We start from the raw sequence: 144,179 nt of genomic DNA on the forward strand, positions 1-144,179 counted from the left end.
AGATTGGTCAAATGCTTTGGTGGGCCAATCCCAACATGATTATAGCAAGGTTAAAGAAGCGCTGCCATTAAAATTTTTATTGGCTTAACGTGTGTGAATGTATTAGTAGTGTAGTATATGTGTATTCATTTATTCAGTCACTGTAATCTTCCAAGATTTCCAGTGTTCCTTTGATCTTCTTCTGTGTTATGTGATGGTGATTTTGACTAGTGACCTCACACTGAGGTCTATGTTTGAGCCGGAAGTCGCTTTTTCAGTTTAAGTCTACGGAGTGTCAGATGAGTTTCTATAGACTTACATTGTTAAATGTGTCTTCTGGCTCACGCGTAATCCCCAGTGTGAGTTATATGACCCAGAAGAGCAAAGGAACAGCAATATAAATCGGGGAAGAATGTGATTGGTGAGTATATTAATGCACCCACACTACACTACACATTCATATTTACACAGGGATAGCCAATAAAAATATTCATCGGAGTGCTTCTTTAATTTATGTACTCTTCAATGGTAGGACAATTTTACATTAGATTGCATATTCTAAGCAGTGTCTCAATAAATTCTGCGTTCATCTCATCCTTTCAATTTTTTTTTCTTGTAATACTGTTCTTGACAGTAAAAATCATCTAAGTCTGAACAAGTTTACCAAGAAAATACAAGTATAACATAATGCAAGGAAAAACATGGAATATAATACAGTAATAATAAAGCTAAGATAATCGTTCTCACCACATAATAGACTTAAGTTTCCATTAGTATTACATTTGTTCTTTCACATTTACCAAGGAATTAACATATTTATGAAAATTGACTTTTAAAATCCCTTTGTGAACTGTAAATACCTGTTGTACTGCTGGGCATAAAAAAAATATCCAATTATATGCTTAGTGTTTACTTCTTCATTTTCAGGTTATCAAAGGTTGAAAATTTTACAATGATTTGAAATGCCACTATTTTGAAATGCCCTTTATTATCTGGCTCCAGTGTTTGAGCGTTGCCTGATATGGTTAACCCTCACATCTCTTGCTAATGGAAATAGATTGTATGATGAGGAACGGGCTTGATCTCTGACACCATACTAAAGTTTAATCTGATAAACAAACTCTTGAATTACCTGACTAGTCATGGATAAAGGCAGACAATAAGCGAGGCAAAAATCTTCTGCAGCATGGCGATTTCTCTCTGAAATTAGCAATATGCTTGAAAATTTCTTCTGACGAGTTCTTTTTTCATTTAAAATATAAGCCTGCTATTTAATTAAATCATGCATAAGAAATTCATTATAGAAAAAAAATGCGCCACAAATTAAAATATGCATAATGACAGCTCTGGTTTTAAAATGACTGTACTACTGAATATAAAAAATTACAAAAGTTAGATAGTAGTTTTACAGTGCGTTCAAATAAGTATTTGTCTTCTACAACGTGTTGCCAGTGGACAGTGTTTGAACTGCGCAGCTAGCTTCAGCTTCAGTGTGACAGCATCCAAAGTCTGATGGAAATAAAATGCTTCATTTCCATGTATATTAGTAAACATCCACGACTATAAGTAAAATATAGCATTACAATCAAATGATTGGTCAACACATGAACATGCTGGATCTGCTGAGCATAAGCCTCGCTTACTTAAAGGGTTATTCAAGGAAAAAAAGTAAGCTTTTGACTAGAGTTATTGAGCTATAATTGTCCTTAATGTTTTATTTACCTGTATGTTGTATTAAAAGATCTATAGCTATCACCTATAAGACCACGGTTGGCCTTGTGAGTTAGTACAGACAATATACTAAAACATTATTAACAGAATTCCCAGATACATAGTAACTGAAGGCACATCAAAACACACCAGCCTATATCAAGAAATCACTCCATTTCAACATAGAAAGTCAAGAGGAATGCGGAGTTGTTGAGAATATAAAAAAATGTGACAAATCTTTATTAAATACATATAAAGTACATTAATAAAAAGTACAAGGACAAGTAAAAACAGTATGCAAGGTAAAGAGCAGACACCCTAAATAGCTTCCAGCACAAGATAGAAAACAATCACAATCAATAGTGTTCCCGTTATGAACAGTGGGGAAGGGCTGTGGAAAAGTAGAAGCCCAGGTGTATAGGTCGCTAGCAAAAATAAAGCATACTGACCATGTGGTATAAATATATGCAGTATCGCAATATAACAGAAGTGGCCGGTTGAAAACCTACACCTGGGGTCTAAAAGTACCACATAATGAAAGTAACACAAGTAACTGGTAGCCGCTTACCACGCTGGCTGGAGGCCCTCAGATGAAGAGTGGGTGGATGTATTACCACTTCCCAAAGCGCATTTCATTTTGCTTTATCAGGGGAAGGTGAATTCTAAAACAGAATCCTAAAAAGTTGTCATGATGACTGCCCACTGTAAGATATTAGCAGTAGACCTGTAATCACAGACAGATTATAAAGGAAATCTGGGCTACCGGCTGTGGCCAATGGCGAGACTTCCCTCATAACATTTTGTGTGCCACAATTGGCAACACTAATCTCTGGGCAAGGAGCCTTTCTAAAGCTCAGTTTCTGCAGTAGAGAACTGCAGCAAAGCTACAGGGGAGCTCCCATCACCTTCTCTATGATGTGACTCAGCTGACACCAGCATGTACGAGTAGGCAACAAGAGGAAGTGGAACCGCAGGAGATGGTAAGGAGAGGTAAGTATTAAAAACTTTTTTTTCAGTAAAATTAATTAAATGGGAGTGGGAGAGAGTATATTAAAATGAATTGAGGGTAGGGGTGGGAGAGAGGACATTATATTATAATAAACTTAGGGTGAGGCAGGGAGTAAGGAAATAATACATTTAATGTGACCAGTGGGAGAGAGGACATTGTATGATAATGAATTGAGGGTGAGAGAGAGGACAGGGCATAATGAATAGAGTGGGGGGGGCATGTATATATAGTGAAATGGAGGGGCATGTAATTCTACTGAATCGGGGACATGTAATTCTAATGAATTGGGGAAGCGGGAGGTGCACAGTGGTGAGGGTTAAAAACATAGGAGAGTGATTGGTACCGGATTGGGGGAAAGAGTAAAGGGGATAATTAATTTGTATATATTAATTGGGAGGGAAAAAGTGGATAACAATGGTTAACAGGGGGCACAGCGGTGGATTATCAATTTATGTGTGCAATGGTGAGTTGCATAATAGTTAATTATATATTAATGGTGGGTGCATGTCTGCATTTAGCGTGCACTATGAGGGATTTCTTATTCAGGAAACAAATCTATACATGTATGTGATCTTATTTATTTTCGGAGGTGAGGTGATCATTGTGGCAAATTTTGCATTGACCATGTCATTACTTTAGCACATCGACATGAAGGCTTGACAAGCTCAAGAAGAAAAAGACTGCAATGAGACGAGACATCAGAGCTAAGTTGCTGAATGTAAATATTTATTCTTTATATGGCTAATGAATAGGAGTGCATCTACAGTGACCGAACGGTGGCACTAAACGACCATCAATCAGTAAAATATTAGTGATTGGCAGTCGTTTACTGTGGTCTGTCTGTTTAAACAGACTTTTAAACGATCCATCCCATATTATTTAGCATCCCTGTTATTATATATAGCGCTGTCCCTTATTACATACCATTCCCTTTTGTTATGTATAGCGCCATCCCAGATTATAAAGCATCCTCTTTTTATACATCTACGCTATTTCATTGAATCCTCTATTATGTATAGCACTATGTTATGTATAGTGCTGTTTAAAAGAAAATATGTGACATGTCACGTGATACATCGGTCGTTGGGGTTCCACACCCTCTAAACTTCCTGGGGCCCTGGCTACTCTTAATCCGCCCCTGCCAGTAATGATGAGGCTTGTATAGTATTAAGATATATAAAGCTCTTATTTGTAGATCTGTCAGTTTGAAGAAACATTTGTAACTAAAGATGAGTGAATCACTTTGAGGAAAATCAAATACTCATCCACTTTTACAAAAAAGTGTGATTTGTCAGGTTCTGATTTTTTTGTGTTTGCTTTTGCCAAATCCAAAAAAGTGGCTACCATCCAAACTACATTTTTCTGGATTATTATGATCTGGGAATGCCCTAGTCTGTGCCGAGGCACCAAAGTTGCTAGAAGATAGTGTCAGACTGAAGGATGGAATAGGGCTGCACTTTTGGACAAATGAGGGCTTGAATAAATTCACTATCATATTTATGTTGGTCTGGTGTCTGATGCCAACCCCTGATGAAGGATGCACCGAAACGCACATCAGGGTGATCGCCACACTTTTTGCAGGACTTCATTTTACCAAGGTAGGAACAATGTCACTAGCCATATATATTTATACATTATCTGCACTGATGGGTGATGATCTGTGCAATATCTTATAGAACATGTGTAGTATACTATGAATACCTTTGCGTATTCACTATAGGAATAGGGTTGTGTTCTATCAGTATAGTTTACCACTGACTTCTAACAAATAAGTCATATACTCTAAAATAACTATTTCTCTTTGTACACCCCCTGTGCCAAACACATATATAGTATATATTATACTTATGCTATGCCATTGACCTTTATAGTACAGGCTACATATATACCCTTTGTACTAAACACACTTCTACAATACCCACCTGAAGCATTTTTCTACACTTTAGGTCTCCCTTGACCAGACATATGGATTGGGACTACTATTGACATTGTTTACACTGTCTCCAAATTACTCTTTTCCATGGTGTCTGTCCTGCCGCAATATTGAGTTTTCTACAAACCATTTTGGGTTCTGAGTCTTGTATTTTTAATCATGTTTGTCTGCTCTTGTTTCTCTGCCACCACATGCCCACTTGTAAAAGCAATAAAGGTGTTTTATTATAAACTATCTATGTTCAGACCACTTAATAGGGCTAATTCTTTTGTTTTTTGTTTCTTTCTGATTGGTCTTTCCAATCTATTCAGCAGATATACATCTGGCACTATGTGAATTCTGTACACGGATTTAGATGTGTAGCACCTGCTTGCTCCTAGCTTCGTTTGTTTAACCATTTTTTAGATATGCTTTTTAAAACATCTTATGCTGAATTTTATGGTGCTGGAGAGGTTTTCCTCTGGTGACTCTTCCATGAAGGCCATAGTTGTGCAGGTGTCCCTGAACAGTAGAACAATGTACCATAACTCCAGAGTCTGCTAAATCTTTTTGAAGGTCTTTTTCAGTCAAGCAGATGCTCTGATTTGCTTCTCTAGCAATTCTATGAGCAGCTCTAACTGAAATTTTGCTTAGTCTTCCAGACCTTATCTTGACCTCCACTGTTCCTGTTAACTGCCATTTATAATTACTTTTCAAACTGAGGAAAGGGCAACTTGAAAATGCTTTGCTATCTTCTAATAACCTTCTGCTTTGTGGGACTCCATCATTTTCATTTTCAGAGTCCCAGGCAGCTGCTTAGAAGAACCCATGGTTGCTGTTTTTTACTACAAGTTTGGAGGAATCTGGGTTTTTATAAAGCTGGGAAATTTGCCTCACCTGGCCTTTCCTAATGATGATGGTGAAGTCATAACCCTAACATGCTAATTAAGTTCTGAAATCTTGGTCAAAGTTATCTGAGCACACAAATCTCCACAGATGCCCAAATTTTTGTAATTTTTAAAATGTAAAAAATGACTATAAATATATATATATATGTTTATATATATATATATATATATATATATACATATACATATATATTTATCTACAGTATATACATGTATATATATACATATATATATATATATATTTTTTTTTTTGCCTAAAATATGAAGGAAATGTGTTATTTTTAAGTTTAGGCCTTTTAGAGATCATTTCATCTTCAATTTGCTTAACTGTTCACAATAACAGTAATTTTGAACAGGGGTGCCGGACACTCCTCTGAAGGTTTACCACTGATCCATGTTTTTGTCATTTGTGGATAATGCCTCTCACTGTCTTTTGCTGGAGTTCCAAAGCTTTAGAAATGGCTTTATAACCCAGGTCCTATTTAAGTGATTTCTTGATTTAGAACAGGTGTGGCATTAATCAGGCCTGTGTGAGGCAAGGGAAATTGAACTCAGCTTCCCAAAGATGTGATAAACCACAGTAATTTTTTATAAGTTGGGGGCAATCACGTTTTCACACAGGGCCCTTTAAATTTGGAATTCTTTTTCCCTTAATAATAAATAAATTAATTTAAAAACTGCATTTTGTGTTTACTTGTGTTATCTTTATCAAATATTTAAATTTGTTTTGTGATCTGAAACATTTAAGTGTGGCAAACATGCAAAAGAATAAGAAATCAGGAAGGGAACAAATACTTTTTTACACCACTGTAAGTAGTCTCCAAAACTTGCTATTTGCCATAACCTTTTAAGTTAGCCATTGAAAGCGATCTATCAACCATGTGAGGACTTTCAGTTTTCATATGTTTTCTGCAGTCTTCACATCTAGTTTAATCAAGTACTTTTCTGCACCTGTATATTTTCAAGAATGAAATAATACATTAGGCAAGTAGATCTCCAGAAATGATTTTGTAATTAGCAATTTTTTGTAGGACTTTTCTCATTATAATTTATAAAAATTCTTCTTCTGTAGATGTTATGATCTATTCGTAAAGCTAAATACTATGTTAATATGGGGAGATCTCAAAACAAATTTTATCAATATATAGTGGAAAATAATGCAAAACATTAGCTAACTTATAGTTATGTTTAGGCAAAATGTGATTGCAATTAGCTGGATGCAAAATCTAACCCACAGAATCCAGAACTGTATTTACCATCTAATGCAAAGAGTTAATTAGGAGTTTATATAGGCATTAGACTGTAGTGGGTAAGTAGAAATAACAGAAGCCATGTAAACACAAGTTTATGAATGTAAGCCTGTCTGTGTTATTATAGTCTTATGTAATCAGTGCTGGGCAGTCACCCATCACTTGACCATATATGATGCGTCATGTGCTCATGCAAGCATATTTGCAAGATTATAGTCTCTTGACTGGTTTCTACTTGCACGTTCACACATGCAAGAATAAATATTTTAGAAATTTGACAGCAATAGATGGGAAACATGAAAATGAAAACAATTATCAGTTGTAAAAACCTTTACATTACTGGATAACTGTTTACAAATAGTGATATTAAAATGTATCTGGGAGTTGTAAAAATATTATAATAAAATAAATAAAAACTAGTACAACGGGCAAACAACAGATCCATGTTCCATTGATAGCTTGACTTGATATTACCTTAGAGAAAACATTATGAAACACACAAATATGTAATTTCAAATGTTTTCTTTTGATCTAAAACACATTTTAGCTTATAGAACATATTACCTGTTAAATTGCTGTACAAGAGATGCTTCAGGAGCATCTATAGTTCATCAAACTCCTTTCCACAACATGATCACATTTCTAATTTCTTTGATAAAAAAGCAAAAACCTCACAATTGTTGAATTAACACTAATAGGCTGATACATCACAATGTTTACACAGAAAACTTGTGTAAAACATTGTGAAATTGTACAAAAATGTAGAGCAGGATGGGGCATGTCTACACCCAATGTCTGCACACAATTCAGCAAAAGTGACGACATATCTTACTGACATTTCTCACTGAATTACTGACTGACTATGTCCCTGATTGAGTATCATTTCTGGCTAGGCACATAGAGGCACAGAGATAAGATGCACTGAATTTAATAAGTGATGTGATAAATTAATATTCCTGCACACCCCTCATTAAGACAGGCATACAAATTGCCAGTTTTAATGGATGAGGCCTCTATTTAATAAACATAGCTGTCCTCACTTTTTGTAACTGTGCAGAATTGCCTGCAAGATCTTGAAACTGTTGCTTTTATAGAAATACTGTAGTGAATAGAGGGGTTCTTCTATTAATCAGTTCCACTTTCAGATGATGATCTTTTTAGCTGCCTGAGTGATCTTTTAACCTATGGTATCTACCTAGTGTACTCTTTATTGATAAAAAGTCCATACTTTTCCTAGTGTTCAACTAAGATTGACACCATGGAATTGGCAGTCCTCTTCATTTGAATGTTTAATAATTTCTTGGTGTTTTCCATGTAATTACTCCCATGGTCCTGGAAATTGCTTTCCACTGCTTTTATTTGCTACATAGCCAAGCAAGGAGACTTTCCTCAATTGTAAAAGAAAAGGGTTATCCTCTTTATGCTGTATTTCAACAAATTCATCACTGCATACATTAGATATTTCCTGAAGCAGTAATATTATACCTACAGTGGGTACAGATAGTATTCAGAACCCTTTAAATTTTGCACTCTTTGTTTCATTGCAGCCATTTGGTAAATTCTAAAAAGTTTATTTTTTTTTCATTAAAGTACACTCTGCACCCCATCTTGACTGAAAAAAGAACAGAAATGGAGAAATCTTTGCAAATTTATTAAAAAAGAAAAACTGAAATATCACATGGTCAAAAGTATTCAGACCCTTTACTCAGACACTCAAATTTAAGTCACATGCTGTCCATTTCCTTGTGATCCTCCTTGAGATGGCTCTACTCCTTCATTGGAGTCCAGCTGTGTGTAATTAAACTGATAGGACTTGATTTGGAAAGGCACACACCTGTATATATAAGACCTCATACCTCACAGAGCATGTCACACCAAATGAGAATCATGAGCTCAAAGGAACTGCCCAAGGAGCTCAGAGACAGAATTGTGGCAAAGCACTGATCTGGCCAAGGTTATAAAAGACTTTTTGCATTACTTGATGTTCCAAAGAGCACAGTGGCCTCCATAATCCTACAATGGAAGAAGTTTGGGACCACCAGAAGTCTTCCTAGACCTGGCCGTCCAGCCAAACTGAGCAATTGTGGGAGAGGAGCCTTGGTGAGAGAGGTAAAGAAAACCCCCCAAGATCACTGTGGCTGAGCTCCAGAGATGCAGTAGGGAGATAGGAGAAAGTTCCACAAAGTCAACTATCACTGCAGCCCTCTAGCAGTTGGGCCTTTATGGCAAAGTGGTCCGACGGAAGCCTCTCCTCAGTGCAAGACATATGAAAGCCCACATAGAGTTTGCTCAAAAACACATAAAGGACTCCCAGACTATGAGAAATAAGATTCTCTGGTCTGATGAGACGAAGATAGAACTTTTTGGAGATAATTCTAAGTGGTATGTGTGGAGAAAACCAGGCACTGCTCATCACCTGCCCAATACAATCACAACAGTGATACATGGTGGTGGCAGCATCATGCTATGGGGGTGTTTTTCAGCTTCAGGGAGAGGATGACTGGTTGCAGCTGAAGGAAACTTGAATGTGGTCAAGTACAGAGATATCCTGGATGAAAACCTCTCCCAGATCGATCTGGACCTCAGACTTGGCCGAATGTTCACCTAATGTGGCGCCCCTGAGGGTTTGACCGCCACAGGGATGCTGCACTTCTTTAATGGAGTGTAGTGTTCCTCCTCTGAGGTAAGAACAGTGTGATGGTCAGGACTCCACCTCCACATCCAACACCACATTTCTCCACCAGAGCGGGCTAGAATGCACTAGGTGCTGCCCTCCTGGTTACAGGGAGACTGGGGAAACAAGAGTTAGGGAAACCATTTTACTGGGCGAGGGTGGAGGACTCACATTTTAGTGACACTTTAAATTTCATATTTAATACACAGCCAACTTGGTTCTAGGTCCCTTTTCGTTGGTTCTTTTGACTGTCATTTATTGTGACCTCCCTCCCTGAGTGTGGATCCTGTGTGGACCTGCAACGGATGGAGACACAGCCCTCCTACCTTGGCCTTGGGATGAGGGGCAAGCTGCAGATAATGTATGTCTCAGCCCGGTCAAGGACCATGACCAAGAAGGCCCGGAGCTTAAGAGTGTAGCTCCACCGCAAATGGATCCCAGGGAGGATGCAGATGGAGCGGTATACGCCACCTGTCCATGCCAACCTGATCTATTCAGAGGGATTCCGGCTGCAAGAGGGGTACCGGCCCCCGACACCCGACCTTGCTACTCCATGTACTGGTCGGGGAAGCCCGGTAGGCCCAGAGGATCCCACCGGGTAACGGAAAGAGCGGAGCTGCCACCCGTACCCTTTTTCTGAGTGAAGTTCAGAGGGAGACCCGGCCTATTTACACATACAGACAGGAAAGTACTCGGTCTGTAGTTTAGGAACACTGGTGAGGGGTCCTGATTGAACACTGGACTTACTTTGAGGTTGTCGGACCCTCTTCGTCTCTGGTGACCGCAGAACTCCGCGAGGAGCAGGGAGTCGCCTTCCTTCTGCCATCTCTTATGTGAGTAAAGCCTTGGAAGTTCACCCCTATGGCCTCCGGACTCTTTATTCTGTGCTACACTGCGCTACTCAGACTTTCTAGACTACTACCCCCGTCATCCTGTCTTGCTGCCCTGAGGCCCTGCTCCGCCTTTGGGGAGTAGCAACAACTTCGGCTGCCATAACACCAGGCCTCAGCGGACTGCAGCAGCGCTGGTGGCCTTCACCAGGTGCCACAGGTGGCGTAGTCGAGATCAGCCACTCAACCCGGATAAGCCTGTACCATCCTTCTTTTAATGTGATGGCCCTGGGCACGGAGCGGGTCCGGGCCACGGCTGCACCCCCATCTCTCCATCACAGGACTCGTCTCCGAGTCCCCATCTCCCAGGGTAAAAAGGGGCTTTTGAGTAGAGGCATCACACTTCCAACATGACAAAGACCCTAAGCACACAGCTAAAATAACAAAGGAGTGGCTTCAGAACAACTCTGTGACCATTCTTGACTGGCCCAGACAGAGCCCTGACCTAAACCCAATTGAGCATCTCTGGAGAGACCTGAAAATGGCTGTCCACCAATGTTCACCATCCAACTTGATGGAACTGGAGAGGATCTGCAAGGAAGAATGGCAGAGAATCCCCAAATCCAGGTATGAAAAACTTGTTGCTGTTATGCACACGCCCGGGCTAAGCGGCGTGTGCGTGGGATTGGTAGTGATTCCACTGGACCGTGCCGGAGAGTGAATGCCTGGAGGGGCGTGACTAAGTATTCACCCGATCCGACCAGGGTCGCACGACGGCATACGACGCCAGTGCACCAAGGAGGAACCGAGCAGAGGGACCAGGTGCTACTCCAGGACAGACCCCGGACACGGCTGTTGACCCACACAGGGAAATACAGGAACAGGCTGGTAGGCTGGCACACAGACTGGAGGGTATAGGCAGGCATGACTGGTATGCAGGCAGGCGGGTATGCAGGCAGGGGGGTAAAGGCAAGCACAGCTAGAGTGCAGACAAGGCTGAGCAGGGAGGACAGGGCTCTGTTCACACGGAACAGACAGGAAGGGAAAGACAGAGCCAGATACTCACATAGTACTTGCAGAGAAAACAAGCAGGAGTTAGGTACGAGTTCAGACTCTGCAGAAAAAGGAAGGGAACGGACATAGAGGCAAAACAGGTAAAGGACAGGAGAGTGTTCAGACTGGAACTGAGTGTACGGCGGAGACCGACACTGCAGCGGGATACAGGAGCGGGTCTGGGAATACGGCCCCCAGAGAGGCGGAACGAACAGGCAAGGAGCGTGTTCAGACAGGACAGACAAAAGAACACAGAAAGGACTCAGTTCAGACACGGGAACTAATACCGCAAAGCAGGAGACATACAGGACTTAGTTCAGACACGGGAACTAATACCGCAAAGCAGGAGACATACAGGACACAGTTCAGACACGGGAGCTGATTACCGCAAAGCAGGAGACATACAGGACTCAGTTCAGACACGGGAACTGATACAAAAAGCAGGAGACATACAGGACTCAGTTCAGACACGGGAACTGATACAAAAAGCAGGAAACATACAGGACTTAGTTCAGACACGGGAACTAATACCGCAAAGCAGGAGAAATACAGGACTCAGTTCAGACACGGAAACTGATACAAAAAGCAGGAGACATACAGGACTCAGTTCAGACACGGGAACTGATACAAAAAGCAGGAGACATACAGGACTTAGTTCAGACACGGGAACTAATACCGCAAAGCAGGAGACATACAGGACTAAGTTCAGACAGGCCTGGAAATACAGCCTCCAGGAAAGGCAGACAAGGAAACAAAGACGGGACCTGGCACCTTCAGAGTGCAAGCACACACTGAAGGAAAACACTTATGCTCAGGCAGGGATAGAAGGGAGCTGCTGAGCTATATACCAAGTGTCAGACAGCAATAGGCTGAGGACGCACAAGGGGCGTGACCCACAGCAGGTACAAAAAGCAGGAAGTGATCGGGCGCCGCCCTTAAGCAGCAGAAACAGACACAAACAGACAGCATGGAGGGAAGCCAGAGAGACATTCTGGACAGGAGATCAAGTGCGCTCTCTTGCACAGTGGGAGATGGACCACCATGCAAGGACGCCGCCAGGTATGTTACAGTACCTCCCCCCTTACGCCCCCTCTTCTTCAGGCCTGCCAGAATCTTCCGCAGGGAATTCGAGGACCAGTCGTTCACTGGGTTGGAGGGGGACAGAGACTTGAGGGTAATCTCTGCTTCGAGGTACATCTTGTCAAGCTCACAGGAAAAAATAGACGGGTTATCAGGTACATAATGAGGAAAAGTCACTGTCTCTTTGTTATCTGGTGGTACCCCGGAGGATTCAGGAAACAACTGGAGGTCCTCCGCCGGGTCAGAAGAGTGCAGAGGCTCAGAGAAAACAACTGCTTCAGAGTACACTAGGTCGGACTCACTGGAGGAAGCAGGCGAGGTATCGGGTACCGAGTATAGGAAAGTCTCTGTCCATTCACCACCAGGTGGCACCCCGAAGGGTTCTGAACACAACTGGAGGTCCTCCGCCTGGTCGGAGGGGTGTAGAGACTCGGGAGTAACCTCTGCTTCGGAGTACACTAGGTTGGACTCACTGGAGGAAGCAGGCGAGGTATCGGGTACCGAGTATAGGAAAGTCTCTGTCCATTCACCACCAGGTGGCACCCCGAAGGGTTCTGAACACAACTGGAGGTCCTCCGCCTGGTCGGAGGGGTGTAGAGACTCGGGAGTAACTTCTGCTTCGGAGTACACTAGGTTGGACTCACTGGACGAAGCGAGCGAGGTATCAGGTACAGAGTATAGGAGAGTCTCTGTCCTTTCGTTACCAGGTAGCACCCCGAAGGGTTCAGGAGACAACTGGAGATCCTCCGCCTGGTCGGAGGGGTGTAGAGACTCGGGAGTAACTACCACTTTGGGGTACCCATTGTCAGGCTCACAGGACGAAGCGGACAAAGTATTGAGTACCGGGTGTAGAGAAGTCTCTCTCCATTTGTCATCGAGTGGTATCCCGGAGGATTCTGGAGGCAACAGGGGATCCTCCGCCAGGTAGTAGAGGTGCACAGACTCTGAGGTAACCACAGCTTTGGAGCATCCTTGGACATGCACACCGGTTAAAGAGAGAGAAGCAACTGATGCCGGGTGCAGGAAGTTCTCCTGTGTGGAGTCTGGATGGGCAGAAGTCTCTTCGGGCAGGAGAACTGGTGCACTACCCACGCACATTACCCATTGGGGTTTCTCCGGGATACAGGGAGATGAAGCTTCAGTAGGGACTTCAAGGTTGGGGTCAGGAGGTCTCAGGGAGGACAGACCCTAGCGTGACGGCTTGCCTCTAAGTCTAGCACGTCTGGACTGCCTCTTGAGGTTGAGAGAAGTATTCCGGAAAGCGTAGTCACCCTGTGAGGATTCTGGGTGGGCAGTAGTCTCATTGGGCTGGAGGACTATTGCGCTACCCACACACATTACCCATCGGGGCTGCTCCGGGATATTGGGAGGTGAAGCTTCAGCAGGAGCCTCCGGGTTAGGATCATCGAAGACCATTAGAAAGGCCACCAGGAAGGCCATTAGGTCCCGGAGGATCGGATCCTGTGTTTCATATAGGGGGTTGATCCATTCCAAGGCATCACCCGCCAGGTAAGACATCATAAAGGCCACTTTAGCCCAATCGGAAGGAAAGTAGAGAGGGTAGGCCTTAAAGTGTAGCATGCATTGCTCCACAAATGCACGACACTGTCTTGGATCCCCATAGTAACGTGGCGGATCCGCAGGAACGAGAGCTGATAGATCCATCTGGACGGTGCGTAATTTCGCCTGGAACTCAGCTAAGAGGAAAAAAATTTATTTATTTATTTTAATGCATATATTCGCTGGAAAACTTCTCAGAGGGCGAAGGCCGTGGGGCTCAACGGGAACCATGGCCTGAGCATGCTGTTATGCACACGCCCGGGCTAAGCGGCGTGTGCGTGGGATTGGTAGTGATTCCACTGGACCGTGCCGGAGAGTGAATGCCTGGAGGGGCGTGACTAAGTATTCACCCGATCCGACCAGGGTCGCACGACGGCATACGACGCCAGTGCACCAAGGAGGAACCGAGCAGAGGGACCAGGTGCTACTCCAGGACAGACCCCGGACACGTCTGTTGACCCACACAGGGAAATACAGGAACAGGCTGGTAGGCTGGCACACAGACTGGAGGGTATAGGCAGGCACGACTGGTATGCAGGCAGGCGGGTATGCAGGCAGGGGGGTAAAGGCAAGCACAGCTAGAGTGCAGACAAGGCTGAGCAGGGAGGACAGGGCTCTGTTCACACGGAACAGACAGGAAGGGAAAGACAGAGCCAGATACTCACACAGTACTTGCAGAGAAAACAAGCAGGAGTTAGGTACGAGTTCAGACTCTGCAGAAAAAGGAAGGGAACGGACATAGAGGCAAAACAGGTAAAGGACAGGAGAGTGTTCAGACTGGAACTGAGTGTACGGCGGAGACCGACACTGCAGCGGGATACAGGAGCGGGTCTGGGAATACGGCCCCCAGAGAGGCGGAACGAACAGGCAAGGAGCGTGTTCAGACAGGACAGACAAAAGAACACAGAAAGGACTCAGTTCAGACACGGGAACTAATACCGCAAAGCAGGAGACATACAGGACTTAGTTCAGACACGGGAACTAATACCGCAAAGCAGGAGACATACAGGACACAGTTCAGACACGGGAGCTGATTACCGCAAAGCAGGAGACATACAGGACTCAGTTCAGACACGGGAACTGATACAAAAAGCAGGAGACATACAGGACTCAGTTCAGACACGGGAACTGATACAAAAAGCAGGAGACATACAGGACTTAGTTCAGACACGGGAACTAATACCGCAAAGCAGGAGAAATACAGGACTCAGTTCAGACACGGAAACTGATACAAAAAGCAGGAGACATACAGGACTCAGTTCAGACACGGGAACTGATATAAAAAGCAGGAGACATACAGGACTTAGTTCAGACACGGGAACTAATACCGCAAAGCAGGAGACATACAGGACTAAGTTCAGACAGGCCTGGAAATACAGCCTCCAGGAAAGGCAGACAAGGAAACAAAGACGGGACCTGGCACCTTCAGAGTGCAAGCACACACTGAAGGAAAACACTTATGCTCAGGCAGGGATAGAAGGGAGCTGCTGAGCTATATACCAAGTGTCAGACAGCAATAGGCTGAGGACGCACAAGGGGCGTGACCCACAGCAGGTACAAAAAGCAGGAAGTGATCGGGCGCCGCCCTTAAGCAGCAGAAACAGACACAAACAGACAGCATGGAGGGAAGCCAGAGAGACATTCTGGACAGGAGATCAAGTGCGCTCTCTTGCACAGTGGGAGATGGACCACCATGCAAGGACGCCGCCAGGTATGTTACAGTTGCATCATTCCCAAGAAGAATCATGGCTGTACTAGCTCAAAAGGGTGCTTCTACTCAATACGTAGCAAAGGGTCTGAATACTTAAAACCATGTGATAATTAAATTTTTCTTTTTTAATAAATTTTCAAAAATGTCTACATTTCTGTTTTTTTCAGTCAAGATGGGGTGCAGAGTGTACTTTAATGAGAAAAAAAATGAACTTTTTAGAATTTAACAAATGACTGCAATGAAACAAAGAGTGAAAAATTTAAAGGGGTCTGAATATTTTCCGTACCCACTGTATATCAACTGAACAGATAATGTTTTATCATCCATAACATAATAGAAGTATATGAAATTATTGTATTATGCTCCTAAGTGTGTTTAGATTCCGTTGAAGAATTTGGCTACTTTATATTTTGTTTAGCAAATGTGCTAGAGACATGATTTTGTAGCACAACACTCGCTAATATAGAAGTATTATTGGTTCATCACCATCCTCCTACTAGTGCAGTCTTCCTCCTTGCCTGTTAGCAAACAAAGTAGCACTCTGTAACGCTAAGTATGTAAATATGAAGTATGAAATATGAATAGCATTACTGCTGTAGAATATAGAAATAAATGAGAAATCTTAGCGCATAAATTGGCCAATTCATGTGTGCCTAACAGCCGCGGTAAGGCGTTTCTCGATGTCAGGACACTATCAATGAGAATACCTCTCTAAGAGACATCTGTCTGCTTGTGTGTGGGAAACAAGAGGATGCCGAAGCAAAAAACAATGATCACATGGCCCATATTGTAGGAAATCTGAAAAAATTTATTCAAAAAATCTTTTTTAAATTATTACAAAGTGTTCGGAGAGACAAACATGTGCCAAAATGACATACAAAGCTTTAAAACATACTTAAAAACAAGCAGATGGCACGCAAGGTGCAGGTGTCTCGTCTCACAAATCACCTTCTTCCCTAATGTCATGTGATGAAGAGATTATATCAAAATACATAGGGAAAACATAAAGAAGCCCAACTATGTACTATGAGTAGCCGTATCCCAAAAGTATCACACATGATCACATTTCATCATCATTACCTGGGTGGGAGACGTGGAGCCTGCACTGTGCGTGATTCCACAATATGGAATATAGAAGTATTATTGGTTCATCACCATCCTCCTACTAGTGCAGTCTTCCTCCTTGCCTGTTAGCAAACAAAGTAGCACTCTGTAACGCTAAGTATGTAAATATGAAGTATGAAATATGAATAGCATTACTGCTGTAGAATATAGAAATAAATGTGAAATCTTAGCACATAAATTGGCCAATTCATGTGTACCTGACGGCCGCGGTAAGGTGTTTCTCGATGTCAGGACCCTACCAATGTGAATACCTCTCTAAGGGACATCCATCTGCTTATGTGTGGGAAAGTAAGATCCTACTGCAATTAAAACCACCTGCGGCATAGGGGTGGAGTACTCAGTCAAAGCTTAAACATAGAAACATAAAAAACTGACGGCACTTCCAATACAAGAAATAGGTGTGAACAGGTGCTTACTAGGAGAAGCTACCTCCATATACAATTAACAAACCGCCTTACCGCGGATGTCAGGTACACATGAATTGGCTAATTTATGCTCTAAGATTTCTCATTTATTTCCATATTCTACAGCAGTAATGCTATTCATATTTCATACTTCATATTTACATACTTAGCGTTTCAGAGTGCTACTTTGTTAATTGTATATGGAGGTAGCTTCTCCTAGTAAGCACCTGTTCACACCTATTTCTTGTATTGTAAGTGCTGTCAGTTTTTTCTGTTCCTCCTAGCAGGGGAGGAGTCCTGAGGAGATAATTTGCATATTCCCACGGCATTTTGGGGTAAGTGAAGAGTCTCCGCGAGCTCAAAGAACACTGGATTTTGGCTGTTGGAGCTGAAAAGAGGACATCGGTAAACCAGGGGAGGAGTCCTGAGGAGATAATTTGCATATTCCCACTGCATTTTGGGGTAAGTGAAGAGTCTCCGCGAGCTCAAAGAACACTGGATTTTAGCTGTTGGAGCTGAAAAGAGGACATCGGCATTTTGAAGCTTTTTTTTTTTTTTTTTAAGCTTTTTTCACTGTTTTCAGAACATTAACAGTAAGAACATGGAAGAGTCCAGGAGCCATTTGGTGAGCTGCATATCTTGCTACATGTTCACAGACTTGCCAGCGGAAAAGCCAAACTTCACATGCCAGAAATGCAAGCTTGTGTCCCTGTTGGAGGAAAAGTTGCGAAATCTAGAAGAGAGGTTAACTACCTTGAAAATCATTAAGGAAGGTGAAGAGTTCTTAGACAGAGCAGAATTATCTCTTCATGATTCAGAAAGAGAAGAAATTCGAACTGCACCTGACGAAACAGGGGAATGGAAGCATGTGACCCAGAGAAGTAGGAGGATAGAGAGGCAGTCAGCACCCATACTGCTCAGGAACCAGTACCAGGCTCTCACGCAGGAGAACCATGAAGAAATACAGCAAAATAAGACTTTGCCAGCAATGAATTACCTTGTAAGCCCTCAGAATCCTCCTGGATGGAGAAAGAAGAATGTTGTGAAGAAAAAACGGAGAGTGGTGGTCATGGGGGATTCCCTGTTAAGAGGAACAGAGGCCGCTATCTGCAGACCAGACATAGCCTCAAGAGAAATGTGCTGTCTTCCAGGAGCAAAAATTAAAGATGTGTCTGACAGGATATCAAGACTCTTCAGACCTACAGATCACTACCCATTCCTGCTAATACATGTGGGGACAAATGACACCGCAAGAAAGGACCTGGAAACCATCTGCAGTGACTTTGAAGACTTAGGCAAGAAAGTGAAAGAATTGGGAGCGCAGGTGGTCTTCTCATCCATCATCCCAGTGGATGGCCATGGAACAATGAGGTGGAATAAGATTCTACAGGTGAACAACTGGCTACGTCGATGGTGCCGTCAACAAGGATTTGGATTTCTGGATCACGGAATGAATTACCTATACGATGGACTACTTGCTAGAGATGGGGTGCACCTTACGAAGACTGGAAAACATGTATTTGGAAGTCGCCTTGCTACACTCATCAGGAGAGCTTTAAACTAGAACAATGTGGGAAGGGAAGCAAAAGGCCAGAAAAAGCCATACAGCTGACAAATACTATTGAGATCTCTGCTACTGGAAGTGGAAAGGAAGAACAAAGACAAAACAATTTAAATAATAAAAATATGGGAGGAAGAGAAACCAATCACAAACTAAAATGTTTTTATACAAATGCACAAAGCATGGGCAACAAACAAGGAGAATTGGAACTACTAACGCAGGAAAAGGAATATGATGTTATTGGAATCACTGAAACTTGGTGGGACGATACACATGATTGGAATAAAAGGCTAAAAGGATACAACTTATTTGCAAGAAACAGACTTGATAAACGAGGAGGAGGTGTCGCATTGTATGTTAGAAAAGCGTATATCTGCACAGAGATTGAAGCTTCAGAGACTGGGAGTTCTGTGGAAACTGTTTGGGTAAGAATACAAGGAGAGAACAACGGAAAGGACACCATTGTAGGCATTTACTACAGGCCACCTGGGCAAGCTGAAGATATGGATGAACTCTTTATGTATCAAATGACCAAGTTCTCCAAAAAATATGACGTAGTGGTCATGGGAGATTTCAACTATCCAGACATTTGTTGGGAATCTCTCTCAAGTAAAACTAACAGGTCAAGCAAATTCTTATCCTCTCTTGCTGACAACTTTATCTTCCAAAAGGTAGGGGAGAAAACAAGGGGATCTGCTACTTTGGATCTAATCCTTATAAACAGGGAGGAAATGGTTGAGGAGGTAAAGGTGGCTGGGACGCTAGGAGGCAGCGATCATGCTATTATAGAATTTTGGATAACTAGAGGAGGAAGACATGTGAAGACTCAAACTTCAAGGTTAGATTTTAGAAAGGCAGATTTTAAGAGACTCAGAAAGAGAATAGGAGGGATCCAATGGCTGGATGTCCTTAAGGACAAAAATGTCCAGGAAGGATGGGAAATTTTTAAAAATGAGATTCTCAAAGCACAATCGTTAACAATCCCGAAAAGTAGGAAGAATGGGAAGCATTTAAGGAAACCAGGATGGATGAACACAGAACTTAAACACATGCTAAAAAGAAAGAAAGAAATGTTTATTAAATGGAAAGAGGGAGGCATATCTAAAGAAGATTATAATGCAGTCTGCAGATCCTGCAGGGCACGTATCAGGTTAGCTAAAGCTGACAATGAATTAAGGCTTGCAAGAGATGTCAAAAGCAATAAAAAAGGATTTTGGGGGTATGTCAAAAGTAAAAGAAAAGTCAAAGATGCTATAGGATTTTTACAGGATGAAAATGGAGAAATGGTAAGAGAGGATGTTGAGAAGGCCGAACTTTTTAATTCCTATTTTGCATCTGTTTTCTCTCAGAAAGAAAATGTAACATCAACTGATCTTCACTGTCCTTTTAGAGGAATAGAGGAATCCAAGTTATCTGTAAACAGAAAGATTGTGAGGGAATATTTAGCTAACATAAATGAGTTCAAGTCTCCAGGTCCAGATGAATTACACCCCAGAGTACTGAAGGAGATCATAGAAGAAATTTTAGAACCACTCTCCATAATCTTTGAAAATTCTTGGAGAACAGGAGAAGTCCCAGAAGACTGGAGAAGAGCAAATGTTGTTCCTATCTTCAAAAAGGGGAAGAAGGTGGACCCAGGGAACTATAGGCCGGTGAGTCTGACTTCTATACCAGGAAAGATCTTTGAACAAATTATTAAACAACATGTATGTAAGTACATGGATAAGAATGAAGTGATTAACCAGAGTCAGCATGGGTTTGTAACTAACAAGTCATGTCAGACTAACTTAATTTCCTTCTATGACAGAATCACTGACTGGGTGGATCAGGGAAATGCTGTAGATATAGTATATCTTGACTTCAGCAAAGCATTTGACAAAGTATCTCACACCATCCTTATTGAAAAAATGACCAAGTATGCAATGGACCAGGCAACTGTTAGGTGGATTCATAACTGGCTTAGTGATCGGACTCAAAGGGTGGTTGTAAATGGCTTCACATCCAGCTGGATGAATGTCTCAAGTGGGGTACCACAGGGCTCCGTCCTGGGACCTGTATTGTTCAACATCTTTATCAATGATTTAGATGAAGGAATTGAGGGTAAACTGATTAAATTTGCTGATGACACAAAGCTAGGAGGGATAGCTAATACTAGAGAAGAGAGAGAGAGGATTCAAAAAGACCTAAATAAACTGGAGCAGTGGGCAGCAACCAACAGAATGGTTTTTAACAGGGAAAAATGCAAAGTACTACATCTGGGCAATAAAAATGAAAAAAGCATATACAGAATGGGAGGAATAGAGCTAAGCAACAGTACATGTGAAAAAGACTTAGGTATACTAATAAATCATAGACTGAACATGAGTCAACAGTGTGATGCAGCAGCAAAAAAGGCAAATACAATTCTGGGATGTATTAACAGAAGCATACAGTCTAGATCACGTGAAGTCATTATCGGTCTTTACTCCTCTTTGGTCAGACCTCATCTGGAATACTGTGTACAGTTTTGGGCACCACATTTTAAAAAAGACATAGACAAACTGGAGCAAGTTCAGAGAAGAGCGACCAGAATGGTGACTGGTCTGCAAACCATGTCCTATGAGGAACGGTTGCAGGATTTGGGAATGTTTAGCTTGCAAAAAAGAAGACTGAGAGGAGACTTAATAGCTGTCTACAAATATGTCAAGGGCTGTCACATTGTGGAAGGATCATCTTTATTCTCATTTGCACAAGGAAAGACTAGAAGCAATGGGATGAAACTAAATGGGAGGAGACACAGATTAGATATTAGAAAAAACTTTTTGACAGTTAGGGTGATTAATGAGTGGAACAGGCTGCCACGAGAGGTGGTGAGTTCCCCTTCAATGGACGTCTTCAAACAGAGGCTGGACAGACATCTGTCTGAGATGATTTAGTGAATCCTGCTTTGAGCAGGGGGTTGGACCAGATGACCCAGGGGGTCCCTTCCAACTCTACCATTCTATGATTCTATGATTCTATGATTCTAGCATGCACAACACTCTTCTACTCAAAATTGCTATGTTGCAAATCTGTCCCGGCTCCAGTACTTGACCTTGCTCACTTCTTCTATGGCCACCTCCATTAGCAATACTTTTCACTAAATTTCTCAGTTGACCTGGCAAATTTATCTGACATCATCACCCTAGGCCTTTTAAGGCCTGCTCTGGCAGAGGCCAGGTGATGAGTAGTAAGTAGCATTGTCCATAGTTACCTGAAGTTTGTCACTTCTACTTTTCTTAGCACAACTCTAGCCAGTAGTCTATCATCTTCGCTGCTCTTGATTTCCATTTTACAACCAGTGACATTTCCAAGCTCAGTCCATCATACTAGGTGTTCTGCACTCTTAATACTCATCAAGTTATCAATTTTGAGCAACTGTTCTCGGTGCTATTTTCACTTAGCATTTGCAATCAAGATAATACATCTTTTCAAATGAGTCTCCAGATTGCCTATGCTTCATTGATATCCTGTGGTTAACCATTCCATTGCTGAAAATACCAGATTTCATGCATCACTGCAATAAACCATTGCCTTGCGGGAAGATACCAGACTGCAGTCACTTGTCTGTCATTCCTGTGATTAACTGCATCTTGGAAAATACAAGTTTTATATACAATAACCCTTCTTGTGTGTATTTGCACATCTGGCTCATCTTCATCTGGTGTTCAATGCTTTGCTTGTTTGTCTGCCATTCTGCATGCCCCGTCCAAGTTCTCAGTGATCCACTTTTCATCCATCAAGAGTCAATCCACTGCCCATCGCCTTCAGTCTGTGCTGCTTCCCCAGGCCTGAAGCTTAAAGGATCCGCCTCACCAACAAGTCCGTAATAGGATGATTATAGAGGAACAAGAAATCAAAATTGTTCTTTAGTAGTGTTGAGCAAGCATGCTCGAGACAGCTCGGTACTCGCCCGAGCATCTCACTACTCGGGATGTTAGGTGAGCACCGAGCATTCTCGGGTTACTTGGGCGGGAGCTCGGGTCTCCGCCCTGCATGTTTGGCGCTCTTTACAGAGCCAATGAACATGCAGGGATTGCCAGCCAGTCACTGTAATGTCGCAGCCATGTTGGTTGTGGGCATTATAGTGATTGGCTGGCCGCACAGCGTCACCTCGAGTATTTAAAACCCAGCGCCGCCATCTTGGAAACAGTCGCTCCGGATCAGACAGTGTAGGGCGAGAGCTGCTGAGCTAGGGAGAGATTTATACTGCAAATTAGTTAGTGTAGGGTCTCTGAAGCCTGCAAAATCAAACAAACAGTCCTTCTGAGGACAAATATCCATCCAAGATATAAGGCAGGCAGGCAGGCTGTATAGGAGACGCAGTGGTTGTAGCAACAAACACTGCATTACAGTCCTGTGTGCTGCTTCTCAAATTGCTAGACTTAGCCCCAGGTCTCAGGGGCCAGGAAAAATCCTTTTTTTTTCATCTAAATCCTCTTTTTTTTTTTTCCTCAGTCAGACTGTAGAAATACCCGTCTTATTAAACTTTTGGTATGTCCCCCCCACCAAAAGAAAAAAATTGAGTGTGTCTGTGAGTGTTCAGACAAAAATATATCTGTTTAAAAGAGTCTGGTTTTGGCCAGATAACTAGAACTGTGGTTTTGCAGTTCCACAGTTCAAATCTCTGTATTATCCACTTTTTTTGCCTTTTTTCCATAAAAAAAACAGTTTGAGTTTCTCGCTGACTGTTCAGACACAAATATATTTGTTTAAAATATTCTGGTGTAGGCTAGAGAACTAGAACTGTGGTTTTCCTCTTCCACGGTTCAAATCTTGGTGTAATCCACCTTTTTGCCTTTTTTACATAAAAAAAACAGTTTGAATGTCTCGCTGACTGTTCAGGCACAAATATATCTGTTTAAAATATTCTGGTGTAGGCCAGAGAAATAGAACTGTGGTTTTCCTCTTCCACGGTTCAAATCTCCTTTTTATTTATTATTCGCAGTCAACGCCGCACAGGCCACAGTCTTAAATTCGCACATTTCACAACTGATTGCGTTGGAAATGCTGCCTTTTAGGCTGGTGGAGACGGAATCCTTCCGCAACATTATGGCAGTGGCCGTACCTCACTACTCGTTCCCCCAGCCGACAATAGTGTGCCTGGTGTGCCATTCCTGCACTACAATAGCACGTGTCCCAAAACATCTGCCGTGCCCTCAACAACGCTGTTACTGGGAGAGTCCACCTGACAACAGACATGTGGACAAGTGCTTGTGGCCAGGGACGGTACATCTCCCTGACGGCACACTGGGTAAACATAGTGGATGCCGGGACCCAGTCGGACCTTGGGACAAAACACATCCTCCCCACACCGAGGATTGCGGGCCCTATGTCAGTCAGAGTTGCCCCCACAGTGTACAGCTCCTGCGCATCATCCTTCTCGTCCTCCTCATGTTCAGCCTCCATCTCAGATATCACCACATCAGTTACAAGCTGGAAGCAATGCAGTACTGCCTCAACCAAGGGCAACAGGCTGTGCTGAAACTCATAAGCTTAGGTGATAAACCTCACACTGCTTGTGAGTTGTGGACAGCTGTGAAAGAGCAGGCAGATCTGTGGCTGAGACCGCTGAACCTACATCCAGGCAAGGTCGTGTGTGACAATGGCCGTAACCTGGTGGCGGCTCTGAGGAGAGGCGAGATCACACACCTACCATGCCTGGCTTATGTGCTTAACCTCGTGGTTCAGCAGTTTCTTAAATCATACCCCGAGTTGCCAGATCTGCTTGTCAAAGTACGCCGCCTGTTAGCTCATTTTCGGAAGTCGGCTATAGCTTCCACCGCCCTTGCTGTGTTGCAGCGTTTGCAGCTTCTGTCACACCGACTGGTGTGTGATGTCCCCACACTTTGGAACTCTACCCTCCACATGTTGTAAAGGATTTGTGAGCAGAAGAGAGCAATTGTGGAGTACCAGCTGCAACAAGGCCGTCGATATTCAGGTCAGACTCCACACATAAGACCTCAGGAGTGGACCTGGATGTCAGACATATGTACCATCCTAACAAACTTTGAGAAGTCCACCTAGATGGTGAGTGGCGATGACGCCATTATTAGCGTCAGCATCCCACTTGTCTGTCTTTTGCAACGCTCTCTGCAGAGAATTAAAGAGGAGGCATTGCAGTCAGAGTATGATGAGATGGATCAAGAAGCTGTAGCAGGCGTTTACACACAGCCCATCCTCATCTCATCCCAACGTGCATTGGGGGACAATGAGGAAGAGGAGGAGGAGGAAGAACAGGAGCTGGTATCATGCGCTGTAGACGGTAGTACCTGTACAACTGTCATACCTTTGGTTCTGCTTGGGTGGCCTGAGGACAGGGGGGAGGAGGAGGAGGAGGAGGAGGATGAGAGCATGGTCAGTCATCATCTTGGGGAGGACACGGAAGTCTTGTCCGTTACCAGTCAGGCACGCATGGCTGACTTTATGCTACGCTGCCTTAACCGTGACCCTCGCGTTGTCAATATGTTGGGTGACAATCATTACTGGTTGGTGACACTTTTAGACCCCCGCTACAAGGAGTACTTTCACTCTCTTATTCCTGAGGTGGAGAGGTCTATAAAAATGGGGCAGTACCAGAAGGCCCTTGCTGCAGAACTATTAAAAAAATTCCCATCTGAACACGCTAGTGGCAGAGGTCACAGTTCGTTGCCCAACCAAGGAGTACAGGCGAGAGAGACGCAACTCCAATCCAGCAGAGGCAGGGGAACACTGTCAACAATCTGGGACAGTTTTCTGAGACCCGCACAGCTTACAGGCTCTGAGGCGCGGGGTACTCTCACAAGCAGTGGAAAGTTTCAAAAGTTGGTGAGGGAGTACCTTGCAGACCGTACCAGTGTCTTCCGTGGTTCCTCTGTGCCTTTTAATTATTGGGTATCCAAGCTGGACACTTGGAATGAACTCGCTCTGCTCGCCTTGGAGGTCCTGGCCTGCCCTGCCGCTAGCGTTTTATCGGAGCATGTTTTTAGTGCCACTGGGGGAATTATTACTGTCGCCTGTCAACTGACAATGCTGACAAGCTGACCCTTATCAAAATGAACAAGGCCTTGATTGTTCCAGACTTCTCATCACCACAAAATGACAGCAGAGTAACATAAAGTGAAATCCACTGTGTTATTTCGGGAGGTGTATTCGCATACACCGCTTCACACCCACACATGGGTATACGCATTCTCATTTTGGCTGATTTTTGCTCTTCTCCTTATCCTCACCCTCCACCACCACTATACAACAAGGGTGACCATGGTCCGTGTTGCCAGCATTGCAAGTTCCTCCATCCTAATTTTTGGCAGCTTTTGCTTGGAAGGCATAGGCAAAGACTATGGGAGACCCACTCCCCAATAATAGGAATAATGTTTTTAATATGCTGTACTGCATGGCTCTTGTAGGGGGCATTAAAATCATCTTGTTAAGCTACTGTGAACTCCACATCTCTTTCAAGGGTCATTGATATTGTCTTTTTATTTCACTGGGACCTCCAGCACTCTTCCAAGGGGCATTGATATTGTCTTTTTATTCCACTGGGACCTCCACGTCTCTTCCAAGGGGCATTAAAACAGTCTTGTTAAACCACTCTGAACTCCAGGTCTCTTTCAAGGGGCATTAATAGCGTCTTGTTAAGCTACTGTGTCCTCCACGTCTCTTCCAAGGGTCATTGATATAGTCTTTTTATTTCACTGGGACCTCCACCACTCTTCCAAGGGGCATTGATATTGTCTTTTTATGCCACTGTAACCTCCACCACTCTTCCAAAGGGCATTGATATTGTCTTTTTATTCAACTGGGACCTCCATCACTCTTCCAAGGGGCATTGATATTGTCTTTCTATTCCACAGGGACCTCCACGTCTCTTCCAAGGGGCATAAAAACCGTCTTGTTAAACCACTCTGAACTCCACAGCTCTTCCAAGGGGCATTGAAATGTTTTTTTCAATTACCTCTAACCTCCACGACTCTTCCAACGGGCATTGCATTTCCTCCTAATTTTAGTCAGCTATTGCTTTTCAATTCATATTCGAACACTAAGGGAGACCCACTCCCCAATAATGGGTAGAAGGTGTTTAGTACGCTGTAATCCTCGTCTGTTTCAAGGGGCATTGCAGTTCCTCATAATTTTCGGAAAGCCTTCCATTCACTGCTTAGGCCAACAGTGTACAGGAGACACAGTTGCTATAAATGGAAAAAACGATTTAGTTAAGGCCCTCTGTCCTCCATGTCACTTCCAAGGGGCATTGGAGTGCCTCAAAATTTTTGGAGGCATTGCACTCACTATATGACCCATAACTGTGTAGCTGAACCGCTCCTTTTGGTACAGAAACATATCCTACAAGACCTGTGTGGTTGACTGGCCTGATATTCATGTGAATGATCCTTGTTCCTCCTGCTCTTTCTCCTTTGCCACCACCTCATCCATCATTCATCACCTGAAGCTTTGTTTTAACGGGAGTCATAGAGCTGGAATAGTAGCAGGAAAACATCCAGCAATCCTCGGAGGAGGTAGGATATGCACCAAAACGCTGACCACCTTAGGCCTAGCCGCTACTACATACTTGCGCGTGCATTCGAAGAAACAGAAAGCTAAGGAGATGGATGGCCTCATGATCATGAATAATTTACTCGTTGTGTAGGAGGCTGACCACTGCTGCTGTCTACCTTCTGAACTTTGTGTTGAAGCCTGATTGACGCAGGACCCGCAATCCTCTATGTCTGGAGGACGTGTTGCATCCCAGTGTCCAACTATGTCCCGGCTTCCACAATATTAACCCAGTGTGAAGGTGTCAGTGAGATGGACCATCCCTGGCCACATTCACTTGTCCACGTGTTTGTGGTTAGGCTGTTCTTCCCACTAAATGCACTGGGGAGGGCACAGGTAATGTTTTGGTATGCGCGCTTGTGTATAAGGCACACCGGGACAAATGGGGGCGGCTGGGGACCGTGTGTGGGCACCTGGCCGCGGGGCGGCTGGGGACCAAGTGTGGACACCCAGCCGCTGGGTGGCTGGGGGCTGAGTATGGATACCAGGCCGCCGACGCAGCCATGAAGTGGTGGCCATATTCCGCCTCCACATGCCTAATAGGCCCAATTTCAAGTGCAAGCAAGCAGTATGGTATTACAGCCTGGGGGTGGGTGGGTGGCAGGCTGCATACTTGCGCTTGCATTGCAAGGAATGGGGGAGGTACAATTGAACACTGCCCTGGGACAAGGACTTGAATGGGGATAGTTGCAAGTCTGCATCTTCTGATGCAGCAAGGATCAGTTCTGATGAGAACACTTTTATGCAGTGACCTGCATGTCAGAGATGCTTCCAGGGGTCTTCCCCATGCTGTTCCCATGTCTTTTCAGCACTGTATGCATGTGTCACACAGCACATGGCCAGATAAGGTTGTAAAATGTTAAAATCACATTTCCTGGTGAATGCATTTGTCACGGTTGAAAGCAATGCAAAAGTGCAAAAACGCTTAAAAAATGCTACTTGTGAACATAGCCCAAGGTGTGGAGGAGTATTTTTGTTTTTGGTTACTTATTTTACCTTTTACACAAGTCTTTTCCCTGGAAAGGATGTTCCTTAACATATTTCACAGGAAAACAGTTTCACTTTCGTTTTTGAATGTTTTATTTTGAGCCCGTAAAAGTGGCTTAATAACTCTGACCACGTTGTTGACAGCAGTAACCAGGGGGTCAGAAATGCTTCCTGGGGCGCTTCCCATGCTGCCCCCATGTCATTTGAGCACTGTCACTATCATTTTGGGCACTTTTTAGGCTTTCTACAGACTGCCGGGGGTGCCGACGCAAAAATGCTCGGGTCTCCGATAGACTAACATTGAGCTCGTTGCTCGGGTCGAGTACCCGAGTATCACAGTGAGCTCGGCCCGAGCTTTGAGCACCCGAGCATTTTCATCAGTGAAAACTAAATATTTTAATGAGAGCTGTTTTTCAATCGTAATAGACTGATGGACAGCTCTTGTCACATTTTCCCCAGTCAGCAGCCATTTTGAGAACAGCAGTGCATTTCAGATTGTGAGTAGGCTAAATAGTGTAATACTTATTTGTTAGTAAGTACCACAAAATCATGTCTCTAAAACATTTATTAAAAACGCTTGGCATTACTTAATTTCTGTATGACAGAACATTAGGTTATGATAGATTTAAGGCTAAAGATTTAAGGCACCGTTAAAATATTTAAGCCTCAACCTTAAAGGGAACGTGTCACATTTTTTTAAATGTTTTGATTTTATGTTAAAAAGTTTATCAGTGTATGAAATTAAATTTGACTGCCATAAGTAGCTGATTGATAACAGAGCACTTTAACAAATTGATGCAACTGTAGCCAAGCATGAGAACTTCCGCTGTATGCAAATGTGGACAAAAATGACCATTTCTTGCTATAAATGAGGATTTTAGTGGTTACAACTCACTGATCTATAAGTTATCGCATATTGTAAGAATAGATAATAACTTCCTATTACCGAAATTACCCTTTAAGGATATGTTAACACTACATTTATTCAGGTGGTCAGAAATGACAAGCTTTAAATTTGCAATCCGCATCAGGAAATGCTAACATTTCCTCTCCTTTATTTTTTTTCTGAAGCGTTAATGTTTACATTTCCTAAAGTTTTCTGTTTGCCTTTTCTTAGATGTTTTCTTTAAATGTTTTTTAAGATTTTTAAATATGGATTTTTACCAATTTTTTTATATTGAAATTTGTTAAGCAATAAATACAACTCTAGCCTTTTTCCAGATGTGATAATAAAAATTGCTCAGAAAGATGCCTGATAATTTTTTATCCATCCCATTGACTTCTTTTATGAGATATGGAGGAGCTCCACAGTGGAAAATGCCTGAAAAATGGTCCACTCACTTGTTTTAACAACTTGGCAATTGGGAAACCTGAAGCAGGCAAAAAAACTTTCAAAAGTCAGAACATACGAACATCAATGTCATTTTGCTATAGAAATGAATTGGGAAAACGTTTGAGTACGTTTTTAGACTTTCTTCAGGTAAAGTCCATTTAAAAACCTTAAAAATCATGAGAGCATACTGTTAGTATGTATGTCACAAAATACAGTGGGTACAGAAAGTATTCAGATCCCTTTTAATTTTTCACTCTTTGTTTTTTTCTCATTAATGTACACTGAGCACCCCATCTTGATGGGAAAAAAACAGAAATGTAGAAATTTGTGCAAATTTATTAAAAAAGAAAAACAGAAATATCAACATGGTCATAAGTATTCAGACCCTTTGCTATGTATTGAGTAGAAGCACCCTTTTGAACTAGTATAGCCATGAGTCTTCTTGGGAATGATGCAACAAGTTTTTCACTCTTGGATTTGGGGATTCTCTGCCATTCTTCCTTGTAGATCCTCTCCTGTTCCGTCAGGTTGGATGGTGAACATTGGTGGACATCCATTTTCAGGTCTCTCCAGAGATGCTCAATTGAGTTTAGGTCTGGGCTCTGGCTGGGCCAGTCAAGAATGGTCACAGAGTTGTTCTGAATCCACTCCTTTGTTATTTTAGCTGTGTGCTTAGGGTCTTTGTCGTGTTGGAAGGTGAACCTTCGGCCAAGTCTGAGGTCCAGAGCACCCTGGAAGAGGTTTTCATACCGGATATCTCTGTACTTGGCTGCATTCATGTTTCCTTCAATTACAACCAGCCATCCTGTCCATGCAGCTGAAAAACACCCCCCATAGCATGATGCTGCCACCACCATGTTTCTCTGTTGGGATTGTATTGGGCAAATGATGAGCAGTGCCTAGTTTTCTCCACACATACCGCTTAGAATTATCACTAAAAAGTCCTATCTTCATCTCATCAGACCAGAGAATTTTATTTCTCATAGTCTGGGAGTCCTTCATTTGCTTTTGAGCAAACTCTATGCAGGCTTTCATATGTCTTGCATTGAAGAGAGGCTTCTGTTGGGCCACTCTGCCATAAAGGCCTGGCTGGTGGAGGGCTGCAGTGATGGTTGACTTTGTAGAACTTTCTCCCATCTCCCTACTGCATCTCTGGAGCGCAGCCACAGCCACACTTGGTGTTTTTCCTTTACCTCTCTCACCAAGGCTCTTCTCCCACGGTTGCTCAGTTTGGCTGGACGGCCAGGTCTAGGAAGACTTCTGGTGGTCCCAAACTTCTTCCATTTAAGGATTATGGAGGCCACTGTGCTCTTAGGAACCTTGAGTACTGTAGAAATTATTTTGTAACCTTGGCCAGATCTGTTACTTGCCACAATTCTGTCCCTGAGTTCCTTGGGCAGTTCCTTTGAGCTCATGATTCTCAGTTGGTCTGACATGCTCTGTGAGGTATGAGGTCTTATATATACAGGTGTGTGCCTTTCCAAATCAAGTCCTATCAGTTTAATTAAACACAGCTGGACTCCAATAAAGGAGTAGAGCCATCTCAAGGAGGATCACAAGGAAATGGACAGCATGTGACTTAAATATGAGTGTCTGAGCAAAGGGTCTAAATACTTATGACCATGTGATATTTCAGTTTTTCTTTTTTAATAAATTTGCAAAAATTTCTACATTTCTGTTTTTTTTCAGTCAATATGAAGTGCAGAGTGTACATTAATGAGAAAAAAATTAACTTTTTAGAATGTACCAAATGGCTTCAATGAAACAAAGAGTGAAAAATTGAAAGGGGTCTGAATACTTTCCATACCTACTGTATTATAATATCTTTGTAAATCTATGTGTATTCAATATTTATATTTGTCACTGTGTTCATGTTGGTGTCACAAGGAATACATGTATAAAAAATGTCTATTTGTGTATCACAGAATGCAGTTGTGTGAGTTATCTTATTTATGCATGCAAGCAAGCACACGTCTGAAGTTGCTTTCAGATAATATTTTCTTTAAAAATTGTTGTGCTGTCTTGCTTCTGCTATTTGCTATAGGGACTTTTCTCTAATTTGAGCATACTAAACTAGGCACATTATAAAATAATTGCTGCAGATATAAGTGAAACATATTTTTTATTTATTAATTTCTCCTCTTCACTGTGGAGATATTATCTTGTTAAGTTTAGGCTATAATTTATGTTATACTTAAACTGAGTGTTGCAAGAGATTTGTATCTGGGGGCCTGTACTTCTTCTCTACATGTGATTGACCAATCATAAGCAAGCAGAGTTATGCATGGAAGAAAAGAACATACAATCCTCACTGATCTCTGCAAGTCTGAAGCTATTGTGTAGAAATACAATGGAGCTGAATTATGTATGGGAGATATGTATCACTAAGATTGTTTGCTTTAGTGATATAAATCTAGGGAAAATGCTCCAGAATACTAAGTGCTGAGAGGGGTTAATCGGCCATTTCAAGGGTTAGGTTTTTATGTGAACAGTTGAAGAGTGGGTGGGAGGCTGTTTAACATATCTCCATCCCAGGGTGGGGTTTATATGGTAAGTATTCAGTCTTCTGAGTCATTCAGTGTTAAGTGTGCCTGGAGGCGGGAGCTCCAGATCTCTTTTTATAGAACTTTTTATATAAACTAATTACCGAACCCTGTTGTTTTTCCTGAATGGGCAGATTCTCACAGCCATGTGGACTTTGCTATATGTTATCTTTTGTTTCCCATTATGCCATGAAGGCTATGTATGTTAGAACCCTCCTTTTTGTTTTTTCCATCTTGTGTTTTGCGGTCACGTAACCATCTGCCTTTATATTCCAGCTCTACCCTTTTGGCTGTGCTGGACTTCAGTGTTATTTGACTGTTTTGCTAGCCAGGTGCTTCTGTGCCTATCTCTGTCAGTTCGCTTGGTCCTTTTGGGACCTCTAGTACCTTTTTGTCAGTTTATCTTTTTGTGTTCTGCAACAATTTTCTCTGTTCAGGAGGTGTCCAACTTTTGTTCCAGTCCCAAGTTCTTTTAGGGACCCCTCCCCTTATGCTATAGTTCTTCGCTCAGACTAGCCGAGGACTTAGGCGCAAGGAACAGGCAGCCCGCTACATCGTAGGGATTCAGCTTAGTCTTACTGTAGGGATAGCTTTCCCCTTCTTTCCTTAGTACTTGTTGCAGATCATAACAATGTATATTTGAATTTTGCACTGGTTTATGGCTTTTTTTTTAATAAACCAGCAGAAGATTAAAACGAGAAACATTCCTGTGTCTATCTCTGTGAGCAGCCGAGTGAGCCAGTCTATCACAAAACCCTCTGAAATATCATCTCACAGGGCTGTCAGCTTTTAACCTGCTCCCACACTGACTTCTGTGAAATGAGGTATGGAAGGGTTTGTAATTATTCATAACTTTGCAGCTACTGTGCAAAGATAAAACAGAGTGGAGTTATTTATCATTACAAGTATTTCCAAATATCCTCTTACAATGCTGTCAGATCTCACTCTGTCCTCACACTGACTGCCATGAGGTATGAGATCGTGAGATAATTAGGTAATGAATAGTGATGAGCGAACCTGCTTGCCACTGCTCGGTGCTCGGCTTCCTTTATGTTTTGCGCTTTTTAGAGAGCCAATGAACATGCAGGGATTGCCTGCCACGCAATGTAATGCCGTAGCCATGTTGGTTGTGGAATTACAGTGATTGGCTGGCCGCACAGCGTCATCAGGCCTATATAAGACCTGGTGCCGCAATGCTCGTCACAATCTACCCTGGAATCAGGCATAGTAGGGAGAGAGATGCTGGTGAGTCAGGGAGAGATTTGCTTGTTTATAGTTAGTACAGGTATTCCACAACATATATACAATACAGGCACAAAGTTTGGACACACCGTCTCATTTAAAGATTTTTTCTGCATTTTTATGACTATGAAAATTGTACATTCACACTGAAGGCATCAAAACTATGAATTAACACATGTGGAATTATATACTTTACAAAAAAAGTGTGAAACAACTAAAAATATGTCTTATATTCTAGGTTCTTCAAAGTAGCCACCTTTTGCTTTGATGACTGCTTTGCACACTCTTGGCATTCTCTTGATGAGCTTCAAGAGGTAGTCAACGGAAATGGTTTTTACTTTACAGGTGTGCCCTGTCAGGTTTAATAAGTGGGATTTCTTGCCTTATAAATGGGGTTGGGACCATCACTTGTGTTGTGCAGATGTCTCGTGGATACACAGCTGATAGTCCTACTGAATAGACTGTTAGAATTTGTATTATGGCAAGAAAAAAGCAACTAAGTAAAGAAAAATGAGTGGCCATCATTACTTTAAGAAATGAAGGTCAGTCAGTGCGAAAAATTGGGAAAACTTTGAAAGTGTCCCCAACCATCAAGCGCTACAAAGAAATTGGATCACATGAGGACCACCGCAGGAAAGGAAGACAAAGAGTCACCTCTGCTTCTGAGGATAAGTTTATCTGAGTCACAAGCCTCAGAAATCGCAGGTTAACAGCAGCTCAGATTACAGACACAATGCCACACAGAGTTCCAGCAGCAGACACAGCTCTTCAACAACTGTTAAGAGGAGACTTTGTGCAGCAGACCTTCAAGGTAAAATAGCTGCTAGGAAACCACTGCTAAGGACAGGCAACAAGCAGAAGAGGCTTGTTTGGGCTAAAGAACACAAGGAATGGACATTAGACCAGTTGAAATCTGTGCTTTGGTCTGAGGAGTCCAAATTTGAGATCTTTGGTTCCAACCACCGTGTATTTGTGCGATGCAGAAAAGGTGAACGGATGGACTCTAAATGCCTGGTTCCCACCGTGAAGCATGGAGGAGGAGGTGTGATGGTGTGGGGGTGCTTTACTGGTGACACTGTTGGGGATTTACTCAAAATTGAAGGCATACTGAACCAGCATGGCTACCACAGCATCTTATATATACAACACTGAATGTAGCAGTATAAGACACTGACCATATTCAGACCCGCAAATCAACAGGTCGGTAAATAATCGTGTACTTATTATATGGACCAATGTGGAATGGCAGACCATTCGGTAAGACGCATAATTAAGGAGAACCACCGAATGATAGGTCCAATACAACAAAAGCAATTAATAAATACCTTTATTCAAGTTGTGGTTAAAGTGACACTACATGCACAAGGAAAGCCGCATTACAGTAATCATACATTAATGTTACAATATGTGCTGGACTATAGAATATGTAGATAAAATAGGATAGGTAAATACAAAGCAGATCAATAAATGGAAGGGAGGGGGCAAAAAAAGGGGTTAGATCACCGACATAGCAACTAAAGAAAACATATGAATGGCCAAATCATAAATATATATATACATTCTTGACAGTATGGAGAGGAAAATTCCTATGTACTCCATGTCATTTCATAGTACAAATACCCCATGCCTATCCATGTAATTATCAAAGTAATCGATGTATAAACTCAGATCATAGAAAGTATCTACCTGCACAGTAGTCCAGTATGTGTAAATACACAGCTATACGCACCCGCCTCGATTTGGAGCTTGATTGCGGGCGACCTTAATTATGCAGGACATCCGGTACTTACCGATTGGTTACATCAGTGCTTTTATACGTGCTGGTTCATATGGACGCTACCCCCTGACGAAGGACGTGTGTCCGAAACGCGCGTCGGGGCTACGCCGCTTGGTGCCATTTACACATACTGGACTACTGTGCAGGTAGATACTCTCTATGATCTGAGTTTATACATCGATTACTTTGATAATTACATGGATAGGCATGGGGTATATGTACTATGAAATGACATGGAGTACATAGGAATTTTCCTCTCCATACTGTCAAGAATGTATATATATATTTATGATTTGGCCATTCATATGTTTTCTTTAGTTGCTATGTCGGTGATCTTACCCCTTTTTTTGCCCCCTCCCTTCCATTTATTGATCTGCTTTGTATTTACCTATCCTATTTTATCTACATATTCTATAGTCCAGCACATATTGTAACATTAATGTATGATTACTGTAATGCGGCTTTCCTTGTGCATGTAGTGTCACTTTAACCACAACTTGAATAAAGGTATTTATTAATTGCTTTTGTTGTATTGGACCTATCATTCGGTGGTTCTCCTTAATTATGCGTCTTACCGAATGGTCTGCCATTCCACATTGGTCCATATAATAAGTACACGATTATTTACCGACCTGTTGATTTGCGGGTCTGAATATGGTCAGTGTCTTATACTGCTACATTCAGTGTTGTATATATCTGATATTTTTACTGTGTTTTGCACAGGCTCCGTCTACTCTGAATATGGACCTAAAAGCCAGGGAACTATCCTGGCAGGGACAAATTAATGAAGTGTTTGGTAACAGTGGTGCTACAGCATTGGATTCTATTGGTTCACAGGTTGATACAGTTACAAACGTAATTAGGAACTTATTGTTAAAAAGGACACGCCTTTGGTGGAATAAAGCTTTCCAAGAAAATTACATTCTGAAACAGTTGATCCCCAGAGGCCTTAGGGTACGGGTCATACCATCCTTTCTGATTGAAGATAAGGACTTTATTAGGGATTGGGAGCAGGTGTGCAATGACACATCTAAGAGATTTATGGAATTATTGATACAACTTAATCTCAAGTCCATCAATGAAATTGATAAATCCCTTGAAAAGACGGTCTCCAATGCGAAAGTGGATTTATCTGTGGATCAAATCAGCTCCATTGATGCACAGATGAATAAGTCCATGGACTTGTGGGTAAAGGACATCCAGGCGAACCATGCCAAAAAATTAACTAGAGACCAGAGGGATTTTGCGATGGGCAGAGTATATAGGTGGAAGAAACTTACTCCCCCGGGCCTAACTAGGGATCGTACCACATCTTTTTCATCGAACCCGCCGACCAGCGAGGCTTCTGACGCCTCCTCTTCCGTCTCTGTATCTTCCATATCTACTCCAAAACGGAAACGCGAGTTACGGTTCCCTTCTAACAAGCGCAACTATATCTACTCACCAGAACCTAGAGGCAGCTTGAAGGTAATTAACCTAAGCTCTCACTCTTTTTCCCAGAGGGAGATTTCTCTGTTAAATAAAGGTTTGATGTTTTGCCCTTCAGCGCAATTCGATAGGTTTACGGCCATTAAAGATTTCCATCTCTTTGCACGGAAATTACTATTTAAACGATACTTCCATGATGAGGCCGCCTTTTGTTTATTTCCTACAGAGACGGAACAGGAGGCGTTAGCCAACCTGGAAGAATTGGCGGAGGAACACAACAGTCCGATAGGGGGTAAGATCCCTTCTTCTATTAGGCCACGCTCTCAGAAATTCCCACCCCTGTCCACTTGTCCCACCATTGATGTATTTGTTAAAATGGTGAGTAAAGATTTTGAGAAAATTCCACGCTATCCAACACTAGATAATTTGACCAGAGATGAGAGACAGTGTCTCCAGTGACTGCGTAAGTTGCCAGATGTGGTGTTTAAACCGGCTGATAAGGGTGGGAATGTGGTGATCTGGCCTAAACCAATGTACGAGGAGGAAGCTTTCCGCCAATTGAGAAATTTTGAATGTTATAAGAAACTAACCTTCAATCCCATAATAAAATATCAGACGGAACTTTCCTCCATCTTACAAATAGCTAGGGACAATGGAGTCATTTCAAAGGAACTACATCTAGCACTTCAGGTCAGTGAACCCTCCATTCCCACCCTTTATCTTTTACCAAAAATACATAAAAACTGCCAAACACCACCAGGGAGACCAATTATCTCAGGGAAAGGGAATTACTTAGAAAATGTAAATCGATTCATTGACACCAAACTACAGCCGCTGGTAGAATCACTACCTTCTTTCACTAAAGACACTTCTGAGTTCTTGAGGAAAATAGATGGGCTTCACATAGATGGGGATACCATTCTCGTGACAGGTGATGTAGAATCATTGTATACCAACATTCCCCATGCAGATGGAATACGGGCTGCCCAATTTTTTCTGCATTCTTCATCTACCACAGCGAATATGAGTGATCTCATTATCCAACTATTAGAGTTCACCCTATCCCACAACTTTTTTCTATTCAATGAGTCCTTCTACCTACAGCTCCGGGGTACCGCAATGGGCGTGGCATTTGCACCGGCATATGCTAATTTATTCCTGGGGCTGTGGGAGAGGGACCTATTCCTGTCAGATCAATATCCATCTATGGACCGCGTTCTTTTTTGGACGCGGTACATAGATGATATATTCTTGATCTGGCAGGGGACTACTAAAGAATTACATCAATTTATGAATGGTTTGAATCAGAATCACTTAAACATCCACCTTACATATCAATATGATACGGACTCCATTGATTTCCTGGATGTGAAGATTTATAGGGATGCCCATAATTGTTTACAATCCACTCTTTTTCGTAAAGATACAGCGGTGAATTCTTTACTGCTGGCATCTTCGTCACACCCTCCAGCAATGATTCGGTCGATACCGGTAGGCCAATTTCTTAGATTAAGGAGAATCTGCTCCAGTTATGCAGATTTTATACAACAGGCCGATGCATTAAAGATGCGATTCTTGGAGAGAGGTTACAGTCGTCGCTCCGTCAAAAGAGCATTTAATAGGGCTAAATATACCTCTAGACACAATGAACTATATTCAAATAAAACACAGACAACGAACAGAACTGTTAGATTCATCACACAGTACCATGGTCAAACTAATCTGATGCGCTACTTCCTAAACAAATCTTGGCCCATCCTACAATCTGACCCTGTGCTCTCGAGATATCTGAGCCCGAAACCCAATATTACTTTTCGTCGGTCACGTAATTTACGGGACGATTTAGTAAAAAGTCACTACACCAATGAAAGAACAAATTTTATGTCTAAAGCTAAACCACCTAAAGGCTGTAGACCCTGTGGAAAATGTGTGGCCTGTCCAAATGTGATGCGATCCGATACATTTCAAAGTTCGGACGGACTAACAATATACAATATTCAACATCTTATTACATGTACCACAACTGCAGTGATCTATTATGCCACTTGCCCATGCTCACTAATCTATGTGGGATTAACTACCCGCCAATTAAAAGTTAGGATACGCGAGCATGTTCTCGGTATCATAGCAGCAAAAGAAATTAATGATCCATCTCTCTTGAAGACACTACCGAGACACTTCAAGATATTTCATGGATGTGACGCTTCATTGCTTAGAGTAATTGGGATTGATATGGTTCCATTTAACATTAGAGGAGGTAAGATAAGTAAACTTCTGGCCCAATTAGAAACAAGATGGATCTGGACATTGAAAACTGTCTGTTCTCTGGGACTCAACGAGAACATCAGTTACGTTCCATTCCTGTGACCAATTTAGTCCTTGAACCTGCCTGTTTGTTTTTAACATGTTTTTAATTTTCTATATGATAGTAATTTTAATTCTTTTCCCTTTTGTAGTTCATTACTGATGTGGCCTTTGATCTAGTATCGGAGTGGGATCCTAGTGTCATGACACATTCCGGGATTGGAAGCCGTTATTATATTGTTCTTTCTCTTTTTTTTTTTTTTCTAACTATGTCATATGATCGCTGTATGTATGTATGGCAGTGTGTTTAACCCTATGAGGAGATACACACATGTTATTGCGTAGATATGTATATTCCCTTCACGTCCACTGTTATCATCTTTTATCATATTTCTTTATTATTATATTGTTTATGCAGTCTTTCTTTTTCATATTTTTCACACACATTTGTCTTCACTGCTCTAATCAATACACCACATGGTTAGGCAAACACACAGTATCTACATATATGTATACTATAGATATGGTTGACATATATTGGTAATATATTTTGTCACCTTTTTCTTTCTTACCTTTTTCTTCCTTTTTTCTTTTATATCTTGTATATATACTTTTTACTTTGTATATATATACATATATACATAGTGATATGGCACATTGGTCCATATATTCATATATGCGAGTGTGGTGTGGGCCTCTCGATGTATTTATACATCTTAGAAAATCCTTTTTTCCACATATATCAGGTCAAATATATGCTTTCCTGATGGGATATAATGTTTCACTTGTATATTATCTCCAAACGTATGACTATTTATCATCCGATTTTTTTCTATTATTATTTTTTATATTTTTCTTCCTTCTTCTTCTTTCTCTGTAATCCTAAGTATTGCACGTGAACACTTTATGATTAGTGTGTGTATGTATATGCAAGTATATTCAAATATGGACATACATACTGTATTATACACACCCTAATGTTTTAATTGACCATTATAGGTCTCTGATTCATTTGCTTATATATGGATTTAATATAGGACTATATTTATATGTACTGCACAGTCACCTTAGTAGTCTTGCACTTATTCGTTTCAAATTTAACCTCTATTCCCCGGGTTTTCTTTATTTGCGGTGTCCTTACTCCTCTTGTGCTCCTTTCTCCGTCCTGGCTTCCTGATCTCCCGTGGCTGATTGGATACAGAGGACAGATTGGTGCCCATGGCTACGGGTAAGCGCCACACGCATGCGCCGTCTGTGCTCCGTGAGGCTGCGGTCACGTGTCTCTATGCATCAGGTGACCCGGGTCACGTGTGTTCCCGACGTCGGCTGATGCATGACGCGATGCCCGCGACTTCCGGTCCCTCCAGCCGCCGCATGCGTGAACATCTAGCGCTGCCTGTATACATCGGCGGACACACAGCTATACGCACCCGCCTCGATTTGGAGCTTGATTGCGGGCGACCTTAATTATGCAGGACATCCGGTACTTACCGATTGGTTACATCAGTGCTTTTATACGTGCTGGTTCATATGGACGCTACCCCCTGACGAAGGACGTGTGTCCGAAACGCGCGTCGGGGCTACGCCGCTTGGTGCCATTTACACATACTGGACTACTGTGCAGGTAGATACTCTCTATGATCTGAGTTTATACATCGATTACTTTGATAATTACATGGATAGGCATGGGGTATATGTACTATGAAATGACATGGAGTACATAGGAATTTTCCTCTCCATACTGTCAAGAATGTATATATATATTTATGATTTGGCCATTCATATGTTTTCTTTAGTTGCTATGTCGATGATCTAACCCCTTTTTTTGCCCCCTCCCTTCCATTTATTGATCTGCTTTGTATTTACCTATCCTATTTTATCTACATATTCTATAGTCCAGCACATATTGTAACATTAATGTATGATTACTGTAATGCGGCTTTCCTTGTGCATGTAGTGTCACTTTAACCACAACTTGAATAAAGGTATTTATTATTTGCTTTTGTTGTATTGGACCTATCATTCGGTGGTTCTCCTTAATTATACCACAGCATCTTGCAGCGGCATGCTATTCCATCCGGTTTACGTTTAGTTGGACCATCATTTATTTTTCAACAGGACAATCACCCCAAACACATCTACAGGCTGTGTAAAGGCTATTTGACCAAGAGGTAGAGTGATGCGGTGCTACGCCAGATGACCTGGCCTCTACAGTCACCAGACCTGAACCCAATCGAGATGGTTTGGGGTGAGCTGGACCGCAGAGTGAAGGGAAAAGGGCCAACAAGTGCTAAGCATCTCTGGGAACTCCTTCAAGATTGTTGGAAGACCATTTCCAGAGACTACCTCTTGAAGCTCATTAAGAGAATGCCAAGAGTGTGCAAAGCAGTTATCAAAGCAAAAGGTGGCTACTTTGAAGAACCTAGAATATCAAACATATTTTCAGTTGTTTCACACTTTTTTGTTACATATATAATTCCACATGTGTTAATTCATAGTTTTGATGCCTTCAGTGTGAATGTACAATTTTCATAGTCATGAAAATACAGAAAAATCTTTAAATGAGAAGGTGTGTCGATAGATAGATAGATAGATAGATAGATAGATAGGATATAAATGCACTCACCTTCTTCACTGCTGAAGTTGTTGAACACATTACTGTCCAGAGTACTTGTTCAATGCTTTCGGCTTTCTCTTCCTATCTCTATTTTGGAGTTGTGAGTTCTAACTTCCTGGCACTATTCTAAATCACCATAAAATGGCTACTACATTCTCTGCCTAGGCTATTATGCAGGATATGATAGGTCCTCCTGATTGGCTGTGCTATACCAATATTTTCATAAAATCCAAGGGTTAATTTACATAATGCATTGAGGGTGTTTTTATTAAAATTGTTCTGTACAAGAAAATATCAATCCTGTAAAGAACAATATATTAGACATAGGTTTCCTTTCCTATGGTCTTGCATTTATTGCACAAATAACAAGATTTCTTATGTGTCTTTTACTGTAGTGATAGAAGGATGAAGTCATTCACTACTTTTTAATCTCACAAAACTGCTATGGAAAGCCAGACCAAATAATATATTTTACTTTCATGCTTCACGTATGAAAAAGTAATAATCATTGGCAACCATATTAAATATATTATACTGAACTATTTTATGACCTGAAAACAAACCTAAAATGCGAAGCTGAAAGGCAGATCTCATTGAGTGCTACATAAAAGACACATAATTCACATCAGAGTATGAAATACAAAATCTTAAGCTTAAAATGACACATTGTAGAAAATGTAATTTAATTGGCTCAATCTCTCCAAAGCACTGCATTCAAAGTACTGATCATTGCCTTCAATTTTCCAGTAGGTTTCTGCTCTGAATAAGTAAATAGTGGGTAATGGTTTGTGTCAAAGTCCTTTTAACACTCCATTAAACATAAAGCATGACAATTTGATCAGATGTCTATTTTACAGTCAGAGACTGACTTCTGACTTTGGAAATCACTCAGCTGCATCAGGTCACAGCACAAGAGTCCTATAGCCATGTTCTTGAAACCCTTCCTTGCCTTACTGGAGAAATATTTAGAATATATTCATTCTGAGATCACCTCTTTAACCTGCATTTGACATAATCCTCCAAGTTAAACATGAAGGTTAAACTCAGCTTGTTCTAATCTGACTCACATTAAATGTTAGGAGGAAAAAGTAAAAGCAGAAGGTGAGTTTGGACAAATGTCATGCCCTGCTAGGTGCCACGACCTCTTCCTTTAAATATAGCCAATAACAGTCTCAATTGATATGGACCGAATCTTTCACGTTTGTCATGCTGAAATCTTCTGGGGCTGTTAAAAATATGATTTTCAAGCAAATTGATACTGCTCCCCACTGCGTGACTTATTTAACTGCTATAACAAATCCCAAATCAATGTATAGAAAGAATAACTATGTTATTCAATATAGTTCAGATGGAGTAATATTATTAAATCCTGCCTTAATGAAGGAAAGTCTTTGCCAATGCAGATATTTGCCACTTATGTATTAACGTGGAAATAAATCTTTTCACATGAAGCATTTGAAAAGTGCTATGGGAATAACTATTTATGTTTTACGATGTCAGATTTGGCACTGTTATGGAATCATAATTCTTCACTGCAGCACATTTTTCACCTGTAGATAATTATGGTGTAATATAAAGGAATTTTTTTTAAGACATTCGAAAATTGCTACCCGTTTAGAATCCACAAAGAAGAACGTCTAATAAAGGTATAGATTTCTTGTGCCATATCTTAGTTATACAAGATAATATAAACATTAAAATGTTGTAGCTTTTGTTTATCCTATTTTTTTTTGGGGGGGGGAGGTGGGGGTTACGGTATTTTTGGGCTGGGAGCTGCCAAATGGAAATTAAAGCAGTAGAAAAAAAACACACACACCTATCTATGGTCATGGTAAGACTTTGACTTGATTTTCTGTGAGAATGAAAATTAACATGCTCAGAAAGGATAAATAGTTATCAGAATGAAAAAAGTGGGGGGAATAATTAATCAAGAGGATAAATAAATATAGGAGGGAGGATTATCTAGTTATTTTGCCTAATGCACTTTATTATGCAAGAATCATACAAGTTTCTTCTGTCTATAAAAGAATGAGAAAGTAGCATTCACATTAAAATGATTAACTTTTAATCCCTTTGTTGATTATAAGATGTACAAACTGTAGGTCTTAATATTCATGTTTTCTATGTTTTCTTCTCTGAAGCTTTTAATCTACCTACCATTTACCGAATTCTCCCAATATCAGGTCCACTCATCAAAAGTCACTTTTTCAATGAGAGCTTCAATATGAGTCTCATAGGAATTCACTTACAGTCCACTTGTTGGACGCTGCATTATCTAATTAGTCATGTGGTGCAGGGGACAAGAGCAGATCAGATATATAGCCATTTTTCTGTTTCGAGTTAGTGCAATTAGCTTCTAAGAAACTGATGATTAGACTAATACTTTATTATTTATCTAACAGTCTTATAAATTGAGAGTAGATTCTGAGACACTGACTTAAAAATTTACCAAAAATATGGATGGGCGTCTTGTTTTCACAGTTCTAAAAATGGCAGCCAGAACAAATGAGATAAAAGCCAAAATATTATGCTATTATTTTCCCATTAGTAATGCAACGAAATAGTTCAGCTACCTTGTAGCCTCACTATGAGAAATTACAGAATTTGACAAGATTTGAATTTGTCAGACTGCTTGAATTTGTCAGGGAAATACAATTTGTCTTGGGGGGTTTGAGTTAAGTGGTTCTAATTATGCTTTGGGTCACTCAAAATCCAAGAGCTAGATACTTGTTTGGTGAAAAAAAAAAAATAATACTCACCATGCTGCTCAACTATCTTGCTTACACTGCAGCCCACCGTCTGGCTTTTTCTTTCCACCTTGCAAGGCGCAGCAAAAGATATCCAACCTTCTTCACTCTGCACCATGGCTTCTGGAGTTTGCTTTTGATGTCATGGCACACATTGAGACGGTAGGATTTGCATTGCCCGAATTTCTGACTTAGCCATCGATTTGCATTGACCAAGTGCTGATTAGACTTCGGTCAATGTACACAGTAAGAGTACAATTTGCATCTTAAAATTACAATGTACTCCATGATGTCACAATGTGTATCATTACATAATAGGCCTTAGTGCTGAGCATAGAAAGCCTAAGATGAAGTCTTGTGCTATAGGAAAACAGATAGGAGAACCCATGTGGTGCACAGGTTGCAGCAACAGCTGGACAGGAGAGCCTCAAGTTATTAGGGTAGGTGTACATGCTAAGTATTTGGTGCCGAAATTTCTGCACCGTTTCAGCATCTCTTGGAAAGAAAAATGCAGCTGAAAAGCACATGTTTTGGCTGTGCTTTTTTACTTGTATTTTTGGTGCAGATTTTTCCCCACTTATTAATATGAGTGAAATCTAAAGTAAAAACACTGAAAGAATTGACAAGCAGCATATTTAAACTAACATTTTGCTGAATTTTCAATGAAGCGTTTTGATAAATATTTGGGTTACGGAAAATCCAATTTGTTGAATGAGATGAAGCCAGTTACATTTTTAGTAAAATAAAATGCAAGATATATGTTAGTATAGAAATGTAAATCACAAAGGAAGGTTAGAGCTACCTATCAGTACATGTAGGATGTGACCTTTTAGTAATATTATTGGATACATTTTTAACCAAGTTAAAAAATCCTATAGCACATTTGAAAACATGCATAGTTTTACCTATTTTTGGATCTAAGAGTAAAATTAATACAAAAAAGTAGACTCAAACTCTTGCAAAATAAAACGCAATAAACCTTATTGACATGCTAGCCACTCTGGTACTACAAAGGGATTAAGGACACAAAAACAGTAGTTATAATCTGGCATTTCTGAACCTTTAGCAGTTTTCCCTTCAGTTTTGCTTGAATGATACACATTTTATTGCTTCTCGCTAGGTACCAATGAATCTATTTCTTCAATATTGTGCTATGATTATCTCCAATTTATATGCATTTTACTAGAATACTATGGCACATTGCTTGAATTGTCAGCTTAATAGGATTTTATAAAAGCATTTCTTTTGTGAGTTGAATACACATTTAAGAAGATATAAAAGTTTATATATTATTTAACTACATATTTTATATATAATTTTTTACTTAGACATTTTCAATCAAAAACTATTTATCCACTTTTAGCTAAAGTAAGGAAAATGAACACAAGTTTATTTTATTGAAAGATGTTATTAGTGAGTCCCTTCCTTTTCCAATGCTGTCAGATATTTTGGTTATTTTATAGCTCACTGTTTTCAGATAGTGATGGGCGAGCACTAAAATGCTCCAGTGCTCGATGCTCGGGTCGAGCAAATTGGAATGCTCGGGTGCTCGACCCAAGCAATGAGCCCAATGTAAGTCTTTGAGTAACTCTAGCATTTTTTGGAAACAGTGCTCAAATGACATGGGAACAGCATGGGGAAGACCCCTGGAAGCATTTATGACTCCCAGGTCACTGCTGTTAACAACATTGACAGAGGTATTACGCCACTTTTATGGACTCACAATAAAACATACAAAAACTAAACCAAAATGGATTTTCCTGGGAAATATCTTAAGGAATATCCGTTCCAGGGTAATGACTTGTATATAAGACAAAATAAATAACTAAAAACAAAAATGCTCCTCCACACCTTGGGCTATGCTCACACGTAGCATTTTTGATGCGTTTTTGCACATTTGCATTTCTTTCAACCATGACAAATGCATTCACCGGAAGATGTCATTTTAACATTTTACAACCTTATCTGGCCATGTGGTGTGTGAGACATGATTAGACACATCCTGTTTCATTTATGATGAAGGGACTCTGAAAGTCACAAAGCCTATTTTTATAAAGCCATCAGGCGGCCTTTACTATACTTAAAGGGCCAGCAGTTGGCCCTCACTATTTTTAGAGAGCCATCAGCCGGCTATGCTTTGTTGTTCCCATTACTAAAGCGTGGGTCTTCTATACTGTTATTGCGTATGCAGTGAATGGCAGGGCTGCCCAAAATTTGGACACACGATATTACCGTTTTGAAAATTTGAATGCACCCCAATACTACTTTGAAGAGACTTAGAGGAGGGCTTCCTGAAAACAATGTTCCCATTATTAGGAAGTGGGTCTTTCATACTGTTTGCCTATGCAGTGAATGCAAGGGCTGACAAAAATTTGGACCTACTCCAATGCCCCTTGGAAGAGACGTAGAGGATGGCCTCCTGAAAAGAAATGTTCTCTTTATTACAAAGTGGGTCTCCCATTGTGTTTGCCTATGCAGTGATAGCAAGGCTTGCCAAAAATTTGGAGGCACTGCAAAGCCCCTTGGAAGAGACGTGGAGGTCAGAGGGCCTCCTGAAAACAATGGAAGTGGAACTCCCATAGTGTTGGCCTATGCAGTGAATGCAAGGGCTGCCAAAAATTGGGGAGCACTCCAATGCCCCTTGGAAAAGTCGTAGAGGGCCTCATGAAAAAATGTTCCCATTATTAGGAAGTGGGTCTCCCATAGTGTTGACCTATGCAATGAATGCAAGGGCTGCAAAAATTAGGAGGCACTCCAATGCCCCTTGGAAGAGACATAGAGGGCCTCATGAAAAAATGTTCCCATAATTAGGAAGTGGATCTCCCATAGTGTTGGCCTATGCAGTGAATGCAAGGGGTGACAAAAATTTGGAGGCAGTCCAATGCCCCTTGGATGAGACGTTGAGGGCCTCCTGAAAAAATGTTCCCATTATTAGGAAGTGGGTCTCCCTTAGTGTTGGCCTATGCAGTGAATGCAAGGGCTGCCAAAAATTGGGAGGCACTCCAATGCCCCTAGGAAGAGACGTAGAGGGCCTCCTGAAAAAATGTTCCCATTATTAGGAAGTTGGCCTCCCAAAGTGTTGACCTATGCAGTGAGTGCACGGGCTGCCAAAAATTGGGAGGCACTCCAATGAACCTTGGAAAAGACGTGGAGGAGGGCCTTATAAAAAAATTTTCTCGTTAGAAAGAAACTGGTCTCCTATATTTGTAATATCCATGCACTAAGTGTATGGGCTGACAAACATTTACCTCTGGGGGGTATACATGAACATACTGTATAAAAATTTTTTTTTACGGGCATCATAAACACCCTTTAAAAAAATTATGTGGGTGTTGCATCATGGACCACGGTCACCATGGTGATATAGTGGTGGAGGATGAGGATGAGGAGAAGGAGGAGAATAAGAGCAAATAGCCAAAATCAGGAAGCGTATACTCATGTGTGGGTGTGAAAAGGTGCATGAGAATACACCTCCCAAGAAAAGACCCTGGATTTGAGTTTATGTTACGCTGCTATCATTCGGTGGTTTTGAGAAGTCTGGCCCAATCCAGCCCTTGTTCATTTTTTATAAGAGTCAGCCTGTCAGCATTTTCAGTTGACAGGCGGATGCGCTTATCAGTTATAATTTCACTAGCAGCACTTAAAACCCGCTCTGATAAAACGCTAGCGGCAGGGCAGTCCAGGACCTCCAAGGCATAGAGAGTCAGTTCATTCCACTTGTCCAACTTCCATGTCCTCACCAAGAGAATGACTGACCATGCTCTCCTCCTCCTCCTCCACCTCCTCCCTGTCCTTAGGCCATCAATGCTGAACAGACGGTATGACAGTTGTGCAGGTAGTACCGTCTATAACATATGAAACTACCTCCTGTTCCTCCTCCTCTTCCTCATTTTCACCCAATCCACGTTGGGATGAGATGAGGCTGGGCTGTGTGTAATCACCCTGTATGGTTCTGTGCTCCATCTCATTGTGCTCTGCCTGCAATGCATCCACTTTGATTGTGAGCAGAGAGCGTTTCAAAAGACAGAGAAGCTAGATGGTGATGCTAATTATGGCGTCATCGCCGCTCACCATCTTGGTGGAGTCCTCAAAGTTCTGGAGGATGGTACATACAGTACAGACCAAAAGTTTGGATGCACCTTCTCATTTAAAGATTTTTCTGTAATTTCATGACTATGAAAATTGTACATTCACACTGAAGGCATCAAAACTATGAATTAACACATGTGGAATTATATACATAACAAAAAGTGTGAAACAACTGAAAATATGTCTTATATCCTAGGTTCTTCAAAGTAGCCACCTTTTCCTTTGAAGACTGCTTTGCACACTCTTGGCATTCTCTTGAAGAGCTTCAAGAGGTAGTCACCGGAAATGGTCTTCCAACTATCTTGAAGGAGTTCCCAGAGATGCTTAGCACTTGTTGGCCCTTTTGCCTTCACTCTGCGGTCCAGCTCACCCCAAACCATCTCGATTGGGTTCAGGTCTGGTGACTGTGGAGGCCAGGTCATCTGGCGTAGCACCCCATCACTATACTTCTTGGTCAAATAGACCCTACACAGCCTGGAGGTGTGTTTGGGGTCATTGTCCTGTTGAAAATAAATGCAGGTCCAACTAAACGCAAACCGGATGGAATAGCATGCCGCTGCAAGATGCTGTGGTAGTTATGCTGGTTCAGTATGCCTTTAATTTGAATAAATCCCCAACAGTGTCAGCAGCAAAGCACCCCCACACCATCACACCTCCTCCTCCTTGATTCACGGTGGGAACCAGGCATGTAGAGTCCATCCGTTCACCTTTTCTGCGTCGCACAAAGACGCGGTGGTTTGAACCAAAGATCTCAAATTTGGACTCATCAGACCAAAGCACAGATTTCTACTGGTCTAATGTCCATTCCTTGTGTTCGTTAGCCCAAACAAGTCTCTTTTGCTTGTTACCTGTCCTGAGCAGTGGTTTCCTAGCATCTATTTTACCATGAAGGCCTGCTGCACAAAGTCACCTCTTAACAGTTGTTGAAGAGATGTGTCTGCTACTAGAATTCTGTGTGGCATTGACCTTGTCTCTAATCTGAGCTGCTGTTAACCTGCGATTTCTGAGGCTGTTGACTCGGATAAACTTATCCTCAGAAGCAGAGGTGACTCTTGGTCTTCCATTTCTGGAGCAGTCTTCATGTGAGCCAGTTTCTTTTTAGCGCTTGATGGTTTTTGCAACTGCACTTGGGGACACTTTCAAAGTTTTCCCAATTTTTCGGACTGACTGACCTTCATTTCTTAAAGTAATGATGGCCACTCATTTTTCTTTACTTAGTTGCTTTTTTCTTGCCATAATACAAATTCTAACAGTCTATTCAGTAGGACTATCAGCTGTGTATCCACGAGACATCTGCACAACACAAGTGATGGTCCCAACCCCATTTATAAGGCAAGAAATCCCACTTATTAAACCTGACAGGGCACACCTGTGAAGTGAAAACCATTTCCGGTGACTACCTCTTGAAGCTCATCAAGAGAATGGCAAGAGTATGCAAAGCAGTCATCAAAGCAAAAGGTGCTACTTTGAAGAACCTAGAATATAAGACATATTTTCAGTTGTTTCACACTTTTTTGTTAAGTATATAATTCCACATGTGTTAATTCATAGTTTTGATGCATTCACTGTGAATGTACAATTTTCATGGTCATGAAAATACAGAAAAATCTTTAAATGAGGAGGTGTGTCCAAACTTTTGGTTTGTACTGTATATCTGACATCCATGTCCACTCCTGAGGTCTTATGTGTGGAGTCTGAACTGAATACCGACGGCATTGTCGATGCTGGTAGTCAACAACTGCCCTCTTCTGCTCACAAATCCTTCCTAACATCTACAGTGTAGAGTTCCAACGCATGAGGACATCACACACCAGTCTGTGAGCCGGAAGCTGGATATGCTGCTGAAACACTGCAAGGGCGGCGGCAGGTGTAGCTGACTTTCTAAAATGCGCACACAGGCAGTGTACTTTGACAAGCAGATCCGGCAGCTTTGGGTAGGTTCGAGAAATCGCTGAACCAAGAGGTTAAGCACATGGGCCAAGCATGGTACTTGTGTGAGCTCGCCTCACCTCAAAACAACCACCAGTTTCCGGCCATTGTCACACATGACCATGCCTGGCTGTAGGTTCAGCGGTGTGATCCACAGATCTGCCTGCTCTTTCAGAGCTGTACACACCTCTTCAGTATTGTGTGGTTTGTCACCTAAGCATATTAGCTTCAGCACAGCCTGTTGCTGCTTGGCCGAGGCAGTGCTGCAGTTCTTCCAGCTTGTGACTAATGTGGTCATTTTGGAGATGGAGGCTGAATAGAAGGAGGAGGCTAAAGGGGATGAGGTGCAGGAGCTGTAGATTGTGGGGGTAACCCTGATTGACGTAAGGCCTGCAATCCTTGACGTCAGGAAGACGTGTTTCATCCCATTGCCAGACTGGGTCTCGGCTTCCACTATGTTAACTCAGTGTGCCGTCAGCGAGATGTACCGTCACTGCCCACAAACGCTTGTCCACGTGTCCGTGGTTAGGTGGACTTTCCTGGTAACTGCGTTGGTGAGGGCATGGCTAATGTTTTGGGACATGTGCTTGTGTAATGCGGCTACGGAACACCGGGAGAAATAGTGGCGGCTGGGGACCAAAAACCGAGGGACGGCCGCCGCCATCAGATTGCGGAATGCATCCATCTCCAAGAGCCTAAAAGGCAACATTTAGAGCGAGAGCAGTCTCGAAATGTGGGAATTTAGTAGTGTAGCCTGTGGGGAGTTGGCTGCGTATTTGTGCTTGCGTTCCAAGGACTGGGGTATGGACAACTGAACGCTGCGCTGGGACAAGGACGTGCTTCCTGATGCAGCTACTTGAGAGCGTGCAATGACAGGTGCAGGGCAGGAGGCATCTTCAAATGCACCATGGACAGGGGAATGGCTTGCATGCATAACAGCGGAAGAAGCAGTGGTGCCACCCGCAGACACTCTTCCTGGACCCTGGGGTTCGGCCCACAAAATCGGGTGCTTTGCTGCCATGTGCCTAATCATGCTGGTGGTGGTCAGGCTGGTAGTTTTGCCTACCCTGCTGATGCTGGCGTGGCAGGTGGTGTAAATGGCCTTTTGGGGGTTATCAGCAGAGTCTTTAAAAAACAACCAGACTCGGGAAGACCAAACAGTTGTACTGGCAACTTCCTTCGTGTTGGTGTTAAGGGGAATGGTTGCCTGCCTTCTGTCTGCTGCCACCACACTGCTTCTTCCTGCCTTTTGGGGTGCTCTGCCTCCTTCCCCCTGTGTGCTGCTTTCCTCGCACTGCATGTCCTCCTGCCAGGTTGGGTCAGTTACTATATCATCCACAACCTCGTCTTCCACCTCCGCACCCTGGTCCTCCTCCTGACTTTCTGGAAATTGTGTCTCATCATCATCCACCTCTTGTGAGACTTTCCCACCGTCGCCTTCGTGTGACCGTGGCTGCTCAAATATTTGGGCATCGCTACATGCGATCTCCTCTCTCCCCGCTTCAAGTGGATCGGGTGAGAGGCCGAATCTATAAATGGAAAAGTGAACAGCTCTTTGGAGTGTCCAAGTGGGGATTAGTTTTATCCGGGCACTCAACATGGTGGGAGGAAGGAGGTTCAGGGTGAGGAATATGCGGTCCAGACTCACGGCTACTGAGACTTGACCATGTGGAAGACAGGGTGGCGGTGGTGGTGGCTAAGTGACTGGAAGCATTATCTGCTTACCAACCAATAACCTTTTCACACTGCTCTGTGTTCAATAGTGGTGTTCTGCGGTCCCCTATTAATTGGGACAGGAAGGTTGAGCGAGAAGATGTGGGTGTTTTTTGTGGCACAAATTCAGCTTGCCCATGTCCTTCGCCTCTGATGGCACCATCACCATCACGTCCAGTTCCCCGTCCCTTGCCACGTGCCTTGCCCATTTTAAATGGAGGACAATATCTTCCACGCTCACTACAAATGGCTGAATTTGGAACAAACTTATATGTTATCCATTTGACGGACAAACCACAGTTTTAAATAGCTGGCCTGTAGGTAACTATTTTTAACTGCAAACTGGTGTCAATAGCTTCACTGACACACTCAAACTAATTTTTAATGCAGGCCAGAAATGGCAGTATTTTCTGAAAACGTATATCTGATCCGTGTGACGGAGAAAACACAGTTTTAAATACCTGGCCTCTAGGCAACTATTTTGAACAGCAAACTGGTAGTGTCAATAGCTTCACTGACACACTGCAACAAATTTTTAATGGAGGCCAGAAATGGCAGTATTTTCTGAAAACGTATATGTGATCCCTGTGACTGAGAAAACACAATTTTAAATACCTGGCCTGTAGGTAACTATTTTGAACAGCAAACTGGTGTCAATAGCTTCACTGACACACTGAAACAAATTTTTAATGGAGGCCAGAAATGGCAGCATTTTCAGTGCAATTATATGTGATTCGTGTGACGGACAAACCACAATTTTAAATAGCTGGATTTTTAGTGCTGTAATATGGAAAGGACCTGGCTGTATTCTGCAGTGCCAACAAGCAAATAGCGCAGAAAAACGGTGTTCTCTGGATTGCTTTTTAAGCAAATAATGGGGATTAAGATCCAAAAAAAATTATCCCTGGCCCCTGAGACCTGGGCCTATGTCTAGAAATATCTAACAGCAGTAGCAGCAGCAGACAAAACTGGAATGGAGCCTCTTGTGCTATATGCACTGCAGTCTGCTATGTTCACTGCCTGCCTGCCTATATACACTGCCTGCCTGATATCTCTGCAGATGGATTAGTCCTCAGAAGGACTGTTTATTGAGATGGATATGTGTCTCTAATATAGTTTGGTATACCTACACTATCTAGAAACAAGCAAATTTCTCCCTAGCTCAGCAGCACATCTCCCTACAATGACTGATTCCAGAGTGACTGTGACAAGCCCAGCGGCGCAAGGTCTGATATAGACCTGATGACGCTATGCGGCCAGCCAATCACTGCAATGCCACAACCAACATGGCTGCGGCATTACAATGATACGTGGCTTGTGGGTGGGTACCTCTTCTTTCTCTTGAGGGTTTGGGGGATGGAAAGCTGAACACTTCCATAGGGCAGTGTAGAGATGCTTGATGACACTGGTGGTGGTGGTGCTGTCACATCCTCTCTTTGCGGGGAGACAGTTCACCCTGTTGATTGTGAGTGAGAGGAAGAAGCCGATACCGCAGCACAAGGCACACTACTCGTATAGACAAGGTGGTACAGTAAAATTATTTATTTGGTCTGCAAATGGCAAATAGACGGCTATAGAGTAGATTGATTTTTTTAAGCACACTACTCGTACAGACACAGCTGTAGAGTACACACAGAGGCTTAAAGCACAGTGCTCCCAAAGGCGAGGGTGCAGAGTACACCCAGAATCTTAAAGCATAGTACTTCCACAATCGGGGGTGCAGAGTACACACAGAGGCTTAAAGGCATAGTATTTCCACAGGCGAGGATGCAGAGCACACATAGAGACTTAAAGGCTCAGTACTTCCACAGGTGGGTTGCAGAGTACACACAGAGGCTTAAAGGCACAGTATTCCACAAGCGAGGGTGAAGAGTACACACAAAGGCTTAAAGCCACACTACTCCCACAGGCGGTGGTGCAGAGTATACACAGCGGCTTTTTTGCAGAGTGTGCAGTCTAATTATGTCCTTCACTCCAGCTGCATCCGGTCACTACATTAATCAGAGCAGAAGGGTGGTGAAACTCGTGATCCAGCTTTTATGCCGGTCGGGTCACATGTTGTGCCAGCCAATCACAGTCATTCCAATATTTGGCATGGCTGTGATGGCTCCTGAAGTGCCCACAGCCTAAAAGCTTGTTGATTGACTGCACTGTAGACTTTCAACAAACTTTATTACGCATCCAAATCTAAACAGAAAACAGGACATCCTGCTAAAAGTCCATGTTTGGGGTTCGGTATTTTACAGTTCGGGTTCGCTCATTCCTATCAATAATGTAGAAATCCAAGATCCTGCTAAATCAAATAATAATTTCTTGGTCTTCTATTGCTCTTTACATGTTATAAAAACTTGAAGTCCTGTACAGCATTCTATGGTCTATAAAGGCTGATAGGCTTTGTTTTAAAGCATAGCATTTTACTCCATTCTCTACCATCTTTGACATAAATAATAGAGCATTAGGCAAAAGCAATACAGCAATCCTCACATCATTTTGTGAGGATTCATTTACCTCACAAAATGAATCCTCTGAGATCCCCTGCTGTAATGTCTGTATTGTCTTTTGCTTCCTCCCCTGCCCAGGAGCTGTTGTATGTTCCATACACAGTCAGAAACAGACAATTTTTAAAATGAACTTTTGTTCGTGCGAAAACCCCTTTAAATGTATTTTATTGAGATTTTAAAGTCATGGCCGAAACTGTTGGCACCCTTGCAATTGTTCCAGAAATTAAAGAATTTCTCCCAGAAAATGATTGCAGTTACACAAGTTTTGTTATACACATGTTTATTTATTTTGTGTGTATTGGAACAACAAAAAAAACAGGGAACAAAAGAAAAATTGGACAAAATTTCCCACAAAACCCCAAAAATAGGCCAGAAAAAATTGTTGGCACCCTCAGCTTAAGATTTGGTTGCACACCCTTTGGAATAAATAACTGTAATCAATCGCTTCCTATAACCATCAATAAGCTTACATCTATCAACTGGAGTTTTGGACCACTCTTCTTTTGCAAACTGCTCCAGGAATCTCATATTTAAAGGGTGCCTTCTCCCATCAGCAAAATATCTCCATAGGTGTTCAATGGGATTTAGATCTGGACTCATTGCTCACCACTTCAGAGCTTTCCAGCGCTTTGTCCATCCATTTCTGAGTGCTTCTTGAACTATGCTTGGGGTCATTGTCCTGCTGGAAGACCCATGATCTAGGACGCAAACTCAGCTTTCTGGCACTGTGCAGTACTTTGCCACTCAAAATCATTTGGCAGTCAAGGCTCTCACTGCCAGAGGCAGCAAAACAATCCCAAAAGCATATTTGAACCTCCACCATATTTGACAGTAGGTACTGTGTTCTTTTCTTTGTAGGCCTCATTACATTTTCAGTAACGGAAAAATGATGCGCTTTACCAAAAAGCTCCATCTTTGTCTCATCTGTCCACAAGATGCTTTCCTAGAATAGAAGGATTTTGGCTTACTCACATACATTTTGGCAAGCTGTAGTCTTGATTTTTTATGTTTTTGTGTCAGCAGTGGGATTTTCCTGGTTCTCCAGCCCTATTGTTTAATTTCATTCAAATTTGGATGGATAGTTTGCACTGACACTGATGCACCTGAGCCTGCAAGACAGCTTGAATTTCTTTGGAACTTGATTGGGGCTGCTTATCCATCATCTGGACTACCCTGCATTGCAACCGTTCATCAAATTTTCTCTGTCGTCTATGTCAAGGGAGATTAACTACAGTTCCATGGGTTGTAAACTTCTTGATTATGTCGTGCACTGTGGACAAAGGAACATCAAGATCTCTGGAGACAGACATGTAACCTTGAAATTGTTGATATTTTTTAACAATTTGGTTCTCAAGTCCTCAGACAGTTCTCTTCTCTCTTTCTTTTTCCATGTTTAGTGTGGCACACACAGACACACAATGCAAAGATGGAGTCAACTTTTTCTCTCTTAATCTGGTTCAGGTATGATATTCATATTGCCCACACCTATTATTTGCACAGGTGAATTTGAATGAGCATCACATGCTTGAAACAAAGTTGTAAACCCACATTTTGGGAAAGGTCATAACATTTTTGTCTGGCTTATTTTGGGGATTTTGTGAAACTATGTCCAATTTCACTTTCTTTCTCTGTTTTTTAGTGTTGTTGTCCAATACACACAAAGTAATAAACATGTGTATAACAAAACCCGTGTAATGACAAAATTTCTGGGAGAAATACTTAATTTTCTGGAACAATTTCAAGGTCATGGGTGCTAATACTTTCGGTGATGTATCAACACTAAGAAGCAAGTATTTGTGAAGTGTAAAGGAAATGATAGATGGTTTCTGAGTATTTTAAAAATATAAATCTGAAAATTGTGAGGTGCATTTGTATTCAGTCCCCCTGAGTCAATACTTTGTATGACCACCTTTCACTTCAATTACTTCTTCAAGTCTTTTGGGGTATGTCTCTACCAGCTTTGCATATTTACAGACTGAAATTTTTGTCCATTCTTCTTAACAAACTAGCTCTTGCTCAGTTAGATTGATTGGAGAGCGTCTGTGAACAGTCATTTTCAAGTCTTGCCAAAGATTATTAATGGAATTTAGGTCGGGATTTTGACTGAGCCATTCAAACACGTGAATATAATTTGATCTAAACCATACCATTGTATTTCTGACAGTATTTTTAGAGTCATTGTCCAGCTGGAAGGTGAACATATGCCCCTGTTTCAAGTCTTTTAGAGCCTCCAACTGGTTTTCCTATTTTATTTTATGAACACAGAATGTTTGTGTTAACAATTGTCCTGTGCACATGTATGTCCAGTCGCAGCCTGTCTAAACAGTCTACTGAATGTCTGCTGATCGGTTCGTATAGCAGTTCAACGGTTGTTAAAGGCTTTGATTGGCTAATGTAAAAGCACTCTTATATCTAGGTTCTTTATAGGTTCTGATCCTGATGCCATGATGACTTGTCTCTTCTTTGGTCTTCTGCAGTATATCCTGTCATGGTGCCCTTAAAAATAATAGTGTCATTATAATGCTGCTTGATTAAAAATATCCACCCATACTGTGCCCATGAATACTGTAAATGATTGCTTATCACTGTGCTCCATACATAAAAATGACCTTCACATTGTCGCTTTTATGGTACATGCCCTCCACACTATCTTCTCCTCTAAAAATTACCAACACACCTCCTCCTTACATACTATGACCACGACACTACACACCACACAGTTCACCACACCGCCCTTGGGAACTATGACTGGCACACTGTCCTCCGTTATCATTATAACCCATTACACCTTACCCAGTTATGAACTGTGACTTCTATACTGTCCCCACTCAATACTGCACCTTCTTCATACTGTCCCCTCCATGCAGCACCTTCTCCATACTGAATCCACACGCTACCCATTTATCATACTGAGCTTGTCTTGCTGCCACTTCTTTAAACTGAGCCCCCCATGCTGCTCTTTCTCCATCCTGAGCCACCCATAATGCCTCTTCTCCATACTGCATTCTCCATTTATAAAATCATAGAATTATAAAATGTTAGAGTTGTAAAGTACTGCCAGAATCATTGTGGCCAATCCCCTGATAAATGAAGGATTCAATAAATCAGCTCAGACAGATGACTGTTCAGCTTCTGTATGCTTCCATTGAAGGAGAACTTACCACCTCTTGCGGCAGCCCACTCATTGATCACCCTCACTGTCAAAAAGTTTTTCTAATATCTAATCTGTATCATCTCTCATTCAGCTTCATTCCATTGCTTCTCATGTTTCCATGTGCAAATGAAAATAAGTATTATCCCTTTATACTATGACATTCCTTCAGATATTAGTAGCCAGCTAATAAATCTCATCTTAGCCTTCTTTTTTGCAAGCTAAACATTCCAAGATCTTTTAACTGTTCCTCATAGGACATAGTTTTCAGTCCGCTTACCATCCTTGTAGCTCTTCTCTGAATTTGCTCCAGTTTTTCGATGTAGTTTTTAAATTGTGGTGCCCACAACTGGATATAGTATTCCAGATTAGGTCTGACCAAGGAGGAGTAGAGAGGGATAATTACTTCACAAGATCTAGACTCTATGCTTCACTTAATACATCCCAGAACTGTGTTTGCCTTTTTTGCTGCTACATCACACTGTTGACTCTGAGTTCACTATTCTGACCCTTTTCCATTCTGAGTTTCTTACTCTGTACCACTCTCCATACTGAGCCCCCCATTCTGCCCATTCTTCATACTGAGTCCCCATGCTGCACTCTCTACACTGGTCCCTAAATGCGGCTCCTTCCCCAAACTGAGACCTTCATGCTGACACTTCTCCATATCAAGCCCACATTTTGCGCCTTTTCCATACTGAGTCCACAATGCTGCTCTTTCTCCATACTGAGCCCCCCACATTGCCCTCACTCTATTGTGAGCCCCAAATGCTGCCCATTCTTCATACTAAACCCCCCATGCTATTCATTTTCAATACTGAGTCGCATGTTGCTGTCTCTACACACTGAGCCCCATATTCTACAACTTCTCCTTACTAAGTCTCCAATGCTGACCCTTCTCTATTTTGAGCCCCTCTTTTTGGATACTAAACCCCCCATGCTGCCCTTTCTATACACTGTGTCCCTAATGCTGACCTCTCTCCATACTGAGCCCCACATGTTGTCACTTGCATACTAAGCCCTCCATGCTGCATCTTCTCCAAACTGATCACACCTCGTGCTGCCCCATTTTCTACACTGAGCCCCCATGTCGCCCTTCTCTATACTGCCCATGTTGCTTATTCTCCAATTCTCCATACTGAGCCCCCCATGAAGGTCTTTCTGTATACAAAACTCTACATGCTGCCTCTTCTCCATACCCAACCTTCCACACTGTCTCCCCCTCTGTACTGCCTCTCGCACTATTCCACACTCTGTAAGTCTTTATGACCCCTAGTCTATATTAATAACCCCATTGAATTTTCAGCTCTATGAGCATCTACCGGCTCATGGATCTGGCACATTTACCCTGTAATTTCTGGAGTGCTCAGAGGCTTATTTGAAATTAAGTCTTAAAGGTGTGAATACAAATAAATGTACACAGCACATCTGCCAGCACCCCACTTCCACAAAAATCCTGGAGTAGGAAAGATAAAAAATATTTGTTTTCCCCTTAATTCAGGTGCAGCCACCTGCTAACCACTGCACTATTACATCATGTGTTTAGTTCAACATGCAAAATTTGCTGAAAGGTACTTTTTAAGTAAATGAATGAGGTAGTTGAAACAACACTTTTAGCTTGGAATTTTGAAAAAACAGAAAGCAAGAAAAAGTTATGGAGCACAACTTTGCAAAGACTGATCAATTACAAAAAAATGTAGTTAATCCATTACAATACACTATGAAACGCTAAAGGTATGTTCACATATTGCGCTTGTGCAACATTTTAGATGCATTTTTCCAGCGAAAAACACTGCATTTTACTGTACCAGCAAAGTAAATGAGATTTCTAAAATCTCATTCTATGCTGATTTTTTTGTCCATGCAGATTTGAAGTAGTTTCTAATCTGCAACATTTCAATTCTTTCAGTGATTTTTGCAAAGTGTTTCGCCCATTCAATTGAATAGTAAAAAAACATAAAAAAGCACATTAAAAATGCACATAAAAACTCACCACCGGTCAGTCCAAGCACTGCGTTCTGATCTCGGTTCAGCTTATATGCCCGTCTGACTGCATCCTTAGACAGCATTTTTAATAAATCGAAGAGTAGTTTTTTATTAGAATTCTGTTTGGCAAAACTAAATGAGTCTTTCCTCAGGCATTTTACAATTAGACTTATTAAGCTATGTCATTGAAAACGGCTCTGTTTCAGTAAGGTTTGTTTTTTTAAGCTACTCTTGAAAATAGAATTAACTTTCAGCTTTTTGCAGTCATGTGACCTGAAAATTAAAAGTGTGGAAAGAAGCTTTATGCTAAATCCTTTTAAAACATTTGCAGAGCTAATAGTAACCTATTATTCTCAGGAGATGTTAGATTTCAAGCTTAATATCCACTGGACTGCAAAAGTAGACACTTGTGCAAATACTTGGTGTAATTTGAGTTTCACCAATATCCTTTCTTCTTGCTGCTTTAAAGACTTATTGTTGTAATTGTACCCTATGGAAAACTCATTTATTACCTAGTGTAAGTCAAGGTGCTTTAATGTCTCTATTTAGCGCAATCAGCAATTAATGTTTGCATTGATGTCTTCCTTACCTTGCATTTTTTCAGACAATTCATCCAGCATTATTAAAAACTCCAAACAAACATATGTGTAAGAGTAAAATGACATAAATATTTATAGTGTAGCTGAATTTGTATGTCTGCCATCTTAGACCTCAGTTCACATTGTCTGGTTTTTTGACTTGTTTGCATTCTGTGCAATTTAAGGGTGTGGCATGCCCTTTGTTGAGCTGATTGGTATATATGTAGCTTACCACGGGCCTAGGTGGTCTGGAGTTGGGACCCGGTCCTATTTGTCTACCCTTTTATATGCATTACTTCAACTTTGATATACAGTAAGGTTTTTAATATAGGCAGTATAGGTACCGTCCCAATTTAGGGTCACCTTGCCGCTGGTGGGACGGCTTGTATACTTTTTTTGATCAAAAATAGTTCACTAAGTACCCTATATTTATTATGCAATTTTGCTTTACATTTATATATAATTATGGTAGGGTATGAGATATATTTTTGTCTTGCTTCTTTTTTGCTAGTGTGAACATGCCTCTGTTTCTTGTATGTCTGCCATCTTAGACCTCAGTTCACATTGTCTGGTTTTTTGACTTGTTTGCATTCTGTGCAATTTAAGGGTGTGGCATGCCCTTTGTTGACCTGATTGGTATATATGTAGCTTACCACGGGCCTAGGTGGTCTGGAGTTGGGACCCGGTCCTATTTGTCTACCCTTTTATATGCATTACTTCAACTTTGATATACAGTAAGGTTTTTAATATAGGCAGTATAGGTACCGTCCCAATTTAGGGTCACCTTGCCGCTGGTGGGACGGCTTGTATACTTTTTTTGATCAAAAATAGTTCACTAAGTACCCTATATTTATTATGCAATTTTGCTTTACATTTATATATAATTATGGTAGGGTATGAGATATATTTTTGTCTTGCTTCTTTTTTGCTAGGGTGAACATGCCTCTGTTTCTTGTATGTCTGCCATCTTAGACCTCAGTTCACATTGTCTGTTTTTTTGACTTGTTTGCATTCTGTGCAATTTAAGGGTGTGGCATGCCCTTTGTTGAGCTGATTGGTATATATGTAGCTTACCACGGGCCTAGGTGGTCTGGAGTTGGGACCCGGTCCTATTTGTCTACCCTTTTATATGCATTACTTCAACTTTGATATACAGTAAGGTTTTTAATATAGGCAGTATAGGTACCGTCCCAATTTAGGGTCACCTTGCCGCTGGTGGGACGGCTTGTATACTTTATTTGATCAAAAATAGTTCACTAAGTACCCTATAGTTATTATGCAATTTTGCTTTACATTTATATATAATTATGGTAGGGTATGAGATATATTTTTGTCTTGCTTCTTTTTTGCTAGTGTGAACATGCCTCTGTTTCTTGTATGTCTGCCATCTTAGACCTCAGTTCACATTGTCTGGTTTTTTGACTTGTTTGCATTCTGTGCAATTTAAGGGTGTGGCATGCCCTTTGATGAGCTGATTGGTATATATGTAGCTTACCACGGGCCTAGGTGGTCTGGAGTTGGGACCCGGTCCTATTTGTCTACCCTTTTATATGCATTACTTCAACTTTGATATACAGTAAGGTTTTTAATATAGGCAGTATAGGTACCGTCCCAATTTAGGGTCACCTTGCCGCTGGTGGGACGGCTTGTATACTTTTTTTGATCAAAAATAGTTCACTAAGTACCCTATATTTATTATGCAATTTTGCTTTACATTTATATATAATTATGGTAGGGTATGAGATATATTTTTGTCTTGATTCTTTTTTGCTAGGGTGAACATGCCTCTGTTTCTTGTATGTCTGCCATCTTAGACCTCAGTTCACATTGTCTGGTTTTTTGACTTGTTTGCATTCTGTGCAATTTAAGGGTGTGGCATGCCCTTTGATGAGCTGATTGGTATATATGTAGCTTACCACGGGCCTAGGTGGTCTGGAGTTGGGACCCGGTCCTATTTGTCTACCCTTTTATATGCATTACTTCAACTTTGATATACAGTAAGGTTTTTAATATAGGCAGTATAGGTACCGTCCCAATTTAGGGTCACCTTGCCGCTGGTGGGACGGCTTGTATACTTTTTTTGATCAAAAATAGTTCACTAAGTACCCTATATTTATTATGCAATTTTGCTTTACATTTATATATAATTATGGTAGGGTATGAGATATATTTTTGTCTTGCTTCTTTTTTGCTAGGGTGAACATGCCTCTGTTTCTTGTATGTCTGCCATCTTAGACCTCAGTTCACATTGTCTGGTTTTTTGACTTGTTTGCATTCTGTGCAATTTAAGGGTGTGGCATGCCCTTTGTTGAGCTGATTGGTATATATGTAGCTTACCACGGGCCTAGGTGGTCTGGAGTTGGGACCCGGTCCTATTTGTCTACCCTTTTATATGCATTACTTCAACTTTGATATACAGTAAGGTTTTTAATATAGGCAGTATAGGTACCGTCCCAATTTAAGGTCACCTTGCCGCTGGTGGGACGGCTTGTATACTTTTTTTGATCAAAAATAGTTCACTAAGTACCCTATATTTATTATGCAATTTTGCTTTACATTTATATATAATTATGGTAGGGTATGAGATATATTTTTGTCTTGCGTCTTTTTTGATAGTGTAGCTGAATTAAAATAGGAATTTTTCTGTGTACTTTTTGTTTAAGCTTAGTTTCATGCTGAGCTTGTTTACAATCCACAGGACTGTTTTGAATGTATATTCTACAGTTTTATATGTTTTTCATTGACTGCAATACAAATAGAAAATTTATATTGTTTAGTGTACATTTTTTGTATGCCATTGTTGATAAATGAAATTACTCAAGTAGAATTAATGAGGAATATTGTATTTATGTGGTACTTTAACCCCATAACACTCAATGACGGACACTACATTGCATGAACGGGTGTAAGTTACTCCTCCTTGCCGTGCAGTGTCCATCATAGCTTTGAACTGGCACAGCGTGTAAGCACGCTCTGCCAGTTCAGTGCCGACAGCTCTCTGTGACAGCTGAGTGGCACGAGAAGGGGTGCAGGGACCCATGCCGAGGGACCCTGCACCCAGATCGCTGCGATCGGTCAGCCAATCTGACTGACCGATCACAGCAATGATGGAGCAGGAGACGCTGAAATTTATGCCTCTCCTGCCCGATCAGTGCCGGAGCTCAGTGCTGCTAGTGGCTGAGCTCCAGCACTAAACAGCCAGGAGTGGTGTCAGTTCCGCCCCTGGCTGTTAACCCCCTGAATGCTGCGATCGAGCGCGATTGCAGTGTTCAGGAGGTGGGCAGAGGGCTGGGAGTTTCCTCTGCCTTCAGGTCGGTGCCCCCAAGACATCATTGCGGGGGCCAGACTATTGCCATGGTGACCAGGGGTCGTCATGATGACCCCCAGGTCACCAAGCTATGGAAAGCTCCAGAGACCACTTCACAGCATAGTCTCAGGAGCTTTCAATATAGGTATAATGTATTGCAATACATTATACCTATGAAAAAATGAAAGTCCCATAGTGGGACTAAGTAAAAAAGTTAAAAAAATATATATATATATTACACTAATAAATACAGATTTATAGGTAAAAAAATAAAAATAAACAAAAGAGTACATATATTTGGTATCGCCAAGTCTGGAACCACCCGATCTATAAACGTGTCACACTAGTGAACCCTTTCAGTGAACAGCATAAAAAAAAAAAAAACATTAGAAACTATGACTTTTCATCATACCACTGGAAAAAGTGGAATAAAACGCAATCATAAAGATGGATGAAAATAAAAATGGTACAGCTGAAAACATCATCTTGTCCCGCAAAAATCAAGCCGCCATACAGCTCCATTATTCGAAAAATTAAAAAGTTACAGCACTCAGAATAAAGCGATGCAAAGATAATTCTTTTTTCTATAAAAGTTTTATTATGTAAAAGTACATAAACATAAAAAAATTACATAAATGTGGTACCGCTGTAAAAGTACTGACCCGAAGAATAAAGCTGCCTTATAACAACAAAAAAAATCCTGAATTGTTGTTTTTGTTCATTCTGCCACCCCAAAATCTGAATAGAAAGAGATCAAAAAATGTAATTTGCCAAAAGTGGTACCAATAAAACGTCAACTCATCCCGCAAAAAACAAGCCCTCATATGACTGTGTCGGCCGAAATATGGAAAAATTATAGCTCTCTAAATATGGAGATACAAACATTAGTTTTTGCAAAAAAAAGCATCTTTTAGTGAGTGACAGCTGTCAATCTTAAAAATCCGCTAAAAATCTGGTATAGCTGTAATCACACTGACCCGATGAATAAAGTCGTCTAATCACTTTTATACTGCATGAGGAACGATGTAAAAAATAAATAAAACCAATTCTTGACCTGCTGCACATTTGTTTATTCTGCCTCTCAAAGATTGTAGTAAGGCTCGGCGCACATTTATCCTGTGCTCTGCGCTGAGCGCTTACACGGGGGTTTCCATGTAAATCTCTGAAATACATGATTCAGATGGAAACCCCTGAAGGAAGATTCCCTGTAACGAGGCAGATGAAGGCACTGTGGACGGCGTCTGACCTATGATCCGGCGGTGTCCATCTTTTTGGCATAAATAAAAAAGCGGTCAGCCACAGTTTTGTGCACCTCTGAAAAGAGAGATAATGCTGAACAGAAGCCAGACGGAGTCCAGAGTAACTCTGCTGCCTCATCTCATTATAGTGAATGGATCCCTCAAGTATTCATCTGAATCACTTCATTTGGAGATTTAGATGGAAACCCCAAAGTAAGTGAGCAGGATAATGCGCCCAAATAGTGGTTTTCTGCCACATATAGGGTATAAGCAGGATCAGGAGAAATTTCACAACAACTTTTGGGGTCCATTTTCTCCTGTTACCCTTGTGAAAATAAAAAATTGGGGGCTAAAAGAAAATGTTTGTGTTTTTTTTTTTCACGTATTTATGTTATAAAAAGCACCTGGGGGTTCAAAGTGCTCATCACACATCTAGATAACTTCAATGAGGGGTCTAGTTTCCAAAATGGGGTCACTTGTGGGGGGTTTACACTGTTTAGGCACATCAGGGGCTCTCCCAACACAACATAGCGTTTGCTGATTATTCCAGTAAATTTTGAATTCAAAAAGTCAAATAGTGCTCCATCATTTCCGAACCCTGCCATGCACCCAAACAGTAGTTTTCCACCACATATTTGGTATCAGCATGTTCAAGAGAAATTGCACAATATATTTTGGGGTCCATTTTTATCTGTTACCCTTGTGAAAATTAAAAAATTTGGTCTAAATTTAATATTTTGTGAAAAATGTTAAATGTTCATTTTTTTCTTCCTCATTGCTTCAGTTCCTGTGAAGCACCTGAAGGGTTAATAAACTTATTGAATGTGGTTTTGAGTTCCTTGAGGGATGTAGTTTTTAGAATGGTGTCACTTTTGGGTATTTTCTGTCAAATAGACACCTCAAAGTGACTTCAAATGTGATGTGGTCCCTAAAAAAAATGGTTTTGTAGATTTTGTTGGAAAAATGAGAAATTGCTGGTCAACTTTTAACCATTATAGCTCCATAAAAAAAAAAATGTTGGTTCCAAAATTGTGCTGATGTAAGGTAGACATGTGGGAAATGTTATTTATTAACTATTTTGTCTCACATATCTCTCTGAGTTTAAGGCATAACAATTCAAAGTTTGAAAATTGCAAAATTTTACAAATTTTCGACAAATTTCTGTCTATTTTACAAATAAACGCAAGTCATATCAAATAAATTTTACCACTATCATGAAGTACAATATGTCATGAAAAAATAGTCTCAGAATCAGGGGGATCCGTTGAAGCGTTCCAGAGGTATTACCGCACAAATTGACTGGTCAGAATTGAAAAAATTGGCCCGGTCATTAAAGTACAAAGTGGCTCGGTCCTTAAGGGGTTAATGTGGATTTTGGAATATCCTTTGTGCATTCACTTGCAAGTGGAGAAATTCAAAACAGGCACTTAACCCCTTAACAACACTCATTAAAACGGTGGCCATTAAGGGGACTTATTTCCTTATTGCCATTTTAAAATGGCCATCAGAAAAAAGGCTGTAGTGCCCCCTAGAGCCTGAAAATCTCTGGGGTCTTAGCTACTGGGGGTAGCTGAGACCCTGGAGATCATGAACAGTGCTGGATTTTCAGTGGATCAATGAATAATGGTGATCATGAAAAAAAAAACTATGCCCGCTGTTAAAATAATTTCTCTCTCTTATGTGATAGATCCTATCACAGTGATCAAAAGCAAAAAAAAGTAGATCGAATGCCTCTTTGTCATCCCCTTAGTTTGATAAAAAAATATAGATTTTTTCCATTCTTTGCCATTAGGGTTGGGGTTAGGGTTGGAGTTGTGTTAGGGTTGGGGTTAGGGTTGTGTTAGGGTTGGGCTATGGTTGTGTTAAGGTTGGGGCTGTGGTAGGGTTGCGGCTAGGGTTGTGTTAGGGTTGGGGTTGAGGTAGCATTGTGTTAGGGTTGTAGTAGGGTTGTGTTAGGGTTGGGGTTAGGGTTGTGTTAGGGTTTGGGTTGTGTTAGGGATGGGGTTGTGGTTAGGGTTGAAGTTAAGACTGGGATTTATTCAAAAGTAAAAAAAAATGATGATTTTGTGATAATAGCTATTGTTGAGCACAAGTGTTTGCTATTTGAGTTTGCATCAGGTACTCGGGTATGCACAGAGTATTGCAGGTGCACGGGTAACATGCTCGAGTCCCTGCCCCACATTTTTCGTAACTGTTACACAGCAAAAAAAAACTGTGGGGACTGCCTGCCATACTCAGCCAATTCTCAAATGTTTTTTTTTTATTTGATTTCTAGCACCCGCAAAATATGCCGGGCTGGGACTCGAGCATGTCACTCTTTCACCTGCGATACTCAGTGCATACAAAAGCACCCGATACAAACTCAAGTAGGGAGCACTTGCACTCAATACTAATGATGATGTATTCAATATGACGACCAAATGTTATCAAATTCTGTGTCATAACTGTGATTTCAAAATGCTCACTATACCCCTTGATAAAATCCTTTAAGGGTGTAGTATCCAAAATGGGGTCACTTTTGGGGGATTTCCACTTTTTAGGCACATCAGGGGCTCTTCAAACGCGTCATGGCATCCCCTATCGATTCCATCCCATTTTGCGTTCAAAAAGTCAAATGGTGCTGCTTCCATTCCGAGCCCTGCCGTGCATTCAAACAGTAATTTTCCCCCACATACTGGGTACCGGCATGCTCAGGAGATATTTCACAACAAATTTTGTGATCCATTTTCTCTTGTTACCCTTGTGAAAATAAAAAATTTTTTGTCTAAAGTAAAATTTTTGTGAAAAAAAGTCAAATGTTAATTTTTTTTTCCTCATTGCCTCAGTTCCTGTAAAAGCACCTGAAGGGTTAATAGACTTCTTGAATGTGGTTTTGAGTATCTTGAGGGGTGAAGTTTTTAGAATGGTGTCATTTTTGGGTCTTTTCTGTCATATAGACCCCCAAAGTCACTTCAAACGTGATGTGGTCCCTAAAAATAATGGTTTTGTAAATTTTCTTGGAAACATGAGACATCGCTGGTCAGCTTTTAAGCCTAATAACTTCCCAACAAAAAACATAATGTTTCAAAAATTGTACTCATATAAAGTAGACATGTGGTAAATGTTATTTATTATCTATTTTGTATGACATATCTCTCTGGTTTAAGGGCATAAAAATTCAAAGTTTAAAAATTTTTACATTTTCTAAATTTTCTCCACATTTCTATTTTTTTCGCAAATTTAATCAAGTCATAGAGAACAAATTTTACCACTGTTGTGGAGTATAATATGTCATGAAAAAACATTCTTAGAAACAGTGGAATCTGTTGAAGCGTTCCAGAGTTATTACCACATAAAGTGACACTGGTCAGAATTGTAAAACTTGGCTTGGTCATTAAGGTCAAACTTGACTGTGTCACTAAGGGGTTAACGTAGCATCTGTAAAACAACTGTTTAGGTCACCAAATGGAGGAGATACTATTAGATCTGGTATTTATAAATGGTGATATAATATGTTAAGTAAAGGTGGTTTCAGAGAACACTACACTGTGTTCTAAATTATTATGCAAATAATATTTTCTCAGATTTTCCCAAATTACCTATATGAATTGCAGTCATTGTAATTTTCCAGTCAAATAACTATTAGAGTACAATTGAAAGGTTTTTGTACAAACTGCCTATGATAACAGTATATTTAAAAAAAAATAAAAAACTCAAACTGCACACAAAATGCATGTTCCAAATTATTATGCACAGCAGAGTTTTCAACCTTTTCATTTTAATAAAGAGCAAAAAAATTGTCATTTTTGAAATTCTAAGCATTAGCAGGTTATTACAAACTGAAATCAAACAGTTTTCAACTCAAAACTTTATTCTAGGTGATGTTACATTTGCACATAGGACCGCTTGTTCGAAAGGAGCTTCAGTACTCTTTCGTCCATTGAATTTGTCAGGTTTTGGATGGTTTCTGCTTCAATTGTTTTGCATGAGCACAGAATACCCTCCCAGAGCTGTTGCTTAGATGTGAACTGCCTCCCGCCATCATAGACACTCATTTTGATGATGCTCCAGAGGTTCTCAATGGGGTTGAGGTCAGGGGAGCTTGGGTGCCACACCATAAGTTTGTCCCATTTTATGCCCATAGCAGCCAGAGATGCAGATGTGTTATGTGCAGCATGAGACGGGGCATTATCATGCATGAAAATGATCTTGCTGCGGAATGCACAGTTCTTCTTCTTGAGCCATGGAAGGAAGTGCTGTTTGAGAAACTCAACATACATTATGGAGTTCATCTTTACCCCTTCAGGGATCCCAAAAGGGCCGACAATCTCTCTTCCCATGATTCCAGCCCAAAACATTACTCCACCTCCTCCTTGTTAGTGCCGTAGCCGTGTTTGCATGGGGTGTCCATCAACCAGCCATCCTCCATTCCATCCATCTGGACCATCGAGATCATTTCATGCATGATAATGCCCCGTCTCATGCTGCACATAACACATCTGCATCTCTGGCTGCTATGGGCATAAAAGGGGACAAACTTATGGTGTGGCACCCATGCTCCCCTGACCTCAACCCCATTGAGAACCTCTGGAGCATCATCAAAAGGAGTGTCTATGATGGCGGGAGGCAGTTCACATCTAAGCAACAGCTCTGGGAGGGTATTCTGTGCTCATGTAAAACAATTGAAGCAGAAACCATCCAAAACCTGACAAATTCAATGGACGAGAGAGTTCAGAAGCTCCTTTCGAACAAGCGGTCCTATGTGCAAATGTAACATCACCTAGAATAAAGTTTTGAGTTGAAAACTGTTTGATTTCAGTTTGTAATAACCTGCTAATGCTTATAATTTCAAAAATGACAATTTTTTTGTTCTTTATTAAAATGAAAATTTTGAAAACTCTGCTGTGCATAATAATTTGGAACATGCATTTTGAGTGCAGTTTGAGTTTTTTATTTTTGTCAAAATATACTGTTATCATAAGCAGTTTGTATAAAAACCTTTCAATTGTACTCTAATAGTTATTTGACTGGAAAATTACAATGACTGCAATTCATATAGGTAATTTGGGAAAATCTGAGAAAATATTATTTGCATAATAATTTGGAACACAGTGTAGAGATCAGCAATAAAGCAAAACCTGACAGTTCCATTTTTTTAGCAGACACGCAATCCGCAAAAAACATCGATATGTGAACAACTTCATTGAATATAATGGGTATGTGATTTCTCAATGAAAAACATGGATTGAACACATTCATCTAATATATATAATCGTCTTATCCCGTCTGTCTGTCCTTCTGTCCAGGAAATCCTGCGTCACTGATTGGTCCGGCCGCGGCCAATCAGCGACGCGGGATTTCAGAAAAAGATGGCGGCCGTTAGCGGCTCATCTGCGGTGATGCAGCCGGGAGATGACCGGCGCCAGCCGGGTATTTCCCGGCTGCTCGCAGCAGAACTACCCCGACCGGCGGCGCCGCAGACCTCCATGCGGCTACCGTCGGGAGATCAGCGGCTAGGGCCGCTGACCTCCCGATGGCAAGGGTGAAGGGAGGACCGGGGAGTGGCATCGCCGGTCGGGATCCTTCTGCTGCGAGCAGCCGCTCATCTCCCGGCTGCTCGCAGTGGAAGTACCTGCACATGCCGGCAGCGACCAATCAGCGATATTGGCGCCAAATTTAAGCACCGCTCTGCTGATTGGTCACGGCTGCGACCAATCAGTGATATTGGCGCCAAATTTAAACACCGCTGTGCTGATTGGTTGCGGCCGGCGGCCGCGACCACTCAGCAATTTTGGCGCCAAATTTAAACACGCTCTCCGTTCCTCAGTAACAGGGTCACGGCTGCAACCAATCAGTGATATTGGCGCCAAATTTAAACACCGCTGTGCTGATTGGTTGCGGCCGGCGGCCGCGACCAATCAGCGATCTTGGCGCCAAATTTAAACACTGCTGTGCTGATTGGTCGTGGCCGCCGACCGCAACCAATCAGCGATATGGGCACTGAATTTAAACACCGCTCTGCACAGAGGTCAGCGGTGATGCAGCCGGGAGCTGACCGGCGCTAGGCGGTCATCTCCCGGCTGCTCGCAGCACAAGTACCCCGACCGGCGTCATCGCTGACCTCCATGCGGCTACCGTCGGGAGATCAGTGGCTAGGGATGCTGATCTCCCGACGGCAAGTGTGAAGGGAGGACCGGGGAGCGGCGCCGCCGGTCGGGATACTTCTGCTGCGAGCAGCCGGTCATCCCCCGGCTTCTCGCAGCGGAAGTACCCGCGCAGGCAGCGCCGCTCCCCGGTCCTCACTAATACGATTCGCTGATTGGTCGTGCTCGCCGGCCGCAACCAATCAGCGATTTTGGCACCAAATTTAAACACCGCTCTGCTGATTGCACCCGGTCGGCCGCATACATATTCTAGAATACCCGATGCGTTTGAATCAGGCCACCATCTAGTAAAAACAGATTTGTCAAGCACACCATTCGCTTACAACACCTGCATCAGGTGTGACCATAAGGTTTCGCTCACATCTGCGTATATAAACTCACTGAGATTCTCAGCCAGAAAAGTTGACGAGTGTCAGGCGAGTATTAGGCAAATGTCATGCATTTTTTTTCTCTCCTAGCATCCGTATGTCATGCGAGTGCTATTCAAGTGTATGTTTTTTACCTCACCTACCTCACCTACCATCCGTATGACATTAATATGACATGCGTATGCAAGCCGTGTGCAATGCGTTTTTAACATCAGCTTTTACATACTGTAATTCTCTATGTCTTTTAAAGCTTGTTTATAAACTAATAAAGCAATCTTACATAAACATATAGATAGATAGAATAATTAGGGTAGATGTCACAAGCCCCCTACATATAAAACACTAGCACCCTTTAGTGCCTTTCATGTGGCACTGAAGGGTGTTTAGACTTATTAAACCTATTAAATAAAAAATTAATTTGAACCAAATGGTGAAGGATCCCCCTTATTTTTAAGGCAGAAAGCTGGGGGCTGGTGTTATTATTCTAGGAGGTGGACAATATTCATGGAGCTTCCCAGCCTATTAATAACAGCTTACAGCTGTCTGCATAGCATTTACTAGTTATTAAAAAGGTGGTACCCCAAAAAAATTATGTGTGGTCCCCCCTTTTTTTAATAACCAGCAAAGGCTAAGCAGACAGATGCGAGCTGGGATATTGGCCCCTTCCCAGACTAACATAACCAGCTCTCAGCCGCCTTAGAAATGGCGCATCCATTTGATGCGCCAATTCTGGTGCTTAGCCTCTGCTTTTCTCTATTGCCCTGATGCGTTGGCAATCAGGGTAATGGTTTTGGGGTTGATGTCAACTTTGTAATATCCACTGACATCAAGCCCAGTGGTTAGTAATAGAGAGGTGTTTGTCAGACATCTCCATAACTAACCCTGTAAGTTAAAAGAAAAAAACATACACACAGAAAAGTCCTTTATTTAGAAAAAGCACTCCCTGACAATTAACCCCTTTTACCCATTTAATGAAAAAAGGAAGACCCCATGTCTTATTTTTTGGGTCCCCCCTTTTTAAAAAACAGTAATGACTAAGCAGAGAGCTGTGGGCTGTTATTAATAGTCTGGGAAGCTCCATAGATATTGGCCCCTTCCCTGAATAATAACACAAGCTCACAGCTGTCTGTTTTCCCTCAGCTGGTTAGTAAAAACAAGGGTGACCCTATGCTAATTTTTTTCATTCATTTATTTAGTAACTAAATACAAGTACACAAAAATACACTTGCAAAGCACTGATTATATGTCTCACTGACATCTTCCTATCTATCTACAGTACAGACCAAAAGTTTGGACACACCTTCTCATTTAAAGCTTTTTCTGTATTTTCATGACTTTGAAAATTGAACATTCACACTGAATGCATCAAAACTATGAATTAACACATGTGGAATTATACTTAACAAAAAAAGTGTGAAACAACTGAAAATACACTGTGTTCCAAATTATTATGCAAATAATATTTTCTCAGATTTTCCTAAATTACCTATATGAACTGCAGTCATTGTAATTTTCCAGTCAAATAACTATTAGAGTACAATTGAAAGGTTTTTATACAAACTGCCTATGATAACAGTATATTTTGACAAAAATAAAAAACTCAAACTGCACTAAAAATGCATGTTCCAAATTATTATGCACAGCAGAGTTTTCAACCTTTTCATTTTAATAAAGAACAAAAAAATTGACATTTTTGAAATTATAAGCATTAGCAGGTTATTATAAACTGAAATCAAGCAGTTTTCAACTCAAAACTTTATTCTAGGTGATGTTACATTTGCACATAGGACCGCTTGTTCGAAAGGAGCTTCTGAACTCTCTCGTCCATTGAATTTGTCAGGTTTTGGATGGTTTCTGCTTCAATTGTTTTGCATGAGAACAGAATACCCTCCCAGAGCTGCTGCTTAGATGTGAACTGCCTCCCACCATCATAGACACTCCTTTTGATGATGCTCCAGACATTCTCAATGGGGTTGAGGTCAGGGGAGCATGCTCACATAGTGTTCTGCAGTGAGTGGTGACATAAGCAGTGATGGGGTAGAGCAGTGAGTACAGATCGAGCTGTGGCAGTGACTGGAGCTCCAAGACCATGGTGGTGAATACTTAACGGCAGCGTGATATTGTACTAATAATACCAGGCTATTGAGCTGCTCTTGCCCATGAAAGAAGTTACTGCCACAGGGCTGCTCTAAATGATAATAGCAGGGCTGTAGCAATAACTTATTCCAGCATTGAGAGCCAAGCCTGGCGTGCCAAGGTGAGGAGACTTTTAAGCCTTGCAATGCTCGTCTGTGAAATTAAATATGCAAATTGTCTATTCAAATAGGAAGAGGACTAGAACTTTAGTGCCACCTATTGGAAGTAGCAATCCTAAAAGTTAATATCAACCTTGCAGACACTGTGTTTTGGGGTACTGCTTGGCTTTTCACTCTCCACAAGGAGAAACGTTACCCCTTGGATCCCGGTCAGATGCCTCTCATGCAGCCAAACCAGATCTCACACTTTGCACTGATGTGGGGTAGTACCCTGAAACACATTGTCTGCAAATTGAGATTCTGCTTTGGCTTTTATCCTAAGTCATGTGGCAAGGCTCATTAAAGGGTCAATTTTGACTTTTAGGATTTCTACTTAAAATAGGTGGCACTAGAGTTCTAGTCCTCTTCCTCTCTGAAGAGACAGTTTGCATATTTAATTTCTCAAAGGAGCATTGCAAGGCTTAAACGGCTTCTCACCTTGGCATGCCAGGCTTGGCTTGTCACTCTTCACAAGGAGAAACATTACCCCTTGGATAGACATCTGAATGAAGCGTTACACTGACTGTGCAGAGCCATGCATCTAAGTGCATACTGTGTGATATGGTCTGCTTGGTTATGTACAGTGGTGGCCAAAAGTATTGGCACCCCTGCAATTCTGTCAGATAATACTCAGTTTCTTCCTGAAAATGATTGCAATCACAAATTCTTTGGTATTATTATCTTCATTTAATTTGTCTTCAATGAAAAAACACAAAAATAATTCCACACCAAACCTAATAAAGGGGGTGGATAAAAGTATTGGCACTGTTTGAAAAATCATGTGATGCTTCTCTAATTCGCGTAATTAACAGCACCTGTAACTTACCTGTGGCACGGTGTTGGCAATAACTAAATCACACTTGCAGCCAGTTAACATGGATTAAAGTTGACTCAACCTCTGTCCTGAGTCCTTGTGTGTACCACATTGAGCATGGAGAAAAGAAAGAAGACCAAAGAACTGTCTGAGGACTTGAGAAACCAAATTGTGAGGAAGCATGAGCAATCTCAAGGCTACAAGTCCATCTCCAAAGACCTGAATGTTCCTGTGTCTTCCGTGCGCAGTATCATCAAGAAGTTTAAAGCCCATGGCACTGTGGCTAACCTCCCTAGATTTGGACGGAATAGAAAAATTGACAAGAGATTTCAACGCAAGATTGTGCGGATGGTGGATAAAGAACCTTGATTAACATCCAAACAAGTTCAAGATGCCCTGCAGTCCGAGGGTATAACAGTGTCAACCCGTACTATCCGTCGGCGTCTGAATGAAAAGGGACTGTATGGTAGGATACCCAAGAAGACCCCACTTCTTACCCCGAGGCATAAAAAAGCCAGGCTGGAGTTTGCCAAAACTTACCTGAGAAAGCTTAAAACTTTTTGGAAGAATGCTCTCTGGTCAGATGAGACAAAAGTAGAGCTTTTTGGGAAAAAGCATCAACATAGAGTGTACAGGAAAAAAAAAGAGGCATTCAAAGAAAAGAACACGTTCCCTACAGTCAAACATTTCGGAGGTTCCCTGATGTTTTGGGGTTGCTTTTCTGCCTCTGGCACTGGACTGCGTGACCGTGTGCATGGCATTATGAAGTCTGAAGACTACCAACAAATTTTTCAGCATAATGTAGGGCCCAGTGTGAGAAAGCTTGGTCTCCCTCAGAGGTCATGGGTCTTCCAGCAGGACAATGACCCAAAACACACTTCCAAAAGCACTATAAAATGGTTTGAGAGAAAGCACTGGAGACTTCTAAAGTGGCCTGCAATGAGTCCAGACCTGAATCCCATAGAACACCTGTGGAGAGATCTCAAAATGGCAGTTTGGAGAAGGCACCCTTCAAATATCAGGGACCTGGAGCAGTTTGCCAAATAAGAAGCAGAGCATTGTAAGAAACTCATTGATGGTTACCGGAAGCGGTTGTTCACAGTTATTTTGGCTAAAGGTTGTGCAACCAAGTATTTGGCTGAGGGTGCCAATACTTTTGTCTGGCCCATTTTTGGAGTTTTGTGTGAAATGATCAATGATTTGATTTTTGCTTTATTCTCTTTTGTGTTTTGTGAAGATAATAAGACCAAAGAATTTGTGATTGCAATGCAATCATTTTCAGGAAGAAACTGAGTATTATCTGACAGAATTGCAGGGGTGCCAATACTTTTGGCCACCACTGTATTTAATCTCATCATGGATGATACAATAATGCTGAGCTGTGCATCTAATCCCATCATGTGTGATACTGTCTGCTGATACATTAATTTAATCCCATCCTGTGTGATATGGTCAGCTGAGCCTTGTATCTAATCCTATACACTCTGTGAATTTAACCCCATCCTTTGTGATACACTCCATGTATCTAATCCCATCATGTGTGATATACTCCACTGACCCCTGTGTCTAAACTCATTCTGTGTGGTACACTCAGTGTATCTAATCCGATCATGTGTGATGCACTCTTCTGAGCCCTGTATCCAATCCCATCATGTGATATACTCCACTGAGGCCTGTTCCTCTACCCATCTTGCTTCATACACTCTGAGTATCAACCCCATTATGTGTGATACATTCCATGTATCTAATCCCATTATGTGTGATACATTCCTGAGGCCTGTATCTAACACCATCCTGTGTAATACACTCTGCTGAGCCCTGTAATCAATCCCATCATGTTCTAAACTACGCTGAGGCCTATATCTAAAATGATCATGTGTGATACACTACGCTAAGCCCTGTATCTAATCTCATCCTGTGTGATACACTCCGTGTATCTAATCCCAGAGCATAATATAGTCTGCAGATCTAATGCTTGCGCATGATACAGTCTAATTTCTTTGAATGATACAGTTGGCATATTTAATACCAGTGCATGATAGCTTGCATATCTAATCCCAGAAAGTGACACAGTCCACAAATCTAATGCCAGAACATGATGCAGTCCACATATCTAATCTCATGATACACTGTGTACAGAATTATTAGGCAAGTTGTATTTTAGAGGATTATTTTTATTATTGATCAACAACTATGTTCTCAATCAACCCAAAAGACTCATAAATATCCAAGCTTAATATTTTGGAAGTTGGAGTGTTTTTTTTTTTAAGATTTGGCTATCTTAGGAGGATATCTGTTTGTGCAGGTAACTATTACTGTGCAGAATTATTAGGCAACTTAATACAAAACAAATATAATCCCATCTCACTTGTTTATTTTCACCAGGTAAACCAATATCAGTGCACAAAATTTAGAAATAAACATTTCTGACATGCAAAAAACAAAAACCAAAAAAATTAGTAATCAATATAGCCACCTTTCTTTATGATGACTCTCAACAGCCTTCCATCCATAAATTCTGTCAGTTGCTTGATCTGTTTTCGATCAACATTGCGTGCAGCAGCCACCATAGCCTCCCAGACACTGTTCCGAGAGGTGTACTGTTTTCCCTCCCTGTAGATCTCACATTTTATGATGGACCACAGGTTCTCTATGGGGTTCAGATCAGGTGAACAAGGGGGCCATGTCATTATTTTTTCTTCTTTTAGACCTTTACTGGCCAGCCACGCTGTGGAGTAGTTGGATGCATGTGATGGAGTATTGTCCTGCCTGAAAATCATGTTTTTCTTGAATGATACCGACTTCTTCCTGTACCACTGCTTGAAGAAGTTGTCTTCCAGATTCTGGCAGTAGGTCTGGGAGTTGAGCTTCACTCCATCCTCAACCCGAAAAGGTCCCACAAGTTCATCTTTGATGATACCAGCCTATACCAGTACCCCACTTCCACCTTGCTGGCGTCTGAGTCGGAGTGGAGCTCTCTGCCGTTTACTGATCCAGCCTCTGGCCCATCCATCTGGCCCATCAAGAGTCACTCTCATTTCATCAGTCCATAAAACCTTTGAAAAATCAGTCTTAAGATATTTCTTGGCCCATTCTTGACGTTTTATCAGTTTCTTGTTCAAAGGTGGTCGTTTTTCAGCCTTCCTTACCTTGAGCATGTCCCTGAGTATCGCACACCTTGTGCTTTTTGATACTCCAGTAATGTTGCAGCTCTGGCTCTGAAATATGGCAAAACTGGTGGCGATTGGCATCTTGGCAGCTTCACGCTTGATTTTCCTCAATTCATGGGCAGTTATTTTGCGCCTTTTTGGCCAACACGCTTCTTGCGACCCTGTTGGCTATTTGCCATGAAACACTTCATTGTTCAGTGATCACGCTTCAAAAGTTTTGAAATTTCAAGACTGCTGTATCCCTCTGCAAGACATCTCACAATTTTGGACTTTTCAGAGCCCGTCAAATCTCTCTTCTGACCCATTTTGCCAAAGGAAAGGAAGTTGCCTAATAATGAAGCGCACCTTATATAGGGTGTTGATGTCATTAGTCAACACCCCTCCTCATTACAGAGATGCACATCACCAGATTTACTTAATTGGTAGTTGGCTCTCAAGCTTATGCAGCTTGGAGTAGGACAACATGTATAAAAAGTATCATGTGATCAAAATACTAATTTGCCTAATAATTCTGCACACAGTGTACAGTCTGCAGATCTAATAGCAGAGATTGATCCAGTCCACAGATCTAATCCTTACGCATGATACAGTCTTCATATCTAATTTCTGTGAAAAATACAGTGGGCTTATTTAATACCTGCGCATGATACAGTTTGCATATCTACTCCCAGAGTGTGATACAGTGTTCCTATCTAATCCCAGAGAGAGATACAATATGTATTTTTCTTAAAAAATTGCTGCATATTTATTACAAAATATGTATATTTATTAGAAAAACAATATATGTATTTTTATAGTTCTCTTTTGGTTTTAGGTTTCAAAGCTGTAATTATACTTCTAATAAACAGTTAAAACAGAAAGCTTTCCATAGTGTAATAGGCACAGGATTGTTGGCTTAAAATAGACAACAATTAGTATGATTATTAGAAGAGGCTGTGGAACAACATTGAGGGCAGTTTTGTGTTGAGTTCACATGAATGTATAAAAATTGGATGAAACTAACAATTTTTTCTTTTTTTCTCATTTATCATCTGTATACAATCCATGTGCAATCCGTTTTCATACAGCAGTTTTTAAAAATTTACAAGACTAAATACAGTTTCCTAGAATATGTTAAAGAATTACAATGTTTTCATAAAAATCAGATGCTGTAGGGTGGCTCCATTTGGAATCCAATTTTTCCTGCACACCGATAGACTTGAATGAGTGAGTGTCATCCGACACACAGAACAAGCTGATGCATGTTGTTATTTTTGCATGCAAATTTGTTGCATGAAAAAAAAAATCCATATTTGTACTGCGCCATAGAACAACATTGGACCTAGTGATTAGTGTTGAGCGAATTTGTTCGGCGAATGTTCGAAAGTTTCAAATTCGGCACAAATATGGCACATTTGGATTCGTGATCGCAAAGGTGAGCAAATTTTCTTAAAATCGGAAAAGTTTGACAAATGTGCGGGACCGCGAATACAGGGCAACCACGGCATTTTGAATAGTTTTGTTAGCGTAGTGCAAGTGTATGATGAGTGGAGACATGTGCCAGGTGAGTGTGGGGGCTGTGGAGAGCTTAAAACAGGTCAGATCAGCGGCGCACTCTTTTTTTTTTTCTCCTGTGGGCGGTAACTTTAACTGAGGAAAGCGCAGCCAGCCAATAATAGTGCAGGAAGCATCTACACTATAAAAAGCGGCCATGTTCCCTCAGCGCCATTATATCCATGTCACTGCTGGAGACAGACGCAGCTCAGTGTTCTCCTGTGTAATGAGAGATATTAGCTAGATTAATGGGCGCTTGTGTGATAGTCAGATAGTGTAGATAATTCCTGGCCTGTGTACCTCTGCAACCGCTGGTGCAGCACATTTTTGGTGTTCTTGTGCAAGTACTGAGATTCTGACAGAAACAGAGAGTCCACGCTATATAATAGTGCTGTGCACCGCTGGTATAGTGCTCCATGTCTAAGTATACCTTGAATCTTTTTTTGCACTTGCTAATGTGATCAAGCAAGCGCAGTGCACCTTTTTAATTAGTGGGGTTGAAATTGTGCTTTGCACAGTCCGCAGAGCTTCTTATTGCAGAGCACAAAATCAGTTTTTTTTTCTGTTGCTATTGTGATATTGAAAGCTGTGTGCACTAAAGTTTTTTTTAGTGTCAGATACTATTTTAGTGGAGTTGAACTTCAGGTGGTTTCAAAGTAAAAAAATTAATTTTTTCTCTTACTAGGCCCAGTCCAAAAAATGTTTTTTCCTGTGACAAAAGTCACACATTGGTCAAATTCAGCTTGTACGCACAGTTAAATCTACAGTACATATATTTTTGGTTGGCAGGCAGAGTCCACCAAAGGTTTTTTACTGTGGCAAACTTGATCCAGTCTGCTAAAAGGCAGATCCTATTTTAGTGGCGTTGAACTTGTCCTGGCTTCACAGTAAAAAAAAAACAAAGTTCTCTTACTAGGCCCAGTCCAAAAAATATTTTTTCCTGTGCCAAAAGTCATACAGTGCGGTAACCAGTCACTACGTCAGTGGCGGTCAAAGTCAGCAGGACGCAGAGCTTATGCAGAGTAACCCAAAAATATTTTTTGCTCTGAGTAAAGTGATACAGCTGGCTAGATCTAAGATTGAAATATTTTGGAGCATATATTCTATGTCAGACTGGCCTCATCCACATTCAAAAAAAAAATTTCTTCTGTTTCTAAAGTAATACAGCAGGGGACATCTCAGTTTGAAATTGTTTGGAGAGTATCTCGTAGGTTTTTTCAGCCTCATGCACACTAACAAATTTCTTTTGTCTGTTAGAAACATTATAGGGCAGGTCATATCTTACCTTGTCATTTAGTGCCACTGAAATTCAGGTGTGTGCTGAGCTATTGCACAGCAAAATTTTTTATTTTTCTTTAGTTAATTGCATGCTCCTACCACTGTATCTGACAAACATGAGTGAGAAAAAGAGAGGGCATGGTGGAAGGGGAAATAGGCTTGGTGTTTAAGGTGTACGTGGGGTAAGTGGTAATGTTAATGAAAGCACTAGTGAACCAACACAAACAGGTCCTATCCAAAGACAACTGACAACTTATGTTAGTGGACGGCCTACTGCACCCCCTTCCTTTGGCAGCCACACAGCGATACGCCTTGTTGATAAGGCCCTGAAAAAGCAGGTGCTCCAGTGGATGGCAAGCTCTGCTTCCAGTGGCCTCTCCTCTTCTTCCTCCACCTCAACATCACACGCAGTACAGTCCACAGAGGTGGCACCCCAATTACCCATGTTTCCCCCCTTGTCACAACTTGCCAACTGCCCAACTGACTGCAGCGAACCACAGATGGGCGAGTCTGTAGAACTCTTCACCCATTCTACACCATGGGCATCAGAAGTGTACTCCAAACAGTCACAGAGACATGAGGAGGAAAGCATCTGCACCGATGCCAACATTTTTTTTAGCTTTTTAGATTGGATTCCAGGCAGGACTAAGTAGGGTCTGAGCAGGTTCTTGACCCTCATCACCAGACGTTAGCCGCAGGGGAGGGAGGTGCTCTAGATGAGACTCAGATGCCTGAGGCTCATGCAGACTGTTCTGTGCTGTCAGGGCAACAAGAGGAGAGGGGTCACTCTGAGGGTGAGGAATGGGATAACACATTGGATGATCACGAGGTTGAAGATCCTACTTGGTGTGAACCCAGAGTCACGTAGCCGAGTAGCTCATCTGAAGAGGTGGAGGAGGTAGACGAGGAGGTTACATTTCGTCCTACGGCGCAGACACGGAGTGATGCAAGCACGAGGAGCACTGCATCCTTAGCCACAACCGTGGCTGTGGCCAGCAGCAGTCATGGGTCTACAGCTCGCAGGGGCAGCAAGGGTTGTCTAGCATGGGCCCTTTTTGTCATTGCAAAGGATGAGCCAACTCACGTTATCTGCAAACTTTGTGATAAAAAACTCAGTAGAGGGAAAAACTGCAATAATTTGACCACTGCATGCATGAACGTTCACATGCTCAAACAACATTCTTTACGCTGGGAATCTTACCGTGCTGAAATGCGGACCAGAGCACCTCAACAACCATCAGCTGTCTCATCAAACTCATCCGCTGCTTATTCCTCCTCCTCTATTACCATGCCAAGTATTGTCACGCAGGTCTCCCATTGCAGAAACTCCAGTTCTTTACCTTCTTCAGTCAGGCTGAGTGACAGCCCGTCATCAGTATTGGAAGCGGACACACCTGCTGTGGTTGTTTCACCGAGCACACCGCATGTTTCTCAATCCACCGTAACATCTGCACCTCACTCACGCTCCACCAGTTTTTCCGGTTCACCATACTTCGCCCTCTCTCAGCACCTTAGCCAGCCATCGGTCCCGCAGTTGTGGTCACGTAAAAGATTGTTTCATCCTACACATGACAAAGCTAAGAGTTTGAACTCCACCATCTCCAATCTGTTGGCCACGGAAATGGTGGTCTTAGGCCCTATTTTTTTAAATGTAAATACTTCCTATTGAGTCTGCATCTCCTGGGTTCGTTGCAGTGGGACAGGTATGGGTCCGCTATAAACTACTTGTAGTCTGATGACATTGATGCCACTTCGGTGGTGTTAGGCCCTCATTTCAGGCAATGTGAACACTCCTGGTTAGGTCTCTATCTCCTGGGTTGGCTGTACTGTAAGAGGTGTGGGTCTTATTTACACTATTTCTTCAGTAGTGAAATTGATGCCACTTTGCTGATGTCTGCCACTAATTTTTTTAAATGTGGGGAATCCTGATTTGGTCTTCATCTATTAGGTTGGCTGTAGTGGAACCTTCCTGTTCTGCAGTCTAAGTTGTGTAAGGTTGCGTACCAGTCCTTGCTGCACTCCTGATACAGACTCTGCCTGCTGCACTCCGGATACAGACTCTGCCTGAAGTACTCTGATACAGACTCTGCCTGCTGAACTCTGATACAGACTCTGCCTGCTGAACTCTGATACAGACTCTGCCTGCTGCACTTTGATATAGAGTCTGCCTGCTGCACTTTGATACAGACTCTGCCTGCTGTACTCTGATACAGACTCTGTCTGCTGCACTCCTGATACAGACTCTGCCTGCTGCACTCCTGATACAGACTCTGCCTGCTGCACTCTGATACAGACTCTGCCTGTTGCACTCTGATACAGACTCTGCCTGCTGCACTCCTGATACAGACTCTGCCTGCTGCACTCCTGAAACAGACTATGCCTGCTGCACTCCTGATACAGACTCTGCCTGCTGCACTCTGATACAGACTCTGCCTGCTGAACTCTGATACAGACTCTGCCTGCTGCACTTTGATATAGACTCTGCCTGCTGCACTTTGATACAGACTCTGCCTGCTGCACTCTGATACAGACTCTGTCTGCTGCACTCCTGATACAGACTCTGCCTGCTGCACTCTGATACAGACTCTGCCTGCTGCACTCTGATACAGACTCTGCCTGCTGCACTCCTGATACAGACTCTGCCTGCTACACTCCTGATACAGACTCTGCCTGCTGCACTCCTGAAACAGACTATGCCTGCTGCACTCCTGATACAGACTCTGCCTGCTGCACTCTGATACAGACTCTGCCTGCTGCACTCTGATACAGACTCTGCCTGCTGCACTCCTGATACAGACTCTGCCTGCTGCGCCATCTAGTCTGTTCTACTGGGTCTAGCTGCTGCATGTCCGTTGGTCTGTCATGGAGTGGCACCTGGAGTTTATCGGAAGCCAAGTCTAACCTCACCATCAAAGGCTCTAGTGAACAGTCCGGTGCTCGCGTAGTCACGCGCCTCCAGGCTCTCCGGGGTCATTGGCTCAATGGTTCCACAAACCACGTCCGTGACAGTGCACCCTCGCAAACAGGGTCCTCTCTCCTGTTGTACCAGTCGGTGACCCCTTTTGACATGTAAAGCACAACTGAATAAATGTCGCTATCACAGTAATAATAATTATAGTACTTGTACACTGGGTAAATTGATGACACTTCCCTGGTGTCTACACCTAATTTGATGTGTTTTGGCAGCTTTTGGTCCCGTTTCTAGTTGTTCTCTATGCATTTTTTTGGTCCCCCCATTGACTGCTATGGGATTCGTAAATGTTCAACGAATATTCGACAAATAAATTCGGCTAATATCAATTTGTTCAGTGAACTTTTCCGAACCGAACATTGAAATGTTCGCTCATTCCTACTAGTCGTTTCCGTGCACTGTATGATTTTTCAGCACTAGGGCAGAAAATACGCTCATGTGAACATACCATTAAAGTTGCTGTAATGTCTCTATACTTTTTTTCTCCCCCCCGCCCAGGATATGTGGTATGATCAGACCATGTTCTTGCACGGACAGATACAGCCATTATATAGGACATAGCAGAGGTAAGATTATCTCAACAAAGGAACAATTTATTTAAACACATCCAATTGTGAAAGTTATTATTATTCCAAGATCTATTGATTAAACTGTACTTTTGTTCATGGTGATTAGAGTGATTGCTTTAGCTTAAATGTCAAGAACTAAAAAAATCATTTGATCAAAAACATGCATAAATACAACTTATACTACCACAGGTTAGTCTAAAACCTGATTTTAAGGATCATCTAAAATTGCTTTTAAGATTGCTCAAACCTTTCTCAGCTACATACAAACAATTGAAACTGTTCCATATGTAAATGAAAGATCATCGTGAGTCAGTGTATTTCGCACCAGAAATGAGTTGTTGTTTTGATGTACGGACTACAGATGAATGTGAAGCTATTTTAACAATCCACAAATATAGCAGATGATTTTTCTCCGTAGCCATAGATCTGTATTCCCTGACTATGTACCTGATCGTTATCGTTTCTGGCAGTGACATTTGCTCCATGGTCTGGATTACTCTATCTATCTATCTATCTATCTATCTATCTATCTATCTATCTATCTATCTATCTATCTATCTATCTATCTATCTATCTATCTGTCTATCTATCTATTGTGACAAAGTCACTGGTAGTGTGTCGGAAGGGAGATATGTTTCTCCTGCACATTAGGTGCAGAGAGGGTTAACAGCCCAGGTTTACAAGCACATGTCTTTAGTGGATGGTGAAGGGCAGGCTGGGATGCCTTCCACCATGTCTCCAATCCAGAGTGTGGTCTGGGCTTTAAATAGCCAGCTTTTACACTCAGGTGGTGGTCAGTGTTTGGTTAAACCTGCTCCAGAGAGGAGTGTGCACATGTGCTGACCCGTGTGTGCTTAATCCTGAGTGGCCGTACCCTGGAGGATATACAGACTGTGCTGAAACTTTTCTTTATGGACTCCAGGGTAGTTTATGATGCCCAATAAGCTAACCACAAATTTAAAGAGACAGTGTCCTGTGTCTATCTCATGATAAAGCCAAACAAGTTGATATACCACAAGTGGTGGACAATGCGGGCAAAACTCCCAGCGAACACGTGTGACTGTTACAAGAGGTGCTGCATGTCTTGGGTGAAGTCGGCCATAAGCCAGCAAGTGACGCTGGACAAAATGGGGAGCTGCTTAAGAAACAGTTGCAGACACAGCAGACACAGCAAATGCAGCACCAGCAGCAGCAACAGCCGATGCAGTGCCAGCAGCAGCAACTGCAGAGCCAGCAAAACATGCAGCAGCAAGACCGGCAGTAGCTACAGCTGCAACGAGAGCAGCAGCAGGAGACAAATAAACTCCTGATGCAGCAGATACAACAGCAGCAAAGACAGATGGAACTCCTAGCAGAGGAGATCCGTGGTAGGACAACCGCCCCACCCCCAAATCCAGGTGATGACTCACACGTCAGGAAGACAGTATGAAGAGCATTACAAAAGATGACCGTGGGGGATGACATTGAGGCATTCCTGACAGTGTTTGAAATGGTGGCGGAGTGGGAGAGATTACCTCCAGAGCAGTGGGCAAAGGTTCTGGCAACATATTTAACAGGGAAGCCACAGAAGGCCTATTATGACCTGGCTTTTCAAGACAAAAAAGTGTAAGCAAAGTTAAAAACTGAAATTTTGGCACGCTTGGGGGTAACAATGTCTGTCAGGGCACAGCACGTACACCGCTGGGCATATCACCGCGATAAACCCTCTCACTCCCAAATGTTTGACTTACTGCACCTGTTTCAAAAATGGTTGCAGCCTGAGTCCTCTACACCTGCAGATGGTATAGTGAGTGGTTATGGACCATTTTGTACATTCCCTGTGTAGCATCGGCGTCTCTGCCCCCTGCTAGGCAGAGACGCCGTCCCTCTCACCTTCCTGCTCCTGGCGCGGCGTCCTCCAGCACTCCTCTCCCTGCTGCTGCCGGCGCGCGCTCCTTCCCTGGCACCGTGCTTAGGGTGCGCGCACACGCTCCCCCTCTCTTAAAGGGACAGCACGCGCCGTCCTAAGGAGTCCCCGGCCAATTGCCGGAGGACCTCCCATATATAAGGCACCTCCTCCAAAATGGAGGTGCCCGAGCAAAAGTTGTTGCACAGAATACTTTCCTCTGCTTCAGCCCTCAGGTCCCGTTGCCAGCCTGACTACCAGTCCTGTCTGCCAGCTTCTCTTCCCTCCTGCCCGACAGTCTGCCTCCGGTCTTCCGCCAGTCTGTCAATGGGCAAGTCCTCCTTCGTTCCAGGAAGCACCTGCCAGTTACCTGCCTGCTACCTGTCGTGCCTGCTAAACCCGCTCACCTGGGAGCGCACGTCTGCTACCTGCCTGTTACCTGCTAGCCTACCTGGAGGCTCTGCCGTCACATGCTGTGACCACCTGCCTGCCAGCCTAGAGACTACAGCCTGCTTGCCGTCACTTACTGTGACCACCTGCTAGCCTACCTGGAGGCTCCCGCTGTCACTTGCCGTGACCACCTATCCACTTGCCAAGAGACTTCTTCCGTCACGTACCATGACCACCCGTCAGCTAACCCAGGGACTGCTGCCTACCTGTTGTGTCAATCCGCTATACCGGTCAGTCCCTGCTGTCTGACCTGTGGGAGCCACCTGCTCTCTTACAAGGTCATCCCCAGAGTAGCACCTGGTCCCTCTGCTCGGTCCCTCTCTGGTTACGGTGTCGTTTGCCGCCGTCCGACCAGGGTCGGTCCGGGTTGATACTTAGTTACGCCCCTCTGGGTCCCTCCTTGCTCCGCGGCACAGAGGTTCCACCACCCGGACCCGTAACACCCTTCCAAGGCCAATACAGGCTTATGTTGCCCAGGGTGATTCCCTGGACGCTGATGAACTGGTGGGTCTGGTTGAGATGTATGAGGGAGCCGTGGGTTCCTTGGGAAGGCAGTCCACTCCATACTGGGGAACTCACCAGGGGGCGGATGCCCAAAAAGAGGCGGGGCACCAAAGGTCCAAAAGGGGCGGGGAGGTGATGCCCAAGGACTCTGCGGGTAAGATTATTTGTTGGAGGTGTCACGGCCCAGCCCATGTAGCTGATCGAATCCTCGTGACCTCTGAACAAATGGACTGTAGCCTGAGACATTGATGTTCCTACTATGCCTAATAGTGATGAGCGAGCACTAAAATGCTCATTTACTCATTGTTCGAGTCGAGCAAATTGGAATACTTGAGTGCTCAGACCGAGTAACGAACCCAATGTAAGTCTATGGGAAACTCGAGCATTTTTCCAGCGGCTCCCCCCGGCAGTCTGCAGAGGGCCTAAAAATTGCCCAAATCAATGGGAACAGTGCTCAAATGACATTAGAACAGCATGAGGAAGACTCCTTGATGCATTTCTGACTCCCAGGTCACTGCTGTCAACAACTTTGTCAAAGGTATTACGCCTCTTTTGCGGACTCACAATAAAACATACAAAAACAAAACCAAAATGGATTTTCCTGGGAAATATGTTAAGGAACATCCTTTCCAGGGTAATGACTTGCATATATGGCAAAATAAATAACCAAAACCAAAAATGCTACTCCACATCTTGGGCTATGTTGACGCGTAGCATTTTTGATGCATTTTTGCACTTTTGCATTGCTTTCAACCAAGACAAATGCATTCACCAGGAAATGTCATTATAACATTTTACAACCTTATCTGGCCATGTGGTGTGTGACACATCATCAGACACATCCTCTTTCGTTTATGATGGAGGGACTCTGAAAGTCACAAAGACTTTTTTGTTATAGGGCCAGCAGGCGGCCCTTACTATTCTTAAAGGGCTAGCAGTTGGCTATGCTTTGTTGTTTCCATTATTAACGAGTAGGTCTCCTATACTGTTATTGCATATGCAGTGACTGCAAACGCTGTCATAAATTTTGAGGAAATCCAATGCCCCTTGCAAGAGACGTAGAGGTTGGAGGGCCTCCTGAAAACAATGTTCCCATTATTAGGAAGTGTGTCGCCCATACAGTTTGCCTATGCAGTGAAGCAACGGCTGCCAAAAATTTGTAGGAACTCCAATGCCCCTTGCAAGAGACGTAGAGGTCGGAGGGCCTCCTGCAAAAAATGCGACCATTATTAGGAAGTGTATCTCCCATACTGTTTGCTTACGCAGTGAAGCAACGGCTGCCAAAAATTTGGAGGAACTCCAGTGCCCCTTGCAATAGAAGTAGAGGTCGAAGGGCTTCCTGAAAACAATGTTCCCATTATTAGGAAGTGTGTCTCCCATACTGTTTGCCTATGCATTGAAGCAACAGATGCCAAAAATTTGAAGGAACTACATTGCCCCTTGCAAGAGATGTAGATATTAGAGATGAGCATTGTTCTACTTGAACTGTTCGCCAATCTCAAATTCGAGCTGTTTTGGGTGGTGTTCGAGCCGGTTGGCGAACACGAACAATTTGAGAAAAATTCGGCTGTTCGAGGTTATGTTCGATAACTGTTCGTGCACCAAAATCATAACTGGATTTTTTCTCAGTAATGATGAAAATTAATGTTAATACGCAGTTTGAGTGTACAGCGGGGCGGGGGGAGGGGCAGGGGATGGATCTCTGCAGGAACAATGAAGATCTCCATTTTTTTTTCTCTTTCCCGCATTTGCAGTGGGGAGGTGCAATCTGTCAGCCTATCAGCAGCGCACACACGGAGCGAAGTGCTTTTTTTCACACAAGCAAGGGCATGTGTGATTGGCAGTGTATGTCACATGTCCTTGCCCTATAAGACCAAGCCATTTTCCCCGTCGCCACCATTTTCTCACTGCTGCAGCTGCGTGTTAGACGGCACCGCTGTTGCTGTGTGCGCTATACCTTGTTAATTTCAAGCCAATTTTCGCACAAATATACAGATAGCTTGGGAGTAGGGAATAGTTGTGATTGCAGTCCTTTTAAGGACTAGGTTACAGCATTTCCTACGACTTTTATCAAGCAGGTCTGTGCTCTTAAATAGATAGATTGTGGGAGTAAAGACTAATTGTAATTGGAGTCCTTTTCAGGACTAGGTTACATCAGTTCCTATCAGTTTTTGCCAGGCAGGTCTGTGCCAGTGCTGTGCAAGTTTTTTTCACAGCATTTGGCTGAATCTAGCAAAGCTAATCCTTTTTGGCCTATTGCAGAGTGTGTTAGTCAGTGGAATAGCCTATCTGTGTTGCAAGATATACCACCTGTGTATAGAATACCAATTTTTTTACTGCACCTAGTGAAGTAAAATCTTTTGGGCATAGCATCATTCTATTAGTCCATCTATACTGACCTCCATCAGGTTGCAAACTGAATATAATTTTTTTCTGCATCTAGCTCTGAAAAATATTTGGGCTTCTAGCAGTGTGTGGGACTTGGTCTATTAGTCCATCTATACTGACCTCCATCAGGTTGCAAATTAAAAATAATTTTTTTCTTCATTTAGCTCTGAAAAAATATTTGGGCTTCTAGCAGTGTGTGGGACTTGTTCTATTAGTCCTTCTATACTGACCTCCAGCAGGTTGCAAATTGAATATAATTTTTTTCTGCATCTAGCTCTGAAAAAATATTTGGGCTTCTAGCGGTGTGTGGGACTTGGTCTATTAGTCCATCTATACTGACCTCCATCAGGTTGCAAATTAAAAATAATTTTTTTCTGCATCTAGCTCTGAAAAAATATTTGGGCTTCTAGCAGTGTGTGGGACTTGGTCTATTAGTCCATCTATACTGACCTCCATCAGGTTGCAAATTAAAAATAATTTTTTTCTTCATTTATCTCTGAAAAAATATTTGGGCTTCTAGCAGCGTGTGGGACTTGTTCTATTAGTCCATCTATACTGACCTCCATCAGGTTGCAAATTAAAAATAATTTTTTTCTGCATCTAGCTCTGAAAAAATATTTGGGCTTCTAGCAGTGTGTGGGACTTGGTCTATTAGTCCATCTATACTGACCTCCATCAGGTTGCAAATTGAATAAAAAAAATTTCTGCATCTAGCTCTGAAAAAATATTTGGGCTTCTAGCGGTGTGTGGGACTTGGTCTATTAGTCCATCTATACTGACCTCCATCAGGTTGCAAATTAAAAATATTTTTTTTCTGCATCTAGCTCTGAAAAAATATTTGGGCTTCTAGCAGTGTGTGGGACTTGGTCTATTAGTCCATCTATACTGACCTCCATCAGGTTGCAAATTAAAAATATTTTTTTTCTTCATTTAGCTCTGAAAAAATATTTGGGCTTCTAGCAGTGTGTGGGACTTGTTCTATTAGTCCTTCTATACTGACCTCCAGCAGGTTGCAAATTGAATATAATTTTTTTCTGCATCTAGCTCTGAAAAAATATTTGGGCTTCTAGCGGTGTGTGGGACTTGGTCTATTAGTCCATCTATACTGACCTCCATCAGGTTGCAAATTAAAAATAATTTTTTTCTGCATCTAACCCAGCCAATAGGTTTGGCCTAAAACCACAGTTTGGCCACTCAGCTCTGCTCGGTTACCATCCATTGTTTTTTTGTGCAAACAACTCCAGAGTTGTGAATTAGTTAACCACCAAAATGAGTGGAAAAAGGCCTGCTGCTGGTGGAAAGGGGAATAGGCGTGTTGGGAAGGGGAAAAAAGGTTGTGTCCGTGGGGTAGGTGCAGAAGAAAGACCATCTTCCAGCCAAACTAAAATGTCTACTTCTTTTAGCGGACAATGTGATAAGATCCCTTTCTTACGGCCACGCCAATCGCTACAAATTCCAGATGAGGCACAAAAACAGCAGGTGCTTCAACGGATATCAAGTGCTCCTTTAAGTGGGCTCTCCTCCACATCAACTTCAACATCACAAATACTCCAGTCCTCAAAGGTGTCACCCAAATCGCACTTGCTTCCTCACAGCTCCCAAATCTCCAGCTGCCCGTCTGAGTATGAGGTAGAACAGATGGTTGAGTCTGCAGAGCTGTTTACTCATACTATAGCCTGGGAATCAGAGGTCGACTCCAGCGCTTCTGTGAATCCAGACGAGGAAATGATCTGCACTGATGCCCAGAATCTTTATGAGTCGGATCCAGGACCAGACGCAGAAGGTTCTGACCATAATGTAGACCCTCATTCCCAAACTGTAACTCCTGTTGGTGGAGACAATGAGGAAGACGATGATAAGACTCAAATACCTGATTGGAGCGACAACTTTAGTTTTTTGTCAGGGCAGGAACAGGTTGGCTCTGAGGACGACGGGTGTGATAACGCACAGGGTGATGATGATGAGGTCGGAGATCCCACTTACTGTCAACCCACAGTCAGCCAAGAGATGAGGTCAGCAGAGGAGGTGGAGGAAGATGCTAGTGACGACGAGGTCAGGTTGCGCCTTCCTGGACAGAGACGTAGTACTGGAAGCACGTCAACAACTGCATCCTCAAACACAACTCTGCCTCTCACCACAAGTCGTGGTGGCTCTTCAGGTCGCATGGGTGCTAAGCCTTGCATAGCCTGGGCATTTTTTCAGATCGATAAAGATGACCCAACTCGTGTTATCTGTAACATTTGTCAGCAAAAGCTAAGTAGAGGCCAAAAAATACATAGTTTGAGTACTTCATGCATGAACCGGCACATGGACATGAAGCATAAGTTGCAGTGGGAAGCTCAGTGTGCTACAATGCGGCCTAGCCGGCCGGGCCAACCACCGTCTGCCATATCTTGTGCATCCGCGGCCTCTTCATCCTCTGTGACTGGGGGGACAGCAGTCACACCTGTTTTGGGGCGCAGACCTGCCACCTCTTTACCCGCAACAGCCAGCGTGATTGGCAGGTCATCATTTTCTTTGGAGGTGGTAACACCAGCTGGTCTTGAGCGCTGTCCGACATCGATAGCACCACCTTTGGATCAAGGCAACCTAACATGTCCGCCTGCATCTTCCTCACAGACCGGCAGTTTGCCGGGGACACCCTTATCAACCCCGTCTAAGCACAATAGCCAGCCCTCGGTCCCTCAGATGTGGACAAGTAAAAGACCATTTCCTCCTAGCCATGAGAAAGCTAAGAGGTTGAATTTCACCATCTGCAAGCTCTTGGCTACAGAAATGCTGCCTTTCCGCCTGGTGGACACAGAGGATTTTCGAGACCTTATGTCCGTCGCAGTGCCCCAGTACCAGATGCCCAGTCGGCACTACTTCTCAAAGAAAGGTGTGCCTGCGCTCCACCAGCATGTCGCACACAACATCACCGCTTCTTTGAGAAACTCTGTGTGTGACAGGGTGCATTTCACCACAGACACTTGGACGAGTAGGCATGGACAGGGGCGTTACATGTCGCTGACTGGGCACTGGGTAACTATGGTGACAGCAGGACAAGGGGCTGCTGTCCAAGTCTTGCCATCCCCACGAGTTGTGCGTCAATCCTCTTTATGTCAAAGTTCCTCCACTGCTTCTGCCTCCTCAACCTCCTCTCGGTCTTCCACCTGCACCCAAAGCCTGTCTGGTCATGCCACAAGCTTTCTAACTGCGCAGAAGGGATCCTGCACACCTCCTTACTATGCTGGCAGTAGGGCTCAACGTCATCAGGCGGTTTTTACATTGAAATGTCTGGGAAATGTGAGTCACACAGCTGAGGAGTTGTGGTCAGATCTGGAGAACCAATTTCATGAATGGTTGTCTCCACTGGACCTGAAACCAGGGAAGGCCGTGTGCGACAATGCTGCAAACCTGGGTGCGGCCCTTCGCCGGGGCAATGTCACACACGTGCCTTGTATGGCTCACGTGTTGAACCTGGTTGTCCAGCAATTTTTAGCCCACTATCCCAGACTAGATGGCCTTCTGCAGAGGGCACGGTCGCTGTGTGCTCACTTCCGCCGTTCGCATCCCGCAGCTCAGCGACTTACATCTCTACAGAAGTCGTTGGGCCTGCCACTTCACCGGCTAAAATGCGATGTGCCTACCCGGTGGAATTCAACTCTGCACATGTTGCAGCGACTGTGGCAGCACCGACAAGCCCTGGTGCAATACGTTCTGACGTATAGCCTGGGCCAACGAGATTCAGAGGTGGGGCAAATCACGCTGGAGGAGTGGTCTCAGATCAGGGACCTATGCACCCTTCTGCACAGTTTTGAAATGGCGACGAAGATGTTTAGTGCTGACGATGCCATTATCAGCATGACTATTCCGGTGATTTACATGCTGAAGCACATGTTAAACAGAATTCGGAGTCAGGTGGTGGCACAAGAGGAGGTGGAGGAAGTAGAGGAGGAGGAGTTGTATGCGGAAGGGCTAACATCTGCAAGGTCCAGACGGTCGGCAGCACCAAGGCGGCAGGCATGTGAGGGTGGGGGAGATGATTTTACCAGGGCGCATGGTAGCAGCCAAACTAGTGAGGAAGGTGCAGGAGCCCAGGAAGAAGTGGAGGACGAACTGATGGAAGACTCATCAGATGAGGGAGACCTTGATCACATTTCTGTTGTGCGAGGTTGGGGGGAGAGGACAGAGGAAGGAAGCATGATTGTTACCTCGCCACCAACACAACAGGGACTTGGTGCTCCTGGATGCGCAACACACATGAGTGCCTTCTTGCTGCACTACCTGCAACATGACCCTCGAATTGTGAGAATTAGAAATAATCCTGACTACTGGGTTGCCACACTGTTAGATCCCCGGTACAAAAGTAAATTTGCAGAAATTATTCCTGCCATAGAAAGGGATGCACGCATGCAGGAGTATCAGCAGAGACTGTTGCAGAATCTTACATGTGCTTTTCCACAAAATACCAGTGGTGCACGTAGTGAATCTCACAGTTCCAACTTGCCAACCGTGGGACCGTCAAGTGTTCAGCACTCAAACCGTAACAGAACCACAGTATCTGCTGGTAACATCAATTTTGCGGAATCATTTCACCACTTTTTTAGCCCATCCTTTGCAAGGCCACAGGAGACAAGAAGTCTGACACATAGTCAACGCCTAGAGACGATGGTACAGGAGTATCTCCAAGTAAACATTGAAGCCACGACTGTGTCACTGGACCCTTGCTCTTTTTGGGCTTCCAATCTGGATAAATGGCCGGAGCTAGCCACTTACGCCTTGGAGATCTTGTCATGCCCCGCAGCCAGCGTTCTGTCTGAACGTGTGTTCAGCGCTGCTGGTGGTGTGCTGACAGATAAGCGCATGCGGCTCTCCACTGATAATGTAGACAGACTCACGTTCATAAAGATGAACAAATCATGGATCCGAAACGACTTTTCTACCCCTGTGTCATCCTGGGGAGAGTAAAAGCTTGATGATTGGTTAAAATCACCCTACCAACCGTTTTAAGCTTTCAAATTACTAATCATGTTTATCTGTATCTTGACTGGAAAATAATTTGGGCTTTGTAGCAGTGTGCAGCACTGATCCTATTAGGCCATCTATAATAAGCTTCACCAGATTTAAAATTAAAAATAATTTTTAGCTGCATCTAGCCCGGAAAATAATTTTGGGGCTCCGAGATGCGCAAGACACATAAGTGCCTTCTTGCTGCACTACCTGCAGCATGACCCTCATATTGTCAGAATTCGAAGTAATCATGACTACTGGGTTGCCACACTCTTAGATCCCCCAAACTTTTCGATCAACCTTTTCATTTTAATAAAGACCAAAAAAATGGTCATTTTTGAAATTATAAGCATTAGCAGGTTGTTAGAAACTGAAATCAAACAGTTTTCAACTCAAAACTTTATTCTAGGTGATGTTACATTTTCACATAGGACCCCTTGTTCGAAAGGAGCTTCTGAACTCTCTCGTCCATTGAATTTGTCAGGTTTTGGATGGTTTCTGCTTCAATTGTTTTGCATGAGGACAGAATACCCTCCCAGAGCTGTTGCTTAGATGTGAACTGCCTCCCGCCATCATAGACACTCCTTTTAATGATGCTCCAAAGGTTCTGAATGGGGTAGAGGTCAGGGGAGCATGGGGGTCACACCATAAGTTTGTCCCCTTTTATGCCCATATCAGCCAGAGATGCAGATGTTTTATGTGCAGCATGAGATGGTGCATTATCATGCAGAAAAATGATCTTGCTGTGAAATACACGGTTCTTCTTCTTGAACCATGGCAGGAAGTGCTGTTTGAGAAAATCCACATACATTATGGAGTTCATCTTTAGCGCCTTCAGGGATCCTAAAGGGGCCGACAATCTCTCTCCCCATGATTCCAGCCCAAAACATTACTCCACCTCCTCCTTGTTGGTGCTGTAGCCGTGTTTGCGTGGGGTGTCCATCAACCAGCCATCCTCCACTCCGTTCATCTGGACCATCGAGCGCTGCACTGCACTCATCCGTGAACAAAACAGTTTTGAAATCAGTCTTCATGTAATGTTTGGCCCACTGGAGCCGTTTCTGCTTGTGTGAAGTGGATAGAGGAGGTCGACAGGATGGCGTATGCACAGCTGCAAACCTCTGAAGGACCCTGCGTCTTGTTGTTCGGGGGACGTTGGAGGCACAAGCAGCTTCAAAAACTTGTCTGCTGCTATGACAAGGCTTTTTTGCCGCTGCTCTTTCAACCTGACGTAATTGCCTGTAGGAAAGAGTCCTCAATTTGCCCTTATCAGCACGCACACGTGTGTACTGTGAATCAGCTACATACTTCTTGATTGCCAAGACACTTCATCCTGATCATCACACAATGTTGATTGTAGTCATGCCTTGACCTAAACACTCCACAATTTTTTGCTTCTCAGCAGCCGACACATCCTTTTTCTTTCCCATTTTGGCAGAAAATGTAGGCTGCTTAATAATGTGAGAGAGCCTTCTTAAGTAGTCTTGCCTTTCATTGGACACACCTGCCAAACTAATTAGCACAGGTGTCTGCAATTGCTTACAGTGATATAAAGAGCCCTGACACACATCACCATCAATGAGTTTAACTGACAAACAAACAAATTCTTCCCTTATCACTCCTAAACACTTTTTGCATAATAATTTGGAACGCGGTGTACATGTGCTTTTCCACAAAACACCAGTGGTTCACGTAGTGAATCTTACAGTTCTAACTTGCCAACAGTGGTCTGTATGGAATTGTTCAATAAAGGGCCCAAAATTAAGATAACATAGATGGGAGAGGTCTCTATGAATAGGAATTCCTAAGTATTTGATACCCTGTGAGGGCCAGGCAAAGGGAAAGTTGGACTGGATGGAATCCTATATGGATTTAGGGAGGGAGACATCGAGGGCCTTAGACTTCGCTGCATTGATTTTAAAATTTTACCATGTAACAAAGTGATCTATTTCAGCCATAACAGCAGGGATGGATATATGTGATTGAGTGATATATACTAGGACATCAGCAGCAAATAGAGAGCACTTGTACTCGGTGCCTCCCACCTCAATCCACCTAATATTGGGGTTATGGCGAATTGATGAGAGCAGGTGCTCCGTCACTAGGATGTATAAGAGAGGGGACAGAGGACATCCCTGCCTTGTCCCATTGGTGATTGTGAAAGGTGATGAAAATGTTCTGACGCACCCCCTGGGCCTTGGGACACCCGGAGCCGGACCCTTTTTGGTGGATGCTGGTGGTTGTAGTCTTCGTGGCGGCGATCCGGTTCCGTGGCTCAGGGCGGTCAAACCAGTGGCGGAACTATTTATGTGGTTTTGATGTTTAAATGTCCGACTACGCCACCCGTGGATTGCGGTCAGAGTGAACCGCCGCTACAGGGCAGACCGCTAAGGCTGGTGTTGTGGGTGCAGCAGAGCGTAGCATAACTCCCCACGGGAGGAGTATAGCCTCAGGGCAGTGTATGCGGAGGATGGGGGTGATGGTGCAGGGCAGCAGCAGTAACGACACGGAGTCAGTGATGCAGTTCAGGGCCTTTACTCACAGTTCTTATTATCCAGACCACGTCTGCAGGTAACGGCTGCCCACGTCGTACTGTGCTCACCAGGTGAGGGGCTCAGACAACTCCCAGATAACTTTGGAGCGCTTCACAGGACCCCCTTTGTGTGTCCTTTGTCTGGCCTTTCTTACCAACACTTCTGTCCGGCTGCCTCGGGCCTCCTCTTGGTAAACTTGGCGCCAGTTTCCCTGACCCTATGTGGTGCCTTCCTAGCGGGTGGAGCAAGGGGCTGCTCCACATAAAATGTCAGAGCCTCCGGTTTCTAGCTGAGGGTCGTTTCCTGCCTCCACTCGTTCGGGGACCGGTCTCCCCCTTTGGCCTGACCCCTCCACGCAGGTGGATTCGGGCGTGCGGTGGCGACTCGCCCGTCCGCACCCCTGGGATCCCTTCATTCCTCGTTCCTGGAGCCTTCTCCGCTCCTCTTCCTTCCTTCTCCCTCTTGCAGGCCTGGGCCTCTGTTACTAGGCACGCCTCCGGAGCAGAGCTCATGCAGAGCCCCTGCTCCCTGCCACTTCTGCTCAGACTTCTCTGCACTGAACTAAGATGGTGCCCACCTTTTATACTCCCTTCTCAATGCACCCAGGAACTGCTTCCTCCCTGCTCCTGCACTGCAGGGTTCCCCTTCCTCAGTGTTCCCTCCCCCCACTCCAGCCAGGGACAGGGACTGTCGTGCCCATCTCAGGGGCATATTGGTCGCCCTGCCCCACGGCAATGTGGTGTAATGCATGCAGGTGTCGGGTCCTGATCCACACTCCATCCTTATCTGAGAGTGAGATATCACACCTCTGGGTGAGGTGCAATACGTCTGTAGCAACCGAGCCCTCAGGGTGCTACAGTTCCATTTATCTTCAGCCTAGGTGACGTATTGTGATACAGGGCCGTGATTTTGGCTATAAAAGGGTCCCCTAGACCCCTACCCCAAGCTTTTTAAGAGAATCATATATGGCATGCCAGGAGACTCTATGGAATGCTTTCTCAGCATCCAACGAGAGTATCTACTTACAAATTTTTAACTGCATCTAGCCCAGGAAATACTTTGTGCCTAGTAGCAGTGTCTGCTAGTCAGCGGATTATCCCGGCTGTTAAGCAAGCTACACCACATGTAGTTTGGACACTTAATTTTTTCAAAGGAAATGCTTCGGGACCACGGGATACTCAGTGAAGAGCATCAGGAGGCACCCCAAGGCATAGGGGCTGGGACTGGCACTAGGATGCCTTGCGGTGGACAGCCGAGCTCGATCCTTATAAAAGCTTTTTAACTGCAGCAGCTTTAGTGGACGCTACTGGAGCTGGAATTACGCGGCTGCTGGCATGAGACTTGCCCTCCAATAGATCCTTGTAAATGGATTTACAGTGTATTCATTCAAATTAGAGGGACAATTTAAATTAAAAAGCTTAGAGCTGCCTCCACCACAGGGGGGCTCTCTCGACCCACCAGCGGACAGGCACCAGTATTGGGAGAGGGGGGCTGGCCGTCAGGGTTCACCGCGGCTCTGGCACAAACCCGGCGACACGGAGGTGGCACGGGCAGGAGCGGACTGGCCGTCTCGGCTTCTCACTTTTTGGATTTTAGAAGGGCATGACATGCCTATATCTGTGTCTCCCCCTCCTTTTACTCCTCCACCTCTTTTCTTTTTGCATGACTATATGTACTTGTCACTTTTCCATGTGTTAGTTGTGTCTTCTGAGCAGTTTGTCAGCTTTTGGACACCTTTGAAGGTGTTTTCTATGTGTTTCTATGTGTTTTTGTTTGCCTGCCATTGGTATTAACGGTGTTCGAAGGTGTTCGACGAACAGTTCGACGAACAGTTCGGCGAACACACGGGTGTTCGACGAACCGAACCGAACTCGAACACTACGGGGGTGGCTCAACACTAGTAGATATGTTGATGTGGTACATATGGAGGTGATATGTTGGTGGAGGATGAGGATGCAGAGAAGGAGGAGGACAAGAGCAAATATGCAAAATCAGGAAGCGTATACCCATGTCTGGGTGTGAAGATAGAGGTGCATGGGAATAGAATTAGACCTTCCAAAAAAAAGACACTAGAGTTTATGTTATGCAGCTATCATTTGGTGGTGTTGAGAAGTCAGGCCCAATCCAGCCTTTGTTCATTGTTATAAGAGTCAGCCTTTCAGCATTTTCAGTTGACAGGTGGATGCGCCTATCAGTTATAATTCCACCAGCGGCACTAAAAACTCGCTCAGACAAAACGCTAGCGGCAGGGCAGGCCAGAACCTCCAAGGCGTAGAGAGCCAGTTCTTTACACGTATCCAGCTTGGATACAAAATAATTATAAGGCACAGAGGAATCATGGAGGACATTGGTACGGTCGGCAAGATACTCCCTCTTTCCTTCCTTGGGAGATTACACCGTGCCTCAGGGCCTGTGCGATGGAAGGGTCTGAGAAAACTGTCCCAGAATTTTGACAGAGTTCCCCTGCCTCTGCTGGATTGCAATTGTGTCTCTCTTGCCTGTACTTGGTTGTCCAATGAACTGTTAGCTCTGCCGCCAGCGTTTCCAGATGGGCTTTTTTTAAATAATTCCACAACAAGGGCCTTCTGGTACTGCCCCATTTTATTAGGCCTTTCCTGAAAGGGAATAAGAGACAGAAAGTTCTCCTTGTAACATGGGTCTACAAGTGTCACCAGCCAGTAATGACTGTCACCCAAAATTTTGACAAAGCGAGGGTCCTGGAAAAGGCAGCGCAAGATAAACTCAGCCATGTGTGCCAGACTGCAAAGAGGCAAGACTTCCATGTCCTCACCAAGAGGACGACTGACCATGCGCTCCTCCTCATCCTCATCATCTTCCTCCTCCTCCCTGTCCTCAGACCATCCACACTGAACCGATGGTATGACAGTTGTGCAGGTAGTCCCATCTGTAGCGCAGGAAACCAGCTCCTATTCTTCCTCCTCCTCCACCTGTTCCTCCTTGTCACCCAATCCACATTGAGATGAGATGTGGCTGGGCTGTGTGGAATCAACCTGCATGGTTCCTTGCTCCATCTCATCATGCTCTGCCTGCAATGCATCCTCTTTAATTGTGAACAGAGAGCGTTTCAGACTACAGAGAAGCGGGATGGTGATGCTAATTATGGCATCATCGCCGCACAGCATCTTGGTGGAGTCCTCAAAGTTTTGGAGGATGGTACAGATGTCTAACATCCATGTCCACTCCTGAGATTTTATGTGTGGAGTCTGACCTGAATACCGACGGCTTGTGGATACTTGTAGTCAACAACTGCCCTCTTCTCCTCACAAATCCTTCCCAACATCTGCAATGTAGAGTTCCAATTTGTGGGGACATCGCAGATCAGTCAGTGAGCTGGAAGCTGCAAACACTGATGAAGCACGGCAAGGGTGGCGGAAGCTATAGCTGACTTTCTAAAATTGGCACACAGGCAGCGTACTTTGACAAGCAGAGCAGACAGATCCGGGTAGGTTTTGAGAAACCGCTGAATTACGAGGTTAAGCACATGGGCCAGGCATGGTACGTGTGTGAGCTTGCCTCGCCTAAGAGCCACCCCCAGGTTCCGGCCACGCCATTGTCAAACACAACCATGCCTGGCTGTAGGTTCAGTGGTGTGAGCCACAGATCTGCCTGCTCTTTCAGAGCTGTCCACAACTCTTCAGCGTTGTGTGGCTTGTCACCTAAGCATATTTGCTTCAGCACAGCCTGTTGCCGCTTGGCTGAGGCAGTGCTGCAGTGCTTCCAGCTTGCGACTGATGTGGTCATTTCAGAGAAGGAAGCTGAAGAGGAGGAGGTGCAGGATCTGTAGAATGTGGTGGCAACTCTGATTGACCTAGGGCCCGCAATCCTTGGCGTCGGGAGGACGTGTTCCGCCCCAAGGTCCGTCTGGGTCCTGGCTTCCAGTATATTAACCCAGTGTGCCATCAGCAAAATGTACCATCCCTGCCCACAAGCACTTGTTCACGTGTCCGTGGTTAGGTGGACTTTCCCAGTAACTGCATTGTTGAGCGCAGTTCTAATGTTGTGGGACACGTGCTCCTGTAAGGCGGGGATGGCATACAGGGAGAAATTGTGGCGGCTGGGGACCGAGTACAGCCGCCATCAGGTTACGGAAAGCTTCTGTCTCCACGAGCCTAAAAGGCAAAATTTCGAGCGCAAGCTTTCGCGAAATGTGTGAATTCAGTAGTGTGGCCTGTGGGGCGTTGGCTGCGTATTGCACTTGCCTTCCAAGGATTGGGGTAGGGACAACTGAACGCAGCGTTGGGACAAGGACGTGGACGTGCTTGCTGATAGTGCTAGTTGAGAGTGTGCAATGACAGGTACAGGGCGGGAGGCATCTTCGCATGCGCCATGGACAGGGGATTTGCGTGCATGCACAACTGTGGACCAAGCAGTGGTGTCACCTGCATACACTGTTGCTGGACCCTGGGGTTCGGCCCATTTAGTCGAGTGCTTTGCTGCCATGTGCCTGATCATGCTGGTGGTGATCAGGCTGCTAGTTTTGCTACCCCTGCTGATGCTGGCCTGGCAGGTGGTGCAAATGGCCTTTTTGGGGTTATCTGCAGAGTGTTTAAAATATAAACTGACTCGGGAAGGCCTAAAATTTGTGCGGGCAATTTCTGTCGTGTTGGCACTACGAGGAACGCTTTCCTGCCTTGTGTCTGTGGCCACGACGATGCTTCTTCCTGCCTTTTGAAGTGCTACGCCTCCCTCCACCTGTGTGCTGCTGTCCTCGCTCTGTATGTCCCCCTGCCAGGTAGGGTCATTTACTATATCATCCACCACATGGTCTTCCATTTTCGCACCCTTCTCCTCCTCTTGACTTTTTGGCAATTGTGTCTCATCATCATCATCATCCATCTCTTGCGACACTAATTGCACTTTCCCATCGTCACCGTCATGTGACCGTGGCTGCTCCAATATTTGGGTATCGCTACATGCGTTCTCCTATTGACTCGCTTGAAGCTGGTCGGGCGAGAGGCCCAAATCTACAAATGGAAAAGTGAACAGCTCTTTTGAGTGTCCAAGTGTGGGATCAGTTGTCTCCTGGCACTCGGCATGGTGGGAGGAAGGAGGATCAGGGTGAGGAATATGCGGTCCAGACTCACGGCTACTGAGACTTGACCGTGTGGAAGACAAGGTGGTAGTGGTAGTGGCTAAATAACTGGAAGACTTATCTGCTATCCAACCAATAACCTTTGGACACTGCTCTGTGTTCAATAGTGGTGTTCTGCGGTCCCTTAGTAATTGGGACAGGAAGGTCCAGCGACAAGATGTGGGTGTTTGTTGTGGCACAATTTCAGCTTGCCCACAGCCATGTCCTCGGCTTCTGCATGCACCATCACCATCAGGTCCACTTCCCCGTTCCTTGCCACGCTCCTTGCCATTTATAATGGAGGACAATATTTTCCACGTTCACGAGAAATGGCTGTTTTTGGAAAGCAGTTATATGTGATACGTCTGACTGAGAAGCACAATTTTAAATAGCAGTCCTTTAATTTGCTAATACTATTCTTCACAGACACCTAGTGTAAATAGCTTGACCGACACACTGCAACAGAATGAAAATGGAAGAAATGTCTGATTTTGGAACACTCTTATAGGTGTTTTGTCTGACAGAGAACCATGGTTTTAAAGAGAACCAGTTTTTAAATAGCAGGCCTGTAATTTGCTAATACTATCCTTCACAGACACCTAGTGTGAATAGCTTGACCGACACACTGCAACTGAATGAAAATCGAAAAAATGTCTGACTTTGGAACACTCTTATAGGTGTTATGTCGGACAGAGAACCATGGTTTTAAATAGCAGGCCTGTATTTGCTAATACTATCCTTCACAGACACCTAGTGTGAATAGCTTAACCAACACAGTGCAACAGAATGAAAATGGAAGAAATGTTTGATTTTGGAACACTCTTATAGGTGTTATGTCTGACAGAGAACCACGATTTTAAATATTAGGCCTGTAGTTTACTAATACTATTTTCCACAGACACCTAGTGTGACTAGCTTGACCGACACACTGCAACAGAATGGAAAAGGAGGCCAATATTTTCCACGTTCAGTTTAAATTTCTGGATTTTTATCACTGAAAAATAGAACAGATCTGGCTTTATTCTGCAGTGAGAACAAGCAAATGGAACAGAAAAATGGTGTACTCTGGATTGCTTTCTAAGCAAATAACCAGGATTAAGATCAAAAAAAATTTCCCTGGCCCCTGATATCTGGAGCTATGTCTACAAATATCTGTAAGAACAGCAGCAGCAGGAACGTTCAATGGACCCTTTTGGACTATATGCACTACAGTGTGCCACATACACTGCCTGCCTACCTAATTCCAGCTATCACTACTGAATATATGCAGCTGGATTACTCCTTGTGAAGATATTCAAGGTAATCCCATGTCAATCTCTCTGCACTGCTGGGGGGGGTTTACGGAGCTTTACATATTTAAATCCAACACTACTGCAGCTCAAGCAGAGGGGCGGGGGGCTGAGAAGCAAGGATTGAGATCCCTCACAGCAGCTGTGAGCGGCACAGGACTGGCCATCCCCAACCACGTGCTTTCTTTGTTCAAGAAACATAATTCAAAAGTAGTTATGGGAAAGCGATATATCTGAGTGATACACCAGATAGATTTTTGGAAACTGGAAGGAAGGGAGAATCTCACGAGCCCTTTCTCCACCGCCCAGCTAGCAAGGATAGGGAGATATGCAGCACAACCTTTCAGAAGCTCTTAGGACCAGTGTGATGGACTCCATGCATAGCAGGGGCCCAGCTGGATCCGATGGCTCCAGAACTGGCTTCCTAGGGGTATCCAGTAAGGAATTGTAGCCCATTTTGGTTTTGGGAGATGGTAGCAAGCTTAGACCAGGGGGGTGGAGAGTTAATTCTAGCCTTGGGAGTAACCCAGAGAGTTTAAAAACCCCTGCAGGTCTCCTCCCACCTGTCTTTTCCTGGGAGAGCTTGTGCCATCAAGACGTGTGGAATAAGTCCACCAATCAAGTGAGGGCCACAACCTCCCCCATGTGGCCACCCATCCCGAGCCAGGCTTTCCATCTAAATGGACTTTCAGATCTGCTTATACTTGTTGCACCATGCTTTTGTATTTGTAACTATGACCACTGTATATGTAACCCTTATGTACATAGTAGATTGTTTAGTGAGCCCTTATGTATATAATTTTCTCTTGGGCTGTTCTTTTATCTTGACCCCCCAGCCTTACGTCCGTTGTTCGGTCCAAAGAACACGCTACCGGGCTACTTTCTAGACAGATATAAGTCTGTTATATTAAATAGAGACTGGTGGCATCTATACCGGGCCGACAAGGCTTTGCTTCACTGGAGTAGTGGAAGAGCCTCTCAGCCTGTCAGGGGTGTGAGTGATTGTGGGGCCACGTCAGTGACTGCTGTCTGCAACATCCTTCAGCATGATCGGTTTGGCAGTGGGTCAGTAATGGTGTGGGGTGGGATTTCATTGGAGGGCCTCACGGCCCTCCATGTGCTCGCCAGAGGTAGCCTGACTGCCATTAGGTACCGAGATGAGATCCTCAGACCCTTTTTGAGACCATATGCTGGTGCGGTTGGCCCTGGGTTCCTCTTAATGCAGGATAATGCCAGACCTCCTGTGGCTGGAGTGTGTCAGCAGTTCCTGCAAGATGACGGCATTGAAGCAATGGACTGGCCCGCCCATTCCCCCAACCTGAATCCGATTGAGCACATCTGGGACATGAAGTCTCGCTCCATCCACCAATGTCATGTTGCACCACAGACTTCCAGGAGTTGGTGGATGCTTTAGTCCAGGTCTATGAGGAGATCCCACAGGAGACCATCCACAACCTCATCAGGAGCATGCCCAGGCATTGTAGGGAGGTCATACAGGCACGTGGAGGCCACACACAATACTGAGCCTCATTTTGACTTGATTTAAGGACATTACATCAAAGTTGGATCAGCCTGTAGTGTGTTTTTCCACTTTAATTTTGGGGGTGACTCCAAATCCAGGCCTCCATTGGTTAATAAATTTGATTTCCATTGATGATTTTTGTGTAATTTTGTTGTCAGCACATTCAACTTTGTACAGAACAAAGTATTCAATGAGAATATTTTATTCATTCAGATCTAGGATGTGTTATTTGAGTGTTCCCTTTATTTTTTTGAGCAGTGTATATAGGCTGTAGGGTTCGGTACTCACTTAGCCACGTTAGAAGTAGGCACGGGACACTGTCTCTTTAAAATGTCCAAGGCAGGTTTATTATGCTGCATAAACCGTACTTCCAGAAGTAAACAAAAGAAAGCCTTGTCCGGCACAGTGTAACAAAACAGAAAGTAAACAGTCCATCAAATATGGCGGGTTCACCCCCGGGTCATGGTCAGGGTCAGTGTCTTTTTGGCACAAACACTCTGGAGGTCTCCACACCTCCAGCCACAGACCCTGAATGAGACACTTGGTCTCCATTTTAATACACACGCCCTGGGGTGGGGATATGTGAGCAGCCAATCTCCCCATCTTTTATGATTGCTCGAAAAAAACGGCCCTGATACGCCCTATTAACCCTCTCAGCACTATGTGTGCTGGAGCATGCTTTCCCGGTTTCACATCACTTAAGCTGCCAACCTCAGCGACACATATCTCCCCTCAAGGACATATCCGGCGGCCCTCTTACAATACATACATATACTGTATATATGTTGTGGAATTCCTATACTAACTATGAAGAAGCAAATCTCTCCCTGACGCAGCAGCAGCTCTCCCTACTCTGCCTGGTTCCGGAGTAGACTGTGATGAGCATGGTGGCGCCCGGTCTTATTTACACCTGATGATGCGGTGCGGCAGCCAATCACTGTAATGCTCACATGGCAACAGCATTACAGTGCATGGCAGTCAATCCCTGCATGTTCATTGGCTCTCTAAAGAGCGTCAAATATGCCGGGAGGGGACCCAAGTTCCCGCCCGAGCAACCCGGAAATACTCACCTAGTGACAAGCTCGTCGAGCACAGTGATGCTCAGGCGAGTACCGAGCAGTGGCGAGCACGTTCACTCATCACTAATGCCTACACTGCCTGCAGTGTGGTCAATCAGCCCGGTACGGGGCCACAGTCATGTCCGTGACCATTAATGGGGCACTGGTGGCAGGACTCCAGGACTCGGGAAGCTTGGTGACTCTCATAAGGGCCACTCTCCCATACCAGTTGATCCCCGGGAAAAATGGTGGTGTGCGGTGCATGAACGGGGACACCAAGGATTACCCTATTGCCAGAGTGACTATATACACTGAGTGTGGAGCTCAGTCCCATGAGGTTGGGGTAGTCAAGGATCTGTTTTACTCGGTGATAATAGGGCAGGACTTCAGACTGTTCTGGGACTTGTGGCGTAAAGTGGGGGAGCCAAGTGTCTCGACCGGGTGTCAGTTACACCATGATGCATCACCATCGCAGTCAGAGACAGATGAGTTCCCCCTGTGTGTCCTTGCGGGTAACGAAGATGAGATGGTGACCCCAGAGGCTGAGGTTCCGGATTTGGGGATGTCTGCGGGGAACTTTGGTACTGCACAGATGCGGGATTTTACTTTGAAATATGCTTTTGACAATGTATCCGTAATCAATGGGGTTGCTCAAAAGCCGAGGGCTGACACCAGGTTCCCATATTTCTCATTCAATGGGGAACTTCTTTATCAGGTCACTAACCCAAAAGGGGCAGTGAGAGAACAGTTGGTGGTGCTGGGACCCTATAGACATAGAATGTTAGACATGGCCCATTCTCACATCTTGGGTGGGCATCTAGGGGTAGATAAGACTCGGGAGCGGGTCCTACAGAGGTTCTATTGGCCTGGATGTCACTGTGAAATTGTGAACTACTGTAGGTCCTGTCCCACCTTTCAGCTAACGGCTCCCGTATCCCATTTCCGGAACCCCCTAGTACCATTACCTATCATAGCAGTCCCATTTGATCAGATTGCAATGGACCTTGTCGGGCTCCTGGTGAAGTTCGCCTGGGGGCACCAATACATCCTTGTAGTATTTTACTATGCAACTTGGTATCCGGAAGCGGTCCCATTGAGAAATTCCTCCGTCAGAAGTATTGCCAGAGAACTCGTGCATATTTTCTCCCGGATGGGTCTGATAAAGGAGATCCTGACGGACCAGGGAACTTCTTTTATGTCGAAGGTGATGAGGGAGTTGTGTAAGGCTCTTCAAATTGCACAACTCCGGAAGTCTGTATACCATCCACAGACAGACGGACTGGTTGAGAGATTCAACAAGACCTTGAAGTCGGTGTTGAAGAAGGTTATGGAGAAGGATGGGCGAGACTGGGATTGCCTACTGCCATACCTGATGTTCTCCATTAGGAAAGTTCCACAGATCTCTACTGGGTTCTCGCAGTTTGAGCTACTATACGGACGACACCCTCGGGGACTTCTGGACATAGCCAAGGAGACCTGGGGAACAAAGGTTACACCCCACTGGAGCATCATTGAGCATGTGGCCCAGATGCAGGACCGGATAGAGAGGGTGATGCCAATCGTGAAAGAGAGCCTTCTACAGGCAAAGGTCTATAACTGGGCCACAAGGCTGAGAAAATTCAGCCCGGGAGACCGGGTGCTAGTGTTAGTACCCACGGTAAAGAGTAAGTTTCTGGCTAAATGGCAAGGGACGTACTAGGTGGTCGAGAAGCTGAGTGAAGTTAATTACAAAGTCCACCAGCCAGGTAAAAGAAGGCCATACCAAATCTACCACATCAACTTGATTAAGCCGTGGCGGGATAGGGAACTGGTGGAAGCTACGTGTCTAGGGGCCAATCCTGAAACCAGGGTCGATGAAGTCACAGTGGCAGAGACACAATCACCGGCCCAAAAACAACAGTGCCGAGAGCTCCTGCAGAGAAACTGAGACCAGTTCTCAGAATTGCCCGAATGTATGCAAGTTATGGAGCATGAGATATTGACGAAACCACATGTATGGATGAATCAGAGACCGTATTGAATTCCTGAAGCCCGACTGGAGGTGATCTCCAAGGAGGTGAGGAGAATGTTGGGCCTGGGCGTTATCGAGGAGTCTAAGAGCGGCTGGTCCAGTCCTATTGTTTTTGTACCCAAGCCAGATAGAGAATGGCGCTTCTGTAACGATTACAGGAAGCTAAATGAAGTGTCCAAGTTTGATGCCTACCCAATGCCCCAGGTTGATGAACTTATTGAGAGGCTGGGGCCTGCCAGGTACATCACTACCCTGGACCTGACGAAAGGGTACTGGCAAATTCTCCTGTCCCCTGGTGCCAAGGAGAAAACAGCCTTCTCTACCCCTGACGGGTGTTTTCAATGCACCAGGATGCCGTTCGGACTACAGGGAGCCCCAGTTACCTTCCAGAGGGCCATGGACTGGATCCTTGGCTCACATAATAAATACGCTGCCGCTTACCTAGACAAAATTGTGATTTCCAGCCCAGATTGGGGAACCCACCTTCAGAACATCCAGGCAGTACTGGATACCTTGAGAAGTGCCAGGTTTACCATAAAGCCAAGGAAATGTGCTATAGGAAGAGAACAGGTGAAATACTTGGGCTATGTTGTTGGAAGGGGTGAAATAAAACCTCAAATGAATAAGGTGTAGGCAATCCAGAATTGCCCACAACCGGCCTCCAAGACACAGGTACGAGCCTTTCTTGGAATGGTGGGATATTTATCCTGAATTTCACCACCATAGCGGCACCCCTAACTGACCTACTTAGAGGTATGAAGACGGCGATGGCCAAGTGGTTTTCTGATGCAGAACTGAAGCGCGCCCTTGTGTAACCAGCCGGTCTTGATTGTTATGATCTGCTACAAGAACTAAGGAAAGATAGGAGAACTGTCCCTACAATAGGACTAAGCTTATTCCCTACGATGCAGCGGGCAACCTGTTCCTTGTGAACAGACCCGCCTTCGTCCTCAACTAGTCTGAATGCAGACCTATAGATATAAGGGAGGGGTCCCTAAAAGTACTAAGGACTGGGACAAAATTGGACACCTCCTAGCAGAAGTTGTAGCGGAGCAAAAAGACAAACAGACAAAAATACTTAGAGGTCCAAGGACCAAGCAAACTATAGAGATAGGTACAAAGCACATGGCTAGATTAAGAGTCAAAGTAACACTGAAGTCCAGCAAAGCCATTAGTCCGGAGCTGGAATAAATAGGCAGCAGGTCACGTGACCACAAAATAGAAAAAAACTAAAAGGAGGGTTCTAACAGTACCCCCTCTTCTATGAGGATCCTCCAGATCCTCCAGACCCAGGCCTATCAGGAAACCTCCTGTGAAACGCTCTGATAAGTCTAGGAGCAGAGACATCATCTGCCCTTATCCAGGAGTTATCCTCAGGACCAAAACCTTTCCAAGCAACGAGATACTGCAATCTCCCTCTACGCCTTCTGGAATTCAGGATATGAGAAATTTCATATTCACCGTCTTCCACCACAGGAGGAACTGTGACAGTGGCATCCTTATCCGATACATCAGCTTTTTTCAACAATGAAACATGAAACACTGGATTAATCTTCCAGGAGGAGGGAACCTCCAACCTAACAGCAGATTGGTTAGCCACCTGAAGCACCTTAACTGGTCCCACAAACTTCGGACCCAATTTCTTCGAAGGAATCCTCAACCGCAGATTCTTTGAGGACAACCAAACCATGTCACCAACAGCAAACAAAACCTCTTGACGTTTCCTGTTAAAATATTTCTTAGACTTTTTGTTAGCCTCTTGAAGGTTACAACGTACGTGAATCCAAACTCTCTCCAAATCACTGGAAAAATTCTCCTCCTCCGGCACAGCCGACGACAATTTGGAGAACGAACCAAACGACGGCTGTCTCCCAGTACAACAAAAAAACGGAGAACACCCAGCAGAAGAGGATGTATGGTTGTTAAGAGCATATTCAGCAAGTGGCAGAAACTCAGACCACCCCTCTTGATTGTCTGCCACAAAACAACGCAAAAACTGCTCAACATCCTGGTTCTTTCTTTAGTCTGTCCATTAGACTCAGGATGATACCCAGATGAAAATGACAAATGGACTCCCAACCTGTTACAAAAGGCACACCAAAAGCGAGCCACAAACTGAGGTCCCCTATCAGAAACAATGTCGGTGGGAACGCCATGGAGTCTGACAATTTCCTTGACAAGAGCCTTAGCGAGTGTCTTAGCGCAGGGTAGTTTAATGAAAAGAACCAAGTGACACATCTTGCTAAAACGGTCCATGACCACCCAGATGACAGTGAAACCCTCGGACGCAGGAAGGTCAGTAATAAAATCCATTGCAAGATACGTCCAAGGTGCACTAGGAACCTCCAGAGTTCCAAGAAACCCCGCAGCAGGAGTATTTGAAGGCTTTGACCTGGCACACACAGTACATTGACGCACCCATTTAATGATTTCCTTCTGCCACCCAGGCCACCAAAAACTGTGACCTACCAGTCTCTTAGTCTCAGAAATTCCTGGATGACCTGCCAACCGAGACTCATGATACTCCACAGACAACTCTTTCCTAAAGGTTCTAGGTACAAACAACCTCCCATGGGGAGTGTTAGATGGGGCATCCTCCTGGGCTTTCAGAATCCCATCTTCCAAAACGGAGTCCAATGCTGCTATCACAACTGCTTCCTGTAAAATGCTCTCCTCTTCCTCGGTACCAACCATGGGAGAAAAACTGCGAGACAAAGCATCAGCTTTAACATTCTTAGTACCCGGGATGTAAGTAACAGAAAAATTAAACCGTAAAAAAAACAGTGCCCACCTAGCCTGACGGGCATTCAAGTGCTTGGCAGCATCTAGATAGATCAGATTCTTATGATCAGTGAAAACCTGAATGGGAAATTTAGCACCTTCCAAGAAATGACGCCAATGTTCAAATGCGAGTTTAATAGCCAGCAATTCCCGATTTCCAACATCGTAATTAAGTTCGGTTTCAGAAAATTTTTTTGACAAAAAAGCACAGGGATGAACCCCATCCTTGTTCTCCTGAGACAAAACCGCACCGACCCCCACCGAAGAAGCCTCAACCTCGACCAAAAAAGGCTTGGTCTCATCAGGCTGCATAAGGATGGGAGCAGAACTGAACCTCTCCTTGAGATACACAAAAGCTTCAATGGCCTCAGTAGTCCACTGGACCGTATTCGCACCTTTCCTAGTGAGATCGGTCAGTGGCTTAAGAATTATAGAAAAATTCTTAATGAATTTTCTGTAATAATTGGCGAAACCCAAAATCTCTGTATCGATTTTAAACCAATAGGCCTAGGCCATTCCTGTACAGCCTGAACCTTCACCGGGTCCATCTCAAAGCCCTCACTGGAGATAATGTAGCCCAAAAAACTAATTCTCTGCACAGCGAACTCGCATTTCTCCAGCTTAGCAAAAAGTGAATTGTCACTTAATAACTGCAAAGCCTCACGTACGCTCTGCCAATGAGACTCCAGATCTGGCGAATAAATCAAAATGTCATCCAAATACACCACCACATTCTTACCAATCAAAGGTCTCAGGATGTCATTAATAAGGTTCTGAAAAAATGCTGGTGTATTGGTAAGACCAAAAGGCATAACCAGATTCTCAAAATGACCTACCGGAGTGTTAAAAGCAGTCTTCCATTCATCACCCTCCTTCATTCGCAACAAATTGTATGCCCCCCGGAGATCAATTTTAGAGAACCACTTGGCCCCCACTAACTGTTTAAACAAGTCAGGAATTAACGGCAATGGGTAGGAATTGCGTACTGTAGTTTTATTAATTTCGCGAAAGTCCAGACAGGGACGTAAACCGCCGTCTTTTTTTTTCACAAAAAAAAAATCCAACAGCCACAGGTGACTTAGAGGGTCTAATGTGACCAGCAGTCAAGCTCGTCTATATGTATTCCTCCAAGGCTTTTCTTTCAGGGATAGTAAGATTAAATAAGCGACTCTTGGGAAGAGTAGCTCCAGGAACAAACTCAATGATGCAATCATAGTCCCTATGAGGAGGTAGAATTTGCGACTCCTCCTCTGAAAAAACCTTCCAAAAATCCTGAATAGGTACAGGTAATTCCCCTCTTTCCACAGCAGCAATGCGACCGTTACAACATTTATCATAACACTTAGGACTCCAAGATTTAATCTCATTAGTAGACCAGTCCAGTAAAGGATTGTGCAGTTATAACCAAGGCAAACCTAACACTACTGGAGAAGGTAAATTATTTAATACCACTAAATCCAACTTCTCTTGGTGAATACCATTAATAGTGAGGGGAAATTCAAAAACCTTGTGAGTAACACATTTCAAAGGAGTGTTATCAACAGCAACCACAGAAATAGGAGATGACAAAGGTTTAGGTTCCAATTTAAGTTTTTCCAAAAATCCCTTATCAATCACATTCAGTGTAGAACCACAATCCACAAAAACCTGAAATTCAATCAACTCCTCCTGCAATGAGGTACTCCCGGAAAGAAATACTCCCTTAGAGTTTAAACAAGCAATACGGGCGTAACTGACCTTTTTTTTTTCTTTGTTTAACAGAAGCTCACAGTTCTTAACAAAATGGTCCGATTTACCACAGTAAAAACACAATCCCTTGGAAAACCTGCGGTCTTTTTCCTGAGAGCAGAGTGGCATCACCCCAATCTCCATCGGTTTTCCGTCGTCCGAGCAGACACTCTGATGACTAGGAGCTGCCATAGCAGGAGTTTTCTCCTCATTAACCCTGGCACGCAGTCTCCTGTCCACCCGTATAGCTAATTGCATGGCTTCTTGTAAGTTTCCAGGTGCAGGGAAAGCAATCAGAAGATCCTTAACCCTACCACTTAGACCAGCAAGAAACAAACATTTTATCGCCGAATCATTCCATCTCACTTCAGAAGACCACCTTCTGAAGTGTGTACAATAATTTTCAACAACACCTGACCCCTGCTTTAAACGTCTCAGTTGTGTCTCAGCAGAAGAGACTCAATCAGGATCGTCATACAACAACCCCATAGCAGAAAAAAAATCCTCCACTGAACTAAAACACGGATCATTAGGTTGGAGAGAAAAGGCCCATCCCTGTGGTTCCTTGCGCAAAAGTGACATGATAAACCCAATGCGCTGTGATTCATTCCCAGAGGACCTGGATCTCAAACGAAAATATAATAAACAAGCATTTTTAAAGGAAAAAAAGTCTTGTTATTTACCATAAAAAAATCAGGCAGTCCTACCTTCGGTTCAACAAAATGCGCTCCAGGACAGCTACTCACGTGTTGCTGGAGCTCGGCCACCTCCTGAGACAATCCCTGCAGGCGTTGAGCTAATTCCTGAGCAGACACCATGCTGATCTCCGGATCTCGTTCCTTAGGATTTTTTTTCTTTTGATTATGGGCTGGACTTACTGTTATGATCTGCTACAAGAACTAAGGAATGATAGGAAAACTGTCCCTACAATAGGACTAACCTGATTCCCTACAATGCAGCGGGCAACCTGTTCCTTGTGAACAGACCCGCCTTCATCCTCAGCTAGTCTGAACGCAGACCTATAGATATAAGGGAGGGGTCCCTAAAAGTACTAAGGGCTGGGACAAAATTGGACACCTCCTAGCAGAAGTTGTAGCGGAGCAAAAAGACAAACAGACAAAAATACTTAGAGGTCCAAGGACCAAGCAAACAATAGAGATAGGTACAGAGCACATGGCTAGATTAAGAGTCAAAGTAACACTGAAGTCCAGCAAAGCCAGAAGGGCAGAGCTGGAACAAATAGGCAGCAGGTCACGTGACCACAAAATAGAAAAAACCTAACAGGAGGGTTCTAACATTGATGGTGCCTGACTTCCATAAAGAGTTTGTGCTCTAATCGTATGCCTCAGACGTCGGCATAGGAACCGGCTTATCCCAAGAGGTAAATGGGGAGGAACATCCCATTCTTTATCTGAGCCGAAAACTCTCTGCCTTTGAAAATAATTATGCAATTGTGGAAAAGGAGTGCCTGGCCATCAAGTGGGCGGTTGATACCCTTAGACACTACCTGTTAGGCTGAAAATTCAGACTGGTCTCAGACCATGCTCCCCTAAGATGGATGAGGGAAAGGACGGGGAAAAATTCCCGAGTGATCAGGTGTTTCCTGGCCCTCCAGGACTTTAGTTTTTCGGTGGAGCACAGGCCTGGGAAATTACATGCTAATGTAGATACCCTGTCCAGACTTTCCTGTTTAACGAGAGAAGGCACCAAAACCCCTGGCTTTGGGCAGAGGGGGGTGGAATAAGTGACAAAGTCACTGGTAGTGTGTCGGAAGCGAGATATGTTTCACTGAGGCTGTTAGCCTCAGTGATGTGAAACATGGAAGTTTCTCCTGCACATTAGGTGCAGAGAGGGTTAACGACCCATATTTATAAGGCCATGTTTTTAGTGGATGGTGAAGTTCAGGACGGGACGCCATCCACCATGTCTCCAATCCAGGGAGTGATCTGGGCTTTAAATAGCCAGCCTTTACACTCAGGTGTTGGTCAGTGTTTGGAGAAACCTGCTCCAGAGAGGAGCATGCACATGTTGTGCTGACCCGTGTATGCTTAATTCTGAGTGGCTGGATCAAGGCCGATATACGGACTGTGCTGCAACTTTGTATTTTGGTTTGCCATATTTAGTCGTATGGGCTCTGTTTTTCTTTATGGACTCCAGGGTATTTTATGATGCCCAATAAACTAACCTGAAATTTAAAGAGACAGTGTCCTGTGTCTATCAAGCAAGTCGCTATACAACACTATCTATCTATCTATCTATCTATCCCTCTATCTCCTATATATCTATTCATCTCTCTATCCATCTCTCTTTCCCTCTATCTATCTATCTATCTATCTATCTATCTATTTAAACTATCGATCTGTCTAAACTATCTATCTATAGATCTATTTATTGCAGGTTAGTGTAGGAGATTATAAAGATTCATTAATCATCAATTTTCTTCAAATCTCTGTAGAAACACATTTGACTGATGTGACTTTTTCAGCAAAGTGTTTAGTGCACTGCAGAATTTTTCAACTTGTAGACATTAGTTTCCAGGCTAAAGAAAGAAAACCACATAGAAGACAGTAAACCACATAGAACCTTCACATCTCTAGGTGGGTTGTCAAGTGGGAGTTATGAAGATGGATAAGAAAATGTGGACAAGCCCAGCCTTGAAGAAAGATTAAGAGGTATCTCTTGAAGATATACAGTGTCAAAAAATAGCAATTATTTCACTTGATCCAGTATTTTGCTGTAAAAGTTAATAAGCACATAGAAAAGTGTCAGTGGGAAAGTAGTAGACAATTTGTCAAACATAAAGCACACTGTCAAATGCAGTGACAGCTGCAGAAACTAAAATCGTACATGCCACCTATTTTAACAGCAATGGAAAAGCCTGTGTTTCCCAATGCATGTTCATGAATTGCTTCTATAACAAAACATTCCTTGTTTCCTAAGGCTTATCTTGTAAATGAAAGAAAGGATAATAATGGGAATGTAGGTAGACAGTGAGAAATAAAGCACTTGAAAGATACAGGATTTGGCATCCACTAGTTTCCACTTTCAGTTATTTTGTTCTTTTTAGAGACAAACTAAAATCTAGAAAGATTCAAACTCTATGAATAATAATAATAATAATACTATTAGAGATGAGTGGATTGTTTGAATTTACCCCCAAAATTTGGTTTGCGTTTACTAAATTTGCTCAAATCTCAATACTGGAAAGAAGAGAGAGAGAGAAAAAGTGACCTTTTTTCAATACAATATCTACAGTAAATTCCACTTAGCCAGTGGAATCTGACTGTACTTCACTGGGAAAGCTGGTCTCTGACTGACCACCAATGTGCTAGGTGAGACAATACGCTGCAGGACATCATGGAGAAGCCAGAGTGGCTACGCAATGGGAAATGGGGGGTGGGCAAGGGTTGCTTTTTTTTTTGCAAATCGTTAATCAAATCTCAAAGTGTTCAAATTCACGGAACTGCAAATTTCAGAAAAATTGACTCATATTCTTATATTCGAGCCTCTATGGATAAATCCATTCTTCTCTAAATACTATAAATGACAATTGAAGGAATATAGGGTGAGCATAAAAGTATACCATGCTCATATCATTACTGACCAGCCTAATTTTGTCCAATCTGACTTTAATCACTTCATGTGGCAATAACTCTGGAACATTTCAACATATTCCAGTAATTTTGAGATTACTTTTCATGAAACATTAGGTTTTATGATAATGGAAAATTTAGTTTGATATGTTTTGGGTTTATTTATAAAAATATCAGAAATTTGACAAAATTTCTAATAAGTAGCAATTTTCAAACTTTGAAGGATTATCCTTTTAATCCAAATAGTCATACCACACAGAATGGTTAATACATACAATTCCCTCATATCTGCTTTATTTTGTTAGGATGTTGGATGGTTTACAATTGTAAAAGTAAATTTTATTTTTTTAAAAGAAATTTACAAAATTAATTTTTGTTGGGGGGCCTATTCAGTTTTGAAGTGACTTTGGGGGACATATATATTGGAAACCCACCAAATGTGATGCTATTTGAAAAACAGAACCTCTCAACATATAAAAAAACTGCTGTCAGGTAGTATATTAACCCTTCAGGTGCTTTTCAGGAATTAATGCAAAGTGGCATGACAGGAAAGAAAAATGATATTTTTACCACCTAAATGTTGCTAACTTCTAAATAGGTCAGTATAGCTGGAAGACTCTAAAGCCGTTACTTGGCCATAAATTGCCATGTAAACTATCAGGACCACACAATCATGATCTCAGGATGCTAATGGGGTTAAAGAGGGATACCCCATACTTTCTTAACTGTCTTGATTCCTTAGTCAGTATTGATAGCAGCATCTAAGGGGCAAAATGGCAATGGTCGGTGCCAACACCAATTGTGACTTATGCAGCAGGGTGTCAGCTATAGTGTACAGCTGACAGCTGCGGCATTATCCACCCATCAGGGGGGATGCTATTCACTAATATCTCAGGTCAGTAAAAAGACATAATGGTTGTAACTAAGGTTTTAAAATAGGTATCATACACCCAAGGTAGAATGAAGGAATTGAATTCCAGGTGCCTTCTCTATCCTACTGATCAACAGAATATAGGATGTGGTTACAATACTATTAGTGGAGATAGATGAAGGCTGTCAGGGTAATAAATGCTACCTGAAAGTTACAGAAACATTGTAGCTTGCTGTGTTATGGTGGTTCCCATTCACTTCAATGGGGGTTGCAGAGACACCTTAGCACAGCTTTTTCAGTAATCCTGTCCACCTCTTGCCACTGCATACTGTCAAGTATTTTCACCTTATCTATGAATTACTGAGATAGGCAAACACTTTTTATATAGTGTGAGAAGTATTAGAAATAAATATTGGCTATATTGGTACATGTGAATCTTACATAATGCAGAAACCAGTGTGTAGGTAAATAGAAAGTATATTTAACAACTGGGATACATTACTGCAATGCCTACATAATATCATATATCACATACAATATCACATACAACATATCACATAATATCACATACAATATGCTTCTTGTTTTTACACAGCATTAACAACTGCAATATGTATTATCTGTCTTTCCTGTGCTATTTTGAATGAAATTTAAATATTTGGCATCAGTGATAATTATTTCCAAGCAACAATTATTTAATCAGCAAGTATTTTAACAAAGGGATTTCACATCATTTAAAGTTCATCAGGTCTTGGCCCTTTTGTTGGGTTTTGTTTTATATTTTTCAAAATTGAGTTGAAAGAAAATGAGTGTGTCATTTATTTGTTGATAAAAATAAATTCCATTTGTCTTTTAAAATTGATTTCAATAGGATTTCAGTGGAAATATGATGCATTTATTTAAAGGAAAAACAGTCATATTAACATTAATTCATCATGCCCTCTTCACTAGAAAACATTCTTTTTAAAGGCAGAAATTTTGGGGCAACATATATCTGCACATACAGTAGGCAACAAATTGTCACTTACTAGGCAATGAATGTTATTGACATGTCGCACACTACATGGGGTTACAAGTGTTGGGAGGGCTGAGGAAAGGTGAGTATAACTGGGTTTTTTAACCCCGTCATGGCTGATTCAATTTGTATTGAATTTATTCAATGCGAATCAAATCTTTTCTCAACTGTAAACAACAAGACGCAACTAGGTTTTAGAGGAGGAAAATATAAAAAAAATTGAAGCAAAAAATGTGGTCATGGTGCACTTTTAATGGGGATCTGCTGCTGACACTGTTATATGGGTAATGTCCCCCAATTCTGTACTAATATCCCCCATCCTGGTATATATATGTCCCCATCCTGGCATATATGGCTCCCCCATCTAGGTATACATGGCCCCCCACCACCCATCTTGAGCTTCTTGGAACTGTTTTAAATAGTCTTCTTCGGAGGGGTTGTCTGTGCATTGTTGTCCATTGTTTGGAGGTCATACCTCATTACACTGACCCCAGTCCCCTTTGCACATGATCCATGGCAGTATGTCTACTTTGTAATGTACTCTGCAGAAATCTCTATGCTGATCATATTTGGGGTGCCTGCACCTTTACCCCGGGTGATTAAATGCATGCTGTCATCAAAGCTCCCCCATCTAGGTATACATGGCCCCCCACCACCCATCCAGGTATACATGGAATCCCATCCTGGAATACATGGCACCCTATTCTGCTATACATGGCACCCCATCCTGATATTCATGGCATCCCATCCTGGTATGCATGGCACCCAGATCCTGGTATAGATGGCTCCCATCCCCATCTTGGTATAAATGGCCTCCATCTCCATTCTGGTATACATGGACTCCATCCTATCCCCATCCTGGTATACATGGCCTCCATCCCATCCCCATCCTGGTATACATGGCCTCATCCTGTCCCCATCCTTGCATACATGGCCCCCATACTGGTATACATGGCCCTCCATCCTGGTATACATGGCCCCCCAATCTTGGTATACATGGCCCCTCATCCTGGTATATATGGTCCCCATCAAACTGCACACATTAAAAAATAAAAAAATAGTACTCACTTTCCCTCTGTTCCCTCACAGCCCTGTGTTCATTTCTGATGCCAGCAGCTGATGTCAGCGTGTAAGCAGCGCTTGATGTCACTGCCATGCACCCCCACAAGCCGAAGTCAGCTGCCGGAGTATTCACTTTTCCCAACGCCCAGGACTATGGGTGTGTGGAGCAGTGAATATTCATTTTCTTTATTAGTGGGCATGCTCCTGCAGTGGCTGCAAGATCACATGTGCCTGCTATCAAAGAAAATTAATATACACTGCTCTCCACTCCCACACTCCTGCCCACCTCTCAGCGCTGGATTCAGTGCATAGAAGTGGGGGGGACTATGGGCGTGGGGAGCAATGAATATTAAGCAGGTACAGTGTTAGATGCAGCAGCCGGCAGCCGTGTTATAGTCAATTACGATTATAAGATGCACTATTTTCCCTTCAAATTTGGGAGAAAAATGGTGGTGCATATTTCAATCCGAAGTGATCTTATCGGGGGGGTGGCAGCAGTGGAACGGGATCACTGAAGGTAAAGTCGTCTCTCGAGATCTCAATCTGCCCATGCGCTGCCTCCGGCACCCACTTTCCCAAAGCCCACTGCAGGGATATCATGGGGAAAATGGACTCCGCTTACCGGCGCTGATGCCTTCTGAAATCCTAGGCACTGCAGCCTTACTCCTGCCACCACAGCCGGCCTCCTGAAGTAGCGATCCTGCTTCCTTTGACCCCGCTCCACCGTAGCCGTCCCTCAGGAAAGCTACCATTAAATGGAAATATAAGAAGCACCACCATTTTATTTAACCACTTCGCGCCAGAGCCTGTTTTTGCCTTCGTGACCGGGCCAATTTTTTCAATTCTGACCACTGTCACTTTATGAGGTAATTACTCTGGAACGCTTCAACGGATCCCCCTGATTCTGAGATTGTTTTCTTGTGACATATTGTACTTCATGATAGTGGTAAAATTTCTTTGATATCACTTGCGTTTGATTGTGAAAAAATCGGAAATTTGGCGAAAATTTTGAACATTTTGCAATTTTCAAACTTTAAATTTTCATGCCCTTTAATCAGAGAGATATATCACACAAAATAGTTAACAAATAACATTGCCCACATGTCTACTTCACATCAGCACAATTTTGGAACCAAAATTTTTTTTTGTTAGGAAGCTATAAGGGTTAAAAGTTGACCAGCGATTTCTCATTTTTACAACAAAATTTACAAAAACATTTTTTTAGGGACCACATCTTATTTGAAGTGACTTTGAGGAGCCTTTATGACAGAAAATACCCAAAAGTGATACCATTCTAAAAACTGCACCCCTCAAGGTGCTCAAAACCACATTCAAGAAGTTTATTAACCCTTCAGATGCTTCACAGGAATTTTTGGAATGTGGAAGAAAACAATGAACATTTAACTTTTTTTCACAAAACTGCTACTTTAACCTCAAATTTTTAATTTTCACAAGGGCAGCCAGAAAAAATGGACCCAAAATGTGTTGTGTAATTTCTCCTGAGCACGCTGATACCCCATATGTGGTGCAAAGCCACTGTTTGGGTGCACGGCATGGCTTGGAAGGTAAGGAGCGCCATTTGACTTTTGGAATGGAAATTTGACTGGAATGGATAGCGGACGCCATGTTGCATTTGGAGAGCCCCTGAGGTGCCTAAACAGAGGAAACCCCCAACAAGTGACCCCATTTTGGAAACTAGACCCCTCAAGGAACTTATCTAGATGTGTGGTGAGCACCTTGAACCCCCAGGGGCTTCACAGAATTTTATAATGTTGAAGTGTGAAAATAAAAAAACACATTTTTAACACAAAACTGCTATTTTAGCCTCAAATTTTTAATTTTCACAAGGGCAGCCAGAAAAAATGGACCCCAAAATGTGTTGTGCAATTTCTCCTGAGCACACTGATACCCCATATGTGGTGCAAAGCCACTGTTTGGGCGCACGGCATGGCTTGGAAGGTAAGGAGCGCCATTTGACTTTTGGAATGGAAATTTGACTGGAATGGATAGCGGACGCCATGTTGCATTTGGAGAGCCCCTGAGGTGCCTAAACAGAGGAAACCCCCAACAAGTGACCCCATTTTGGAAACTAGAACCCTCAAGGAACTTATCTAGATGTGTGGTGAGCACCTTGAACCCCCAGGTGCTTCACAGAATTTTATAATGTTGAAGTGTGAAAATAAAAAAACACATTTTTAACACAAAACTGCTACTTTAGCCTCAAATTTTTAATTTTCACAAGGGCAGCCAGAAAAATTGGACCCCAAAATGTGTTGTGCAATTTCTCCTGAGCACGCTGATACCCCATATGTGGTGCAAAGCCACTGTTTGGGCGCACGGCATGGCTTGGAAGATAAGGAGCGCCATTTGACTTTTGGAATGGAAATTTGACTGGAATGGATAGCGGACGCCATGTTGCATTTGGAGAGCCCCTGAGGTGCCTAAACAGAGGAAACCCACAACAAGTGACCGAATTTTACAATCTACTCCTCTGTATAAATTAATCTAGTGGTGGGAAAATAAGTAGATAGGTAAATGGTCACTAAACCCATAGATGAATTCCCACAGAGGTGTCATTTCTATAATGGGGTCACTTCAGGGGGGATTATGCTGTTCTGGCACTTTTCAGAGTACCAGAGCTAAAGAATCCCCCCTGAAGTGACCCCATTTTGGAAATGAAACCCCTCTGGGAATTCATCTATGGGTTTAGTGACCATTTTAACTCAATGGATGATTTCCAGAAACAAGCACGCAATGGAAGGTTTAGATTCTGGAGAACCCCCCCTGGAAATTAAGTGAGCTCTACTCGAATGTGTCATTCACTAAATGAACCAAATGTTTGAATGACAAATTGGGATACATTTTTACAGTTTAAAAACGTGGTTCTGTGTGGAAGATTTTAAAGCAGTCAGTGACGCATAAGGCTGGCAATGATGGGCATTGTGGGCAATAGTAGCGGGTATCATGCCTCATTCCTCTCTTAGTACATACACGACATCTTTTCTGGGGGTTCCTTCTTGTTTCCGTTGCTGGAATAAGTGCAATAAAATGTCGCTCAGTGAGTCTTTTCACATCCTCAGATTCTAATGGATGAGCGGGGCTAACACTTTGAAAGACAAGCTTTTCAATTACCTTTTTCTGATAATCAAGAAAAGGATCTGAACTTCCTGCTTTTTTGCACAACACAAAAGAATTGTATGTGGCCACCTGAAACAAATAAATAACCAACTTTTTATACCAGGTATAGGACTTTCTTGATAGCTGGTATGGCTGTAGAACCTGGTCTGCAAGGTCCACACCCCCCATGTGTTTGTTGTAGTCAATGACTGACACAGGTTTTTGCTTCGGAGTGGTGGATCCTAGTTCTACAGTGGCCCTTATGGCATCTGTGTGGATCGAGCTGAGGACAAAAATATCCCTCTTATCCTTATATTTCAGGGCAAGCAGCTCTCCGTTGCGTACAGCCCCTGACTGCCCCTTTTGAAACTTTTGGTTGACCAATGGTTGTGGAAACCCCTGACGGTTTTTACGGATAGTCCCACAAGCCCCGATGTTGTGTTCAACCAGACTTTTAAATAGGGGTATGCTGGTGTAATAATTGTCCACATATAGATTGTAGCCTTTTTGAAAAAATGGACTTATCAGCTCCCAATTTTTCCAGATGTCCCCAGATAAGTAGGGCATCCTGGTGGGTTTAGTTGGCTATGTTTCCCCTCATATATGCGAAAAGCGGATGTGTATCCGGTTGAACTTTCGCACATTTTATAGAGCTTTATTCCAAACCTTGCCCTTTTAGATGGGATAAATTGCTTGAGGTGCAGTCTTCCTTTGAATTTTACAAGGGACTCGTCTATAGAAATATTTTGTGTTGGGGTGTAGAGGCTTAAGAATTTTTCTGACAAATTTTCTATGATGGGTCTAATTTTATATAACCTGTCATGTTCTGGGGCATTTCTGGGCAGGCATTGACTATTGTCGTTAAAATGCCAAAACCGCATGAGCATTTCATAACGGGTCCTAGGCAGAATGACTGAAAACATAGGGGTGGCTTGAACAGGGTGGTTGGACCAGTAGGATCGAATGCTCGGTTTTTTAACAAGCCCCATGGCAAATGTAAGTCCTAAAAATTTTTTTATTTCCGGGACATTAGTTGGTGTTCATAAATTTGCCCTAGCATAGTAAGATCGGGGATTCTGGCTTATGAATTGGGACGCGTATAAATTTGTTTGCACGACAATATGCTCTAGCAAGCTGTCTGTAAAAAACAAATTAAAAAAATGAATTGGTCCAAAATCTTCCACCTCCACATTTATACCAGGAATGGCGTTGAAATCAGGGCTGAATGGAGCAGCCGAATCTGAAGCCTCCCATCTGGGAAATGCTAGATCATGTGGCAACGCCCCTTGTACACTGGCGTGCGCCAATTCACTAGTAGCAGGGACAGTGCTTGTACTGGGCAGTGTTCCCTGATTTGGAGACGTTTCTCCAGTAGCGCTATTTGCCCCTATTGCTGTACTGGTCCTTGGGCTTGAGGATGGAACAGAATCACTGCTCATTTCTGAGCTCTCAGTGTCGCCGCTACTAAAGCCCTCAAAATCCATATCTCCATCTGAGATTGCGCTGTCATCAGTGTCAGAACACAGCAGGGCATACACCTCCTCTGCGGTATAAGTCTGACGGGCCATTTTATTTTTATATTTTTTGACTGGACTGAACGGACCGGACTGAAAGGACGGGACCGGACTGGACTGACCGGACTGATCTGACAGGACTGACTGACTGATCTGACAGGACTGACTTACTGATGTGAATGGACTGACTGGACTGATCTGACAGGACTGACTGACTGACAGATCTGACAGGACTGACTGACTGACAGATCTGACAGGACTGACTGACTGATCTGACAGGACTGACTGACTGACAGATCTGACTGACTGACAGATCTGACAGGACTGACTGATCTGACAGGACTGACTGACTGACAGATCTGACAGGACTGACTGACTGACAGATCTGACAGATCTGACAGGACTGACTGACTGACAGATCTGACAGGACTGACTGACTGACAGATCTGACAGGACTGACTGACTGACAGATCTGACAGGACTGACAGATCTGACTGGACTGATCTGACAGGACTGACTGACTGACAGATCTGACTGGACTGATCTGACAGGACTGACTGATCTGACAGACTCTCTAACCCTAACTCTTACTTTCTTTTTTATTTTATTTTTTTTTTACTTTCACAGTGGCAAGGCTGACAGCTCTTGTCACACTGTTTCTCCTCTGCTCTCTCACTGAGATCAGAGGAGAAACTGCATTTATCAGGCAGATCGCCCGGGAAAGTTTGTTGCTAAAACAAACTTCCCTGGTGATCTCTCTGATTGGCTGGTGTGACGCTGACATCATCGAGACCTGAGCCAATCAGGTCTCGATGATGTCAGAGGTCACAGCACCGGGATCCCCGCCGCTGACAGGTATGTGGGGGGTCCCGATCGCCGACCACTGGCTGTCCCTATCTTTTAAATGCCGCGATCGCTATGGATCGCGGCATCTAGAAGATAGGAACAGGTTAACATCATGGGGACCTGATCCAATCAGGTCCCCATGATGCCACATGTCAGAGCTATCGCTCTGAACCGGTACCGCAGCGCTAGCAGGACCCTGGGGGTCCTGAGCGCTGCGGGACCACCCACCATTTTTAAACGTCGGCGCTGCACAGAGCCCAGGCAGCGCCGACGTTTATGTACAGTGGGCGGTCCTGAACCGGTTAAAACATTTACCTTTTTCCAAAATTTGGGGTGCTCCTTATAATCAGCAAAATACAGTATATTTATATATATATGTATATAGGCACTATATATGTATATATATATATATATATATATATATATATATTGTAAGGCGGCGGTGTTCACACAGTGCAGTAACTGAGGCAGTGACCCAAGTAAATCCAACACAAGCAGCTTTTATTCAGCAAAACTTACAGGTAAACAGAAAGTTCTCCGGTTTGCAGCCGGGTTAACACAAGTCCATATCAATGGTTGCCGAGGGCAACGGCCACGCCGGGCCGCTCAGAGCCTGATGGATGCAGAACCTTAATTGCAAAAAGAACTTCGGCACTCCATACATGAATATATAAGAAATATTGTATCTAGACTAATGTCACTTTGAAAAATGAAGGTTTTTTGCGCATAATTTGGCCAATTTATGTGTGCCCATCAACCACGACAAGGTCACCTTCGTATGATGGGAAACTACGCTACGCTACCACTGGATATGCCACTCTTGGGCTGTAAGCCTGTATGGACAATATGTCTCTACTTGGGCTTTTAACCTACAATGTATGGGCTGGTAGAGCTAGTTAAAACCACCTGTGACTGAATGGGAGGGACACATGGTCAGAAAAAAGGCTGTCAAACTTCTAATAGTGTGAACACGTACCTGCAGAACCTTCCCAGGCATGGGTTCAGCTACTCACAGGCCCACCGAGCTTTCCTGCTATGTTCCTAGCAGGTCCCAACACTGAACAACACTAATCCTTAATGCAGGGTTTTTAAAGGACCTGTGGCAAGAGCCACTGGAAAACTCGGGTTGGAGGGAGGAGGCCGCCCCACTGCCTTCCTGTAGCCTCCTTCAAAAAATGAAGGTCCTTAAGGCTTTTACTAATCTGCCTTAGCCAGATAGCCTGACCAGGTCAATGTTCACCTTCATTCCTGCATTGCAGCCGGAGATGTGTCTGTGACTGCAATGCACTCCAATGGATTTAATAGGTCTCTGTACACATTCTGGGGATATATAACATCCCTCGTATACAATCCCAGTCACTGCCTCACATATCCCCCCCCCCTCTGTTCAAACTTGTGGGGTTTAACATTTGTCACCATACAGGGTGCCCGGGACAGGGCATCCGCGTTTGCCTGCGATTTCTACAGAGAGACTGAAATTTTGCAGTGACAGAAACCGCCTGGTGACTCACGCATTCCTAGATGACGCCAGCTGCAGCATTTGTTTTATCTCAGATGTGCCGGCTTGCCTTCGGGCTTCGGGTACCAGGTACGGTCTCATTCGTACCCTTGCCCCAGGTTCGGTGACAATGTCATGTTGGAGAACCGCAGTCCTACCTGGTATCTCTGAGAACATGTCGGTATTCTGCTGCACCAGATAGCGAGCCTCCCATCGCTGCTGTTTAGTGAGAGCATCACTTATCCTGACCTCTCCCCCGGACGCATCCCTGGCTGAGGGTTTACGTACTACCACCCGATTGACCTTGTTAAAAGACCTGTCCATGGCTCTTTTATTATATGTGCGCCCCCGTGCTGCCTGGGCATCTAACAGATGTTCTTTCACGATGGGCATGACTGCCACGATCCGGTCCTGCATACTAGCCACGTGTTCAATTATACTCCTATGTGGAGTCGGCTCTTGTTCCCATGTCTCTTTGGCTACGTCCAACAGACCCCTAGGGTGTCTGCCGTACAATAACTCAAAGGGAGAGAACCCTGTGGAAGCCTGGGATACCTCATGAACGGCGAACATCAAATAGGGTAGTAACATGTCCCAACCCCTTCGGTCCTTAGAAACCACCTTTTTTAACATGGACTTGAGGGTTTTATTGAACCGTTCTACTAGCCCGTCGGTTTGAGGGTGGTACGCCGAGGTGCGCAATTATTTTATTTTTAGCAGTTTGCACAGTTCTCTCGTCACCTTGGACATAAAAGGGGTCCCTTGATCCATCAGGATCTCCTTAGGTAGCCCAAGGCGACAGAACATGGCAAACAGCTCCCGTGCAATCAGTTTTGCCGAGGTGTGGCGTAGCGGTATAGCCTCCAGGTACCGGGTGGAACAGTTGACGACCACAAGTATATGTTGGTGGCCACGAGCGGATTTTACAATGGGCCCTACCAAGTCTATTGTAATCCGTTCAAAAGGTACCTCTATCACTGGCGGAGGTATCAATGGGCTATGGAAGCTTGCAGTGGGTGTGGTCAGCTTACACTCGGCACAGGATTCGCAGTACTTTTGAACCTCCGCGTAAATTCCCAGCCAAAAGAACAGCTGCAAGATACGCTCTTGCGTCTTTTTAACCCTAAGTGTTCTCCCAGCAGGTGTGTGTGTGCCATCTCCAGAACCGCCCAACGGTACGACTGAGGTACCACTAACTGTTCCATGACCTCATCCCTGATTTTGTCTACCCTATAGAGCAACTCACCGTTGACCACCATGCGTGGAATCACAGTATCTGCACTGGGCTATTGAGTTACACCATTTACCTCTAACACCCTTTTTCGCGCCCAAGTTAGGGTGAGATCCTGTAGCTGTGCTGTCCCAAACGTACCCCGGGACACTTCCAGCTCGGGGATAAATGGGGTCTCCTCGACCTCTCCTGCTAGGACCTCTAGGGGAAACCTATCGGAGTTACACTCTGTCCCTTCGTTGGACACCTCTACGGCAGTTACCACTGACTCGGGTACTTCAGGTGCAGTGCCCATAATAAATTTTATCGGGGAAGAGTGTTTTTTGTTTTCCCACAGAGTCCAGAACAGGGTCAACTCTCTTCCCAACACAGTTCCATAGGGAAGAGTTTTTGCCACCCCCACCACATGTTTCATGTCCCCACATGGAGTGGACAACACTACCTCCGCAGTTGGGTATTCTCGGAGGTCCCAATGGATGCACACCACCTCGACTGTCCGTCCTCTGGGTTTGTCTCCTGCCACCAGCGACTCATGAACCAAAGTCACTAGACTCCCCGAGTCTAAGAGGGCCTCCGTTGGGTACCCATTAACCAGCATCTGGTACAGTTGGGGTTCACTGTCCGGGGGGTCGGCACTCGCAGAGCAGATGGTCTGGGTGTACAGTGAGACCCGGCAGTTATACCCGCAGTCCATGGGCTCTGTAGTCAGGGGGCAGTTAGCAACCACGTGTCCCGGCCCCTGAGACCCCCAGCCCCTAATGGTGGAGGTACTGTTAGATCTTGTGAACTTATGGGAGGGAACCGGTCTCCAGCCACTCTCACTCCGGGGTTCCCCTTCAGCACGGGTACGGTGCTGACTGTCCTCAGCAGAGGGATGCGACCCCTTTACCGGTTCCTGGTCTGGCAGGGTCCGGCGTGACAGTCGTGAGGGGGCAGAGTCCCATATAAAGTCCTGAGTGGCCGAGTACCGCTCGATCAGGCTGACCACCTGGTCGATGATGCCGGGGTCCCATTGCCCCACCCAACGTTGGATAGTGGCGGGCAGAGTCCTCACCAGCCCGTCAATCACCACCCTCTCCACCATCTGGGCTGGAGTCAAAGACTCAGGCTGGAGCCACCTTTTGACCAGCTGCAAAAGGTCATAAGCCTGAGACCGGACGGGTCTGGTCTCCACATAGGCCCATAAAAATACACGCTAAGCCCTCACATATGTATTAACCCCCAGTCAGGCAAGGATCTCACCTTTGAGCCTCTGGTAGTCCTGGGCGTCCTCCCTACTGAGGTCAAAGTAGACCTTCTGGGCATCGCCGACCAAAAAAGGAGCCACCACTTCTACCCACTGGCCGGCTGGTAGTTTTTCCCGCTCTGCTGTTCATTCGTAGATGGACAGGAAGGCATCCACGTCATCCTCTGGTCCCATCTTCCTTAATGCTAAGCAAATCTTGTCCCGGGCCTATCGACGTTCCAGGGCTGGTGCCGTCAGCGTCTCCCGCAGGGCTGTGAGCTGCTTCACGATTAGCTCATTGGTGTGCTGCTGCTGCTTGAGCTGCTCCTGCTGCTTAAACTGCTCCTGCTGTTGCCACTGTGTGATGACCAATTGCGTTAGCAGCTCCTCCATTTTGACCATGGAGTTGGGCTGAAAGGTGGCATACCAGATTGTGGTCATGCAGCTGCCGGTGGGGTATGCCTCAGTCGCAATGCCCGCATTCTCCACCATGCTGTAAGGAGGCAGTGTTCACACAGTGCAGTAACTAAGGCAGTGACCCAAGCAAGTCCAACATAAGCAACTTTTATTCAGCAAACCTTACAGGTAAACAGAAAGTCTTCCGGTTCGCAGCTGGGTTAACACAAGTCCATAGCAGCGGTTGCCGGGGGCAACGCTCATGCCGGTCCGCTCAGAGCCTGACGGGGGCAGAGCCTTCCCAGGCGTGGGTTCAGCTACTCACAGGCCTGCTGAGCTTTCCTGCTATGTTCCTAGCCGGTCCCAACACTGAATAACACTAATGCTTAATGCAGGGTCTTTAAAGGGCCTGTGGCAAGAGCCACTGGAAAACCCGGGTTGGAGGGAGGAGACTGTCCCACTGGAGCCGTCTCGTAGAAATGAAGGCCCTGCTGGGTTTTACTAATCTGCCTTAGCCAGATAGCCTTACCAGGTCAATGCTCACCTTCATTCCTGCATCGCAGCCGCCGGTGTGTCTGTGACTGCAATGCACTGCAATGGATTTAATAGGTCTCTGTACACATTCTGGGGATATATAACATCCCTCGTATACCAGTCACTGCCTCACAATATATATATGCATATATATATATATATATATATATATATATATATATATATATATAGAAGTGATGTATAATATAAAACATATATACTGTGTATTGTCAATCAGTGTTGCTTCCTAAGTGGACAGTTTGATTTCACAGAAGTGTGATTCCATTAGTAGTTATACTCTGATGTTTAAGTGTTCCCTTTATGTTTTTGAGCAGTGTATATATACTGTGTATATATACGTGTATATATATATATATATATATATATATATATATATATATATATATATATATACTGCTCAAAAGAATAAAGGGAACACTCAAATAACACATCCTAGATCTGCTAAAAATGACTACTTCACAACTCTCATATCTTCTTTATGCCACGAGCCTAATCAGTTATTCAATACTTTTAGCTCCCTTTTCCACCCACCATTGCCCCCTCTGACCTCCCTCAACTCTGCAGAAGACTTTGCTACACATTTCAAAAACAAGGTCAATCAAACCAGGCAAGTTTTTACTGCTCAATCACCATAATCCTTATGTATAGCAGACCACTGCCCTTCCCCCATAGCCTTCCTTCCCGCCAAGTATAACTTACTGATCTTTTCTCTAAATTGGACCTCACCACTTGGCCACTTGACCCCATTTCATCCCACCTCCTCCCCAACATCATCACCATGCTTATCCCAGCTCTAACCCATCTCTTTGCCCTATTGTTAACTTCTGGTACCTTTGCTTCTGCCTTCAAACATGCCACGATCACACCCATCCTGAAGAAACCATCCCTCGACCTGACCTCTACGTTCAGCTTTCGTCCCATCTCATTGCTTCCGTTCGTGTCCAAACTCCTAGAGCAGCATGTTCATGCTAAACTTTCCTTCCACCTCTCATCTACCTCACTCTTTAACAACCTACAATCTGGCTTCCTTTTCCGTCACTCCACAGAAGCTGCCCTAAGCAAAATTACTTACGACTTACTTACTGTTAAACCTAATGTACAATTCTCTATACTCCTTCTTCTAGACCTGTCCTCTGCCTTCAACACAGTCGACCACTTCCTCCTACTATAAATCCTCTCTTCCCTTGGGGTCAAAGACATTGCCCTCTCCTGGATCTCCTCATACCTTTTTAATCACATATTTAGTGTCTCCCACACCCATGCTGCCTCCTCATCCTGCTCTCTGTTGGTCAGTGTCCTCAAGGCTCTTTCATGGGACCCCTACTCATCACAATCTACATTGGCATGTAAAAGTTTGGGAACCCCTGATCAAAATTACTGTTATTGTGAACAGTTAGGCAAGTCAAGTTGAAGATGAAATGATCTCTAAAAGGGTTAAAGTTAAAGATGACACATTTACTTTGTATACATATGGCCTGGGACAACACACAAAGGTCCATGGCTTCTAATACCACCTCTATTCTGATGACACTCAGATCTACCTCCCTGGCCCAGAAGTCACTTCTCTGCTGTCCAGAATCCCTGAGTTTCTATCAGCCATTTCCTCCTTCTTCTCATCATTCTTCCTAAAGCTCATTGTGGACAAACCAAACTTATCATCTTTCCTCGATTTCACTCAACTCCCCTACACGATCTATCACAATAAATTACATCATGCGTTCCCCTGTCCTGGAAGTTTGCTGCCTTAGTTGTAACCCTTGACTCTACCCTCTCCTTCAAACTGCACATTTAAGCTCTTGTCGCCTCCTGCCGCCTACAACTCAAAAATATTTCAAGAATTCGTTCTTTCCTCAGCCCTTAGTCTACAAAAATATAAGTACACTCCCTGCCTCGACTACTGCAATATCCTCCTCTGTGGCTTCCATGCTAACACTCTCCCACCTCTCCAATCCATCTTTCACTCTGCTGCCTGACTAATCCACCTCTCTCCTCATTATTCCTCTCTGAATATTCCTTCATTGGATCACAATTCCAGTTCAAACTATTAACATTGACTTACAAAACCGTCCATAATCAGTCTCCAAACTAATCTCCCGATATCTTCCAACACTTAATCTCTGGCCCTCCTTTTCTCCTCCACACTTATACGTTCCTCACCCTATCGCCTCCAAAACTTCTCCCGAGTATTTCCTATCCTCTGGAATTCTGTGCCCCAACAAGTTTGATTATCCACAACATTCAGAACTTTCAGATGGAACATGAAAACGCATCTCTTCAAGAAAGCTTACTGCCTGCAATAACCCACATCATCACCCTAACCTATTGTATCTTTCATCATTATCCTGTAGAATGAAAGCCCTTATGTCCTTCTGTACTAGTCTGTCATTGTACGTTTGTTCAGTGTAATTTATATTTATTTTTTGCATTTAACTCCTCCCCATGTACAGCACCATGGAATCAATGGTGCTATAAAAATAAATAAATACTATAATAATATGCATGTGGTTGATCAGCTCCCTCAGCTGCTTAACGAGGTAGTCACAGGAATGCTTCTCATTTCCAATTTCAACTGGTTTATTAAAACAGGCTTCATAAACCAGTCCAAACAAAAGAAGTAAACATATTCAGTCTTCTTCACATAAGCAAAAGAGCACTCACTACAGTCCTTATGACTGCATGGTTTGCCCACAAATAAAACAGGATTCAGCTCTATTTACCAAAAGCCCAGCTCTTGAGGTCAGCTCCCCCCCAGAGTACACAGAACAATCAAGTCCAAAGGCTTCACTTTTAGGTCCTTGACTCCTTCCTAATGTAGAGACATGGTGAACAGCTGTCCCGCCCACCTCTTCAGCTGTTCATGGCTGATTAGCCCCTCTCAGCACATAACATGCTGGAGCAAAACTTTTAGGTTTATATCACTAAAGCTATTAACCTCAGTGAAACATATCTCCCCTCCAGCACATTGCCAGTGACCCTCTTACCATATATATCTATCTATATATCTATATACTTATTTCATATAACTGGCTTAGTAAGATGTAAGTTTGTTTGTGTATATATTACACTGACAAGCAAAAGTGTAACAATGTCTAGCATATTTGACTTTCAGGCTCCATATCTCACCATCCTTACTGTTTTGACCATGAAACTGCTATCATTTTATAGACAATCATCTTCTCTATCTCATACATAAATTTGACTTGCAACTATTTTGCATATGATTAGTTACGCAGAGTCTTGTCATGTCACTGCATTCTTACTGCTTTACTCCTAAAATTCTAAATTTTAATTTTGATTATTTTGTTAGTATTTTGTAAATCCACCTTTGGCTTTCAATATTGCCTTAATCCTTCTGGGCATACTCTTGATCATATTCAAGCATGTCTTAATTCAAATCTGATCCCAGGTCTGTTCTACAAGTTCCCAAAATTGGTGCATACTGATTGACTCACTTGGATATGTGTACAGCTTTTTCTTCAACTCTACAGTGTTCGATTGGTTTTTGGTCTGGTGACTGTGGAGGCCAATCCAGCACATCTAAGTCACTATAGGTGTTAATATTTAATTATATACATCTTATTAGAATTGAGTGATTACCCAGAAATTTGATTTTGGATTTTGGCAGATCTGCTTAATTCATGGGAAAGAATCGATTCAGAAATTTGAATAAATTTGATGCAATTTCAATAAACAAAGGGGTTATCATTAGTTTATTTTACTTTAACAGAAGGGTACCAACAATTTTTTCCATGTGAGTACTGTGTATATATATAAAAAGTGGGGTGAAAAAGTGTTTGCACCCTTCCTGATTCTTATTCTTTTGCATGTTTGTCACACTTAAATGTTTCAGATCACAAAACAAATTTAAATTATAGACAAAGATAACGCAGGTAAACACAAAATGCTGCTTTTAAATGAAGGTCTTTAATATTAAGGCAAAAAGAAATCCAAACCTACAGGGCCCTGTGTGAAAAAGTGATTGCCCCCCTCACACCTTAAACCATAAATTAACTGTGGTTTATCACATCTTTGGGAAGCTGAGTTCAATCTCCCTAGCCACACACAGACTGATTACTACCACACCTGTTCTCAATCAAGAAATCACTTAAATAGGACCTGCCTGACAAAGTGAAGTAGACCAAAAGTTCCTCAAAAGCTAGACATCATGCTGCGATCCAAAGAAATTTAGAAACAAATGAGAAACAAAGTAATTAAGATCTATCAGTCTGGAAAAGGTTATAAATCCATTTCTAAAGCTTTGGGACTCCAGCAAACCACAGTGAGAGTCATTATTCACAAATATCAAAAACATGGAACAGTGGTGAACCTTCCCATGAGTGGCTGGCCAACCAAAATTACACCAAGAGCGCAGCGATGACTCATCCAAGAGGTCACAAAGACCTCACAACAACATCCAAAGAACTGCAGGACTCACTAGCCTCAGTTAAGGTCAGCATTCATAACTCCACCATAAGAAAGAGACAGGGCAAAAATAGCATGTGTAGCAGAGTTCCAAGATGAAAACCACTGCTGAGCAAAAAGAACATAAAGGCTCATCTCAGTTTTGCCAGAAAACATCTTGATTATCGTCAAGAATTTTGGGAGGGATAGGTCCCATTACATCTGGTTTAGAAGCAATACAGAATTTCAGAAAAGAAACATCATACCAGCAGTAAAATATGATGGTGGTACTTTGATAGTCTGGGACTGTTTTGCTGCTTCATGACCTGGTAGACTTGCTATGGTAAATGGAACCATGAATTAGGCTGTCTACCAAATAATTCTGAAGGAGAATGTCTGACCATCTGTTCGTTACCTCAAGCTGAAGTGCACTTGGGTTATGCAGCAGGACAATGATCCAAAACACACCAGCAAATCCACCTCTGAATGGCTTAATAAAAACAAAATTAAGACTTTGCAGTGGCCTAGTCAAATTCCTGACCTTAATCCGATTGAGATGCTGTGGCATGACTTTAAAAAGATGGTTCATGCTCGGATACTCTCCATTGTGGCTGAATAACAACAATTTTGCTAAGATGAGTGGGCCAAAATTCCTCCAGAGTGTTGTAAAAGATTCATTGCCAGTTAACGCAAACTCTGGATTGCAGTTGTTGCTGCTAAGGGTGGCCCAATTTGTTATTTGGTTTAGGGGGCAATCACTTTTTCACACAGGGCCCTGTAGGTTTGGATTCCTTTTTCCCTTAATAATAAAGACCTGCATTTAAAAACTGCATTTTGTGTTTACTTGTGTTATCTTTGTCTAATAATTAAATTTATTTTGTGATCTGAAACATTTAAGTGTGACAAACATGCAAAAGAATAAGAAATTAGGAAGGAGGCAAACACTTTTTCACACCACTGTATATACACTGTATATGTAAAGCGCTATCATGAGTCTTGGATAGTTGAGGCCTCTTCATGGCAATGCTCACATGGTCGTCAAACCAATCTCTACCTACTATTGTGCCAAAGACAAAAACGGGACTCTTTGCTGAAGAGCATAGACCTCCTTTCTCACTGCTATTGCCATCTTACAAAGCATTATGCCTTTGAGAGCAGTGCAATCCTTCATAAGGGAATATTACACAAGTCCTATTCCTGGGATTAATGTGTGAGATGTCATAATGTACCATAGCCACACCTCTCTAATCTTCATTCCAGCTACACCAATAGCTCAACATTACATTAATTTTGTCATGAAACTAGTAGTACAGCCATTTCTCCAAAGTGTTCCAGAAGCAGTTTTTCAACATTACAATACCAGTCCACATGTTGCCTGTGCTACTGTGAACAGCCTGCATGGCATAAACATACTACCATGCCCTGCAAAATCTCCGTATTTGTCTCACATTCAGCTGCAGATAATGATGATTAATATTCCCTAGTTCTTTCACCATGGCAGGACATTTCTCATACAACCAATAATAACTAGTGATGAGCGAGCATGCTCGCTACTGCTCGGTGCTCGCCCGAGCATCTCACTGCTCGAGATGCTCGGTGCTCACCGAGTATTTCCGGGTTGCTCGGGTGGGAACTCGGGTCCCCTCCCTGCATGTTTGGCACTCTTTAGAGAGCCAATGAACATGCAGGGATTGCCTGCCATGCACTGTAATGCCATAGCCATGTTGGTTGTGGGCATTACAGTGATGGGCTGGCCGCACAGCGTCATCAGGTCTATATCAGACCTGGCGCCGCCATGCTTGTCACAGGCATTCCGGAATCAGACAGTGTAAGGAGAGGTGCTGCTGCGTCAGGGAGAAATTTGCTTGTGTATTAGGTAGTGTAGGGAGAAATACCGTACTTTACACATATCCATCTTAATAAACAGTCCTTCTGAGGACTAATCCATCTTCAGAGATATCAGGCAGGCAGGGTGTATAGGCAGGCAGTGTATATAGCAGACTGCAGTGCATATAACACAAGAGGCTCCATTCCAATTCTGTCTTCTGCTGCTGTTAGATATTTCTATACAAAGGCCCAGGTCCCAGGGGCTAGGAATACTTTTCTTTGGATCTTAATCCTCATTATTTGCTTAAAAAGCAATCCAGAGAATACCGATTTTCAGTGCCATTTGCTTGTTGGCACTGCAGAATACAGCCAGGTCCTTTCCATATTACTGCGCTAGAAATGCAGCTATTTAAAACTGTGTTTTCTCTGTCATACGAATCACATAAAAGTTGTCAGAAAATACTGCCATTTCAGGCCTCCATTAAAAATTACCTTTAGTGTGTCAGTGAAGCAATTCACAGCAGTTTGATGTTCAAACTACTTACCTACAGGCCAGGTATTTAAAACTCTGTTTTCTCCGTCACACGGATCACATATATGTTGTCAGAAAATGCTGCCATTTCTGGCCTCCAGTAAAAATTTCCTTTAGTGTGTCAGTGAATCAATTCACAGCAGTTTGCTGCTCAAACCACTTACCTACAGGTCAGGTATTTAAAACTTTATTTTCTCCATGACATGGATGACATGGATGTCAGACATATGTACCATCCTCCAAAACTTTGAGGACTCTACCAAGATGGTGAGCGCCGATGACGCCATAATTAGCGTTACCATCTCTGTCTTCTGAAAATGCTCTCTGCTCACAATCAAAGAGGATGCATTGCAGGCGGAGCATGATGAGATGGAGCAAGGAACCATACAGGGTGATTTCACACAGCCAAGCCTCATCTCATCCCATCGTGAATTGTGTGACAATGAGGAAGAGGAGGAGGAGGAGGAAGGACAGGAGCTAGTTTCATTCACTTTAGACGGTACTACCTGCACAGCTGTCATACCGTCTGTTCAGCATGGATGGCCAGAAGACAGAGAGGAGGAGAGCATGGTCAGTCATCATCTTGGTGAGGACACAGAAGTCTTGCCTGTTAGTAGTCTGGCACGCATGGCAGAGATTATGTTAAGCTGCCTTTCCCATGACCCTCGCGATCTCAAAATTTTGGGTGACAGTCATTACTGATTGGTGACACTTCTAGACCCATGCTACAAATAGAACGTTATATCTCTTATTCCTGAGGTGGACAGGTCTACAAAAATGGGGCTGTACCAGAAGGCTCTTGTTGCGGAACTATTAAAAAAATTCCCATCTGAAAACGCTTGTCGGCAGAGGGCACACTTCATTGGACAACAAAGGAGAACAGGCGAGAGAGACACAACTTCAATCCAGCAGAGGCAGGGGAACACTGTAAAAGTTCTGGGAGAGTTTTCTCAGACCCTCCCATCGCACAGGCCCTGAGGTGCGGGGTACTCTCACAAGGAGTGCAAAGTTTGGAAAGATGCTAAGGGAGTACATTGCCGACCTTACCAACGTCCTCCATGATTCCGCTGTGCCTTATAATTATTGGGCATCCAAGCTGGATATGTGGAATGAACTGGCTCTCTGTGCCTTGGAGGTCCTGGCCTGCCCTGCCGCTAGCGTTTTATCATAGTGGGTTTTTAGTGCCGCCGGTGGAATTATAATGATATAATTATTAATGATAAGCGCATCCGCCTGTCAACTGAAAATGCTGAAAGGCTGACTCTTATAAAAATGAACAAGGGCTGGATTGGGCCAGACTTCTCAACACCACCGAATGATAGCAGCGTAACATAAACTCAAATCCAGTGTCTTTTCTTGGGAAGTATATTCCCATGCACCCTTTCACACCCACACATGGGTACACGCTTCCTGATTTTGGCTATTTGATCTTGTCCTCCTCCTTCTCCTCATCCTCCACCACCATATCACCAGGGTGACCGTGGTCCGTGATGCAACACCCAGATACATTTTTTAAAGGGTGTTTATGATGCCCGTAAACAAAAATTTTTTGTACGGTATGTTCATCTATACCCCCCAGGGTTAAATGTTTGTCAGCCCATACACTTAGTGCATGGGCATTACAAGTATAGGAGGCCCGCTCCTTTCTTTTTCTTTTAAACATCTTTTTATTAACGTTTTTTTAAAGAGGTTAACAATTGAATAAAGAAAAGTCACATTGTTAATGAAACAATTCAAAGATAATGATATCACACAGATTATAAGAACAGAAATTAAAGAGACTGCATAAATTTCAGCCAAACATTGACACGTTTCGGAAAAGAAAAAATATATAAGAGAGAGGTTCAATTCTTTCGAACATGTCGTGGTACTAAATTGTGGTCACATAACATGTTTTCATATTCAAGAAGGTTTATTGTGATATCCTGGAAATAAAAACTTCAGAAGAGAAAAACCTGGAGAAGGGGGGAAGATTGAAAGGGAAGTGGGATAAACGGGGAGATGAGATGGAGGGGGGTGGGAACTACAAAGAAATAGAAGATGGGAGGGGGGGGAATTGGGATTAGAGTGGGCTAGCGATCTAAGTATTTTAGGTTAGTATTGTGCGGACTGTAATATATTTGTGCCAGTGACGCCATATCAACGAGATTTGTTTATGCCTTTTTTCATCCCAACTAGCCAATTCTTCCAGCCTGTATATTTGTTCAACCTTCATTTCCCAGAGTGAGATATTTGGGGTCTTCGCAGATTTCCATAAGGATGTCACAAGTAACTTAGCCGAGGCCAGGAGCTGTCTAAGAAGGGTTAATTTTATTTTAGGGATATTATCTGGGAACAGAAACAGAAGACAGATCTCCGGCGAGGTCAAGAGTTGCAAGTTTAAAATTTTATTAATAGTTTGAATTATTTTTGTCCAGGAGGGCTTAATCAATGTACAGTTCCACCACATGTGGAGCATAGTGCCCACATCAGAAGAGCATCTCCAGCAGTTAGGATCAAGTCCTTTGTAAAATTTCTGAAGTTTTGATGGAGTCATATACCACCTGGAGAGAACTTTATAGCCATTCTCTTGTACTCTAACACATCTAGAGGAGACATTAGGTGCTAGTAGTATTCTTTTAATTTCAGATGGGGTGAAAGGTCTATTCAGATCCTGTTCCCACTTCATTACATATGGCAGCTTCTTAGGGGTTCTGGCTGAGCATAATTGTTTTTGTAGAGCAGATAACGTTCTTTGTTGTTTTTTTTTTGCAGCTATAAGTTTTTCAAAATCAGTCATTTCCCTAATATAATTTGGAGTTTTGAAGACTAGTTTTAAGTTAGACATAAATTTCTGGTACATAAAGGGGTGAAAAGAGATAGTATCTAGCATTTGATTGAGTTCTGCCAAGGAGGGCATGACCCCATTATCTGTAATTTTTTGGAGTGGTGTTATCAAGCTGCGAATTGAGTTGTGTATTGTGGCATTATGGGCTGGAGAAGTGGAGAGAACTAGGTCTCTAACTTGTAGGAGAGGGGAGGGAAACGGGGAGCATATTTGTCTTATATGGGGATTGGACCAGATTTTAAAAGTAGTGGCTGTGAAAGGGTTTTTAATTGATGTATAGCTAATACTACTTGGGGGCGTGAGGATGAGCTGTCTAATGGGGAATTTAAGGATTGTTTCTTCTACTTTAATCCATTGCTTCTGTTGTGGGAGCCTGATCCAATCCACGACTCTTTGAAGATGAGTGGCTTGTTGAAGTATCTTTAGATCTGGCAGATCTATACCTCCTTCAGAGTGTGGGAGGGATAATATTTGTAAGGGAAGTCTGGGTTTTTGGTTGTGCCACAAAAAACGGCTGAGGAGTTTTCGTATGTCAATGAAAAAAGAATTAGGTAGGTGGATTGGAAGGGCTTGCACTAGATAAGTTATTTTTGGCCATATCATACATTTAAGGAGATTTTTCCTACCCAACCAGGAGATGTATGAGATATTCCAGTTGGGGGTAAGTTTCTGGATTTTCTGCAATAGCGGTGGGAAGTTTAACTTATAAAGTTCTTGTAGGTTTGGAGAAATCTCAACTCCCAAGAAACATATTGATGGGGGGGACAAGTTAAAGGGGGACCCGATTGCCATTTGTGTTTTTTGTGGTTCTGGGATATTTATATTTAAGACTTGAGATTTGCTAAGATTCACCTTAAAATTTGATAGTGCACCATATTCCTTGAGCAATGTCAGGATAACTGGGACAGATATTCTCGGGTTAGAGGTCATGATAAGTAGATCGTCTGCGTGTGCTGCGATTTTATGTTCAGTACCAGCTGATTTGATGCCAACGATCTTCCCTCCTCTCTGAGCTTTTGTAGTAATGGTTCTAGTGTAAGAATAAAAAGGAGAGGGGAAAGCAGGCATCCTTGCCTGGTGCCGTTGGAAATATTAAAAGATGAAAACATAACATCGTTGACTAATACTTTCGCGGTTGGCTTGTTATACATTGAGAAGATTGCTCAGTAAACTGATTGGGGATATTAAATGCTGCCAGCGTTTCCTGCATAAACAGCCAATCCACACAGTCAAATGCCTTTTCTGCGTCCATCCCCAGTAGAATTAACGGTGAGGAAGTAGATTGGCAAAGGTGTATTATTTGAATTACACGGTGAATGTTATCTTTACCCTCTCTGCCAGGACTTGATCTATATTGATAATATCTGGGAGTAGGGCCCTTAGCCTATTGGCAAGAATCTTAGCGAAAAGTTTTAGATCTGTGTTTAATAGGGATATGGGCCTATAACTACTACACAAAGTACTATCTTTACCCTCTTTAGGGATTATAGAAATTTTAGCAGATAGCGTTTGAGGATGGAAAGGGATTCCATTGAGGGCTTCATTGAATAATTTTACTAAATAAGGGCGAAGAATTTGGCCAAATTCACTATAATAAAAGGAAGAGAGACCATCCGGTCCAGGAGATTTGTTCTTTGGAGCTGCGATTATTAAGTCTGCAACTTTTTTTTCTGTAATTGGGGCACAGAGGGTATTCTTGTGGGATTCAGAGATCTGTGGTAATGAAATTGATTTAAGGAATTTTTGAGTTTTTGATCTCTGATCCTCTGACCAATCTTGAGTGGAGGTTTTCAGGTTATATAACTTCTCGTAATATTTCCTGAACTCAGATGCTATCTCCTCTATTTTATAGATAATAGATCCAGCATCTGATTTCAATCGTGATATAAATGATTTTGCTTTCCTCTGTTTAATTTGTGCCATCATAAATCTCGTCGGTTTGTCACCGTGAGTGTAGTATTTGAACTTGGAGAATAAGTAATTCTTGGCAGACTGAAGGTTTAGTAAGTTGCTTAATTTGGATCTTAGTTCATTGAGTTGGGAAAGTTGGGAGACGAGCACAGATTGTTTATGTTGTTTTTCTATGTGTTGGATTTTATTTAGCAGATCTTGCTGTTCTTTCCCTTTTTGTTTTTTAATATGGGCTGCTAATGAGATAAATTCTCCCCTGATGAATGCTTTATGGGCTTCCCATATTGTTTGTGTTGGGACTTCCCCATTGTCGTTAATCTCAAAGAATTCGAGAAGCTTATGGGAAATTTTTTTACTATTATCTGTTTCTTTGAGAATATGATCATTAAGCTTCCAGCTGAATTCTTTTTTTGGTAAGTGAGCGATATTCAGACTAACTTCTACTGGAGAGTGATCTGAAAATATATGAGATCCTATTTTTGGATCAATGAATTGGTTTAGATATTGCGATTTGACTAGGAAATAATCCAACCTTTGGTAAGAGCTATGGGGGGCTGAGAAGTGGGTGTAGTCTTTCACAGTGGGGTTGGCTAGTCTCCAGAGGTCTATTAAGTTCGAGTTCTGTAGTTTGTGTTTAAGTTTAGCAAGTGCTCTCTGGGAGATAGCGGATTTCCCTGAAGAGGTGTCTAAGTTTGGTTCTAATGCAGTGTTTAGATCCCCTCCCAGAACGAGGATCCCATCTGTAAAATCTTGTAAAATATCAATGGTTTCAATAAGCCAATTAATCTGGTCGGTGTTTGGTGCATATATGTTAGCGATGGTGGGGGGAGTCAAACCAATTTTGGCCTTTAAAAGGATATATCTGCCCTCATTGTCTCTCAGTTAATCAGAGACGGTGAATGGGACTTGGTTGCTTATTCCGATACTAACTCCTTTCGATTTACCGGAGTCAGAGGGACTATGTACCCATTTAGAGAAGGGTGAGTTATGAAAAGAGGGTATATGTCCGTCCCTAAAATGTGTTTCTTGTATCAGGCAGAAATCAACCTTGCTCTTTTTGAGAAATTTGATGACTTGACCTCTTTTTGAAGGGGAGTTGATTCCCCTAGGCCCGCTCCTTTCTAATGGGAACATTTTTTTATGAGGCCCTCCTCCACGTCTCTTCCAAGGGGGATTGGGTGCCTCCAAATTTTTGGCAGCCCTTGCATTCACTGCATAGGCCAACACTATGTGTGTCTCCTTTCTAATGGGAATTTGTCATTACTGTGGCCCTGCTCTAAGTGTCTTTAAATTCTTAGTGCGGTTTTTCCTAAAATTGGTCAGCCGTTAGACTCACTGCATACCCTATAACTGTATAGCAGACCCTCTCCTTTCTAATGGGAACATGTCGTACATGTTGCTGTGGTCATGCTCTATGTGTCTTTAAATTCTTAGTGGGGTTTTTACTAAAATTGGTCAGCCGTTGGACTCACTGCATACCCTATAACTCTCTCCTTTCTAATGGGAATTTGTCGTACTTGTTACTGTGGTCCTGCTTTGTGTGTCTTTAAATTCTTAGTGGGGTCTTTCCCAAATTTTGTCAGCCCTTGCAGTCACAACATGGGCATTACCACTATAAGAGACCCGCTCCTTTCTAATGGGAACATTTTTTTTACTGAGACCCTCCTCTATGTCTCTTCAAAGGGGTATTGGGTTGCTTCCAAATTTTTGGCAGCACTTGCAGTCACTGGATACTCAATAACAGTATAGGAGACCCACTTGTTAATAATGGGAACAACAAAGCATAGCCGGCTGATTGCTCTCTAACAATATCGAGGGCCGACTGCTGGCCTCTTAAGAATAGTAAGAGCCGTCTGATGTCCCTATAAAAATAGGCTTTATGACTTTCAGAGTCCCTCCATCATAAATAAAACAGGATGTGTCTGATGATGTGTCACACACCACATTGCCAGATAAGGTTGTAAAATGATAAAATGACATTTCCCGGTGAATGCATTTGTCTTAAAAAATAACGTAAAGAAAACAAAACAATAGGATCTTTCTATAGTATAAAAAACAGCGTCACCAATTTAACCTCAATGTAATCACATTGATCAGCTCATGCACCTCCTCCTCCATCTCCAAAATGACCACATCAATCACTGCAGCACTGCCTTGACCAAGCGGCAACAGGCTGTGCTGAAGATAACATGCTTAATGCTTAATTGACAAACCGCCCAGCTCTGCAGAGTTGTTGAAAGCTGTAACACAGCAGCCTGATCTGTGGCTCTCACCGCTGAGCATACAGCCAGGTATGGTCGTGTGTGACAATGGGCGGAACCTGGTGACGGAGAAATGACAGCCGGAGTAGATACGGTTTCCTCTATGCCAGTCCTTTCACCGAGCTTAATACAACTCTAAGCAAAAAAAGTTGTGGACTGCCTCCCTACCGTCCCTGGCCACATTCACCTGTCCACATGTTTGTGGTTAGGCGGTCCTTCCAAGTAAGTGCACTGGGGAGGGCACGGGTAATATTGTGGGACCCGTGCTTGTGGAAGGCGGAGACGATACCGGGAGAAATAGTGGCGGATGGGGACCCAGCATGGACACCCGGCCGCCGCCGGCATGAGGTTGTGAAAAGCTTCCGCCTTCATGAGCTTAAAAGGCCATATTTCAAGTGCAAGCAGCTGCCCAGAGATCAGGCAGTTTAGTGTTGCAGCCTGTGGGTGGGTGGGTGGCTGGCTGCATACTTGCACTTGCATTCCAAGTAACAGAAACTAAGCAGATGTTGGCCTCTATCATCATCATGGCCTCACCTCGGCACTATGAACATATGAACTCTCCTGAAGGAGAAGCCAGGGCCCGCCGGAGGAGTCTCCAGTTCTCTGGTGGGCCCGTCCAACCCTGCCGAGAAGCAGCTCTGGCTAAGAAAAGAGTGGCGGAAGGTTCCCGGACACTCTATGGCTGCTATTTTAATGTGGATAGGACATGCTAATGCATGTTATTTCTTAAACCGCATTGCAGATCAGGCCATTGTCCAACTCTGTATTCATGAAATTAAATGCGCAAAGAAAGATGTGTGTGTGTCAAAGCACCACGGACAAGTGCGAGTTGATGTTGGACGGGCTGCCATTGCTTCTGCAACAAGCTGCATTAGAGGACTTACTGGGAGAAATGACACCCAGGGCAGATACGGTTTCCCTTTATTCCAGTCCTTTCACTGAGCTAAATACAACTCTCAGCAAAAAAAAGTTGTGGACTGCCTCCCTACCGTCCCTGGCCACATTCACCTGTCCACATGTTTGTGGTTAGGCGGTCCTTCCAAGTAAGTGCACTGGGGAGGGCACGGGTAATATTGTGGGACCCGTGCTTGTGGAAGGCCGAGACGATACCGAGAGAAATAGTGGCGGATGGGGACCCAGCATGGACACCCGGCCGCCGCCGACATGAGGTTGTGAAAAGCTTCCGCCTTCATGAGCTTAAAAGGCCATATTTCAAGTGCAAGCAGCTGCCCAGAGATCAGGCAGTTTAGTGTTGCGGCCTGTGGGTGGGTGGGTGGCTGGCTGCATACTTGCACTTGCATTCCAAGTAACAGAAACTAAGCAGATGGTGGCCTCTA

Source organism: Phyllobates terribilis, unplaced genomic scaffold (assembly GCF_046119375.1).
Source record: "Phyllobates terribilis strain yellow unplaced genomic scaffold, ASM4611937v1 Scaffold_2__4_contigs__length_985480577, whole genome shotgun sequence".
Lineage (NCBI taxonomy): Eukaryota > Metazoa > Chordata > Amphibia > Anura > Dendrobatidae > Phyllobates > Phyllobates terribilis.